At 47.3% G+C, this 130124-nt stretch overlaps 3 protein-coding genes and 1 pseudogene across 5 annotated transcripts; 2 read left to right on the top strand and 2 right to left on the bottom strand.

Annotated features, from left to right (window-relative positions):
- Window positions 1–20096: 20096 nt before the first annotated feature.
- On the bottom strand, window positions 20097–33583 carry LOC149333244 (uncharacterized). Of its 2 annotated transcripts, none has more exons than XM_089556014.1 (6): window positions 32244–33583; window positions 24899–25766; window positions 23112–23680; window positions 22806–22944; window positions 22365–22689; window positions 20097–21202 (listed from the first exon to the last, which is right to left on the bottom strand). In XM_089556014.1, exons 1-6 carry the CDS (start codon window positions 32964–32966, stop codon window positions 20896–20898), a joined length of 2931 nt encoding a protein of 976 aa, XP_089412140.1. In that variant the 5' UTR covers window positions 32967–33583; the 3' UTR covers window positions 20097–20895. The 2 variants fall into 2 exon arrangements, with proteins under 2 accessions (XP_089412140.1, XP_089412141.1); XM_089556015.1 differs by lacking the exon at window positions 20097–21202 and having other exon boundaries at window positions 22381–22529; window positions 22609–22689.
- A 21797-nt stretch (window positions 33584–55380) lies between these two features.
- Window positions 55381–76251, bottom strand: LOC149333243 (toll-like receptor 6). Its single transcript, XM_089557686.1, has 6 exons — window positions 75096–76251; window positions 70219–71086; window positions 60635–61203; window positions 59486–59621; window positions 59096–59414; window positions 55381–55696 (listed from the first exon to the last, which is right to left on the bottom strand). Exons 1-6 carry the CDS (start codon window positions 75825–75827, stop codon window positions 55381–55383), a joined length of 2940 nt encoding a protein of 979 aa, XP_089413812.1. The 5' UTR covers window positions 75828–76251.
- A 1117-nt stretch (window positions 76252–77368) lies between these two features.
- Window positions 77369–101817, top strand: LOC149333242 (podocan-like protein 1). Its single transcript, XM_089557684.1, has 6 exons — window positions 77369–77383; window positions 79449–79492; window positions 91259–91971; window positions 95215–95783; window positions 99213–99351; window positions 101629–101817. The coding sequence occupies exons 1-6, from the start codon at window positions 77369–77371 to the stop codon at window positions 101718–101720; spliced, it is 1572 nt and encodes a 523-aa protein (XP_089413810.1). The 3' UTR covers window positions 101721–101817.
- Window positions 101743–104642, top strand: LOC149333241 (protein toll-like; annotated as a pseudogene). Its single transcript, XR_016285185.1, has 2 exons — window positions 101743–101963; window positions 104243–104642. The product of XR_016285185.1 is annotated as a protein toll-like (transcript).
- Window positions 104643–130124: the final 25482 nt, after the last annotated feature.

Below are 130124 nucleotides of genomic sequence, written 5' to 3'. Positions count from 1 at the left end.
TCCAAAGCATTTTTAGAGCGGCAGCTCTACCCCTATAGGTACCACTTCTGATTTCGATGAGGATGAGACACTGACCTTTAATCCCTGACAAGGTCAAACCAAACTGAACTGCGTGGTGGCAGGGCCCAAGCTATGGTAGTATACGACCACGCGACCAGATGACTATGACCATTGTGTACCTGACCTTTGACCTTGACCTTTAAAATTGATTTCATACATTGGAGACCATGTTTAACAGAGCTTTTGCTTGTATTACTGTGTTCATGCCACGTTGAACCACACCATTTTTTTTGTTCACCGCAATGCTTTCATTGGGCTATTGAATACAGCTTAACTAGAAAAGACTCCAAGCGAATTATTCCCGATGTGACTGAATGTTACCAGAAGTAACAGTTTAGTAGCCATATATAGGAGCACTGCCTTTTGATGCCAAACCTTCATTTGGGTCATCGCCAAAGAAACTTAGCGTTTTCGGCGTTCACCAGCAGCAGTGGTCCCAAAAACACCCGATGACGTCACCATGCTATATAACAAAAATAAAATTTCTTCCGCACTGCCTGGTAATTGAAACGAGGGTAATAACATTGCGAAGCAAGCACGCAACCCGTACACCCCCAAACCGCGTTAGGTATCGGCGAACAAATGTTAACCTAGTTCACGCGTTGCCCTACGACTGTATGATATTGTCACGTAGCAGTTGGTACAGGTAGCGCCGCGTCCAGACGGCAGAGGAACGCAGAGGACGGCAGAGGAAAATACAACAACGTCGTCCAGGTATACCAAGCACGTCTGCCATTTCAGGCCCGACAAAACAGCGTCCATCATTCTCTGAAATGTTGCTGGAGCTGAACACAAACCGAAAGGAAGGACCTTGAACTCATAAAGGCCATCCGGCGTCACGAACGCTGTCTTCTCGCGATCCCGCTCGTCAACTTCGATCTGCCAGTAACCACTTTTTAAGTCCAGCGAAGAAAAGTAGCGCGCGTGCCGCAACCGGTCAAGAGAGTCGTCAATGCGTGGTAACGGGTAGACGTCTTTCTTGGTAACCTGGTTAAGCTTCCGGTAGTCAACGCAAAATCGCAGACTACCATCCTTCTTCTTAACCAAAACCACAGGCGAAGCCCACGGGCTCCTCGACGGCTGAATAACACCATCCTGCAGCATCTCTTTGACTTGTTCAGCTATGGCTTCACGCTCCCGCAGTGAGACACGGTATGGGTTTTGCCGAATTGGTCGGGTACTGCAGTCCGTAATGATGCGGTGCTTAGCGAGAGGCGTCTGTTTGACTGCCGACGTAGACGAGAAACAGTCTTGGAACTGATGCAGTAGGCCGACTAGGCTCTCCCTATCGGCTGGGGGTAAGCCTGGGTTCACGTCGAGGATCAGCTGAGGTGTGCAAGAATTGGACGTTTCGCTCTGGAGGGCAAGGCAGTCGTTAATTTCGGCGATGCCCTCGAAGTATGCGACCGCAGTGCCCTTGGCGATGTGTTGCCGTTCGGTCCCGAAATTCGTTAGAAGGACATCTGCCAGGCCGTTTCGTAGCGTGACGATACCTCTGGCGACGCAGACCCCATGAGAGAGTACAAGCGCAGTGTTCTGTTCTGCTACGCCGTCAGCACTGCACAGGTCGTCACAAATGACGGTAACGAGGGCACAGGATCGCGGAGGGACGGTCACATCGGCGTCGGTTATGCGCAGGGCCACTCTGCGTGGTTCGGTGTCGGCTGGAATCGTTCCAGGGGTCGAAAATGTTACCAGACGATCAGGAAGGTTTATGATGGCACCATGCTCACGCAAGAAGTCCATTCCGAGGATCAGGTCTTTGCAGCAGTGCGGCAGAACAACAAAAGTGCCAACAAAAGCAGAATTGGCAATGGTGACTCGAGCAGTGCATCTTCCGACAGGCGTCATGAGGTGACCCCCAGCAGTAAGAATTTGAGGTCCATCCCAGGCTGTCTTTACCTTGCTGAGGCGATCCGCGAGGTGCTTGCTTATGATCGAAAAGTCCGCGCCTGTATCGACTAAAGCAGTCACTGGGTGCCCGTCAACGTGAATGCGGAGGTCGGCGCTAACTGCATCGGTGTCAGGGAAACTCGGGTTCACAGAATCGTGCTGCGGCGGCATCGGGATCTCGGCATCGCGCTCCGGCGGCGTTCGGGGGCCTTCGTTATATCCGCTGTCCGCAACCTTCCCCCCTGAGGTCGCCGCTTTCAGTTTCCCCGGCGCGGGCTTGGAGACCGGCCCCGCAGTCCATCTGAGAAAGCCTGGCGGCTGGGCGATGTGACGCGTGCGGGAGACGGAGATCGGGGTCGGCGGTTAGATGTGGTGTCATGGGCAGCAAGGTACTCCTCTATTTCGTGGGGTCGCTCACCGAAACGGGGACAAGGAGCGTCACGTGGGAAACCCCGGAGGCCGATTTCACGGTATGGGCAACGGCGATACAGGTGGCCGGCTTCCCCGCAATGGTAACAGAGCGGCTGCTGATCAGAAGTGCGCCAAACAGCCGCCTTCCGGGCCGGTGGACGCATGGCAGGTCCTCGCTGAGGCCGCTGGTAGAATGACGGTGGCGGAGCGGTTGGCGGCGGCGGGTGGTACGGCAAGCGTTGCACAGGTGGCAACTCGGAACGGAGAGCCGCGGCGTAGCTCATGGGGCGTGGCTCCGGCATGACTGGAGGAGGCGGTGAAAATGCTTGACGAATCTCGTCGCGCACAACCTCGGTAAGAGCCGCAGCCGTCGGGTCAGACGAGGCAAGGGTCAGTTTCTGCAGCTCTTCACGGACCACAGCGCGTATGAGCTCGCGCAGCGACCCATTGTCGCTGGACACGCTCAAAGAAGCCGCACTGGCGCTTGGCTCACCGCACAAGGAGTCATTTCGGCGGCAGCGTTGATGCAAGGCCCGCTCAATGGCGGTCGCCTCTTTGATGAAGTCGGCTACCGTCTGCGGGGGATTCCGGACCAAACCAGCGACGAGTTGGTCCTTCACACCTTGCATCAGGTGGCGGAGCTTCGCGGATTCCGCCATATCTGGGTCAGCGCGCCGACAAAGACGGGTCACGTCCTCGGCGAACATGGCAACGGTCTCATTAGGCTTTTGGACGCGAGCGTCCAGGAGGCGCCGCGCACGATCCCGGCGGTCCGTGCTAGCAAAGGTGTCCCGGACCTGCTGGCGGAAGGTATCCCAGCTTTGGAGATCGGCCTCCCTGTTCTCGAACCAAATCTTGGCTCCGTCTTCGAGGGCGAAATACACGTTCCGCAGCTTCTGCGCAGGGCTCCATTGGTTGAAATCGGCAACCCCCTCAAACTGGTCAAGCCAGTCTTCAACGTCTTCGAAAGTGACGCCATGGAAGCTGGCTGGCACGCGGGGTTGCTGGAGCGTCAAGTGTGAAGCGCTAGCCTGAGCCATGGTGGTATGCTCACCAGGTCGATGAGTGCGTGCCTCTTTTGGGAGGAGACCAAACTCTGGGACCAGTCCCAGGGGGCGGCGGCTGCTGCGGTGAACGGGCGTGCAGACAAGGGGTAGCTGGTCGGGACTCGATGAGCGGCTGTCTGAAGAGGTGTTGGACATGGGACGTCGAGCCCGCACCTCCACCAGTGTCACGTAGCAGTTGGTACAGGTAGCGCCGCGTCCAGACGGCAGAGGAACGCCAACACCGAGATGATGCCAGCGCACACCGAGACGGCCAGGATGGAACGTCGAGCTTTGTCTTCTTCAGCAGCGAACCGCGTGGCGCACGAGCTGCGTGCCGAACAGCCGCCGGGCGGCTATTGTTGTAGACGCGGCAATATAGAGTAGGCGCGCAATTAAAAAGGAAGAAAAAAATTTTAAAGCGCAAATAAAAAAAAAATTTTTAGAACAAACCTATCGCTTTCAAATCGTGTAATTAGTCTTAACCGCTCTGCGTAACATTGGCAGAGCTCAAGATTCAGAGGTGCGTGCCTCGGCCGCTACGTTTCCGGAATCTGTGGCCATGAAACGAGTATTTCACTGCGTGGGGAGTAGCAATGTCCTCCGAGAGCAGGCGATAGCCTCTCGACTGATGTCCTTCAGCAGAAAGACGCCTTTGAAGTTCCTCTCTTAGGTGCAGCACGAGACGCCTAGGGCCCCAAGTCTTGGGAGCAGGTGGTCGTGCACCCATCCTGCATCCTTGCTGCTGAAGGAGAGAAACACGTCGAAAAGCTCCACGTTCACGTCCTCTCCCGCCGCACATTGAACCCAACTGCACAAGCCAGTCATTCGTAGTAACGCCTTTAGCTGCCGCTTGCAGTGTAGGTAGGTGGCCGAGACTGCCAGGAAGACAGCCAATACCACTGCGAGTGACAGCCAAGGTTACCGGAAGACAGCGGTTACGTATACGGGCAGCTCTGGCCGCAGGCATATAAAATTCATTACTCACCCAAGACGGAGGGCAGGTACTTCGCATATTCCGGAAAAAGTGCTGGACAAAGCTGTTTCCGCCGCAGGGCATGTAAGGGTGTCCGCGATAGTATACTGTTCGTTTTTCCGGCGCAGCCTACGCGTTTTATGTCTCCAATCTGTCCCAGAAAAAAGCACGAACTGCATTACTAATATCAAGAGTCGGCAAGCTGAATCACTGTTGGCTCGAGACATTGAAGTTATAAAGTATTGAAAAGACGCAACGAACACAAGCGACGCTTCTCGAATGTATAGCCCTATTATCACATCAATGGCCTCACCACATCGCGATGCCCATCGATCCACTGTCGGAATGCATAGTCGCTGCAGTCACAGTGAAAAGGGTTTGCAGAAAGCCACAGGGAAGTAAGATTTAGGTCTCCCACCAGGTCTTTCGGCAGCTTCTCCAGCCTGTTAGCCCTTACATCGAGCGACTGTACCGTATCGGGAATAACCGACCAGTTGACACTTAAAAGCCTGTTATTTCTGAAAGACATCACATGGACTTGAGGAGCGCCTGTCCTGAGAGTGTCGTCTAGCTGCTCTAGCAGGTTGTCGCTCAGATCCAGCTCAGTCATGCCTGCAGGAAAAGAAACGGGCACTCGGGTCAGTGCCGCCGACGAGCAGTTGACGACGATGGATCGGCCTCCGAGGGATCCTTCACGGCACTCGCAGTGGCAGCCCGGCGGTCAGCCTTCTCGCCACTTATTCAAGTCTTTGTCGGTTAAGCCATTTAGCATGTTTCGTTTTAACCAGGTCGGCTGCTCGCAGGTCGAGGTCGATGTCACTTTCACGTCAGCGTCTGGACGAACAAGCCGCGCCATTCTGCAGTCGCACATAAAAGGGTTGTCTAAAAGGGTGAAAAAAGGAGGAGAAAATATAGCAGATGGTCTGCGTGGAAGTTTATGTACCATATACAGGTGTCCCAGCTAAATGTAACCAAGCTTTTAAAAAACACGGGGTGTCCTAGCCGTCTGAAACCAAATGAGGGTTGTTTAGAGTCGCGTGACCTAGTCTGCAGTATTTTTTTCGTTCAGCAAGGTTGACAAATTAGTTAAGCTTAATTAACTAACTTTTTAATTATTGACTTGAGGAACAAAGTGTCAATGGAAAAGTTGTAGATTGCTTTGAGAAACAGCTTACTGAGACATTTGCAGTAAAGTAATATTTGCGTAAAGTAGTTTTTTTACCGGCCTTTAGCCATAACCCGCCCAATATGAAAAAGCTTCCACATGACAACTGTGCCACTTCAACGTTTCCAGACGCGCCTTAAAGAATAAAATTCGTTTTTTCTGAAGTACTCTCCTCGATGAGACTTTGGGTGCACATTGGGGCAGAGAAGTGAGCGAGCAGCTGGTCACGTGACAACTTTCTTTTAAGGTCAATAAATGAAGCTACGTAAAGCGTCCCCAGTAGCAAAAACGGGGCTCGGAATTGCGGGCCCTCGTGGGCCCCACACGGGCAGCCCATGGGGGCCCGATGTGGGATATGTGCGGGATTTGCAACTCGGCATCGCACGGGACCCACAAGGGCAGCCCAATGGGCTTGCTACATAGGACCAGCAGGGGACCCCTATCGTCTGCATGCATAAAAACGATACAGGGGGCTTTCCTCGGTCCTTTGTGGGACCCATAGGGGCAGTAATGGGCTTCTCAGAGGGGACCTCCACCGGGGTTTAGGCGGCAGTGCAGCGGGGACCCACACGGGCTAGCCCAATTCCGGCCCACATGGGCTAGCCCAAGTCCGGCCCACATGGGCTAGCCCAAGTCCGGCCCACGTGGGCTAGCCCAAGTTCGGCTCACAGGCAAGCACACATAGACCAAGAAAGAGAGAGGACACACACACCAGCGCTGAATTCAGCGCTGTTGAACCGTCATTATGAATATACACTAATTAGCCCAATCTGGACTTCATCCACAGGCAAAACAGTCCACTTTTGCTTCTCAACCGGTTTTCCTTGGGTGATGGCTCCCCCGCCCAACTTCTTCTCCTTGTTAGAGACACCTCGGTGCGCGCTATCTTTTTTCCATTGAACAAGAAACGCGAGCTGTGATACATTCCGGGAAAGGTCTAGTATTGGACAGTCGCAGGTATTAAGCGACAGCGTAAGGACCTCGTTCAGGTGAAATCGCGGCTCCGCCCTTCGGAAAAAACCCCCAATTCCTGTAAATAGAAAAAGAAAATAGCCCCACTGCGCCAGGTGGGCAAGTGACGCGTATGCCACGAAGGTTTTTGTTTGTTCTTTATTCCCGTAGGCCACGAAGAGTAATTGCTTCAGGCGTGTTTGAGCGACACCCATTGAACGCGTGGTCGGGTGTATGGCTTAGTAACCTGTGTTTGGGATGTGTTCTGGTCCGACAGTAGTGAAGAAAAAAACAAATATTGGTGTGGTGTATGGGGGCTTAACGTACCAAAGCGACTCAGGCTATGAGGGACGATGTAGTGAAGGGCTTCGGAAATTTCGACCCCCTGGAGTTCTTTAACGTGCAAAGACATCGCACAGTACACGGGCCTCTAGAATTTCGACTTCATCGAAATTCGGCCGCCGCAGCCGGGATCGAACCCGCGTCTTTCGGGTCAGCAGCCGAGAGCCGTAACCATTGAGCCACCGCGGAGCCAGACAAATATTAATATGCAAATTACGCGTCAGAAATTGGACGGAATCAAAAGGGGTGTTATGGTGCTTCAGTGTGCTGGGACAAATGGTGTGTATGTGTAGAAGTGGCGTAGTATGCCGTGCTCTGTAAGCTAGATAAAGATTGATGTTAGGTAATCAATAATTGGGATTGTAATCGATGATCGTTATCGGTAAAGTGATTGTGGATTGGTAATCGCAAAATAAATAAGAATTGAAAAAAAAGACGTAAAGAAGCTACCGAGAATCTCACGCAGCGGAAGGTGTACGTCACATTACTTAAAGAGAGATAATGCGTGCAAAAGAAGACAGGACGAAAGAGAAGGCACGGACAAGCCAGGCGTCTCATGACGCCTGGCCCTGAGGATTGGCAATGCTCAGTATCGGGAATGCACCTCACGCCTTTCGTATTTGAATCAATATTGAGTTTCAAATGTGTGTCGTAACATTGTTGGTGTGTAAACAGGTTGCTCGGACGATTCCAATGCTTGCTTGGTCATCCTCCTTTATTTACGGCACATTTCGCAGCATCGATGCGTTGCGTGATGTTTGTTCAGGGCCTTGAGCTTCTCCCCCTCAGGACGCTCGTCGCTGATTGCGCTCGCACGTATGCACCATATGCCTGTGTAAAAAAAGAATACACACCACAAAACTAATTTTAGTCTTGTTACCATGAAGGACAACAAATTTCGGTATGTAACTGAGAGAAACTTTTTCGGTATTTTGTCTCTCTACGCTGTGCAATCTACAACTGGCTGGTTCAAAAAAAACACTGAAAAACTAGAAAGTTTCTGTTGACGCCGAGCATAGAACTGAGACGGCGGCAGACAACACAGTGATTTCAAATGCGTACTTACGTCTTAGCAGCACGACGTCGCCGTCATAAAATCCGCCTTCACCGCCGTGGCCTCCTCAGCTCAAATGTCAGTAAATGTTACTGCTCACCACTCACGTCTTTCGGACCGAAGTTATTCAACACTGAGACAAGGACGACAGGGTTCCACCATACTTGCTCTGGACGTACGCATGGAAGGCGATGTCATCTTCGATCGTGGATTGATAAAGGAACACGATGAAAGGCACAAAAACTGTATAACACAAATTCAACGAAGACTAGCGAGTGCCAGCGTGTTTTCGAAGCTACCTTCATCCCTTGACACTCAACCCAGCCGCAGGACAGAAGAAAAAACCTGTTCCAAACAAACGCAGGAAAGGCGGGGGAGGACTTCTCCATAAAGTCACCGCGCTGCGACCGGGCACAGTGAACAAGTAGAATCGGAGCCCCCACTCCACTTCATGGAGCGTCGCGAGGGGTGTGGTCGGGAGGGCGGCTTAAAATGTTCGGTAGTGGGCTGTAGAGTGAGTGCCTCCGCGCCATTTCAGGTAAGGGGGCTGGGAGGGACAGGACAGACACAGAGGAGCCCTCGGGGAAGGAACAAAGGCAGACAGAAAAACCAGGGTTGAGCAGGATTTTTTTTTTTCGAGAGCGGACCCAGGAAAAGCAGGGAAGGCGGTGGTGAGAGGAAAGAAAAAAAACTTGAAAAAAAAAAGTGCGCAAAGACAGGTTAGTCGTGTGACGTTTCTGCAGGAGTTTGTTTTTATTTTGTTCTCTCTAGCACTGTACCTTTTCGCTAGCTAACCTTTTCTTGTTCGTCGATAGAAATGTTCTCGGCGATTTGTGATTAGTAATTCTCTTCCTGACAGGGTGAAGGGTGGGGCAGCTCGCGATGGTGCTTGGCCAAGTTGCGTTATCAATGTGCGATCTCTTGACGAAGAAGGCGCGCAAAGAATGCCTGGACAAAAACCAAGAATTTTGTGTCTTGATCGATGCGTCGCTACAGACTGCTGCTAGCGGACATTAAGAAAGCTGCTGCAATGAACGCGACAGTAACAAACCTTTTGCAGCCTCTGGCGCAGTCGCCGGAGGCTCGCTATGTTCATCAACCAGTCATGAATTCCATGCGCCACATGTTGCATGGAGACGACGAAAGCGCTTGCAGTGCTGGCGTAATTGAAGTGCATTGAAACAAGCAAGAAACCTTATCCTGGCAGCTTTCTCCGCGGCGACCGTAGCACACCAGAAAAAAGTAAAATGCGATAAACGCAAAAGAAGCACCAACAAATCTCAGAAGCAGGTTCTTTTGTTATTACCACGTTCAAAGAGCAGCTCTTCGTCAGAGTGAAACATGCAAGGTCTTGCTATTTGGGCACGCTTAACCCTTTTACCTCTGATGTAGGATATGCAGGCAGACTTAAAGCGAGATGTCAACTCTTCCCGTGTACAACTAATGTACGTGGGACTGTCGATAGGTTTCGCCCGGCAACTCGCTAATGGCGCATGATGTTTCTGCACTGTGAAGCCCAGAGTAATCTGCGCAGGATTTACGAAGGCTGCTGGCGGATATACCAGGCGTCCCAGCAAAATGTAACCAAGCTTTTAAGAAACACGGGATGTCTTAGCTGTCTCAAACCAAATGAGGGTTGTTTAGAGTCGCGTGACCTAGTCTGCAGTATTTTTTCGTTCTTCAAGGTTGACTAACCAGTTAAGCTTAATTAACAAACTTTTTAATTATTGACTTGAGGAACAAAGTGTCAATGGAAAAGTTGTAGATCGCTTTGAGAAACAGCTTACTGAGACATTTGCAGCAAAGTAATATTTACGTAAAGTAGTTTTTTCTACCGGCCTTTAGCCATAACCCGCAAAATATGAAAAAGCTTCCACATGACAACTGTGCCACTTCAACGTTTCCAGACGCGCCTTAAAGAATAAAATTCGTTTTTTCTGAAGTCCTCTCCTCGATGAGACTTTGGGTGTACATTGGGACAGAGAAGTGAGCGAGCAGCTGGTCACGTGAGAACTTTCTTTTAAGGCCAATAAATGAAGCTACGTAAATCGTAACTTGACGGAAACCGCACTACTAGCGGTTTTTCGAGGTGGTCAAACTTTTGCATTGACACTTTCTTCCTGAAGTTAATAATAAAAAGTTAGCTAATTAAACTTAACTAATTAAGTAACTTTTAAGAGCGAAAAGAATACTCAAGACTAGGCCACGCGACTATGAACAACCCTGAGGTGGTTTCACTGGACTAGGACACTTCGCCTTTTTTAAAAGTTTGGTTACATTTAGCTGGGACACCCGGTATACTAGCCGTTTGCCCGCACACACTATGTTTTGCTACTGCGCAGCTCACGCTTAGGCCTTTTCTACTAGATATGTACGATACATGCGGGGAAGATATTGGAATCACAATTGTGCCCATGCCTAGCCCATATATTTTCTATGCAGGACCAATTTAGGCTACAGGCGGGAATACTGGTGTTAGCCCACACACAGCCCAATTGGCTCCGTTAGAGCGCTGCACGGGCAGCCCCTGTTGGGTGCGCCCGCACTTCACCGTCATGTAGCCCCATCTTTTATGCACACGAACTGCACGCAGCCGATGCTTACCCCTTTCATACCCGATTTAGAACACCGGCGGTGAAGAAGTCGGGATGGCAAATGTGCCCATGCCCAGCCCACGTGGGACCGTCGCCGGTGTTGCTCAGACAGCCCAAACTGCATGCCTGAAACGCTTTGCCACTGTGAAGCCCATAGTTTAGCCCCTGTATTTACTACGCGGGACCCCTGTAGGCTGAAGGCGGGAATACTACCTCTTTGCCCACACAAAAACACTGCGGCTCCCTCATGGCGGTGTACGAACAGCCCCTTTTGGGGTTGCCCGCGCTTCACCATGATAGAGCCCGCATCTTAGCCCGCATGTATCTGCGGTGGGACCTAGGTGGGCTGCCCAGTCTGTTTAAGCTCATGCCTAGCCGACGAGGGTCCCATTCGGGCACGAAGTGGGCAGCCCCAGGGTTTTGTGCCAGCACTGCACCCACGGGGGACCCATGTGGGTTTATTGCGGGCAGCCACCAGCCCTCATTGCCCATGTCGGACCCGCATGGGCCGCCACCTTGTGCTACTGGGGGTAACTTGACGGAAATAGCACTACTAGCGGTTTTTCGAGGTGATCTAAAACTTTTGCATTGACGCTTTCTTCCTGAAGTCAATAATTAAAAAGTTAGCTAATTTAATTTAACTGATTCATTAAGTTTGAAAAGCGGAAAAAATACTCAAGACTAGGCCACGCGACTATGAACAACCCTGAGTTGGTTTCACTCGACTAGGACAATTTGCCTTTTTTAAAAGTTTGGATACATTTAGCTGGGACACCCGGTATATACTCTCAGGACTACATAGTTCAAGTATTACATGTTGCTGCATGTCAATATTAAAGGCGGATCGTGGTGGAGCAGCGCAAAGGGCAGGACACAAGAAACATCAGAAGCGATTAACTTCAGCACCAACTAGCCCAGCAACTTGCTCTTCTGATTAAAGGCGGAGCCAAGCTTACTTCCTGCCAAAACATACTGACCAGATTGCCGCCCAGAGTGTGCAGCTTTGATGAAGATTCTGTGTAGTCATTCCAGGAAATTACTGAACTACACCTGGAAGAGAGTATGTTTCCTGAGTATGGCTGTACGAAGGCGCAGCCATGAGATCCTATGCGTCTATATAAGCCGCTGCGAAGCACCCCGGCAGTAGAGACAGAAGAAATAAGAAAGTGGAGACATCAGAAGCGATTATTTTCATGGTCGCTATGAAAAGCTAGCTTCTAGTGCCAACCGGGTTAGTTACCTCTGCTCGCTTGGTAGGAACCTCTTTTCTTTATTTTTTCAGGTAAGCGAAACAGGACATTGAAATTTGTTTTGCCGGGCTGATAAACAAAATCGAATACTCTTTACAGGCAGACTGTTGTGCCATGCTATAAGGGACTCCTCTGTGCCATCGTCTACTCATTTACTGTTCGCGCACTCCCCAAACAGAAATACTTTGCGCTACGAAGGGTGAATCCTTTGAATTGCATCGATATGTGGAGACAATGAAACTATATTTTGTGGGGCCGCGGGACGTGGCACACAAGTTAATCGTGTTTACTGCCTTCCAGGCCCGCTGATATCATCAATTTTTACGGAGCAATGCAGACTCTGTGCTAAGATTTAACTAGTGGGGTTTTACGTGCTAAGCAACGCAGTCATATCAGATTAAACATTATCTAGGGGCATAAAATCGCTCTTAGCTTTAAAGCTCGCTAATTTCGTCTGCGAAATACATTCTCTGCGCACTATTTGACCGGCCAACTTACCTTGAAGGGCAATATTCGGAGTGGCCATCATTCCGAGAGGAAAATCGGTTCTGCGCGGGAGTTCAATCCGGTTCTCTGAGAGTCCGTTAGTCTGCAGACGCTCAGCTCCTATAAAACATCTTCGACGCTGCTGATGTTGTTTCGCGTCAGCACAATGGACCTAATAAACACGTTGTTTTCGAATTCCCCGTTCTCTAAAGTTTGAATTGAATTCATGAAGGTGTTTATGTGCTGAATGTTAGGAAGGTTCCTTGCAGTCGCATTGAGAGAAATCAAATTGTTTCTTTGTAGGAAAAGGTCGGTGAGCGTTACAAGTCCTCTGAAAGCTTGTCTTCCAACCCACTTGATGTTGTTTCTGCTCATATCAATTTTCATTAGCTCAGGGTTGTCCCTAAAGGTGCTGTCTGGTACATGGGTAAGCAAGTTCTCCCTCAGAGACAGCTTTTTCAATAATTTAAGGCCGTCAAACATATCCGTTATGGTTGTGATACGATTTGACGATAGGTTCAGTTCTGTGATTCGGCGTGCATCCCTGAAAGTTCCCTTTAGACTGGCCAACCTGTTCTCGGCCAAGTTTAAGTATTCTAATCTTGAATCAAGAGCAAATACTGAGTGGTTTAACGCGCTTATGTTCTTTCTGGATAGATCGAGGTGTATTAGTCCCTTAAGTGCTCGGAAAGCTCCTGGCTCGACGTAGGTAATCTTGTTATAACGACCACTTGTATCTTAGCATTAGAGGGTGCAATCTCAGTCACGGCACCTATGCGGTTGCCTTCGAGGTCTATGTACTTGAGGTGTGGCATTCTAGACTTTAGAATATCGTCGATGTCTTTATCATTTTCCACCCCAGAAGCAGCTTCTGAAACAGAAATGTGAAGTATAAACGTGAGAGCTGACCAGAAGCTGCTCTTATTTTGAAAGAGCTTGCTGCCAATTCAGATGCTTAATTATTACAAAATATATCTTCAAGCATGCTCTTGAATTAATCAAAACATCTCCACAGATGGCGTCTCGGCGTCAAAACCGACTGTGTAGCCTGAAAATACGCTGGTTGTCTGATATTCAGGGCAACATTTCTAGTCATTCTGCAGATCTCCAAGCATGCGGAAATGTTTGCGTAAAACGCCTGCCTTAAGCACATCATCGATAATTGTACGATACCTCTTAGCCGAAATCTCGTTTCGTGGCAGTATTTTAGCGTGGCCGTAAGGCATTCTATCGAAACGAATGAAAACCTGTCATACCGAGCGTTTTTATCTACGTATTTCTTTGCGATACAAAGTATAACAGAACTTCACGGTACTCACGACGTAATATATGCAGAAACTTTTTATTTAGAATAAAACGAAAAGTACAATGCACATATTACGCCTTGAAACAGATATTCTGTAAACAACATTTAAAAAAAAGGTTATTTCAATAAATATCATGCCACCAAGAAGAGCGCAGTGCCCGAGCACACGAATGAAATTCGTCTGCAGCTTCTTGCTTTACCTTATCTAATAGGAAAGCGGCGACTTATATGGCGTTCAATAATATTTCAGCAGAACTTACTTCTCCTGCGATAACCACTAAAGTTGCACCAAAGCTTTCGCTAAAGTTATCGGGAAAACCTGGTAACGACGGCAGTGGATACGTTGTCAGGTTAAGGTGTGTAATCTTGAGCAAGAGCATTCTGTTTAAAAGGAACTTTATCAGGTCTCTCTTCATGCATGTGATAGATATTAAGAGCTGTAAGTAGTGAGCATACACATTATATGTGTATATATCTGTCCCGCGCTGTAACAGAATAAGAGCCCCACGGAAGGACACTAGCGCTCTTCTAATGCACTGTGGCCATCTAACTTGACACGCGTTGCTCGTAATACATTCTACATAGACGGTCGTGACATTGAACTCGGCTGTCCCACCTTCCCAGTGAAATTCTGCTATTATTACTTACCCTACTTTGATAACCTACTCTGATTACCATCTGAATCCTCCCTGCTCCGCTACCACCTACCTTGCCGACCATATGTTCGTGATCACTTTTCCAGTTAGGATTCTCCTAAACGCCACACAGACGCGGGGCTTGTGCCGAAGGTGCATAAGATTGTGCACTGCATTAAACTGCTATCGCAGGCATTCTGTCGAAAAAAAGCCGATAAAATGGACCGTATCGCCAGGAACAGGAGATCACCTATAATTTGAGTAAATTACCAGCAGTGTAAACTTGATTTCCTCTTTATAAATAAACAACTTTACATGAGCAGAATTAATAGGCGATGATAGGATTGGTCGTGAAAAATTCACGTTCGACGTTTTTGATGTAGGCTTCGCTTTTACATTGATTGCTTTACGATTAGGCATTCGAATTTACTTTCGCTGTGACCTTCGGTTAGTGGGGGCGTCTGGAGAATGGAGAGAGATTTTCGGGTCGTGGGCCAGGGCCTCTATAGAGTGCAGGAGGGTAGGAGAAGGAAGGAGGGGGGGTTAGATGCTTGTAGGTGAAAGGAGCATTTTTATAGGTAGGTGCCCAAAAGGTGCGCCCACACAAGTGTGCTTTACAGGATACACCTATAGGGGTTTGAGGCTGCACGCTAGGTGCACGGCTAACACCGACGAACTGACAACGGGTTTTCACCGAGGGAAGTCCACATTGCTAATGCCGTAAAAACACAATATGCCGCCTTACCTTCAAGGACCACATTTTATCGAATAAGGTGTTTATCGTGGTGATGCGGTTGTTCTCAAGGTAAACAGTTGCCAGCCTCCTAGTTCGGTTGAACAGTTGTGGACAGGTGCCGAATCTTGTTATTAGAGAGTAGCAGGTGCCTGAGCCCTGGGAAGCCAGTCAAGAAATTCTTGTCCACTTCCTCAATGTTGTTAGAGCGCAGATCTAGCTTAATCAGGCGCGGCAAGAAGAGCGCTTCTTTAAGAACTTTGATGTTATTCTTCTTGATGTCGATACTCTTCATGTTCGTAGCGGCACTCAAACCACTCGGCACAGTCTGCAGGTTAGTGTTCGTAAAGATGACGCCCTTCAGCCGGCTCACGCGTGCGATCGTTGCTTCCGCAGTTTCACGCAGTGGGCAGTCTCGGAACCAAAAATTGTATATGGTTTGGTTAGAAAACCACGTCGCAAGCAGCCCTCTAATCTGTATGCTCCTGAATCCCAGCGATCTGATGACGGAGCTTCCCACCCTGGCCATCTCTGCTTCGATCTGGGCAGTGGAGATGTTGAAACACGACGCCACAGCTCCGCGCGGTGTTGCAATGCACGAGCAGTGTTCGAACTTCAGGCAATAAGTCTTGTCCTTTCCAAAACCGTATACATCGAATGGAAAGGCCGACAGTGCACAAGGCTGCGAGCACACACAGTGACATATTCACACGAAGCAAGCTCATGGTCAAAGAGGAATTCACTCTGCAGACCCTTTTTGGTCAGGTCCTTCGAGCTTTGCTTATAATGATCCGGGCTATCTTGCTTCAGGCTCCTGTTGCAACAAGCATCAGTTAAGAAAAGCGCGAATAGGCACCGTACACTTCAAAGGAGTCCTTCGCGAAAAGAAAACGTCAGCCCACGGCGCACTGAACTACAGCTCCACTTCAACGCATCGCGAGATTTGTGCATTATTAATCGCAGTGAAAAAGCCACTCTTCTGACTTCTCTCACCACTTTTGTCAAAGCTCAAGCCAATGTTATTACTTCGGTACACCACCAACTGCAAGCTTGGGGTACCTATTTTGTCTTGCCCAAAATGTTCTGATGCCCAGCTGCCTGTCGGGTGGAGAGAAGCAATACGAATGCGCCGTTGGATTGACTGTGAGTCAATTCTTGCAATCACAACATATGGGCATGCAAGATTGAGGTCACAGGAAGCGATGTCCTCCGAGGCACTCACGCTTTCGCTGCTGCATCCTCAGCCTGACAAGAACCGAGCGGTCGACTACGGATGCTCTTTCGAGATTATTCCGGAGAAAACATCCTACCAGGCGTTCCAAAATTAAATATCGCCTTGAGGGGAAAGCAACCTCATCAAAACAGATAAGTGTGTTTGCTCTGCAGATGACATCCCGCAAAAGTGTGAAACCACTCGCCAAAGCGTGTCTGTCTTGTCGAAAGACCTTTTTGCACTCTGTCGAACTACGTTAAAATGCTTTGCGGCCTTCAAGGAACATTTAAGTGTAACGCTGTAAGCCATCGCTGACAGTTTCCATTATATGTAATTTCCACTAAACAGCTTACGCCGGCTTCAATAATCCTAATTTGCTTTCTAGCATGGAAACACTGCCGTTAATTCTAATGGGCATGCAGGCTGCTACTATATTACAACATACATACACTAAGATTTGTTAGAAGCACTGTAAGAATCGTGTTACGGAACGCTATGAACGCATATTGCATTTACACTTGATACTAATACAAATGAAGAAGCAGAGTTTTGCCTAGTACAACTCGCATGTTTTGTACATAGCGGAATAGAAGGCCTGAAGTACGCATGAGCGGAACCATAATGGGCAAATAGCGTTAGCACACACCCGCATTTGCCGCCGCGGTGGCTCAGTGGCTATGGTGCTCGGCCGCCGACCCAAAAGACGCGGGTTCGATCCCGGCCGCGGCGGCTGGAATTTCTTTGGAGGAGAAATTCTAGAGGCCCGTGTACTGTGCGATGTCAGTGCACGTTAAAGAACCCCAGGTGGTCGAAATTTCCGGAGCCCTCCACTACGGCGTCTCTCATAGCCTTAGTCGCTTTGGGACGTTAAACCCCATAAACCAACCAACCAACACCCGCATTTATTAGAGCCTAGCGTTGTCTTTCTGGTCGTGGAAATATGCGGCGCCTTTCGAAGTCGCAATCAGCTGCTTCGGAACGAATACGATGTTGTTATGCTTCTGATCGGCATGTTTCCGGTAAATACCAGTAAAACGTTTCTGGTAATTCGTAGATTAGCCCCGATTGAAAGAAAATTGTGTTTTCCCTCTGGACTTACTATGGTAAAAAAAAACACAAAAAGTGTAAATTATCCAAATTTTCCTACACAGTCGAACATAACACCGCTGCAGTCATAGTGGCAGGTTGCTAAGTACAAATAAACACGATGCTATTGTAAATATAGATTATGGCAACGGCACTGCGTCTGATTTAGGACCACGGTATAAGGTTAAAACTAAGAACCGAGGGCGCAACGCTCGGTATATAGAGCGAAGAAGAAAGCGCCGTAAACCACACCGGAGCCGGAAAACGCGCGCTTCCCGCCAACCCGGAGATCAGAGCGCACCTAGAAGATGCATTGATACATTACAGGCTGCACCTGAGCGAGCATGCCTCCTTTCGGCAGTTCTTATCGCATGCCGCTCACGGTCGCCGTCTCATGTACCGCACCTCTGTTCATCGGTCACCTCTGCATATGGGCGCTGGCAGGGACTAAAAATATGGCCCTTGAGGTATGCAATGAAATGTAATGGCGATTACGGAATTGGTCGTTAACGTGACCTGCGCTCCGTGACATGCGATTATCACTGCACAAAAAAAGATATAGCCAGTGCGAGGCCCCTGCCCGTAATTGCCCCCCCCCTCCCCTTCTCAGCGTGCGGGATGCGCGCACTGGGTGCCTCCTCCCAAGCCCCCTTCTGCCCATCTCCTCCAATTAGGCTTGGCTGGACGTAAACAAATCTGAACCTTTTTTGGCGGTGTTCCTCGGAAAGCGTCGTTAACGTGGCGTATTCTCTTCAACAGTAAACTTCGCTGTGCATGAAGCGCCTCCCAAGTATCTGCCGACAGAGCTGTGGAATTCAATATGACAGTGATGGTAACATCACCCGTTGTACACTATGCAGCCTTGTACCGGAGGTCTACTCTTCGTTGGGATGGCTTTGTGGTTTGAGAATACACCTCATATGCGGGTGGTGGGTGGTTCGAAAGCGCGTACCACCGGTTACTGGGCTTTTAGGTGCGCTAGTACTTGTAGTTTGTCGGATTCCCTGCCCGCCTGCCCGCCTGCCTGCCGGTTCGGTGGCAGGTTGCTCACCTGCCCACCGGGTAGCCCACCATGTCAGGCGGCAGCCTGATTAATCGCAATAGACTGCTCGGGAAGTGCAACCTGGGTCGCAACCCAAGTACCACCGATGGCCCCACCTGCCATAGCAACTGCCTTGTGCCAATGTGTCATTGCTAACATGACCACCTGGTGGCTTCCTTGCCAAGGTGCTGATGGTGGGTAGATAAGCAGTAGCGGAGTGGTGAAAGGCAGGTGCTATAGCGAAATGCCACCACGTGCTATGCTTGAGTAACTCTGTCGATGATGACTACTGGTGCAAACCAAGAACCGTGAGTCGTTGTGCTTTTTGTCCAATGTGCCTTTGAGCAAAGAAAATCATATCGTCATCATATTATGTCGCCTTATGTCTTCTATCGAATGCGTTAAAAGCTTCCCCGAAGATGTGTCTGGTGTCGCGAATCCGGGTGACGCGTCCCCGACTGCTGGAGGGGAACGCTTTCGCGTGCGGGTTCGAAGAACAAAGAAATCAAACAAAATAAAACTAAGCCGTGTTTATATTTTAAAGCAAAGGAGTTGATAAAAAAACGAAAACACTAGAAACGCGTACAACACTAGAGACAAAAAGGAGAGAATTCACCGGATACAATGCGTCCCAGGTGGCACGGGAATGCCTTGTAGGAAGCAAAGGCGCGGGTTGGCGAGTTGCGATGCGTCGCTGGCGTTGCGTTCAAGGAGGCGGTGGTAGAGAGCCAGGAGATGAGGAACGCAGATGGATACGGGAGACGCTGACGAACTCCTGTCAGCCGCCCCCAACAACTGGCAAGCTGCAGCAGGAAAACTGTATCCAGGTCGTGTCGACGGCGTCCCGATACACCGTAGGCCTATGCGGCCCATCCAAGGAAGCCGCGGCAGCAAAGTGGCGATCGCAGTAGGCCTGCGTCGTTGATTCAAGGGAAGTCCACGCAGCACAGACCCGAAGTATGACGGCTGCCACCTCCACGCTTGAATGAGGCGCAATGGTCTTGCGTCGATGATCCAAGGGAAGTCACTGGCAGCTCGGATCCAACGTCCGACAGCTGCCACTTCCACGCTTGAATGACCAGATTTGTGCTGCGGTGTCTTCCTCAACACCTCGGATTGCTGACACGTAGCTGCACGCTCCTCGTGCCTGCCTCGCGCGCACCACTCCCACGCGCACACACGCAACGCGGAGCTGGCGCGCACGGCCCTCTGATGTCCGACGCACCACTGCCGCGTTCCAAAAATCCCTCGACAGTGTGGTGTGCACATCACATCTGGTCATTGCAGAGAATGCTTCGTCATCGTGAGAGAGCCTAATAAAGGCTCCTCAATAAGCCACTTGATTCCACGTTTCCACGTTTACCGCTCACAAACAATTGGGGTTCTCCTTTTCATTTTGTCGTTGTAGAGCGATACGTGCCTGATTCAGTGAGAATTTTTCAAACGTTCCGATCATATCCGGCAATAAAGTTCCAAAAAGCCCTTTGCGGCAACATCGCAGTCTCCCGGCAAAAGGGGAGTACTCTTTCTTCTGAGTGTGCACTATTTCGCCTCCTGGTTCTATTCACGTACACAACGAACTGGTAGCCTCAGATTTCAGATAGGGAACGAGTCCAGCCTAAGACACTAGGTAGACTCTAAGGTATTCACGAGATAGAGATAGAATAACCTTCATAGAAGTGAAACAATGCGTAACAAGCAGAATAGGCAAATTGTTGCCTAATTGAACACGGCAGGCAAAAGAAACAAAGAATTAATATAGCTAACATGCAATGAACAAACAAGTCACATTTAATAGTGCAGTTACAGTTAACATTTTATTTCTTTGCATGACCTAGAGCAAAAATGCATCGCAAGAACAAACCATGCATTCACTAATATTACTGCAAGAGAACGCCTCACGGCTTATTTTTCGCTTATTTGATACCTGCTTCATTAATCGCCATTAAAGCAGAGGGTTACCATTACATACTCAAAAGAAGAAATTATGCACTTCACGGGTACAAAAAAGGCTTTATTTTGTAGAAAACCATTAAAATATGGTCGCAAAGCATTCTGTTGATACTGCGATCTGACAAAGAGCGAATAACGGGGTACGGGACTCCTAACAGAAGGTCGTAAGTTTAAAATTGTGGTCATTATTTTCGAAGCTTAGGACGGCACCTTAAAATCATTTGTCTATACGAGTTTTAGGATGATAAATATATTTGAACGCTAAACTTTTTGTCCAGTTTAAAGATGTGGCCGGTGAACTTTGCTTTCTCTTTCTCACGCGTTAAGTGTCTTGTTATATTTTCCCACTAAGAAACGGACTACTGAGTTCAGGATCCTCTCCCTTTTTTCCGCTTGTTCTTTCTTGTATGGGTATCAAGAGATTCTTTGTTGACTTTTATTCTCCGTTAGCGACGTTGACACTGTTTCGCTTGATTTGGATTGCGTTATGTATTCCTACGAGGCCTTCACGGCAAGTAGTCTTTAATGAGTACAGTCTTGAGAACGCTCTCACTTTCGTTCAAAAGCTACTATGTTCCAAGAGAAGTAGACAGCCCCACGATGGGAAACATTCCAGAGCACGAACCCCGCTACTCCGAAAGAACAAATGCTTACCAGCGTTGCTATCTCACTGATATGCTAAATGCAGTCGACATAAAAATACTATGGTGTGTCCTCTTTAAGTTTGATGCAGTCAATTTGGACAAGAGGTGGCTGCGGTGGCTTCTGCTTGATGAGCTTCTTACTGGCATCCTTCTTAGGCATCGAGCCGTAGAACCTGTCCCAAAAGTTCGGCTCTCCCCAACGAAGGTAATTCGCCGCCCGCATGTAGAGGCGCAGGTCTTCGTCCAGAGAACCAGGGGCAACCTCGTCGACAAGCACAATGATCAGTCTGTTGACGTTGTCCTCCAGGGCTTTCTGATGCGCCAACCGGAACTCCCAGCGACACCACTCGCTTGCCACGAAGTTCCTGCAGAAGTGGGAAAGCATTAGCAACATTGGCCGTGAAACTTTGTTTATGTCACCCAAGATGCAAGAGAGATATCTCTGAAACCTGCGAGCTAACACCTCATAAATTTCTTTTCACCACCTTGCAGATGGAAAAGAACAAACAAGCTGAGAATAAACACTGTGATGTTGAATTGGTTGAATTTCTTTGGAGGAGAAATTCTAGAGGCCCGTGTACTGTGCGATGTCAGTGCACGTTAAAGAACACCAGGTGGTCGAAATTTCCGGAGCCCTCCACTACGGCGTCTCTCATAGCCTTAGTCGCTTTGGGACGTTAAACCCCATAAACCAGCCAAACACTGTGATGTATTTAATTTTATTGTCCCCAGGCAAATGCAAGAGATCAAAATTTGCATTGACCGGTACACTTCGCCCTTTCTTCAGAAAGAATTGTGAAATAATCCAACAGCATCTATTCCCTTCATGCGGGATACGTTTCAGAGCTCGCGTTATTCCTAAATTCGAAGGGTGGGTCAGTGACTTTTAGCGAAGTATTTTGTAGATCCATCAATTAGGTCAATCAAAATGAACGCAGCTTACTTCTAAGGAACACGCCCTGTCCTCGGGTGGTATTTTGAGCTACGCATGGCTACCTGCTGCGGCTTAATGTCCCTAACCATGGAAATGGAGAGGCGCCAAAACCCTGTCATGAGGAAGCGTATGCAAAGGTCAGAGTAATTTCGTTTCATGGAGGGGCAGTTGTGACAAATTTTTCTGTACAGTAGAAAAGGCTCCCATTGTCATGAATCTCCGCAGTTGGCTTTCAAGAACCGCCCAAACCCGAACTCCTAAAGAAATCAAAAGTGGCCGGACGTGTTAGACCTTAAAGATCGGTCATAGCTTTGGCGCCGCATCGATGTAGACGATCGCGAAGTGCTACTAGTCAGCAACAGCATTTCACTGGGGGCCGTTGCTTTCAAACATGAGAATTTAACAGGACAACAGAAAAGAGATTAACACATATAACCTTTCAATTCCTCTAAATCAACAGGCCGAGAATGCATTTTATTTGGTGATTTTCTTTGCCCAGAACTATTTGGTTACAGCAGGCGGGGAGCGATAAGTCGTTAGGATTGAGGAAGAGCCGTGCACTAATTTATGCGCATGAAAGAAAACACGTTTACCGGGTGAGGAGGAGCGCTGTCCTCCTGGAGCAGGCGACAGCGTCGCGGATGATGTCCTGCAGCAGGAAACCGCCTTTGAAGTTCCGCTCGTAGGTGCAGTAGGATAAGCCGACAGCCTCTAGTCCCGGCAGCAGCTGCTCATGCACCCAGCCTGCATCTTTGCTGCTGTATGATAGGAACACGTCAAACACCTTCTCTGCATCCAGGTCTCCCTCCCTGATGCAATGAAACAAGCTGCAGACACCTCGCATGGTCAGCCAGTCCTTCAGGTAGCGTTCGCCGTAAAAGTACACCGCTGAGAGTGTCAGGATGACTGCCAGCATCACTGTGCACGACAAAGAAAGGTGGTGAATCGCAGTTGCGTATTGCTGGCTCAAGAGCTATGCCCACAAAGCCCACACAGGGTTCAAGCCCACAAATGCGTCACCGCTCTACACGCACCGAAGGCGTACAGCAGGCACGTCATGTATGCTGGAGAAGATGGGGGGCAGAGTTGGTTTTCCCCTAGGGTGATAATTGCCCTCTTTGACACAAGTGCGTTGACGCTTTCTGCGCATGTGATGAGTCTGGAATCCCGAATCTGTCAGAGAGAAGCGTAGATACAGCAAACCGATGGAGTAAAAAAGCTCAAGATGGAGCAAAGAACTAGTTAACCGCAAAAATAAAAATAATTTAGAATGAGAGATTATGCCATTTTGAAGATTCCGTTTTCCCTGAATACTCTATATGATCAGAGGATAGGCTTACCACATTGTCGTGAGCGTCTAGCCACTGCTTGAATGAATAATCATCACATCCGCAGTGGTATGGATTTCCGGATAGCCACAAAGAAGTCAGATTGTGCTCCAAAACCAGGCCATGCGGAAGTTTCCTCAGCTTGTTGCCCCTAAGATCGAGGGAATGCACTTTGCCGGGAAGGGTGCACGCACTCAGGATTGAAATCCGATTGTTTTGTAGACACAGCGCTTCCACATGAGGAGCGAGTTTTTTGAAAGAGGCATCAAGCTCTTCGAGGCGGTTGTCGCGCAGATCCAAATGAGTCGTGTTTTCAGGCAACACTTTTGGCAACTGGTTCAGGCCCGCCGACGAGCAGTTCACGACGATGTCTCGGTTTCCGAATCCACCATTATGGCAGGTGCAGCTACAGCCCTGCTCACAGTCATCCTGCCAGTTGTTCAAGTTCGCCTCTGTCAAGCGGCGAAGCGATTTTCCTTTCATCCACGGTGGGCTCTGACACATCGGTTTCCGCGTTAAGCGCACTTCACTGTCGTGCTGTACAAGCCAGGCCAATCTGCAGTCACATAGCAAAGGGTTGTCTGCAACAGGGAAACAAAATAAATATAGCGCTGATACTGGTAGATATGAAAGGCGTTAGTTTAATGAACATATTAATGCCCCTCTCATAGAAATGAAAAATTCGAGTGTTAGATTGGCAGTAACAGCACTGCTATTCAGCGGCGCTGTGTTATATTGGGTAATGAGATTTCTTTCGTCTTCATCATGGGATAATGTTGGCTAGAATGCAGCCGGCAGCTGTATGCGTCATCAGCGCAAGCACACGAGTGCCATACAATGCACCACCGTCGGCGTTAAAGATGGCGAAACTCTATGTCACCGCCACTGATGTCATTGTCATTCATTTAGCTTCCCTAGAAGACACAACATCGCGTTTTGCTCCACGTGTTACCTGTTATAAAATAGTTCTGCCTTATGAACCCGAGGTGCGAAAGCCACCGCGATGGCTCAGTGGTTATGGCGCTCGGCCCTTCACCAGAAATCCGTGGGTTCGATCCCAGCCGCGACGGTCGAATTTCGATGTTAGCGAAATTCTAGAGGCCCGTGTATTGTACGATGTCAGAGCATGATAAAGAACCCTTTATAGTCGAAATTTCCGGCGCTCTTCACTACGGCGCCTGGGACATAAACCATAAACTGATCTAAGGTGCAAAAATACCAAAACTTTTGCACAAGGAAATATTAATACCAGTTGTAATACTTAAACACTGAGGTTAATCTAGAATCCCACATGCTCTGAATATAAGGGCGTGCCGATTTTCGACCCTTTTCGGCTGCTTTCTCGTTCATCAGCGCTCTATTTGTGATTTGAAGTTTGCGTTTAATGCTTTGGCTTGTGAGCAACGCAACCTCCTTCTTCAGTCTTAAAAGTACTGCTGATTACATTTTCAATGACTTTTATTATGTTCTGTTCGACCTCCGAGGTTGAATCGGAATGCCAATTCGCGGGAAAGGACCGAAATTTTTTGATTGATGTGAATATCTAATCGATATGGGTAAAATGTCCCCGGTTGGATTCCTCGGATTTTATAAATCAGATTTTATAAATCTGTCGGAGTTTAAAGGCTTGAGAAAAGTTTAACACCAAGGTAGGTTGGTTATGGTGTGGTATACGACGCAATCGTTAGCAAACAATGTGAGTTTTGATTCGACATTACAAGGCGGGTCTTTGATGTAAATTAGGAACAATAAAAGATACAGCACTACTTAGAAAGAGGTAAGGAAATGTGACAGCTTACGGTCCAGGGTCACGTTTGGTGCAGCTTTCATGCGTTGCGGAAAATCCCTCCGGCGAAGCAAAGCAATCCGATTTCCTGCGAGGCCGAGACCCCTCAGGCGCACAGTACCTGTGAAGGCGCCTTCTACGCTGGTGATGTTGTTTCCCATCAGGGAGATGTAGGCGAGGAACGCGTTTCGTCCGAATTCACCCCTTTCTAAGTACTGTATTTGATTGAAGGCGGCATCAAAGTATTTCAGATTTACGAGGTGTCTCATGGAACCATTAAGAGAAACCAACTGATTGCTCCGTAAATGCAGGCCTTCAACAGTTACAAGCCCCCGGAACGCGTTCCTACCAACCCATTGAATGTGGTTTTCACTCAGGTGCAACTCCAGAAGGTCCGTATTGTCTTTGAAGCTATCGTCGGGAACGTGGCTGATGAGGTTGTTCCTGAGAGATAGCTTTTTTAAACCTCCGAGATATTTAAGCGCGTCGGTGATGCGAGTTATGTGATTGGAAGATAATTTAAGTTCCTTGATTCGTCGTGTGTGCGTGAACATCTCTGTCACGATGGTCAGCTGATTTCCCTCCATGTTTAGAAATTCCAAGTTGGATTCAGTGCTAAAAACAGACGAGTTTACGTAACTTAACTTGTTTTTGCTGAGATCCAGACGACGCAGCGTTTTGAGAGATTTGAAAGCTGTAGGCTCTATGTCGGTTATCTGGTTGTCGCCCATGCGAATCACTTCAATAGCGGATATTGATGACACGAACTTAGGTACCACGTCAATCTTGTTGTGCGAGAGTTTGATTTCTTTGAGGCACGGCATCCTTGATTTGGCAAGTTCATTGATGTCTGCTATTAAGTTGCTCTCCAGGTCGATTTTCTGAAAAGAATTGCAGTGAAATAATCAAGAGCAGCCTGCTACCGAAGTCAACTTCGCCAAGTCGGAAAAACAAAGCAATAAACAATGGAACAAAGTAACGCATAAGAGTTTTTTTTTTACTTCTCGCGTATATTGCTTGGAATAAAACAACCTAATAGCTTTAATTGGTTGGGATAGTACTTGTACCAGATGGCTGCCTGGTTTTCGACTTTATATGTTAAATTTTCTCTCGTATATACAATGTTTACCCCACCGATCTCGCAGGAAACACAATAAATGAAAGCAGATTTCTCTTATGTTTGCTCCGCTTTAAATGCCTTCAGTCTTTGGCTACCTCCAACCAGCCCGGGCTCTACAAGAAAACTCCTCTCCAGATACCGTAGCCATGAAGTGTGATCCACTGATATCCCCGCTTAGCTATAGTATGGAACCACGAGTGCCGTCCCCTGAAATGTGCCATCGAAGGAGGAAGAGTGCACTTCCATCGCCTACCGCCCTAATAGAACTCGCTTCTTGTACCTCCAGAAATCGGCAACAGCTTTTTTTTCTAAACCGGCGGTCACTTCTAGGGTGATTCACGGGCTCGGTCAATGTTTTAAAAGGAGAACACGACTCAGAAGGGCGAGGCTTGCTTGTGGACCGAAACATGTGGCCTGAAACAGCTGTTCTCCGCAATTCCGCACATACAGCATTAGAAAACACTATTTAAGTAGGAGCATCTATTTTTATAATTTTGTGGTTGTTTTTTGTACGAGCATTTTGTTTGTATGTTTTTTGAGTGTATTGCTGCGCTGTATGTTGTGTATGACATACTATTAACCAGCACACCAAAAACCCAAAAACTAACATTGTATAACTAGGAGCTATCATTTTTGTATTACTAATTAGTTTGTTGTACTCTACATGTTTTTTTCTTTTTAAAATTTATGTAACCACTCCCCTTAATAATGCCTCTGGCCCTGAGGGCACACGAAATAAATAAATAAATAAATACAGGTGAGCCAAAGTAGACAAGACATAACAAAAACTTTACATATCATGGAAAAACGTATCGGGTTCAAAAACATCGTATGTTATCTTCTTCAGGGATCCGACCTTCAGACTTTGTGAAATTTCTGAACTAATATTTTTGAGTCCCTTTGTGGCATACGATTTATTTCCACAAATTTACAGCGTTGCCGTAACAATGTTTCATTCTTCCTACTGTAACATTTTGTGTGAAATATAAAAATTGCGTTGCCAACAAGAAACGTCACCTGACAATTGAAAACAAGAAGTCTAGTGCATGTGTGTGCTGAGTGCGCGTTGCCCTGCGTGCGTGCGTCTGTGTGTGTGTCCACGAACTTTTGTCCATCAAGTTTAGCATGCAATACATCGTGGAACAATATTCGTCTGCCACGGGATCAATCAAAGGAGAAAAGCATGCAGCTTCGCTGCAGTCGCAGGTCTTTCGAGTTTGCCATGCCTTTATTGTCACGCAGTCCTCAACCAGAGACCTGGCTCACTCAAAGGCCTCGAAAATGTGGCACAGTACATGCCGGCTAACGTTCCGAATCTGCGCATTAGCGTGGTTATGAGCTATAGCGGATTAAACATTGATTTTAATGAACGGTAATTTTTTAAACTCCACTGACGAGTACGCCAGAGCATTGATTGAGTTTTCTTTAGTAAGCTTCGAAATCTTTCCACTTTCAACGTTTGCACGCTAGGGGTGCATACCCTCTGAGGCACAGTACATGAGAAGCCGGTTTTAATTATTAAGGCGGAAGACTTTAATGCCTCATCGTTGTAAGCAGGAGTTGTCGACCGAAATGTCACGCTTTTCAATTGGTCGAAACAGTCGTGACGTCAGAGTGCGCTAATTTCAAACGGGGCCAATTGTACGTTGCCTATAACCATGCGACCAATTAAAGGGATCGTAGCGTCATGCTCCAAGTAAGTGGGACTGAGTTTAGTTAATTGCTTAATCACCCAATTAGCCTAATTAACCCTTCTAGTCAGGCCAGAAAAATAAATAAAAATTAGCAGGAATTTCGTCGAGTTCGGGAATCGAACCCCGGTCTCCGGAGTGCGAGACGAGCATGCTAACCACTCCGCCATGCCAGCTCGATGGTTTGGAATGAACAAAGGTGCGTCTAGTCAATACGGTGTCTTCGTTCACTCCCATCTTCCTCCCTTCCCGTTACGGCGAGGTTCAGGTGTCCATCGAGATATGCGAGACATATAAATTCCTTTCCTCAAAAACCAATTTACCGACGAGCAAGGCGTAGAACCGAACGGGCGATGGCGTTTTATGGACTCCCTGACAGCGTTGCAAGACGCTGTCGCGTTTCACTCTTAGAAGCCTAACATCTTAATAACGCATCAGTGACACAAGCAGCTACACTGCGCTTAAGGCTTTCGCCTCACCGCACTTTAGGTCAACAAAGTGCCTCCTGAATTTTTTATGACCATCCCCATCATCAACCTAACCACGCTCACGTCAGTGCAAAGGCCTCTCCCATGTCTTTCCAATTAATCAACTAACCCTGTCCTTCGTATGTTACCGCCACCGTCCCCGCAAACTTCTTAATCTGAAAAGACCACGTAACATTCTGCCACCACTTGCTACGCTTGCCTTCTCTTGGAATCCACTCCGTTAACCTTAACGACCAGCGGTTACCTCGACTGCGCATCACACGCTCTGCCCAATCCCATTTCATACTATTGATTTGGACTAGGACGTCCTTAACTAGGGTTTGTTCCGTTAACTACCCTGGCCGCTAGGGGTCTCTTTTAATGTTACACCTATCATTTTTGTTTTCATAGCTCGATGCGTTGTCCTTAACATAAGCTGGACCCTTTTCGCTAGTCTTACGTGTCTGCCCCTTAGGTGAGTACTGGTAAGACACAGCTGTCTTATACTTTTCTATTGATGGACATTGGCAAACTGCCATTCATGATCTGAGAAAACCTGCCATATGCGCTCCACCCCATTCTTATTCTTCGCTTTTTTCCTCTCTAGATACAGATCATAAGCAGACGTATTTTTTTGCCATTTCCAACACTTAGCTACTAATTGAGAGCTGCTGTTTCTTTAAAGGCTGTTGAACATTACTTTGGTTTTCTGGATGTTAATTTTTAGACCTACCGTTCTGCTCTGCCTGTGTAACTCACGGATCATGCTTTGATGTTCATGTCCTGAATGACTAATCAAGGCAATATCTTAAGCGAATCGCAGATTGGATAGGTATTCTCCACTAACCCTTATCGCCATTTTTCCCACTCCAGGCCTAGGAACACCTGACACCATTCCTTACCAGAATTTTATTGCAGACTTTATCGAATACTGCAGTAGCTGTGCTCTCATTATATATATCTTTCAGTATTTTTACAGAACTCTCTTCTGCACTCTGATTCCGGAATGCCTGTATGACAGCTGAGGTTTCCTCTTGAGTCAAATACTTTTTCGTAATCAATGACAGCTATATATCAGGGTTGGTTATATTCTGCGCATTTTTCTATCACCTGATTGATAACGTGACTATGGTCTATTTTCGAGTATCCTTTACGGAAGCCCGCCTGATCATTTGATTGATGAAAGTCTGAGGTTGACATAACTCTATTAGCAATTATCTTACTAAATAAAGTTTAGACAACGGGCACTAAGCAGATCGGTCTGTAATTTCTCAAATCCTTGACATCTCCTTTCTTTTAAATACAAGTATAATTAGCATTCTTCGTAGCTTCTGTTACAACAGAGGTCATATGGCAATGCGTATGCAGAGTGGCTACTTTTTCGAGCGCAATCTCACCCCCGTACTTCAGCAGCTCGGCTGTTACCTGATCGTCGCCTGCATTGCTCCTAAGGCTTTTTTAACTACCTCTTTCGTTACAGGCTGGATGTCCCTATGCTCTGCGCAACTGCCTCTCTCATTAAGGGTCTGATTACATTGGCTACTCTATATATTTGCGTAGAACATTTCAGCTGCTTCAAATATCTTATCCATATTGCTAATGACATTGTACTCTTTATCTCTCAGTGCATACATGGGGTTTTTACCTACGTCTATATAGTTCTTCACTCCTTTTAGGCTTCCTCAGTTATTTAGATCATGCTGGATTCTCTCCATATTCACCTTCCTTATGTCGGCTACCTTGCATTTATTTATTGATTTTGATGGCTCTGCCATTCCTTTTCTGTCGGCAGGCTTAGACGTTTTCATGATTGAGTGTTTCTAATAAGATCCTTCGTCACCTTAGATAACTTGACGGTATCCTGTCGAGCTATTCTTCCGTCTACTTCGACTCCGCACTCCGTAATGATATCTGGGAGGTTTTCATTCACTGTTTTAAGATTGAGATGGTGTTGCTCGGTTAAAGCCGAATATTTTGTTTTGTAGTGATATCCAGTATTTCTCTACATTGCCCCTCGCCGCTAACTCGTTAATGGGCTTCCTCTTCCCTAGTTTATTTCGTTCTGTCTACAAGTCTAAGCTAAAGCAAGACCTTACCATTCCGTGGTCGCTACACGGCACCTTTTTGAGGACCTCCACTTTCTGCACGACGCCTGAGTTGGCGCATAGTGTGGCCTATTTTATCTTTAGTCTCACCACTGGGGCTTTGGCCCGTCCACTGCCTGTTCTCCTGGTTGCAGGAGAAGGTTTCATGATCCGTACATTATTCCAGTCTGCGAACTCTTCTGATAACTTGCCTCTGCTATTCCTAGAGCCTTGATGATAGTCGCCTACTGCCTGGCCTCCAGCCTGCTTCTTGCCTACCATTGAATTGAGGTCGCCCGTTAGTACAGTGTACTGTGATTTTACTTTATTGATTGGTATTCCAACTCTTCATAGAAGCTTCCAACGGTCTGGTCATCATGGCTGGGTATAAACACGCAGGCCTGCACCGCCTTCGTGTAGTACCTCTTTTTTTTATTTGCAGGAAACAATACATATGAATCTCTGCGGGTGGCGTAAAGCTAAATGCTTGGAAACCTGACGAGGCCTTAATCCCATTACACCAGTTGCAGCCTGTAGCAGGAGAAATACATTACCTCTTATTAAGCCTAATTACAAGAGCTGCCACCATCTCGTAAATACTATAGAACTCCTCTGCTGTCACTTACATCTTGATTTGTAAGGAATCTCATGCCTACTTTCTTTCTGCCCGCTATTCCACGATACAACACTGCAACGTATTGATTGCGCGAGTCCAGTACCTCTCGAGGGTTATCTTTAACGAGCTCTAATGTTATTCGGTCTTCCAAGAGGCTCGTTATTGCTCCTATGCTGTTTTTTGGCCCCTTTGTTTATTAAGCATGTTACCTGTAGGTTCACACATTTTTTTTTATTCAGTGCGTGGTTCTATAAGCGTAGATATTGCCTGGTCCTAAGGGTGTGCTTAGGCGACCTATCGTTAAACCTACTAGGTCCAGGCGAGAACACCAGGCCGTTCAAAACACATGATCAAGCCCGACAATGTGTGCGATGTGAATGGGCAAAACCCGCATGCTCTAGAGTGATTGGTAAGGCGAAATATGAGACTTATGCACCCTACACCTATGTTTTGGAGATGCGCGAACCCCAAATATGGGACCCAGATTTGAACGCTTCGTCACAGTGCCCTTTTCATCGCTTCTTGGCGGTGCTTTAAGATGGTTTCGAAGAGTGCTTGATGGGGGTAGATGGTTTGACATCATTTTGAAACGCATAAATACGCAGGGGCAGGACGCTCGAAGGAAATATTCTAAAACCATGGACTTACTGAATCGACGCATGTATTGAAGCACGGGCCTTAATATCGGGCCGATAAAAAGTTCGAATGAGTCAATTCCATTTCCAGACTTGCAAAACAACATAGTTCGATTTAGTTCGTTCTTACTAAAGATAACTATGTCACTTTTCTGACAAAGGGCAAACTCGTTTTTGAATTCATACTTTGGGTGCAACAAACTTTCAGCGGCGCCTGTACCAATATATTTTTTTTACTTTCGTGGCAAAAGTGGTGTTTAACTGTGCTGAATATTGTTCACTTAGTTGTACCCTGCCGCGGCCTATGGGCTGATTTTCAAATTGTGTTCCACGTACAGAGCTCTTATGTGCTGCACGGCAATGATTTCATGGAACCAAAGTCGTCAGCCGATCCAGAGGAACACAGAAGATATACTTAACCAAGCGCAGCGCTCCACTTATTTTACTTACTCCTTAGCCACTGTTTCAAGAAAGTGTCCCTCCGAGAAATCATAAAGATAGCACTGAGTATCGGCGCCGGTACTTGGCTGAGCGCTTGTTGGAACCTGATGTATTCTAAATTACTCGTGCACCCCACACTAAACTGTGCACTAAGCTGCATTCGAAGCTGTCGCGGTGGGGTCCTGAATTCAAGCTCGTTGTAACTCCCAGTAAGATCAGATAACATAACTCACCACACTATACATAAACTTTCCACACTATACACTATAGAAGAAATAATGAGAAAAAAAATAAATCGGCTTACCTCTAAGTAATCCAAGCCGTGAAACAGGCCATTTACTACCGTAATGCGGTTTCTGGCTAGTCGGACTTCTCTTAAATTTCTTGATTTCTTGAAGAGAACGGGCGAAAGGTGCTGGATCTTGTTGTGTGACAACAGCAGGACCTCCAGTTTGGTAATACCAGTCAGATATTCGTCGTCCACCTCTTCAATGTTGTTGTATCGTAAGTCCAACGACCATAAATCGGGCAAATACAGAGAACCCTGCAGAACTTTGAAGGTATTTTCACTTGCACTGATATGATACAAGCCCTTAGCAGCGCTCAAACCATTTGGAAGATTGTTCAGCGTAGTTTTTTTCAAGTAAATTTTGAACAGTTTGCTAGCCGAACCCATGGCAGTTTCTCCGATGTCGCGCAAAGGGCAACGAAAGATAGTGAGATCACGTATTTTCAGATTGGAAAACCACTCAGCTGGCAGATCGGTGACTGAGACGTTTCTGATTGTGAGCCTTTTGATAGTGATGCCTTTCATCATGGTCATGTCTGCTTCGATTTTTTCACCGTTCGGCAAATCACCACACGTCACTCGAGCTCCGGCCGCCGTAGTGGAGCAGACGCAGGTCTTTAGCACCGGACAGGTACTGGTGAATTTCTTCCGATAAAGGGGCAGCTTGAACATAGGATAGCCAGAAATGCATGAAACGGCTAGAGTGCAGACTAGGGCAACAGCACGAATGGTAGCCATTCTTGACGACTAATGTTTCCAGGTAATTCTGAGCGGTTTAATGCCTTGAGCTTTTGACGGACAACTACGGGCTAGAAGGAGATTCGTAATATTTGCGCCTGTCACAAGCACGAAGAGAAGAGCTTGGTCAAGGCACTAGCAAGAAGCCAGGCAACCTTTTGGAGACGAACGTATGTATCGCAGCATCTAGGAGCTTCACGATGTTCCAGAGGAGTAGTCCGTACCAGTGTCATCAAAGTCCGTACCTTTTTTTGCCGTCGACCCACCAAAACTTTGCTGCCGGAGTTTAGAAGCTCGTATTTTTTTTTTCTAACAGGCTGGGCTCCGCGTAGAAAGAGCGAATTGCTTGGGAGCTACGTATGCGCGACGCCAGTGTAGAGTTATCCGTCCCGGTAAGTAGGAAGAATCTGCTCTGCCTGAACTCTCAATACAATGCGCGTACCAGTTACACAAAACAGGGTGCCCCATAAGACTCACACTTATATCACTCTCTTTGGAGTCGGACCTTTTCAGTTTGATGGCGCGAAGCGACTTGGGACAACGCCTTTTGTGAGGCCCGCCTAGCGCGAAGACATCACGCACGCCGCAGAGACACGTACGTTACGATGTTATGCGAGGCAGAGGAGGTGTTAGGGAGGGCTGGGAACCGCTTCTACGTCCTGAGCTTCTTACAAAAAAGATACCACGAGCTCGAGGAAATCCTGTATCCGCTGCTTTCGGGCATTCGCTATCTCAAGAAAGGCAGTTGTTTGCTTTCTTTTCGAAGTGACGACTGTCTTGAGCAAACTATCAACGAAATCAAAACAGTTTCATTTTCCTGTTGTCACGATCACTATGGGCCCTAAACGCGAAAGGGATTGTTCTAGAGGCTTGCGGGTAAAAATAGCAAGCGTTTGGGGCACTACACAATGAAATTGTTAAAGATTAAGTTAGTCTGCCCGTGCGAATGTGGGGTTCTGCAAAGACCTTATGTTGTGCACCCCCGGGACTTCTCTATCTTTCACTAAAACTATCCAAAATACGAGCGTACACAGTGCGAGTGGATCTTCATTTCTATGTTGCCATAAAAATGTGTGTGCTTCTCTTAGCACTGAATGCCTATTGTGTAAATTAGAAAAGTAATAGATACGCCACCAGAGGTGAGCAAGAATATCGCTGTACAGTACCAGCTGCACGGCTTGGGGCCGTCTTTAGGATATTTTTTTTATAAAAGGAAAAGCCGAAAACAGGATATGTTACTATATACATTCTCTGCGCGACAAATATGGGCAAGAAACCATTGAGGGCATTGTATGCTAGGACGCAGTAGGGAACCCTGAGCGCCTCTTTAGTAATGCTGATTACGAACGCAAGAAGTGACCAGTAGCACTAATTTTTCTAGCAGCAAACACGTTTTTCATCATTTTGCTGTCTTCGCTAGTTTGTCTCCATTTTTTCAAGAAATCGAAAACCAACACATTTTTGCGAGACAACATCTCCGGAACTAAACGCGCACTTACGACTTTCCACGTCCATTTAGTTATACATCTGGATGTGAGACATGTTCGCTCAATTCCTGAACTGGGTTGACCAGCTTCATCGTGGCTAAGGCAAATTCCACACAAATGTGCCCCGCTGAGGTACACTGTGATTACAGTGAAATCCTGCTGAGCTAACCGTCTGGCCACATCCTTCCGCACATTGTTTGAACCAGAAATTCTTACAGTACTGATCGTAAAAGCGCCAACTCTCCGCCGTTTTTATGCCCCGTCTGGGTGCACTTTTCTACTGGCCTGGCAGAGGTTCGCCACAATCTGTCAAAGCTTTCTTTCAGAATGTTTGTCATCACCAATCCCAAAGAAGGCCTACAAGCTTGTTATCAAGAACAATAACAAACCTCAGGGAAGTTACTGGATAGATTCTTGGGGTCAGCAAGACGGTGACTATAAGCTATTAGTGCGTTTCCTTTACTTCAGCATTCACACGTCTACTACACAGCGTTCTGCACGCGGGACTGGGCTAGTCTCGTCCTCTACTCATTCCTATATGGCCATATTGCATTGGTCTGCGAACACATGTTGTCTGTACTGATTGTGAACCAATCATAATTGCTAGGACGTCGAACCCTGAAAAAATTTAAAGATTACTGCGGCGAGCCCCATTGGGAGAATGCGAAATCAGCGACACCTCATCGGCAGTCGTCGCCTCTCTTTGCCTCTCTTTATTGTTTTCTTTTTGTTTGTTAATTTAACTGCTGAATTCGCGTAATTATATTATCCCTTCATAAAATATCGTTCTATTTACACTGATTAGACCTTCTTATATCTCAAACAACCATTTGGGGTTTTCAAATTTGGCGCGATGGTTGCTTTACCGTCCACTTACCATATCCCCGTCCTGTCTATTTAACCATCCGATAGTTCTCACAAATAATTAATTAACTAATTACTCTATGCCGATGAAATATTTTTCGATTTACTGTCACTCATCAAATACATTTCAATTCATTTCAAACTTTATTTTCATTCTTTTGCCTATATTTCGCCATTTTGCCGTCCACGGAGTTTTCCCTTCCATTCACTATATCTACGTCCGTGCTATTTCGTTGTTTTCTCGATATGTGTGGCGCTAATTAACTAATAACTCATCCTACCATTTTTTTTGCGCAGCGTCTTCACATCATTCCCTTTCGATTACAACCACTCTATTGATGCCACTCTATTGATTCTTCTGAGAACGTCACAATTGCTGCGGACATTTTTTTCGGACCCTGTGGACCTCACGTACACAGCTGTATATGGCAGCGCTCCTTGATTAAGGCAATGCTGTTTCTCTGCTGCCTTCCACGGCTCGCACACGGAGGCGGTGCTACTGCAGTGATTTTAAATCAATGCACATCACAAGGGCAAGTGATGATATCTGACAACACACAGCCTTCGGACATACATCTCCTATAGCGACTGGCCGGAATCTGATATACCTTTGGTACTCCTGAATCAAGTCCCTTCCTCCTTAACATCAGTGTACGATGCAGTGCTTTCGGGAAAATTGACTTACGAGGCCCCCATTTCGGTCTTACATAAACGTGCGCACTCGTAACGACCCTCTACACAAAACCCAGCTGCAGCCCTAAGCACTGACACGTTCCTGACTGAGACTCTTATGCCACCTTCAAGATAGAAACTGTACCCCTCTCTATTAAACTTCCTTATTCCTATCACGGATTGACATGTCGTTGGTCTCAGCCGCCTGGAACATTCAGCTTTGACACATGGCAGATGGACGCCATTTGACTTCCCAAATTATACTGAATATTTCCAGATGTAGCAGTAAGCACAGGGCCGTCCTCACTTGTAACCTCATGTTATCTCCCTATTGAAGCGTCGACATTCCCTTGTGAGCAAATGATGAAACCACTCCATACATTGTCACGTCCAGTTCGCCTCTCAAGAAAGCCATCACTCCTCTCCTCAATACTGTCCTTGCGCAGAGAAGGTCGAAATTGTCCAAGCATTTGTAAGCGCCGGGTTTTTCTTCGCATCCTCCGGGGCACACAAAACTGTCAAAGCATCCGTGGCACTCCCCTTGAATCCAACACGCCGCTCCCTGATCCCAGATCAAGGATACTGTTATGATTTTATTTTCCATACATCCCGTTTTTAAAAATGCGCTACCTAAGGTATAAGTGCTTATTTGATATGACCTCTTTCTTGTAAAAGTATCGTCTACATATTTTGCCACACTAAGAGACATCTTCCTTTTTGTGCACCATTCCAGTACTGCACCCAGATCATTTTGCAAGCGTTCATGATCACGTGCATTATCAGTCACCCTGTAGACCACGCAGTCGTCAGCAAACATTCTGAAAGATGACTGAATACTTTCAGCGATATCATTTATAAAAAGCAAAAAACAAAAGAGGACCCAAAACTGAACCCTGGGGCACACCTGAAGTCACATCAAGATAAGCACATGAACATCCATTAACCACCACGGTCTGCCGTTTTTGGGAAAGGTATTCGGCTATCCACATAATGATACTTTCGTCAAGCTTATACGTTCGCAATTTGGAGATGAGGAGGTCATGAGGAACAACGTCAAACGGTTTCCTGAAGTCGAGAAAAATACAATCAATCATTTGTCTATTGCCGATAGCTACTGCTAAGTCATGCGTAATTTCAACAAGAAAACCCTTGACGGAATCCGTGTTGACTAGGATGAATAAAACTGTACTTGGCCAGATGAGACATAATGCAACTAAAGAAAACATGTTCCATTGTTTTGCACACTGCACGTGTTGGTGACCCTGTTCTGTAGTTCTCCACGTGGTTTTTTTTAAGGCGGAAGCTTTTAATGCCTCATTGTTGTAAGCAGGAGCTGTCGAAAGAAATATCACGCTTTTCAATTGGACGAAACAGTCGTGACGTCACAGTGCGCGAATTTCAAACGGGGCCAATTGTACTTTGGCTACTAACCATGCAACCAATTAAAGGGATCGTATAGTGATGCTCCCAGCAAGTTTGACTGAGTTTAGTTAATTGCTTACTTAACCAATTAGTCTAATTAACCTTTCTAGTCAGACCAGATAAATAAATAAAACCGAGTAGAACATTGGCCGAGCTTGGGAACCGAACCCCGGTCTCCGGAGTGCGAGTCGAGCTGCTCGCTACCACTCCGCCATGCCAGCTCGATGGTTTGGAATGAACAAAGGTGCGTCTAGTGAATACGGTGTCTTCGTTCACTCCCATCTTCCTCCCATCCCGTTACGGCGAGGTTTAGGTGTCCACCGAGATATGAGCGACAGATACATTTCCTTTCCTCAAAAACCAATTTAAAAACCAATTTACCGACGAGCAAGGCGTATTTGTCCGCGTTTCAGATTGGTAGAAATTGTGGTGACGTCACCGCGCGCGAATTTTGACGGGCGTCCACCGTAATATTTGAGGCAGTTACTCCGCAACTTCCTTTCCTCAAATACAATTTTCATTTTCTTCATTACGGCCCCTCTTTCTTCTTTCACTCCCACTTCCGAACCGCACCACAAAGGACGGGAGGGTGTCCACCGAGATGACAGAGAATTACAGCCCCATTTCCGTTCTTCAAAAAGCGTTGCGTTCAAAGGGTAACGCATCGCGCCGAACGGATGGTTGCGTTCCTTGCACTCCGTGGCAGCGCTACAACACGCTGTCGCGTTCCACTCCTAAATGCGAAGCTTAAGCGTCATTAATTGGCAGTTAATTAATGACCAACAGAATGTGCAGTGAACAATCGCGTAGCAGAATGCTGCACTCAGGCTTTCGCCTTTCACCACTTTAGCCGCTAAAGTTCCTCGTAGTTTTTTTGGTCCCTTCTTATGTACAGGTACCACACGCGCCATCTTCCAATCACTAAGCAATGCACTTTCAACCAAACTCTTTTGGAATAAAAGCAGAAGATATTGGGACAATATCACTGAACGTTTAGAGAATAATGCGACAGGAATTTCGTTTGGACCACATGCTTTGTTTGCTTTAATGCCATCCAAAAGTTTCCTAATACCCATCAAGCTAAAACTGACTTCTGGCATTAAATCTACTTCAATCTGGGAAACCACACCAACTGTGCGCGAGTAGCTGGGATTGAAAACTGAAGATAAGTAACGGTTTACAAAAACGGTAAAAGAAATGACAGCACAAATTACAGGCCGATAGCGATATTGTCCACTATTGCACACATAATGGAAAAGCATATTATCTCTGTAATGCAATCCTTTTGCGAAAAGTATTCTTTGAATAACATGGCGCAATACGGGTTCACAAAAAATAAAAACACAACTTCTTTGCTAGAGGAATTTTCCGACTATATAACCACATCAATAGAAAACAATGACGTAGTTTTAGCTCTATTTTTAGACCTAAGCAAGGCTTTTGACACGGTAGAACACAACTTATTACTGAAGAAATTAATGAAGCTAGGTTTTGAGAGGACGCTTTTATCAATTTTTTGTAAATTGTTTTTCCGACCGAATTCAGTGCGTTAAACTAGAAGAGACATATGCAGTGAACTTCAAATAATAAAGTTTGGTGTGCCCCAAGGGAGCACCCTCGAACCAATACTTTTCAACATATATGTTTCCGATCTCGGACTGCTACCGCTGGAATAAAAAAGTTTTCAGTACGCAGACGACGCTGCTGGAAATTCAGGATTATAATACGGTATATCAAAGCTTTCAAGAGGACTTATCAGCGATAGTAGAATGGTTCGCTCAGAATTTAATTTTTATAAATGCACAAAAAGCGAAATTAATGTGCTCCAGAAATCCTCACAAGGCGCTTTAATTAAATAGGGACATATATTTCCATTCTTCTAATTGTAATTCATGCATTTGCCAACCATTACAGTTAGAGCCAGTGGTCAAGTATTTAGGAATTTTTTTTGACCAGCACCTATCCTGGAGTGACCATGTCATTTACGTTTGCAGAAAACTGAGGGCTGTCGCAGCCATGATGTATAACCTTCGAGGTACAAGCCCTGTCAACATTCGAAGAACTGTATATAAGTCATTAGCCGAAACAATAATCACATACGGTATCACCTTGTATGGTACGTGTTCTGACCACAAGAAACAAAATATTAACCGAATAATTAAAAGAATTGTCAATAGCATAGCCTGTGGAACGGAATGGGGACATATAGAGACACATGAGAAATACCGCATACTAGGAATACTTCCAGTGCATGAGCTATTTAAGTATACTGTGTGGACCCGCTACTATTATTCGAACAATTTTAAGCTATTAGTAAAGAAAGATGTATTACTACGAAAAACTGAGAAATATGTTAAACCACGAGTCTTTACGAACTATGGAAAGAAAGCCAGAAATTATGTACCTCAGATATTCAATGAACTGCCGCCGCGGTGGCTCAGTGGTTATGGTGCTCGGCAGCTGACCCAAAAGACGCGGGTTCGATCCCGGCCGCGGCGGCTAGAATTTCTTTGGAGGAGAAATTCTAGAGGCACGTGTACTGTGCGATGTCAGTGCACGTTAAAGAACCCCAGGTGGTCGAAATTTCCGGAGCCCTCCACTACGGCGTCTCTCATAGCCTTAGTCGCTTTGAGACGTTAAACCCCATAAACCAAACCAAACCATATTCAATGAACTAAGTGAGATAGTGTACGATTTAAAATCACGAGCTGTAATACTGAGAGAAGTAAGGAAATGGTGTTCAACTTTGTCTTGTAATGTGTGATTGTGGGATTTTTTTTCTTGCCAAGTGGGAAACTTGACTGGTTTCTTTTTTTTCGTTTTTTTATCTTTTCTTGTTTTTATATTTTGTTCTCATAGGATTGTATTGTATTTACCTTGTAGTTTTATTTTTTCCCATTATGTGAATATTATGAATGTATATTGCTTTATATCCTAGTTTAAGGATGCAACACTGGCTGTCTGGTCTTCTAACAAGCACTATGTGCTTAGATTGACCAGTACTTCTTTTTGTGCACTTTCCTATGAAATAAAGACTTCACTTCACTACTGAACAGCTCAGCCTTTTGTGCATCATAGTTAACAGCTAGTCCATGATCTATTAGCGGGGGGACAGAGACACTGTGTTTTCCACGGTGTCTAACAAACCTCCAGAATTCTTTTTGAGGACGTTCCATAGCTGTTGAGTAAACGTTTGAAAAAAACACTGAAGGGCTTAATTAATCGCATCAAAGCTGCCTTTGCTGTAAACATACACTCTTCTAGTGGGTTTCTTAAAAATTGGCGAATTTTCAACATTAATGTCAGCAGCAAATACATTGTGGTCACTAATACTAGGCAACACGTGCACATTTGATACAATATTCGGAATGTTGCACAACAATGAATCATGCACGTGACTGGTGCTACCGTTTCATGATGGCATGCAAACATTTTGTTGAAACGTATTGTCACGTAGTGGTGACTGCAGTCCGGCGAACAGGAACACAGCCAGAATGTCTTCGAAACGAAACTCTTTATTCGGGCTGACTTGCGCCCGCTAAGAACTGAATCACTCGGCGGCGGCGTAGCAACAAGCGTGCTCGGCGGTCGTCGGACAGAATGGCCGCTGCTGTCGGCGGTGCTCTTTTTAAAGCTGATAGCGAGCATTCGAGATACAGCTCTTAGGAAGTTACTAGAACCTTCTGGAACAAACTAGAAAACGGCTCCGTCCGGTTGAGATCAATCGAGATAATTCTAGGCGCGTCTTGCGTCACAAACGAAGCGATAAAGCGGCGTGCCGGCAGCATTGAAGCATGAACAAATAAAAACAACAAACAAACGCTACAAAGATTCGCGGCATTACTCCCCTCTCAGAGAAGCATCGACTCGATGCTTTACAACATAATGCGGCTATCAACAATCAAAAACAGATTGTGTAAAAATAAACATCGAATGTGGAAACACGGCGTCCTTTAGCATGCATTATGGGGCTCTAGGCGTACGACATGGACTACTTCTGGTCGTACGCGGCGTCGCTGGGATGCAGTCATTCGGTCAGGGATGGCTTCATAGTCCAATTCACCTAGCCGACGAAGAACCTTGTACGGGCCGAAATAGCGTCGCAAAAGCTTTTCACTCAATCCTCGGCGGTGAATGGGCGTCCAAACCCGGACTCGGTCTCCTGGCTTGTATTCCGCGTTGCGTCTTCGTAGGTTGTAGCGTGGGGCGTCGGTCCGCTACTGGTCTTTTATCCTTAATCGGGCAAGTCTTCGGTCTTCTTCTGCGCGTTGTAGGTAGGCGGCGACGTCGACGTTATCTTCTTCGGTAACGTTCGGCAGCATGGCGTCCAGAGTGGTCGTGGCCTCTCTGCCATGGAAGAGCCTAAAAGGCGTCATCTGGGTGGTCTCCGGCACTGCGGTGTTGTAGGCGAAGAGTACGTAAGGCAAGATGACGTCCCAGGTCTTGTGTTCGGCGTCGACATACACGGCGAGCATATCGGCGATGGTTTTGTTGAGGCGCTCGGTCAGTCCGTTGGTCTGCGGGTGGTATGCAGTTGTTCTCCGGTGGCTGGTTTGGCTGTAATCGAGAATGGCTTGCGTCAGTTCCGCCGTGAATGCTGTTCCTCTGTCAGTGATGAGCACACCGGGGGCGCCGTGTCGCAGAAGAATGTTCTCCACAAAAAATTTGGCGACTTCTGCTGCTGTTCCGTTTGGTAGAGCTTTTGCCTCGGCGTAGCGGCCAGGTAGTCGGTCGCTATGATTATCCACTTATTTCCAGATGTTGATTTCGGGAAAGGGCCAAGCAAGTCCATGCCGATCTGCTGAAAGGGCCTTGAGGGGGGTTCAATGGGGTTCAGAAATCCTGCTGGTTGGGTTGGAGGGGTCTTTCGTCGCTGACAATCTCGGCAGGTTTTCACATAATGTGCGACATCGGCAGACAGTCGGGGCCAGTAATACTTGTCCTGAATGCGGCGGAGAGTGCGAGAAAACCCGAGATGTCCAGCTGTCGGCTCGTCGTGTGAGGCCTGAAGAACTTCTCCGCGCAGACTTACAGGTACAACAAAGAGGTAGGCTGTCTTGTTCGCTGCAAAGTTCTTCTTCACGAGGACATCGTTATGTAAACAGAACGAAGACAATCCTCGCTTGAACGAGGCGGGGGGTGAAGAAACCTTGCCTTCCAAGTATTCGATGAGGCATTTTATGTCGGGGTCCGCGCGTTGCTGTTGTACAAAAGAGCTGGAGCTGATGGGTCCCAGGAAGGCGTCCTCATCGTCGTCCGGCGGCGGTCCATCTACAGGGGCTCGTGACAGGCAGTCGGCGTCAGAGTGCTTACGTCCGGACTTGTAAACGACGGTTACATCAAACTCCTGGAGCCGCAGGCTCCATCGAGCAAGGCGGCCGGAGGGGTCCTTCAAACTGGCGAGCCAGCAAAGTGCGTGGTGATCGCTGACCACCTTGAACGGTCGTCCGTACAGGTAAGGGCGAATTTCGACGTAGCCCAGATGATGGGAAGGCACTCCTTCTCAGTTGTCGAATAATTAGCTTCGGCTTTGGACAGGGAACGGCTAGCGTACGCGATGACCTTCTCCACTCCGTCAGTTTTCTGAACTAGGACAGCGCCTGGGCCCACACTACTTGCGTCGGTATGAATTTCAGTCTCGGCGTTTTCATCAAAGTGTGCAAGGATAGGTGGGGTCTGTAAACGGCGCTGAAGTTCCTTGAAGGCTTCTATTTGCGGCGCTTCCCATTTAAATGGCACATCTGCCTTTGTCAGGTGGATCAGTGGCTCGGCGATGCGCGAAAAGTTTTTGACGAAACGTCGGTAATACGCGCAATGTCCGAGGAATCTGCGCAAAGCTTTCTTATCGGCCGGTGGCGGAAACATTGCGATAGCAGCTGTTTTCTGCAGGTCTGGGCGTACTCCCTCCTTGCTAACAATGTGGCCTAGAAACAGCAGCTCTTCATAGGCAAAGTGGCACTTCTCTGCTTTCAAAGTTAGCCCGGACGACTTGATTGCGTCTAGTACTGTTCGAAGCCTTTTCAGGTGCTCTTCAAAGCTCGAGGCGAAGACAACGACGTCATCTAAATATACCAGACAAATCTGCCACTTCAGGCCTGCCAGCACTGTGTCCATTACTCGTTGAAATGTCGCTGGTGCGGAACAGAGACCAAACGGCATCACCTTGAACTCGAAGAGGCCATCTGGAGTGATGAATGCGGTCTTCTCGCGATCTCTTTCATCGACCTCAATTTGCCAGTAGCCGCTCTTGAGGTCCATTGATGAGAAATACCTGGCGTTGCAGAGCTGGTCCAGTGTGTCGTCGATACGAGGGAGGGGGTAGACGTCCTTTTTATGTGATGTTGTTCAAGCGCCGGTAATCAACGCAGAATCGAAGTGCACCGTCTTTCTTTCTCACTAGAACAACAGGTGCCGCCCAGGGGCTCTTTGAAGGCTGGATAACGTCGTCGCGCAGCATTTCTTCCACTTGGTCCCGGATGGCTTGTCGTTCTCGCGGCGACACTCGGTAGCGGCTCTGGTGCGATGTTTGGCAATCGGCGTTTGTTGGACCTTCGGCGATGACGAGAAGCACTCGCTGTAGCTTCGAAGGAGATTGTGAATCTGGTCTTGTCTGGTCCGGGGCAGGGCTGGGTTTATGTCGAAAGTGGGCCAGTTCTCTTGGTCAGGCAAATCTTCTACGGGTGGGTCGGAGAGCGTGAAGAAGTCTCGTACGTCGGACATTTCGTCGAGGAATGCAATCGTCGTTCCTCTGTTAACGGGCCGGTATTCTTCGCTGAGGTTAGTCAACAATACTTCGGCTTGTCCTTTGCGGAAATGTGCGATGCCTCTTGCGATGCCGATTCCTTGGTCGAGAAGTAACTGCATGTTCCCCTCGATAATGGCTTCAGTGTTATTCGCTTCTGTGGCGCCTACGGTGATGATGATGCTTGAGCGGGGTAGGGCACTCACTTGTTCCTCCAGGACACTGAGCGCGACGTGATGTCCCGGAGTTCTCATCGACGGGATGGCCTCATCCGTGGAAAGCGTGATCATCTTGGATCGCAGGTCGATGATCGCTTGATGCTCATTAAGGAAATCCATGCCCAAGATCACTTCGCGGGAACATTGCCGTAGCACTACAAAGGTCGTGGGATAGGTATTAAGCAAACAAGAGAGGGGGATGAGGGGCTCGTTATAAATATGAGAGAAGCCACCAGCCACAGAAACCAAGCGACAAGAGGGATTTTTTTAATTTATTTATTTTGTGCTGTTGTTCGATTTAGATTATTACTGAATATGTTATCGCTTGAACGTAATTGATTAGAAATGCAGAAGAAAAAACAACCACTTGCCGCCGGTGGGATCCGAACCCATGACCTCCGAATTACGCGTCCGGTGCTCTACCGCTGAGCTACGGCGACGGCTGTCAATTCTTCTGATTTCGGGGGTATTTATTTTTAGAAATAACCTAACCTTTAGAGTGTTCACCAGCGCCACCCACGCTCTTAAGCGGCGGACGTAGCACGTCCTGAGTTACCGCTCATGTGACGTAGAACGTCATCGAACGGCGAGAGTGGAAGCTGTGTGAGAACCCTCTTATGCTTCCTAAGGCGTCAAGGCTGCCCGAACCGAGGCCCTCGCTAAGCAATTAAGCAAACAAGAGAGGGGGATGAGGGGCTCATTATAAATATGAGAGAAGCCAACAGCCACAGAAACGAAGGGACACGAGGGATTTTTTTAATCAATTAGGTATGTCCCTTGAGAGTCACTCGCGCTGTGCATCGTCCTGATGGTGTAATGAGGCGGCCCCCAGCGGTGCGAATATGTGGGCCGTCCCAAGCGGTCGTTACTTTCCTGAGTTGCGCAGCGAATGGTCTGCTCATCACCGAATAATCGGCTCCTGTATCGACAAGAGCGGTGACTTTCCGGCCGTCGGTAACCACTTCTAAGTCGGATGTCCTGGCTCTGGAGTTACACGTTGTCCTCGGCGTCGGGTTACGGCTTCGTTGGTTATGTGAATCGTGGGTGGGTCGTGTGGTCGGAGCTTTTCTTGATGGCGGCGTAGTTTTGAAGGCGGTTTGCGTCGTGGTCGAGGTTGTTGTATGCGTCGTCGGTGTAGTAGGTGCGGCGTCTTGATACGGCGTGGTCGCTGGAGGATCTTCGTCGTTTCCTCGGCAAGCAACCTGACCTCCGCAGGTTGCTTTGTTTAGTTTCCCCTACGCGTGCTGGGGGACCTTCCTCGGACAGCCGCGGCGTTGGTGCGGCTCGGTGATGCAAAACGTGCGGTGGACGGCGACGGGGAGCGGAGATGGCTTGACGACACGTACTCCCCTCTGCGCAGGTAGTCGTCGATTTCCCGTGGTCGCTGGCCGGGGAACGGTCGTGGGGAGTCGGTGGCGAAACCACGCAGGCCGATGCGTCTGTACGGGCAGTGGCGAAGTACATGACCGGCCTCGCCGCAATGGAAGCACAGCGGGCGGTTGTTGGAAGTCCTCCAGGCGTCGCACTTTCTGGGGCTTGGGCGTCGGTCGTAGGCTGGGCGGGCGGGGGCAGGGGGACGGCGTTCGGGAACAGCTGGTTCACGTCGAAGAGGCGGAAAGCGGCTCTCGCGATGGGGCTGAGGACTGCGTAGTGCGGCAGCGTAGGTTAAGGCTGGAGCTTCAGCAGTAGGCGGAGATGACGGGGTGCCCAGCGCATGCTGCACTTCTTCACGTATGATTTCCTCAATCGTCGCGACTTGAGGCTGGTTGGAAGATGGTAGCAGGCGACGCAGCTCTTCCCGTACAATTTCGCGGATAACATCCCGCAGGTTGCCTCCGAATGCTGCGCCATCCGAGAGGGCAGTCGAGGTCACTTGGGGCTGTCGAGGAAAATGACGGGCTCGTGCTTCCAAGGTTCTCTCAATGGCGGCTGCTTCAGTGGCGAATTCAGCGACCGTCGTAGGTGGGTTGCGGGTCAGACCGCCGAAAAGTGCCTCTTTAGCACCACGCACCAAAAGCTGCACCTTCTTCTCCTCCGTCATGCCAGGATCGACACGTTGAAAAAGGCGCTTCATGTCTTCTACGTACGCGGTCACAGTCTCATTCGGGTGTTGGATGCGTGATTCTAGAAGCAGCTGAGCTCTTTGTTTGCGTACGACGCTGGTAAACGTACGCAGGAGCTGCCTCTTGAAGGTCGCCCAGGTCGTGAGAGAAGATTCGTGGTTTTCAAACCACGTTCTGGCAGGGCCGTCCAATGCAAAGTAAACGTTTCGGAACTTAGAGCTGTCGTCCCAGGCGTTCAGCGCTGCCACACGGTCGTACATGTCCAGCCAGTCTTCTACATCTTCGTGTGGTTCTCCACGAAACGTCGGTGGCTCCCGGGGCTGGCGAAGCACGACAGGCGTTGGCTGTGCACCAGGTTGCATCGTGAGGGGCATAGCTGGATAGCAGATCGGCACATCCACCAGGGGCGCGATTACGAGTCGCTCAAAATCGTCTCAATCGGAAAGTGTCTCAAAAAGTGTCTCATTTGCCCCGTTCCTATTGGTCGGTCGTGACCAGCGGCCATATTGTTTTTTTGCGTCACCGGCCGACGTCATAAAACGGGCAAAAGTGTTGACGTTGCTTACCTAATTATGCGAACCGGTTGAGACGATTTTTTTGCGACAGGAACGATTGGTCTCAAACCGCTCGAGACAGAAAATGGCGGGTTGTTTACATGGCCGGTGGCCGCGCGAGCAACGGTGTAAGAGGGTGCATGAAGACGGTTTTGACGTGCCGGACGAGTTGTTTCGACGTTTTGACATAGGAAGGAGCACAATGGCTATGCGACGAACTCGCCGTTGAACTTGGAGGTGTGCGGGTGAGTGCGCGGTCAGTGGAGCGGCAAGTCTGCGCCTTCGCCGCAGGTGGGTTTCAAGACACTGTCGGAAATGAAGTAAACGTCGGCGTAGCCCAACCGACTGCAAGTGTTTGCGGTGAGTTGCGGAGACCACTGTCAAAGTTAAGTCGCAGAAGGTGCGCGCTTTCCGGCGAGACCCCCAAGACAAGGCGGCGGCGAAGGAGGACTTCCTTCGCATAAACTTTCGGCACCGCAGTATCCCCGGCGGCGTCATCCGAGCATCATCGGAACGGAACGGCAACAACACCAACACGAATGTCAAGTGCTTAATCCGAAGCGGGCGGCATGAGTTGGTTACGAGGCGTCGTGAGCGATTGTTGGCGCAGTGACCGGGCGCGTGCCGGCTCTTAATTCCCACAGTGAGATTGCAAGCTCCCAGCAGCTGCACCGGTCTGCTCCCGTGTGTCGGCAGTTGCTGCAGTGTGATTATTCATGGTCGCCTGTATTTTCTGAACAAAAATAAATAGAACAACGCATCGCCCTTAGAGCACATTTGTCGTCGATAGCAGGCTAGGTGAGTTCGCACTGGCGAGTCGCGGAGGTCGCGCTACAGGCTTAAATCGATTTATTAAGCTCCCTCCCCGCTTTACATGTACTTCGAAAACCGTAACTAATTGACCGAAATCGGACGCCTAGAATACTAGCGCGACGTTTGCAACTCGCCAGTGTGAACTTGCCTTGAAGCTGCCTTCGCCGGTCTTCGAGCCAAGCGCTCCTTGCAAATTGATTTCGGCAGGCTCGTAGCGATCACTGCCTTAAACAGATTTTTCCGCGCACTTAAGACGTCTGCGGAGTACTTTGATTCTACGTAATGTGTAAAAAATAGGACAGCCGTCGAATCAGCTGATTTTTTTTCTGGCTGCCACGTTTACGATGGGTGAATATTTGGGTGGAGGGATAAGGCTGAATGTAGCTGAATCCTTTGAATCAGGCGGCAGATCACGCCACCTAGCCGACGCTTTTCCAGCGTCAGTGCACTCTCGCGGCAGCAGAAGTGACTGAAGAGCAAACTTAATTGCAGAACTGAGGACGCTTCTTGTTTTGCTTAATGTTGTGAGGTTTGAAACATAGTTTGTTGTGAAAATAAAACATTGTTCATTTTATTAACGGCTTGTTTACAGCAAAACGTTTGCATACGGTCCCCTATTGCGCAACTAAATGCTTCCTGGGTGGAGCCCTGCTACTAGCCGCTAAAGCCCCTAGCTAGGGACTTCACTGGCCACCGCTGATTGGTTGACTCCGCGTTCGCATCTCGCGGTGTCGTCATTTTGACGTCAGAGTCTCAAAATTGAGACGATAACTCGTAATACCGTCCCAGATGTCACGTAGTGGTGACTGCAGCCGGCGAACAGGAACACAGCGAGGATGTCTTCGAAACGAAACTTTTTATTCGGGCTGACTTGCGCCCGCAAAGAACTGAATCACTCGGCGGCGGCGTAGCAACAAGCGTACTCGGCGGTCGTCGGACAGAATGCCCGCCGTTGTCGGCGGTGCTCCTTTTAAAGCTGATAGCGAGCATTCGAGATAAAGCTTAGGAAGCTACTAGAACCTTCTGGAACAAACTATAAAACGGCTCCGTCCGGTTGAGATCAATCGAGATAATTCTGGGCGCGTCTTGCGTCACAAACGAAGCGATAAAGGGGCGTGCCGGCAGCCTTAAAGCATGAACAAATAAAAACAACAAACAAACGCTACAAAGATTCGCGGCAGTATGGTCGCCAAGAAAATAAAAATAAGCAGAATATAAACTCCCAGAAACAGTAGTTCTGGGATGATTGTGTTACCAGTCAATGACAGGCAGGTTGAAGTCCCCCCCCCCCCAACAAAATGTGGTCACATTTAATGGTATCGACGAGCTGCCACAGTTTGACAATCTGTTCTTAGGTTTCATTCGGAGGCCGGTAGTATGACCCAGGGCTAGCGTTTTGCCATTTGCTAAGCGTAATTTACAAAAAACACTCAACCTAAGTAGCGCTGCAATCCAATAATACACATGGTATACCGCGGCATACCAGAACAAACACCCCGCATCCTCTTGCCTTTCTATCGCGCCGAAAGCTGTGATACCCATCGGGAAAAACTTCCGAGTCCAATACAGAACAATCAAGCCACGACTCCGTGTCCAGTATTCTCACTGGTTGCACCGAATTGCATCAGTAAGAAGAAATCTTCAACTTTGTTCGTTATACTTCTGCAATTGATTAGCATAAAGCGGCCGAACGGCTGTCTGCAAACTAATCGGTCATATCTGAACCACGCCCCCTGAGGCGCTCTCTACCTGATATCGTTTATCATCTAGGTGCAACGTTTCACATCTTAATATCGATTTCTTTTCCCTCTCGAGATCCGCCGCCGCCGAATGTAAGCCTGGGTCGCTGGTCGAGTCCCACAATTTCTATCTTTTCTCACGAGTAGAACGTACGAAATCTTCTGATATGTTGTTTTTTGTACCTTTCAATTTATATGCTTTAAGCAGCACTGCCTGACGTGCCTTACACGAAGGAAACTTCAGAGGTATCGGAAGCTTTTTCTCAACATGGTAGGTCCCTATTCTATGTGCATGCTCGATGTTAACACTGGTTAGTCCAAAGGAATCCTTACATAAATCAGCAGTTAGCTGCTCTGGCTCTGTCACTGTCACATCTGCTACCGAGAGAACGAAACAGTAAAAGAACAGGTTGCACCTTCTCTCTCTGTTTTCAAGGTTAGCCACTCTTTCTTCAGTTCTCGTCAACGTTTCATGCATCTGTGTTGCTGCTCCTCAACTGCGGTTACAGCCACGCCCATAGCATCAATGTTTGGAAGTGCTATCTCCATAGACAAAAGACGTGTTTTAGGGTCACTTACATCAAGTGTAAATTGGTTTTGTGTAGCTTCAAGAGATGTTAACTTTGACAACATAACCTTCTGACCCTCTAGCAGATCTGTTGGTTCGTTTCCTGGTCCCGGGTTCAATTCAGTGTCACCAGCACATAACAGAAGTAACAAATAAAACGAAGCACTGCGTAACAGAGCAAAATGTCGCTTCACGTGCACACGCTTCGACCGCACTGGTCTTAGCGTCCGAGTAACAGCTGCAGAAAAAACAATATAGGGTGGAACCGGCAGTAGAAAATATGGTTTTTTAAGAGCACGGTAGAAAGAACCAAACTTCATAAGCAGCAGCAAGTGCGTGAATGCCACCGTCATGTTGATGGTTCCACGTCCCGCTGACCAATTGCCGCTCCGATGAATTTGTAGCTGAATTTTCCCCGGATTCCGCCCACAACACAGTGTTGGTAGGTGAAGTTCCAAAAAGTGTCGAATTCAGACGAGGCGATGCGACTCTCGAGGTCCGCCGTCGCCGAATGCAAGCCTGGGTCGCTGGTCGCATCGACACGAAAAGAACCGACACCAAAGAAATTTGGATGGCCTTTTGCCGAACGAACGTCGATGGAAACAACCTGCATAAGCAGTAGCAAGTGCGCGAATGCCGCCGTCATGTTGCCGGTTCCACGCCCCGCTGACCAAGTGCCACTCCGATGAATTTGTAGCTGAAGTTCGCCGCCGATTCCGCTCACAACATTGTTGGCAGCTGAAGTTCCAAATAGTGCCGAATTCAGACCATGCGATGCAGCTCTCGAGATCCGCCGCCGCCGAATGTAAGCCTGGGTCGCTGGTCGAGTCCACACGGCAAGAAGCGTCACCAGAGAAATCCGGAAGGGCTTTTGCCGAACCAATGTCGATGGAAACAACCTGCATAAGCAGTAGCAAGTGCGTGATTACCACCGTCATGTTGCCGGTTCCACGTCCCTTATAAAAATGCTCCGTTTTGTCCAGGTACCATAATTAAGAATTATAGTTAGGTGACATTATGGCTCACGAAGTTTGATATGTTTTTGGCTTAGCCAAACAAAGGCAGCATAGCTCGAAAGTTTAGTTCTGAATTAAACGGTATCAGAATAATTTAAATTGCTCTATACAGACGTAATAGAAACTTCCGTAAGTTTAGTCTTGTGGGCAAAAAACACGAAGCTGTGAAAATCGAATTTGAAGTGACCGCGCCACCCATTTGGAGGTCATTGTAGAGTACTCTAAAAATGGCGGAATGGGGACGTTCAAAAAATATTTCACAGTAATAGTAATGCCAGGTTGTCGGGAAGTGGCCCAGCTTTCAAATAACACCAAGGTGCCGCCCATCGGGGTTGCGGTCGTGGGAAGCGATGGGCACGAAGTCTTGCCGCATGTCGCACCGAGATCGCCATTTCCGGGTTTCGTAGTCGCGAAATAGATAGACTTAAGTAGTTGTAGATGGAATTTATATCTTGAAACTTTTAGGAAGGATCTTTCGAACGTATTGGTTCCGAATGCGCCATATTTGCAAAACTGAAATTTTAGCATCCTTTATTATTTTATCAACCACATCTCTCCATAAAGGCAATAACAAACATACAAGGCTTTTTAGCGGATTTTCAAAACCAACAGGGAAATAAAGGGATTTTTTCTGCTCCAGGTGCTTCTGGCTAAATTAAGACCCCGGCACGGACAACACAGGAACCCGGTTCCCAAAGCACACAAGGAAGACAAAGCAGTGCAAAGCATTTCTTGCGAGTGTTGGAAGCTTCTTCCTACGATCGCCTTCAAACCTTCTCCGAATTTGTTGTTACCATGGTCTCTCCATTCTGCGCTTTAGAAAACTTCGGCACAACAAGTGCAAAACGCACAGAAAGTGCATACATGCTCAGTGCTATGTTTCGTTATTTAGTCGAATTTCTGAAAATTCTGATTAGTACGAGACGAAGGATGGTCAACAACTAGCCTATTTTGAAACGCTATTTGCTTTGCTACTCCTGATACTTCACAGAGCTTTTCATGGCCTTTCACTTAAAGAGTGCCGTGGAAGTGATTCCGAGATAAGACGGGTACAACGATCGGCACTGAGCCTCACCTGAATCTTCCGGTCTTCTCTCTGAGAGCGCGGTCGCCGTATCATTGCTTCATTTCCTAATATTTCACTAATCTTAATGTCAGGTGCTGTTTGCTATGCGCCGGTTTATGTTGCATGCCGACCATAATAGAGAGAGATAAAGAAGTGGCTCCGTTTTGCGTATTCCATTGCGCTCTCCTATACTTGCCGGCTGCGACAGCGAACATTTTCAAATAATTCTATGAGCAGGGAGTTCAAATGACAGAAAACATTTTCAGGAACAACCTTTCAGCCGCGGTTGACGTCAGTAATGGGAAAATAATTATAATAATTCATCTGATTGCTTAATTTCCCTGTTAACCGTTTAATTGTTAACTGTTAACCATTTAACCTGGTGGCTAGTAAAAGAAGAGTTCGATGCTATTGACAACGTGACGCCGTACCATTTTCTTGAACGATGTAAAAGTTGTGTAAAGCTCTGCTGTTCGAGGAAATCGTGACCTTTTTCCACCTAAAATTAAACGAGCTCATTAGATCCGCAGGGAGCATGGAAACTGCCTCCCAGAAAGAAAGGCCTCTGCAATCATCCCGTGACGTCATGCACTTTGCCCGATTGGCCCTACCACAATAGAGTAACCTACAGTAAACTGGATGAAAGAAAACACTCTTGTAGGCCCGTGCGGCCGACTTTTGTTCTCAGCGCTCCTAGCGGAGGCAAAGAAGCTCACCAGACACGTGTGGAAAAGCGAGGAACAGCTGCGCCACGGCGGTTCCGCCTCTCCCGGGCGTCAACAGATAAGAAAAGGCCCTCGTTTTTTCCGGCGACCAAATCCGTTTTGCTTGCCAGGTTTTTGTAGAAGTGTGAACGAGCCCTTAGAGACGGCCGCCGCTCGCCGCCAAATCTCGGAAGTCAGAGTTTCACTTTGATATGAGCGCACCCGCGTATTTACTTTTCTTGTTTGTCTGTGCAAAGCCATTTGGCGGAGGCGTAAACTGCCGAGCTCGGCCACGAAAAGGCATCAGTGTCCACTCTGCGTTTATGTTAGTCTATGATACCACGGCAAGAATTTAGAACGCAAAGCCTGAGAAGCGACGTTCCACAAGATAGGGTGCTGCAATAACAACGGCCTCTAATTCGAACTGCCTACTTCGCTGCACCTTTAATACACTTTATTTTCCTCCGTCGCTAAGAGATTCGCTCGAGAGAGAAGTACGTGATATACAAAGTATGCATGTGTACTAGGCAGATAATGGCGATTATGAGCTACAGCAGACTTGATGGCGTTAGGTGCGGGGATGGGCATCACGGAGGCGGTAAAGTTATTGCAGTGTGTGCTAGTCTTCACAAAAAAAGTTTCAAAATAAAGATTGCATCTGCAGTTTGTCACGCGTGGCATTCTGTAATGACTACGAAAAGGCATACGAGAGTATTATACACAAATAAATTTATGTGCGCACGAGAAACTTGTATTTAATACCGTCAATATCAGCTGAGTATGAAATGTTCTCAATCTGCATGAGTATAGAAATGCCATACCGGGTCGGATCAATAAGACGAACTTAGACGAACCCTCGCAAAAGCGAACTGTTGGGGACTCACTTCTTCGTTCTCGAAGCGACACCATTCTGAAATACATTTGTTTCCCATTTGTTTCTTCCTGTACCAAAATAAATATAATACTAACCTGTTGCGAGTAAAGCAATGGAACTTTCCCACACAAAGTTGCATCTGGAATCGGCTGTGGATGCCGGGATAGAGCAGAGTACTAGAAGATGGTGTAGGGGAGGTCTCGTATATATTTTGAACCACTTGTGGTACCATAACGTGCGGTCATATAGAGCGGTTGTGGTATACTTGAATAATGTGACTACGAATGGACAATTTCTTCTTACCTTAATATCTGCATAGAATGCGCATGACTGGAAGCTGCGAACCAGATGTTGCCTTGAAGCGCCGGATGCAGGATTTCCTTCGAATTCGACACACCTGCTTCGAATGCGGAACGACTGCTCAGAATGCGTAGCGCGAGCAAAGCACTCCGCTATCGCAGCGCCTCGCGCCGAACACAGTGTTGCCTTCCTGTGGCGTCAGGCGGTTTAGTTGCTTCTCAGCCACACTACCTTCTGTTGAGGAACATACGGCACGACATTTTGATCGAGCGCTCAAAGAGGGCTCTCGGCACTTTTGAAGAGAATGCATTCCTTTTTCGAAGATAGTCTACCAAAGAGAGCAAGGCGTTCGACGAGTCTGTTTTGCTTCTTCGTCTTGATCACGGCTGATACCAAAGAACAACACGGGAACCAACACGGGAGCAAGTGCTGGTAACCAAGAAACAACTCGAGCTAAGACGAAATTGCATTTATTGCTACAAGAACAATGCTAGCTAGCAATAAGACAAGCTAAACAATCGAGGTCGTCCGACTCACGGTCAATATTACTAGTGTTCACCCACGTAAGGGCAGGGGGGAAGCTCCGAGGCCCTACGGGTCGGGCTCTGAGGAAAATGTTCACGCGATGCCTCGAAATGCTTGCGGAGGTCCGCGCCGGAACGTCAGTGCGCGTCGAGTTACGCAGCCGAACAGAGTGCTGTCTACGGCGCTCACGAAGAGCAATCACGCCGTCCGGTGGCGCTCTTGCCGCTGCGATGCAGGCGCCCTCCTTTGTTAGTTAAGGGAAATAGGAAGGATGCATCGCGCACGGGAAAGCAAACCGGACTGGACAGAGTAGGATGAGCACCCCAAAAATAGCGAGGGGGCAGGTAAGTAGTCAGATGACTGCATTTCGACTAGCTTTCACCCAAGCGAAATAGAGATAAGCGAACATGTGGGTTTTGCTATCTATGTACTCTCTTGTACGTCGTCTCTTCCCGCTTCTGTCATAAAAATGCTGAAGTGAACAACTTCATGAACCCTCAGCATTTCATTTCCACGCAGGGCACAACTGGCACATGAAATACTTATTAGCTCCGAAACAAAAGATTCGGGCCTCTGGGCGTAGCGGGTCACTCGCCAGAAATGTCTCTCCTACGTTGCTTGGACGAAGGGTATGCATCATGTGTCCGTTGTAGACGTCATGACATCGGAAAACAAGCCCCTTTTCATTGGTACTATTGGATGTCGTCCATGCTCTGAGGCAACGAACATATTTAAAGAGAATACAAAACACATTTTTAAAAACCATGATTACATTTATTTTCTCATTTTAAGTACAGTCTCGCGTGATTTCTTTGAGGCCGCTGCATCCAGTATTTCTACCAGTGAAGTCATTTTGATCCTCGGTAAAGAGTTTCCTCTGACACTGCCTCTTGGGAAGCGACTTCTGCAGCCTCTCCCAGAAGTTAGGCTCTCCCCATCGCAGGTGGTTCGACGCCCGTATGTAGAGTTGGAGGTCTTCGACCATACCAACAGAAGTCATATCGTCTACCAGCACAATGATCAGACGGTTGATATTGCCTTCTAGTGTCCGCTGATGTGCTAGCCGGAACTCCAAGCGGCACCACTCGCTCGCCACAAAATTCCTGCAGATTAGAACAGGTGTCGTCACTGCTGGTAAACAGTTATTACTAAAACGTGGGCCTCTATCAAAGTCGACGTGCGTTATTGGCACCGGTCATGATCATCATCAGCCCGACTACGCCCACTGCCGGAGAGGGACCTCTCCTGTATCTCTCCTATTAACTCTGTCCTGAGAAAGCTGTGGCCATACCATCCCCGTAAACTTCATAATCTTATCCGACCACCTAAGTTTTTGCCGCCGCCTCCTACGCTTCCCTTCAACATGGAATCCAGTGTCTTACCCTTAAGGAGCATCGGTTATCATATTTTCGCATTACATACCCTTCCCAAGCCCATTTCTTGCTCCTGATTTCGATTAGAATGTCATTAATCCTTCTTTGATCCCTCATACACTCTGCCCTCTTCGTGTGTGTTAACGTTACACCTATAATTTTTTTCTTTCTGTAGATTGCGGCTCTGTCCTAAGTTGAAGCTTTTTCGTTAGACTCCATGTTTCTGCCCCATAAGTGAGTACCTGTAAGACGAAGCTGTTGTATACTTTTGCCGTGAGGGAATAATAGTTATATCTTGGCTAAAATATGCAGATATAGGTATTATTGGCACATACATAATTTGGGGCAGCAGAAAAGACTAAAACGAAGGCGAGCAGATTATGCCACCCCCAGTCTGACCACTTTCAAATTTGCACGTTCTCCTTGTATATTGTATATCCCATTACCTCGTGTACTGTTCCAATGTGGGATCATGTCTAGCCGGGGACGGAGGACCGAAGTAGAAAATCCGCATTTACTTCACACAAAATCCAAATTGTTGCTGTTATCCGTTTCGGAGCGACCTAAAGTTTACACTAAGCTGCTCAGGAACAATAGAGAGAAGTGCAAAGAGGACTGAGCTAAGCTGGATAACTATCCAGCTGGTTGGCTGCTAACATAAAGAAAAAATTAAATAGAAAGAGGACACTGCATTAACTACTTCCGTATGACCCGCCAGAGCTTACAAAGCGGGCAAATGTTCCAAAGTTAAATTTGGAACTATAATATGGGGACTTCGCACCACGTAATGCTAATGCTTACATAAAAGTTAAAGGGACCATGGGCTTCCTTGTCTTCGTTTTTTACCTTTCCAATTCGTTCGACTGCTCCGAGCATGATGCTCATGTTTCCCATAGACCGATGTTTTTCTCAGAAACTGCAAAATACAGGCAGCCAATAGCAGATGCTCAAATGCCATTGAGAAATGGTCCCTCGGTCCTCCATACCGCGGGCGCTTCGAACACTGTGCTTGTGTTCTTTTTGTTGGTGGAATTCGTCTTGTTTTCAAATTCATGCTTTCATAACCATGAAACATAGTGTGACGGAGCCAGCGGACCCATCTTAGTTACTGTATACTGTGACTAGCACGTACCTTCATGTGCAATATTTTGGCCCCTGATGAAGTTGCCTCAAGACAACATGGGAGTTACGGCCAAGTAATTACATTGCCGCTGCAAGAGGTGCTCTCCTCAGGAAAAATTGCACAGCATGCTCGCTGTGACCAACGTCACTGTTCTCCTTGTGGGCTGTTACCTTTCCATCACCCTAAATGCCGGTGAAATGACCGAAAGAACACGATGTATGGTCTTTCATGTGAAGGATACAAGTAAAAATGAAATATAATGACACATATGACGCGTGAGACATGTTCCCTCTCATACGTAGGACGATGCATAACTCATTACCCTTGTTTTCTTTTTCCCTAAAATGCGGACGGCGAAGCGATGCATGCACACCAAGTAGCGAATAACGCTTTTTAGTGGTAAAACGTTTTCTTCCGAAAGCAAGACTGAACATGTAATTTCAACTTTTCTCCTGATTCCTTACCTGTTCGCAGTTGGGGTGACAGATGCGCAAGATCCCATCAATTTAGATAATGGTACGTCAAACAAAAAGCTTTCAAATAAACCACAACTACTTTGCAATGACGAAAGGGCTGGCGTTAACGCACTACAACAAAGCGTGCATACATCTCCATGAAGCACAAAAGAAAACTAGATTACACTTTTTTGAAAGCCACGGCTTCCCTTGGCGTCTGAGGTTGACCGTAGGCAGAGATATTGTATCTATATATCATCTGCCTGAACATTTGTATTGCGCAACGTGTCTGAATATGCCAACTTCATGCTTACCTCTTCGACGAGAAATAGGCAGCCGGTCGCAGATCAATGTGCCTAGCCCTGACAACTCAGTGTAGTAAGCTACAGCCACTTAGCCACAGTGGCCTTTATTTTTACTTAATTTCCAGTAGTTTGCATTCGTTTACCTGCAAGACTGAACAAGGTTCTGTTCATATCAACACCAGAACTACAATTGACCATGAAATCTACTGAGTTCAGGCATGTCATGCTTTCAGGAATTTGACTTAGACTGTGTAGATGTAAATCCGTGAAATTGGTCTTAGCTGTTTACTTCGTGCTTCAGAAACAAAAATAATAGTGATTTAGGTAATTATGGCTTCAAGAATCATTTACTAGAAGTATTATGATTATACGTGTCACCCTCGTGATTTGTTCACTCTGGCGTAACTGAGATGTCCCTCATTGGCGTGGAGGTCAAGTAGAATACCATAAGGCAGAGTGAAACTGGGTTGAAAAGGAGCTCTTTTGAGAATGTTTGGCCAATCGCTAAGTACTACTACTGATGGTAATCATAGAAACAGATTCAGTCCTTATGAGGCGGGAGTACGTTATTATAACCATTTCTCCGCCCCGTATACCGCACCAGAAAGCAGCCGAACGGAATTTAAATATCATGGCACTTGAACAGTGATACACGACTGCACTTTATTCGTGAATTACTTAAGGCAGCCTAACTCTCATAATATTAGGGTTAACACACTACACGATCGTCATAGAAATATTTTACAACGGCAAAAGGAGTCAATTTGACTGCTACGAACAGGTAACAACCAGCGACAGAAATTTCATTATCGTATCCCTCATTTCTGATCTTTGGTCACCGAAAAATAAGGTAATAATAAATGCTCTTTCTAATGCTCTTTCTAAGAATTCTAAAATCCTTCCTTTCTCGAGAGTTTATTGACATTATGCGCAACGTATACAATGAACCGAGTCTTTCATCCCTGCGGTAGAAGGGCAAAGATATCTTGCATTCCATTAATAAATAGCGCATAGATTTCACACACTAAGCCAGCAATGAATGCGCAAATACCTTATACAGACGAAATATGTCATGCCTCAAATATTTCACATGCATTTTGATTGCCACTTCTGAAAAACCATAAGCAATGGATCAGGAGGTCAGCGCCAATGCTCCACTTTTCCTCCCTAACCAATATGACTGCAAGAGTGATCAATGAGGCCCCTTCCCGACACGGTCAGCTGGTAACAAACGGATGTTGCTCACTTCGTAAGGATTAGGAGTGTGCGCCTCGAGGAGGAAACAGCGTCACGGATGATGTCGCGCATCAAGAAGCCGCCCTTGAAGTTCCGCTCGTATGTGCAGTAAGAGAAGCCCATAGTCTCCATGTTCGGAAGTATCTGGTCGTGAACCCAAGCTGCGTCTTTACTGCTGAACGAAAGGAACACGTCGAAAAGGTGCTCAGCATCCACATCCGCTAGGTGCCGCCAGCATCCAAAAATTCCCCGGCTGTGCAGCCACGCCTTTAGAAGCCGCTCGAAGTGGAGGTACGCTGCCGAGAGCGCCAAAAAGACCACCAACACCGCTGCAAGCGACAGCGAAGTTTAGAAGATACGATTCACATGTTTGGTTATGATGACAATGAATGCTACTCACCCAAAGCATACAGCAGGTACTTCGCGTATGGCGAAGGTGTAGGGCAGAGGTCTTTATGAACTAAGGCCAGGAATTGTCTCCCTGATACCAGCCTATTAGGAGTCTCAGCACATGTGATGCTTGCTGCGTCTATCATCTGTGAAAATTTAATCAGAGACCAGCATCAGCACAAAAATGAGCAGGAGGGGAACTTCAAAAGTGTATCCCCGAGATAACGAACGTGGACAATGTGTTATGCCACCTTGGACTGAACCATTGGTTTCCTGATTCACTCCCGACAGTTGGGATTCTAACTCTAGTTGGGATTCTAACTCGCAGAGGTGCTGGAAAGATATAAGCCCGCTAGGTAAAACTGTTTGTTTGGTGCAGGTTATTTCATCCATAGTCTCTTCTTTCTTTAAACCAAATACATGTTTCATTGTCAGGGTAGTCGTTAGCAAAATGCTATTTAAACGGTGCGTGGCCGATGTTTTCCTATTTTGACTTTCGGTATTAGCTTCACTGAAAGGCACTTATGCTATGGGCCACAAAAACATTACCCTTTCACCCACGACACACAAATGTTTTAAGCTGCTGAAGCAGAAGAACACGTCTAGTGTGGGTGCACAAGCGAAAAACGTTATCGCACAGAGACGCCGCCGTAATGGCTACGCGCACTACATCCTCCGCACTTATACAGACCGCTGGGGTAGTCAAAGATGCTGGGGATCTTCCCGCTGATGCTATGCACCTAAAGGTAGCGCTCTAAAATGGCGGCACGTGCATCTCTAGTATAAGAGTTTAAACACAGTCACACAGGCCCTTGCCGCCGAGCGATCGTGCCTACTAGTGTTCTCATGCTAGAGCCACCCTGACATTTGCGGGAGGCTCTGCGTGACCCACAACGTTTGCCCCCTCTGACATCGAGGCTCTCAGAATCTGCGAGTGCCCCAGTTTACTTTGATCCTGAACAAAGCGCTTCGAAAGAAAACCATCCGATCTCACCAAAGGCGATCTAGTTGGGCTGGTTGAGTAAAACATACGACACTGGACTTCTTAGTGGTCTAGAGCTATTAGAAAAGACCACTCAAGATGAGATTATAAAAGCGGAACACAGCTGCTAGATATTTCCTTAACTTTGTCTCCCCAGATTTCATCATGGAGGCTTACCATATACTGACGTCCTTCAATCCACTGTATGAACGGATAATCGGAGCAGCCACAGTGAAAAGGGTTGTCTGAAATCCACAGTGAAGTCAGGTTGCCTTCAGCCGCGAGGACGAGTGGAAGCTTCGACAGCCTGTTGCCTCTAAGATCAAGAGAGTGGATTGTCTCGGGAATTTCGGACAGATTGAAACTTGAAAGTCGATTATCTCTGAGGGACAACACTTGGACTTGAGGAGCGCCCATCTTGAGAGTGTTGTCGAGCTGTTCGAGGAGGTTGTAGCTCATGTCTAGCTCAGTCATGCCGAGTGGAAAAGTTCTGGGCACCTCTTTTAGTGTCGCTGAAGAGCAGTTCACGACGATGCTACGGGCCCCTACGGAGTCTTCTCGGCACTCGCAGCCGCAACCTACTGGGCAGCCGTCTTCCCACGCAATGATGTCGCGCTCAGTCAACTTGTGTAGAGATTTCCCTTTCATCCAGGGCGGGTTCTTGCACGTTGGTTTTCCACCCAAGCGCACTTCACTGTCCTGGCTGATAACCCATGCCATTCTGCAGTCGCATAATAAAGGATTGTCTACAAGCAAAAGAAAAAACAAGAAAAATATTGAAACAGTCATACTCTATACGCAGTACCCACCATGTTGTTTTCACTGCAGCGTAGGCACGATGCATGACACCTCACGGTCTTTTGCGACCAGATTCCTTTCTGCAAAACCTTAATCTCCATTACGCAGGGAAGGACTCAACTGCACGCTTCGCATTTTTGTTGATAAAAACTCCCACTACAATGTATGAGGGAAAGACCACATTTTTTCTGCATCATCAAAGAAGCATGACCGCGATAGGTTTGTTCTTACGGCGCAACGTAAGCCAGCAATAAAATGACAACCAGGATGAAGCATTTGACAGTGAGGTTTGGCGCACTGGAAATGTGCACAAATGAATGAAGAACGTCATTAGCTCGCACCGAAGCAAGTACCTCCTGCGGCGAGCTGTAAAGATGGTCCGTTTGTTGACATCGCTTTCGCCACTACTTTAAACAGCGCATTGAGTGCGCTTTCACACCTCCATAACAAGGTTACGAGAGGACGCAACATGCTATTCGCGAAGCATTCCCTCTGACCCTCTGTTGTTTCGCGAGAAGGTGCGTTTCTGCTGAAGCCACTATATCTATAAGTTTGTTTGCAGTGGTGTGACCCATTAAAAACTCGTTCAGAGAGTCAAGATTCCCATGGAGCGAACATGTGGGCGGTAGTGCTTATTGCACAAATTCATTTTAACCTTGGTCAGATTGCAGATTACTCAGGCGGGTTACTCTCAGCGGCTTACTCAACATAAATCGTTGTGAATAAGTGACCTACATTGTATTTATCCGTGCAGAATATTCGGTCACCTAAGTTGCCTGTACGGAATAACTACTATTTAGAATGGCTTAAAAATGACAACAGATTTCTATACTCTCTGCGGAGGTGAGGCAATACCAATTTTGTTAGAAGAATTAACCACGCTCTCTTCAGAAACACTCATGTTACCATGATTTCCAAAAAGAAAGTTATTTCACAAAACAGCCTCTTCAGATAAGGCATAGTTCCATTCATGAAATTCCTATATGATCAGGAAATTTGTGCACTCTGCAATGAAACTTCTCTGCGCATGTTTTTCAAAGCGCGCCTATATTCTCGAAATACAACATGTAACATTACCCGTACTAATGTTTTCGAGCACAGCTACATCCCATGTGTAATCGTATCCTAAAATTCCTAGAATGATCCTACAGTTTCTGCTACTCAGAACTTCTCTCAGCGGCTATAAAAAAGGTTATTCTACCTTTGTGTACATTCGTATTTGAGTTTGCAGCGTAACATTCTTTTACTTGGGTTCACTGTTCTCACACTCTTTTTCTACCATAGCCTAATATACTATAGTATACAAGGGTAGACGTGCAGGCTAGTTGGTGAACAATGATTCCTTAAAACAGCGCAAAAGACAAGGACACGGACAGAGAAGACACACACACACGCACACAGTCAGCGCTGTATGTATCATTTCTTTCTGTGTCGTTGCCTTCTGCGCTGTTTTAAAGAAGCATACTATAGTATGTTCAAGAAAATAAATGAGCTGTGCATAAATTCTGTGCATAAATTCATGTTACCCTTATTAATTTAAGTTTGTGTTGGCTTCAGAACGGAAATGCTGCTTACTGCCGTTTGAGTATGGACTTGCTTGGAGACCTCCGGCCCAAGTCCAGAAAATAGTCGTACGCGTTGTTCAATCGACCGACGCTTCCTTCGCACTCCTTGTACAGAGGTTTTTTTTCTGACACACCCACCTTCTGCTGCCAGAGGAGTGACACAGTTCCCTGTGCTTGGAGTGTTCATCCATCACTGGTGACTGAGTTACCGACCGTTTCACACAAGAATGTAATCGCTTCAGAGTAGCCTTCTTCTTCACGAGCTATGGGCCAGTAAGAGCTATCATTAGGCTATAGAAACCAGCAACAACAAATTGCCCCTTGACGCACCACAAATTGTGGCTGCTTTCAATGGGGATCCAATTATCAGTCCATTTGTCCCGGTTGTTCGGTGACCTAGCTACCGCTTTAAGCGTTCATGAAAAGCGTCCAGACCATGGGCTCATTGGCGACCGAATTTAACCATCGGCTGAGCCCGCAGTCAATTAATATATATAAGTTTTGTTGTTTGTGGCTCCACGTTTTATGTGCTCAAATGGGCTATTTAGTGCTTTTATGGGCGTCTTGGATTGACTAGTGGCACTGAAAAGTTCCGAGCCCTTTCATATTCGAGTATTTTTGCCTGGTGATTCTGCAGGTATTAAAATGGGATCGTTTAAGACTACTCCAAGCATAATCAGTCCCGCTTCGCGCTAGTAACCGAGTAGATCTTAAGTACCTTATACTGTGGGCAACTGAACAGACGATTAACCAGAATCATTTTGCTATGCGGGCCTACCAGACATTGCGGTAGGCTGGATAAGATTCTTCTTCAATTAAGGTGTTGCTGTCTTTTTCGATGAGGCCTTCCACATTACCTACGGGAAGCTGGATATCAGAATCAAGCATAGTCAGAGGCAAGTAATGAATGCGGTGAAGAGATATATATACCGAAATAATGAAGTTCGCGTGAAGACATCGAAATGGCTAAAAATCAGTAAACAAGGACTGCTATGATCTCTTGTATAACGTCCGTCAGATGGTCGTGATGCAAGCAGCCTGATGACGAGGACAGAGAGACGAACGGCGCTGGGTCCTGAAGGGGAAGTGGTTAACTGTAACTGGGCCCCCAACGAGAAGTAATTCAGAATCAGGGGTGCCCGTCTCCGCGAATGTTTTGGAGGGTGTGAGTGACAAGCGGCGTGACAAAAGAGACGTTTAGTTGAAGAGACTTCGTTGGCTCAGGGCTTAAAGAGTATGCAATGTTCGGTGCAGGAAATTTCATTGAATCAGTGAAAAATGGTTGGCCGATCTAAAGGTGCTGAGAAGAAACCGATGATGACGTTCCCGCGTCCAAGATAACTATGAAGAAGGATTCTTACGTGAAAGAGGTGATGGATATCAAGGTTTCCATACTAGACACCAGGGGCAAAGGCGAGAAAGCCGATTATCTTTAAGGGTACTGGACTCGATTCCATGAAAAGGCAAGCGTAGCAGGGGGTGGCTGATATTTAGGTATCAGGATCAAATTAAGTTTCCAGGGATAAGATCGCCGCAGCTGGCATAGGACAGGGTTAATAGGAAAGCTATAGGGAAGGACTATGTCCTGTAGTTGATGCAGTCAGGCTAATGATGACGGTGACCCAGAGTAGAGCTAGAACTTTCGAAATTCAGGACCCTTTCGTGTTACGGCAAGAGTGAAGGCCACCCTTACCAGGATCCTCCGGAGGGCAACCTTTTCTGCCCGAGAAGAATTTCGAGAATGTTTATCGCACATAGGAATGAGAGCCCATGTGCGGGCCTGAAGGTGTTCGTTTCTTGTTGAAAGGAGAGTGCAATCACCCAGAATTTTCAGCGGATCTGGCTGCGCGTTGTGTGCAGAAAGATGGATGTTTTGTCAAATTTCTGCTCTGCAACTAACGGGACGGAGTAGCCGTGTTACTTAAAGAGCGTCAGTGCGGGTGACAGTGCGGGTTATTGAGAGAATGGGAAAGTAGGCAAATAGCACAGCGCCTCTTGAACAGCAATCAGCTTTGCAATGAAGAGAGAAAGATGCTCTGCGAGTCGAAACCTGGTCGTACGTATTATTAAAATTGCGCTTGGAAGTGCCTTAAACTGCAGTTGTTTCGCAGGCATTGCTCCGGATGACTCAATCTGCATAGACCCCGTGGAAACCATGCGACCGGTGGGCATCTTGTTCCGTAATTCACTTGCGAAGGAACAACGTCGTGTCATTTCATGCCGCTAGACGTATAGCCGCTATTTTGTTGCGGCTCGCTTCTACAGAATACCAGGGAGAAATAACCGGTGGTGGCAGCTATACCTGCTAATCTAACACGATTAGCCAAGGGGCGCCATGATGGGGGTGATGCAGGGAGGCCAAGTGATAACCCACACTGCCTCCCGGTTACAAATTTCAAGGTGATCCCATCGTGCCCTTGTCATAAGCTAGAGTCGCGCTAGATAAACGAGGAGCGGTTGCACAATCGCCCTCACCAACTGCAATACAACAAATTAGCCGGCTACACCGTTTTAGGAGCAATGCTTTTAGCCCCCCCAAAAACCAAGTTGCTCCCATGCACCCGTCCCATCATGAGCAGCGCTGCTGAGCCCGTGCGAAGGCACTTCATCGAGCGTACGGCCCCGAGCCGGACGCCGTATGGGTGGACGCTGCCTGCACGGGTGATGAAGCGACGGTGATGAAATTTTGCTCGAGGCCGAGTTCATGTCCCTGCTTTTGACATACTGGACTCGCCCGATGCTCCCCCGCCCCGCCAAGTGGAGCTGATATGGGTGCTTGCGCACTCCGGGAATCCCGGAAACGAGGCCGCCAACCTTTTAGCCCGAGGTTCTTTAAACCGGGCTCAGGTGGCCTCGGATCGGGGATTCACGAAGGATCGCATGCACTCATTCAGTGAGCTGACCCAGGCGTACAGTGCCTCACGCCAGCTCTACACCCCGCCCCACCCCTCCCTAGATAACAGACACGCAACACTCTGGCGCAGATTACAAACACATACTCTCCCCTCGCCCCGTACCCTAACCCACTATCATCCCTCCTTCCCCACTCCTGCTTGCGCCCTATGCCCAGAACCCTTCGCTTCTTCCCTCCACATCCTTTCCCTCTGCCCGGCAGACCCTCCCCCCCCCGGAACCTAGAGAACCTCAAGACCTGGGAGGACTGGGACACCCTGCTGCGCTCGGAGGACCCGGCCGTGCAGACCATCGCCACCGGCCGTGCTGCCAGTATTATGGACCTTAAGAACATAAACACTTGAGTGCAGTGGGGTCGCGCGGGGACCCTGGGGCGTGCCCCGAATTCCTGTTGAAATAAAATGTTTCTCTCCCTCTCTCCCGTGTCATTTTTTTTTTCAAAAACAAGCTCTTACTCTTTGCATACTCTTTCAATAGCCAATACTCTTTCAAACTTGCGGTGGCCCCAAGGCATGACGCAGAATTTTGTGCAGTTACGTCAATTGAGGAGTTTCCGCCATAAAACCATGTGTGTATACAAAGGCAAATAGGAAAAGTCGGTGTAGAGATGTCATTAAGTGAGATATAATTTGGCAGCTAAAGGCAAAAAGCAGCAGCGCGTATACTGAGAGGGAATGGCCAGGTTGGAACCCGACTGCGGCAGCCGCGTTTCGATGAAAGCGAAACGCAAAAGGCGCCGTGTGCTGTGCGATGTCAATTCATGTAAAAGGTACCCAGGTGGTCGAAATTATCCTGCAGACCTCCACTACGGCACCTCTTTCTACCTACTTATTCCCTCCTTTTTCCCTTTCCTTACAGCGTGGTTGGGGTGTCCACCGCGATATGTGAGATAGTTACTGCGTCGCTTCCTTTCCTCAAACAAGTTTCAATGTGAATTGAAACCATACTTTTGGTAGTGGTGGTGGAGAAAATATTTAATGAAATTGTTTAGGAGGTTTTAGCGGTGGTTGGAGCTCCCAGCCCGGAACCCGACTGGCGTAGGCTGTTGTCCAGGCTCTTTCGTTGAGTTCGTTTTGGCTCGTTTCATCCGAGCTAATCAGCGCTGCCTCGCACTCCTCCTGTGTTGTCTGGTTATTGAAAGTGACCGTCTGATTTCGTTGGCCGCCCCATACCATATGGCACACGTCCGCCTTCTTCCGGCCGAATTTGCATTGCCAGTCAAAATGACTTCGGGTCTATTGCGTGTAGTCTTCGCGGGTTGTTCCAAGTGTTGGTCGGTAGCTTTCGCAGATGTGGCTTCTCCCCTTTGTCTAGCGTCTTAGCCGGCGGAGGGTAGACCCGACGGGATAATCTTAAGTGCTGAAGTATGTTGGTGTAAGCTAGTAGTGGGATAGGAGGTTCCACGGCATCCGCACTGGGTGCCCGGGCGGACAAAGGCTCGGGCTGAGGCATGTGCGCTCTCGTTCCGTAGGATGCCCTGGTATCCATATTAAGTGTTTGTGTGTGGGTTGGAAGCCACGGGTGTAGATATCGTGCAGGATTGTAGCTGCTAGCGGTGCTATCCTGCCCCTGAGGCAATTACAATGCGCTGTCTGTGAATCTGTAAGAATGTATTCCGAGCTAGTTGTGTTGCAGCTAGAGCAATCACCACTTCTTCCGCAGCCAGTAAAGTCCTGGCTAGCCAGTACTAGTCCGTCCATTGTTTTATTTTAGTGCAATACCGCGACGGATGTCATTACCTGCTCGGGACCCGCGGCATCAACATAGAACACACCATCGCGCCCGCCGTAGTACCCTTTCACAGCTTCGGCTCGTGCTTGTCGTCTTGACTGTTGAAAATCGGGGTGCGTATTCCTGGGTAGTGCAGCTGCCTTGAATTTTTCTCTCCATGAGGCTGGGATGTCAGATTTGGTGTCTAGCTGTCGAGGGCAATTGATGTTTAAATCACTGAGGATTGTCGGCCAGTTCGAGTAATGGAGAGCCTTATCCCCTGCGCCATGAGATGTGCCTCTATCAGCTCGTCTGTCGTGTTGTACACGCCCAGTCGTAAGAGCCTGTCCGTCGATGTCGCGAGAGGGAGGCCCAAGCAGGGCCTCCTTGTGGGCTGTTCTGATTAAGGCGTCGAGGTTCTTGATGTCACGCTTCTTGAGGCGGATGTAGGGTGCTGCGTAGACGACGCGGCTTACGACGAAGGCCTGCACCAGTCGCAGAGCACCTTCTTCTCGCATCCCTGATTTCCGCGTCGTTATCCTGCCGATCATCCTGGCGACTTGCTTGCTCACGAGCTGCAGTTTATGAAGGCTGAGGCGGTTTTTGCCGTTGTTATTTAAGTAGGGACCCAGTATCTTGAGGGTCCGGAAGACTATGAGTTCAGATGTTTTGAGAAAACACGTTAGCCCACACGCCTGTGCATAATTTTGAACCGTTTTTGCCGCTGTTTCTATAGGTTCTTCGATCAATGTCATACTTCCCGTGGTTGTCCTGACGGTTATATCATCATAGTACAGGGCATGGCGTATGTCACGTGCCTTATTGAGAAAGCGTGGGAGATTTAGTAGAGAAATGCTGAAGAGAAGTAGGGATTGTACTGCCCCTTGCGGAGTGCCTCTTGTGCCCATCTTCACTTGCGTTGTTTGTTGTGTGCCGGTGCTGATGTTGACGGTTCTTGTCTGTAAGGAAATCGCAGATGTACCAGTGGACTCGCTGGCCACAGTTCGTGCTGTGGAGAATTGTGAGGCACGTGGAGTGCTTGATGTTGTCAAACGCTCCCTTGAAGTCGAGGGTCAGAAGTGCTCGGTTATTGTTTCTGCATGCGGGATCAATGACAGTGCGTTTGATTTGCAGAAGCACATCATGGGTAGACGTGTGCCCTGCATTAAAACATCGTGCGTGGCAATAGCTCGTTGTTATCAAGATAGTTGGAGCGACGCGCGTGAATTGCCTTTTCCACGAGTTAGCCTGCGCACGACGTGAGGGATATGGCGCGCAGGTTTTCGATGCTGATTTTCTCGCCGAATTTGGGGATAAAGTGTGCACTGGCTGTTTTACATGCTTGTGGAATGTTGCCGTTGCGCCAGAATTCGTTTATGTAATCCGTGAGTTGCTGCAGAGCCTCCGCGCCGAGGTTGGCCAGAATTCCGACCATAACTTAGTTTTGTTTCGGGGCTGAACCTCAATGCATATCTGCTAGTGCTGCAGTAATTTCATCCGCAGTGAAGTCTGTATGGAGATCTTCGTTCGGTTCCCCCCCGGTACTCCTTATTGCAGGGTTGCAGGTCACTCGCGGAGCAGATATAGCGACGCTCAAGTTCATCCACGAGTTCGGAATCCGTGCCTTGAAAGCTGAGTAGGGCTCGGTGGAAATTTCTGTGTTTTTCACTTTTCGCTTTCGGATGGTCAGTTAGGCATCGCAGTAGGTTCCACGTAGCCTTGGTGTCTTGCCGGTTTTTGAGGGATTCGCACTTTGTTAGCCAATTGGTGTGAGCGAGTAATAGTAAGTAATAGTAATAGTAAGCTCGGCTATTATAGTTGTAGTTTCCAATTCTGCATGTTTTTTCCAACATTTTATAATACCACTTCTGGCTTCCCAAGAGGTGTAGGAGGTGGTTATCAATATCTGGGTGATCCTCTGTGGTGGCGAGATAATTTGTGAAGTATTTGTTTAAGGTCGAGAATGTAGGCCGCCCAATCTTCGTCAGCGGTTATTTGTTGCAGTGTAGCTAGTTTGGTGTCCGTATTGAATGTCTCCCAGTCTGTAACTCTGGCTTTCCCTCGTGGTTTGCTGTTCTTGTTGCTTTCGAAGGTAGTGTGCAGCACGTTGGGACCGCTGCCTAGGGTATAATTCGTACTGAGCTACTCATAGTTGCTGGCATTGAGGACGAGCTTGAGGTTGGGGGAAGTATCCCGCATTTCTGGCGCTGACTCGCGTCTCAACATCCTACAATGGAACTGCAGGGGTCTAAAATGGAAGAGGGAAACATACAGCAATACATAGACTCTCATGCCCATATGCCGCGAATAATAGTCCTGCAAGAAGTGATTATGGAGGCTAAGATCAGAGGATACTCAATGCATTACACAAATTTCTCGACATGCATCTTGGTTCACAAATAACGCACGGCAACCACTTTAGACCTTAATCTAGTCAGCGGCGTTGAATATACCTTCTTAAAACTACTACCACAGCACAGAAACAGTAAGGGCACCTATATACCCAATATATATAGTCGCCCCAAAGAGCGCCGCGTAGACTTCGACCCGATCTTTCTTAAAGCACTAAGAGAAGCCCAAAAAGTTGCACTCTCTGTAGTTGGCGACTTTAGTGCTTCTAGTCCTTTATGGGGATACCCGAGAAAAGGCGCGAAAGTCGTAAAACTAGTATCCGCCACAGCTGACATGGCCCTGACCCTACTAGCGGACCGCCGCATCATATATCTGGAACCGAGCGTAGAATAAAAGTGATTAATAACAATAACAGAGGCTTACCGTCAAGGATAACTTGCGGCGTGGCTTTCATATTTGTGGGAAAGTCGCTTCGTCGCATCTTTTCGATGCGATTCCGTGCGAGGTCGACATGCAGTAGACGCACAGCTCCCGTGAAGGCACCTTCCACGCTACTGATATTGTTTCCCTCTAGGGAAATGGAGACGAGAAACTTGTTGCTTGCGAGTTCGCCTTTTTCCAGGTACTGTATTGCATTGGAGGCAGCTTCAATGTATGTTACACTTAGGAGGGGCCTCAGAGAGTTGTTCAGTGAAAGCAAATGGTTGCTTCGAATGTGCAACTTGTTCAGCGTCAAAAGCTGTCGGAAGGCGCTCCTTCCAATCCACTGGATGTTGTTCGTATTCATGTTAATCTCCCGCAGCTCAATGTTGTCCTTGAAAGTGTCGTCTGAGACATGGGTGAGAAAATTATGTTTTAGCGACAGCTTTTTCAACGACGTAAGACCGGCGAAGGCGTCGGCGATTGTCTTGATACGATTCCACGATAGGTTTAGGTCTTTGATTCTTTGTGTTTTTTTTAAGGTTCCTCTAACACTTGTCAGCCTGTTTTCGGACAAGTTTAGATATTCTAAGGTAGAGTTTTCACCAAACACCGACTCATTTAAGTAGCTGATCTGGTTTCTGGAGAGGTCAAGAACCTTCAGTCCTTCGAGTGCCCTGAAAGCTTCAGGATCTATATCTGTTATCTTGTTGTGGCTTAAGAGAAGCTCTTTTAGCCTGCGATAGGTTGGTGAGAACTTCGTTATAACACTTAAGCCGTTTTGTGTGAGGTCCATGTTCTTAATGAAGCTAATACTAGACTTCACAAGGCCCTCGACGTCCGCTATCATGTTCTGCTGTAGATTCAGCCTCTGAAAAAGAATAACGCACGATGATCAGTTTCATTGTCAGTAAAAATTAATATATTTACCCCCGACATCAGAATAAAAGAAGGCTTCTAATGAGTAGGACGATTGCGTATTTTATCGTCGAATTAACACTATATCTGACCGGTCACTTTTGCAGAAATACCTACTAATGCTCAAAATTCAACCGCTTGCAAGTGCCCCAAAAGCACTCCACACATGGATATTCAGTCATCAAACTCCACTACTATTTTAAGTTTTGAATCGAACTTAATTTTAGGTGATGCTATCTAGGACAATTAAACTAGTTCGAGCATATCGCGAAAGTAGTGGCCGACACATTCAAAACATTTGGCCTCGTTAAGCAATCTCTTTCTTTATCCGCCAGTTGCCTTCGGAAACTTGTTGACCAAATAAATACTTACCGAAACTCAGATATGCCCGTTCAGTCGGGAGCGCTCACTGCAATTACCCAAATTAATTACTTGAATGACTAAGAATCGGACTGCCAACTTCATGTCCTCAAATTGTCATACACGAATGTGCGTTAGTGGCGTAAATCTTCCGTCAGTCTCGACTCATTATGTCATCGAAGAAAGACATAGCGGCTGGGCCTATTTAATTATTTTCATCAATGTGATATCATTAGAAGCTTCATGGAACCGAAATGCATCTTGGGCCATAAAATTCACCCATTGGTTCGACGGAATTGACCTGACACGAGCGGAGACTTCCAATTGGTTCTACTAAGTGACCTCACCAGACAAGCACTTCCATGGGCTGTAAAGAAGGGACATGGAGCACTGCTATTGGTTGGAGGAAGTGATGTCACAGAGCGGACCTCAAGTGGTAGTGATGTCGCTTCCGCCAAAGGCATGAACAGCTCTTTAAGGGGCCCAGAAACACAATCTTAGTTAACTGTTTTGCCTGTTGATCGCATACAGTGAGTTATAATGGTGCTATTAGCGTCGGTAATACCGCGTACATTCCGTTTTTTCATATTTTAATGTCCTCCCAAAAACAACTTCATGGCTCTGATGGTGTCGCCACACAGTGGCGCCTTTTTAGCAGCGGATATCACCTGGCGCGAGCTTGATGACCGGACAATACAGTCTGCAAATTGTGTGAATAAATAGAGACACATTTTTTCACCTGTCTGCGTTTTATATTAGATCTACAAAAACAATTTGTTTGTCTTAGATAAAAGCCCTGCAAAGCAAGTAAAATAAAAATACACCACCAGGGGCGCTCTGGCATGGAAACAACGCTGCCAGTCTCAGCAAGAACGAGTTACAGAGAGCAGGCAACCATGGAGTACAAACTTCCGCGACGTGCTCTGGCTGGCTGTTTTGATTGGTTGCGCCAGGTGCCGTCATTGGGAGAGCGAAATAGGAGTGGGAAGCCCCGCCAAAATAGAGTTGAGGGCGGCGTTTTGATTGCTTGTATTTTGAAATTTCTCCACTGTATAAGTCCCGTTCCTGTGCATCGATTCCTGTAATTCTTTTTAAGTCAGCATCTGTGTGACATAAAGAACACACCTGAAGTATAGCCGGTATTCCCCCAGGCAGTGTTTTGCAGCCCCTTTAATGCCATCGCACTGTCAATACATGATAGCATTAGATGTGCCTGTGAACACTTATAATACCCCTTACCATCGAACCTCTCATCTGGCACCATCCGTACGAACATCGCTGCCACTTCTCAGTGTGCAACGCGTAAATTGTTTTACAGATTTATTTACTAAATCATCTCGTCCTTGGGCATTGATGAGCTCTATTCCTGAAGCAATAGTACATGAACGGGTCGACGGATATATTATGCAGGTGATATAAGCTTACTTTGCATCAAAGCACCAAAAATCATCCACGTAACGAAAGATCCATGTGATGCGATTTTCTTTCATACATTCTTGTATTCTCTTGCCGCATGCTGCCAGGTACAGGTCGCTCAGGAGTGGTGCTACTTTAGAGCCGATGCTGACCCCTCTTTTATGCGTTGCATATTGCAATCACTCAGTTCAGCCCTTGGGCGCGGCCGGGCAGCCACCATTGACCTTGAGCGCAACCACGTGACGTGACGTCACGACAGCCGGAGAAAAAGCTGGCCCCAACTCGTGCGGTCGCGCGCGGCCGCAGCCACCACCTGACTCCCGCTTCTCCCGCTAGGGGCGCTGCGCGGCGCGTGACGTCTTGCCGAGAAAATCGAGTGCCGCCAAGCAATACCTCGCCCTCAAAAAAAAAAAGACCGCGCAATATGCAACGCATTCTTGGCTTAACCAAGCTAAGCCTGGGCATCCTTTTTGGACCAACTGGGAATCCCCAAAAGCGACGATTGTAGAGCCCAGATATGCGCTCAGCAGCTCTAGGAAACCGTCCACCGACACACCGGCCGAGTGTCGATATTTGATAGAGCATGCAACATCTATATCAGGTGCCCCAAGCAGCAATCTAGGCCTACATTGCAGAGATTGTAAAAGGAACAAAAAAGGCAAAAAGAAGAAAGAAGCGCGCAAGTGCGAGCCAAAGTTGCATGAAGTGCAAGTCATGGAAAGGTCTGCAGACCAAGTAACGCGTGAGATCTTTGAAGCATGGGCGATACGGGAAAAATGACAGCAGTGCGTTAGCGCACCATCAATAGCCTCATCGAGAAAAGAAATGTCTTTGTTGAATGAACCCCACGGGAGGTGAAAAGCAAGATAATTTTTGACAAGGAAACAAAAAGTGCGGATTTTCCAATAAAATTTTCAGTTGCCAGACAGCTTTGTCCTCGTTCTATGTGTTTGTTTCTGTGTCTGCGTTTTGCTGTTCCTGTTGTAGCCACCCAGAAGTATGAACCAACTAGCTGAGTTTCCTACTCTTTTAACACCCTGCATCATTTTGGAGCAAGTCAGAAATAGGAGACCAATGTCTTCGAACAATATTAACTTGGCGGAGAGAAACACCAAATTTAAAACACATGCAGTGCGTCAAACATGATCACCGGTCTTGCGTGGTATAAATAATGCGAGTATTTCCAGGGTGAGGGGAGATCGAGGTGACTAATTTATTCGAGAATCACAGCGTCGGACCACCATCCTTAAGCCTGTTTCACATGCAAGCGAAAATCCTAACGAACTCTGTCGCCGCGGCGGAAAAACCTGTTTTGAGTCGTCACTGCGACGAGCGGCGAGGTTTCAACAAGTTCGAAATTTTTCCTGCGACGCGCCGCTCAATCGCTCAGTCGCTTGCGTGTGAACCGGCCTTTAAGCAAACCTCCCGCTGAGCAACCATGTTGGCCAGATATAGAATCTCCAAAGTCTCCCTAAATTTCTACAGGGCATCAGCGACGTTCGACATCACCACTAAGCATCATCTATCCATCGTAAGCAGCGAACAGCGCAAAACATAATACCTTCACTCTCGGTATCAAAAAAAATACCTGTGGGGCGAGAAATTGTGCGATATCTTGACATTGGTGGCCTTGCCTTGACAGAAGTCACAAGATCTGATTTTCTAAACGGCTGCTGCGCTCGAATAGTTTCAACCACCCTAGTAAATAAAACAGAAATAATCGACATAGAAACTTAAACAAGTATTTTCTATAATCAGCGCCTAGCCGAAATGATTGCCGGTGCCAGGCCATCCCTTGTTTTATTCTGATGAAAACGCCTTTATGAAGTCTGCAGCCAAACGTAAAACCTATTCCAACTGCCCACTCGCTTAAAATTTTCTCAGGCGTTAAATCCACAATAAGCATTACAGTTGAAATGTTGACCCTCATGCATCGCGAGAATATTACGCCAGGAAGCGATGAGTTACCACTACAGCGCCTTTAATAATGAGCAGGGTAGTTTGCGTCCTGCAGACACCCTTCCAGGGAAATGTGATTTTTCATAAAACCTTAACTCGGTGACGAAACATGCTGCTCGTCGTACATGTTTGACAAAATGGACGTAACAACAAAGGAGCTACTCGTGATTTTCAATTTCTCAACAAATCAATATTGATACAAATGGACAAGAAGTGAATAGACTCACCTTCAATTCTCGCATGTTGTCGAAAACACTGTTGATCGCCTTGATTCGATTCCCGCCAAGAGTGATCACTCGCAACTTTCTAGTGTGCTTGAACATACTCTGGGACAGGTGCTCGATTTTGTTGTTCGACAACAGCAGATGCCGAAGTCCTCGACAGCCCGCAAAGAATCCTTCCTCCACTTCCATAATGTTGTTGAAGCTCAGGTCCAGAGTAATAAGACGCGGTAAGATTAGCGCTCCTTTCAGAACCGTGATGTTGTTCTTGTAGATGTAAATATACTTCAAGTCTTTTGCTTTATTCAAACCGTTGGGCACAGTCTGCAGGTTGGTACTCCTTAAGAGCAGATTCCTCAGCCTTCTGATGCGAGCGATGGTGGCTTCAGCGAGCTCGCGCAGAGGGCACACTTTAATCGCCAAACCAAGTATAGTGTTGTTTGAAAACCACGATGACGGGAGCTCGGTGATCTGCACGTTCGTAAATGAGAGCTGCTTGATGACGACTCCTTCCATCTTCGCCATGTCTCCATCGATCTCGGCGGTATTCGAGACGTTGAAGCACGATACTTGGGCTCCGCGCGTTGTCAGAGTGCAGAAGCATCGCTGTAACTCCGGGCAAGTGGTGTTGATCTTCCCCCACCATCGTGGCGCACAGAGGCAAACGTTTGACAGGGCTCCGAGCACAAATGCAAGCAACGTCACCCGATGTGCATGCATGATGACCGAGGAGCGCATGCGCGAAGCCTTTTGCAGATTAGATAACCACTGCAGAACAGATCCTTAGGAATACTCGCCGCTAGGGAACAGAGAAAAATTGCAGCTCTCACCGGAAAAGAGGCAATCATTCACACTCTTGATTCTTCAGTGACGCCGCACCATAACCAAGAACCAAGGTTTTGCAGAATTCCAAAACTAGAGTAGTCCAGTGCCCTCAGCAACTGTTCCACTACTGCAGCAGAATTGGAGAAAGTTTGCGCAGTGATCCCTTTCCTTCCGCTTCGAGCACTTCGCTGAGCCACCGCTACCGCTGATGCCACCACTGGATCATCTAGAGGCTCTAACAGACAGAAACAATCGCAACACCGGGAAACGCGGAGTTGACGTCAGAAGAAGCTGAGTTTTTCGTGACATGCTTTCATGAGCTCTTTCGTGAAGACTATCGAGAGTCTAGTGTACTGCGACGAAAGCTCGTGCGTGAGGGCTCGAGGAAACATCCTGTTCAGAAATTACGGAAGCAAGGGTCCGGCTGCGAGACCAGGAACTCATAAGATAAGTTTATTTGGACTCACGATCAAAAAGGGACATCCGTCCCTCCACAAAAACAGAACGCAATAGAGAGAGATAAGCACGACGGCGCTCCCAGGAAGGCAATATCAAGTAGGACGTGATGCACTCTGCTTAAGCGCAGCTGTTATCTCTGTCGACATGTCACGAACCGTTCCGCGTCTGCTTCGCCTGCATCGAAGCCTAAGAAATTTTGTTTCGAGCACTCTCGGGAACCTCCAGTTCAGACATAGAAATTGTTGCTTTGCTTTTTATTCCGGAAATATCTACCAAGTGGTGAAAGTAAAATAGCAATTATCACTATTCACAGCTCTGAAATATGCTGAGGTACAGCTGGAAAAAAAAAGGAATAAAATTAAACGCGTACTTCTCATCCGAGCCCTTAACAGTCTAGCGTTGTCTTCTCGAACTACTGTAGATTACGAAATATTAAAAAAATTGTTTGGGGCTCGGTTCACATGGGATCATGAATATTTACTCACATCTAGCATAACACACTTTTAAAATAACCCCGTAAGACATTATGCTGTAACCACTTTGAATGTGCCCAAGGGAAAACCGTGGCACAATAAAGTTGTTTAAAAATACATCTTGAAACTTGAAAGCAAATGTGCCCTTCGGACTTCACGCCCCCCTTACGTCAGCGATGCCTTCTTTCTACTTGCATGTGCCTAGGCCCTTTTGTCCTCGAATTAAATGAAAAAGCGCATGAAACTGCAGGAATGTAAAGAACGCAGCGCAGCTGAAGCGCTACGCACACTTCACTTAAGTTACTTTTTCTAGCATACGTCGCGCAACATGAGGGCAGGCCCAACTGCGAACCACTGCCAATGTGTACACCTCAAAAACTTACGTGTGTTTCCATACTGCCCTCTTTATTTGGCGAAAATCTAATGATTCATTGACACAGCACAGTCCTAACACAGTACCTCTGGGCACAGCCACCAAGTTTATGTAATGTGCCATTGGCCACGGTCGCAGCCGACGCAGTGATGCTCAAAACACAGGCAAGGATATTAATATTGAGATACAAATTTCTCTTGTTGCATTTGTGATTTATGTCTAGGTGAACCACCCGCACAGTCTGAACAAGTAACTTGTGGGCGTGTGGGTCCTCGCGAAAGGCGACGGCGAAATTCCCTCAAAATACTGCGTCTGCACGGCTCGGCAATGGCGAAGCTTGCTCGCATGTTGTCGCCCTGCGGTTTTGTGTGGAATATGGTTTGCGGGCACACTGTTAAAAAAATAGTAAAAAGCTTATAAAAGTTAGTAAGTGCAGCAATTACTAACTCTGACTTAATTTTACTTCTTTTTAGAAGCTATTTACTACCCCCTTCAAGGTATAGTTAGTAAAAGTTGCCCTTGCTACCTTTTTACTAACTATGGTCGCAAGTTACTATCTAGTTAGTAACCGTTTCTTTAACTCTAAAATAAAGTCAAAGTATATAACTGACACCGAATGTCGTGCCAATAAATTGGTTTTGTAATTAAACACTTCTGCAGGGGCATATGGTTAGGTAGACTCAGCTGTTTCTACAATCTCAACTTCCTAATTAACGCTGGTATCATAGCTCAACCGCTAAGAGCCACTAGCCCGTAAATGTGAGTCAGATTTACTGTGTATATAAGACTAAGAACGATTTACCTGTGCACGCGCAGTGCGCGAGTGTGACTGTGATTTGTGCTTTTGCTGCATTCTGAACTTTTGTGTGCGCACGGTAAGCTTAAACCAAAATGTGTGATTTACTGCCAGCACGCTCTGATAGCTCTGCCTGGATTCCGGAATTAGTCAAATTGACTATTGTCACGTTGTAGTGACGGCAGTCCAGTAGTCAGGAAGACACCAGCCAGTCTTGGAAACGAAGCTCTTTATTTGGGCTGACTTGCGCCCGCAAAAGAACTGAATCACTCGGCGGCGGCGTAAGCAACAAACGTGTTCGTCGGTCGTCGAACTGCGAATGCCCGCTGCTCGCGGCATCGTTCAATTTAAAGCCGGCAAGGAAACTTCGAGATAACAGGACAAGATCATCTACAGTAATCTAGAAAAACCTAGATGCAGCCCTTCATGGCTGCGATCAATCGAGATTAGTCTGGTCGCTTCTCGCGCCACGAACAAAGGTGATAACAACCCTTTCCTGCAGCCTTGAGCGTGAACGAACAAACACTACAATGATACGTGGCATTACCCCCCTTCCAAAGAAGCATCGCCTCGATGCTTTAAAATGAAATTAAACACGGAGAATGCTTCGAGAACTTAGAGTCCTTTAGCGTTCCTAATAAGGTGTAAGGGCAGCGGTAAAAGCTTCAAGTCTGGCCGTGTCGTCGTCGTCGTCGGTGTTGTCGTCGGTGTTGCCGTAGTTTTTGTCGTCGTATTTGTCGTCGTAGTAGTCGTCGTCGTCGTCGTAGGGGTCGTCGTCGTCGTCGTCGTCGTAGGGGTCGTCGTCGTCGGTGTTGTCGTCGTAGTTGAGGCATGGTCTTGAGTATTCGTCGATGGAGGATCTTTGTCATTGCGCTTAGAAGCAACCTCACCTCCAGAGGCTGCTTTATTTAGTTTAATCTTCGGGGGCTGGGGGAGCGTCCACGCACGGCGTAACCTCGGCTAGGAGATACAAAGCGCGGGGACGATGGCGACGGGGAACGTGATAGGCGGCTCGGCGATGAGTATTCTTCCCGACGTAAAAACTCCTCGATTTCGGCTGGTCGCTGGCCGGGTCGGGGTCGTGGAGCGTCGTAAGAGAACCCTCGGATGCCCAGTCGTCTGTATGGGCAGTGCCGGAGGACGTGACCGGCTTCGCCACAGTGGAAGCATAGTGGGCGGCGCTGGTCGGGAGTTCTCCACTCGTCGCATTTCCTCGGCCGTGTACGACGCTCGTAGGACGGGCGAGTTGAGGCGAGAGGGCGGCGCTCCAGCGCAGCTGGCCAAGGGCGAGAGGGGCTTGGGTCCCGTCGTTGAGGTACAGGACAGCGCACTGCTGCGGCGCAAGTCATGGCTGGAGGCTCCAGAGGCTGCGTGGTAGACTGGAATCAGGTCTTCCGGCGAATAACTCAAAGGGCTGGCGTCACGACTTGCAGGGGTTGTGCGGTACCTGGAAGGCTACCCAGCACCTCCACCAGATGTCACGTTGTAGTGACGGCAGTCCAGTAGTCAGGAAGACACCAGCCAGTCTTGGAAACGAAGCTCTTTATTTGGGCTGACTTGCGCCCGCAAAAGAACTGAATCACTCGGCGGCGGCGTAAGCAACAAACGTGTTCGTCGGTCGTCGAACTGCGAATGCCCGCTGCTCGCGGCATCGTTCAATTTAAAGCCGGCAAGGAAACTTCGAGATAACAGGACAAGATCATCTACAGTAATCTAGAAAAACCTAGATGCAGCCCTTCATGGCTGCGATCAATCGAGATTAGTCTGGTCGCTTCTCGCGCCACGAACAAAGGTGATAACAACCCTTTCCTGCAGCCTTGAGCGTGAACGAACAAACACTACAATGATACGTGGCACTATGAAGTTTTTTTATTTTTCGAGTACGCATAAATTTGACAAGCCACGCCAGCCCACAGTACGATTAATCTATTCACATATGCAAGTTTATATTCCTTTTCTTAGTATATACTCCTAGCTTCCCGTGACTAACTGCGGCTAGCAGTGGTCGGTTACTAACTCGACTGGTTAGCAACTGTTACTAACCTTCCCGTTACTAACTGCAGTTACTAACAGGGTGGTAACATGTGTGACAACCAGTTACTACCCCAAAGTAAGTAAGTATTACTACCTTTTTTCAAAGAGTGCGCGCCAAAAACAGTTGTTCATAGAGAGCCATAACACCTAGCTGTTGGTCACAGATGGGGTAGTGCTCTGCAGGATGATAGCGCCACTTATTTGAGGATTTCAAGGTACAGCGCAGGTGCAGCGATGGGGCCCAGTCGGGGTTGCAATGGTCGAGAAGTTTCGAGGACAGACCTGTAAAACGTACGCGCGTAGCCGAGGATGGTGAGTGTCGACAGCAATTCACTTCTTTTAAGTACTTTGGGGGTGCAAGTGGCGCAAATAAATGATGGTAGATTTGCGCAGTTAGGCCAAATGCGAATTAGTTGCGCCAGCAGTTTGGTTTTCACTTCGATTCGAGTGTTCAGATCTAGTGATCACGGATGTCAGTGGTTCGGATAGCGGTAATGGATTAATGCCCATATATGCGGAATTGGTCATTCTCTACATGATTCCTGGGAGTCTTCCTAGCCCTCCTGGCACAGTGGTGCAGCAGTCAAGTGGTGCACCACTGACCTTCTCTGTCAGGAGCAGCCATCGGGGGGACTTGGGTTGCTTTGGCTGGGTTCCAATTCAGCTTGCTCTTCGCGAGCAGCCTCTCACGAGTAATTGTGCTGCCGCCTGACACAATGGGCAGGCGAGAAGCCTGCCAAAAAACCAGCCTGAGACAAACATACAGACAGAATAACTAGCAAATAGACACACAACGGCTAAATGCGGGGAAGGACCACTATAAGCGCTAGCCACTAAAAGTACGTAGACGAGTCGTCAGGTATCTTCCATCTGAAGCGCACGATGCAGGAGGTGCTGTAAATTAATCGACTGTCAAACTCTCTGTATGTAGCAGATTGCTTACGCACCTAACACTAAGTGGCGTGAACTGACTTTGTACTTTTCCAGATTGGCGCCAATCTCGCGTCTAATAATTCGTGCTAGCCATTCGCGTACGTGTTGCCCTGAGAGGTGGTTTGCCTTCTCGCACTCATGCAGGCGTATCTTCGATATCCTGAAGAACCCGCAGTCGGCCAGTCGTGTGTGTAGTTTCTGCGCTTTCCTTTGGGTTCGGCTGTGAAAGCCCACGACTTAACAGTATACCATCACGCCAACACCGCTTGCACTCACTACACGACCGTGTAAACTTAGCTGCTTTGCACGTGCGGTGGCTGCGTCGACTGCTGCCTAGGACGGCAAGATGGTGAACTACCCAGAATGCATAGTGTCGCCAGCGTTTCTGCAAACTTCCTGTTCCTGCTTTTACAGTTCTGAGTCCTTTCAGCTTCCATTGTTTTAGAGAACCCAGAGGAACACCGACCCGAAACCTATGCGCAGCTGACGCCAAATAAATTCAGCAAAAAAAAAGCATCTTCGACCAAAAGGAATTGTGACACACACCGCCGAAAAAAGAGCACCTTTCCTTCCTCGTACCGTTCAGCCATTGTTGTAGCTTTTTATCTCTACCGTATGAACCCATAACATTATCTTCCGTTGCCCCCCTTTTCGCTCTGTGCTGTTATCGATACACAGAGCTTGTCCTCGTTGCTGTCGTGATATTTCCTCCGTTCCTCCCTTCCAAGTGGTCATCATCAGCAATGTTGCAGAGCGGCAGAACAATGGCCCGCGTGTGTCAAGAGACAAAGGCTCGCCTCCGCCGCCATGAGAATGTTTGTGCAGGTGCTTATCGCTGGCAGTCAACACTAGAAAGGGGAGACGGTGCGTGTTGCGGCGACGTTGATACGCAGCCGGTGTAAGACAGTAATTTTGTCGGAAGTTGCTCACACTCATTCTAAGAGCGAAGGAAAAAACTGTTCAGGTCGGTGACTCGGGCAAAAGAGTTTTATGCGCAAGTTTTCTGTGCCTTACAAGATTCATATCCCTTCGATACAAGCTGATTTCGGAGACCTGGACAAAAAAATGTGGTGGGGTTTTAACGTAGTTCAACCCAGCAGACGTGCGAAACATGTGTTTAGTCTGATTGGGCCTTGGTTTTGCTCTGCTGTGTCGCCGGCCGATATTGGTTCGATAGTGGCGAAGAGTGGTTGATTTGGACGTGTGAGGCAACGACGACAAAGTCTCTTGCATAAGTAATCGATGCTGCAGCGGCGCGAGAGGCAGGTTCACAAGAAGCACTTCTCCAGCACGAGCGTCAGCCGGGCGCCTCAAGAGCTTCGTCGCCATCGGCCTACGCGCATGATCATCTTCCTTATACAAATAGTGTTAGTTGATGAAGACAAAGTTATGCAATGCACATTGCCAGATTATGTATAATAATTCTATAGTTGCAGTAGTTAGTGAAGACAATGTGCAGTGTACAGCGCGACCATGTGCTGAAGTTACAAACAAGGCATGGTCGTCTGCGACGAAAGTGTAATGCTCTCGGGCAGTGGCAGTTGATCTGTTCGCGCTGGCGCGAGTTCGAGTCCCAGTCGCAGCATTATTTATTTTTTTGTTCAGGTTTGACCAGTGTCACACTCTCTCTCTTTCTCTATGTGAGCCAGTTTGGCCTCGTTAACTTTTCCTTTCGTTCTAAGAAAGCGTTCATCAGTCGTTAGTGATGTGGCGAAAAACCAGAGGGATATGGCTGGTACCCCGTAGATTTGCTGATTGCACCACAAACTCGGAACGCCAGTGGTAGGAAAACGTTCTGGCGGTTCATGGCGTACGACAGGAAAAAATTACGTTAGCAACCTTAAACATCTTATGAAGAACTGTAAAAGAAAAAAAAACGCTAAACTGACGCATTGTTCCTCAGCTCATGCAGGAAAACTCATTTATCCCGAACGTGTCTCTCTGACGTGCTGTGAAGCAGATAATCAGAGTATGCAGCCAGCATGCTAGGGTGCAATGATGACGCCACCTACGCGGCGCTATGTTTCCGCCAATGAAATGCCTGCTTCAAGAAAGAAAATTAATGCCAGCGATGGTGAAGCCCGCGAAGAATTGTTTGGCGCCATCGTATTATGCTCGGGCGAAGGCAGAGGTTACCTAAAATTTCCCCACCGATGACGTATTCACGAGTTTCCTTTAGCGTGTACTACGCAGTGAGGAGAAGCCTGGACATCGTTCCATTTTCAGCTGTCAATTACGACACAATTTCAAACGCTAGAGGAAAACTATTCAGCATGCTTTGCCTAGAACCTGCACACATTCGAATTCAGAAGACATCTCGGATTTTCAAAAAAAAAAACAATTTCAGCTACACTTTAAGGTGCACTTCTCGGCGAAATAGGAAGCGAATACGTCGAGCCTTCGTGAATAATGCTTTCATTTTAATAAGCTGCTGCAGCAATAAAAAAGGGTATAGAGAAGTTTATCGCTGCGCAATCCAATTTTCAGGGGCATCTGGGTTGGTACGATATGCCGTTACTAGTCGCAGCGTGTCCTTACTAAGGGTAGGGATTAAAATCTGCATTCGGTTTATGCCGTGACATTTGTTTAGACAAATCGTAAATTCTAAGGAATTCCTCTCCCTGAAAATTTAAGCTATCCAGGGACAGCCAACCTTTCTAGGGAGAAAAGCGTAGAGGAAGGTAAGCACGGGAAATGAGGGGCCTGTCATGGCAAATGGTGTACGGACATCGACCCTGACCACGCCATAATTGCACCGAAAATGCCATACAAAATTCTCGGTGGAAAAGTACAGCAGGCCTTTGACGCTGAAATGCACTTTGCTGAACCTTCTCTGCTATGACTTTTTGGACTGCGTTGTATTCAATCTGAGTTATTGGGAAATAAAATTTTTACTTTGCCCTTTTCGAACCGCTCTTTTTCCACTGGTGTACTCAGCATACTCAAAACTAGTTGCCTCCTCTACGGTCCCACTCAGTGTTTACGTCATTTACGTAATCCTGTCGTCGCCCGGGCTTCTATTTTCTTTATTTCTCTCTCGAGGCGGTTGCTTTTTGTCTGACATTGTGGAACAACATTTCCAATAACTGAGCAGCTTTTAGTTGTTATGTTCAGATATCCGCCAAAATAGATTGTCTCACTGATGTTTCTCTATAACCAAGTCTCAACCCTATCGTATAGAGTGAAGCGACAGCACGAACATCGAAAATGACAGACCTGTCTCCGTGAGCATACACGGCAATAACTGCAATGAAGATGACTAAACTCTGCCATAAACCCAAGCCATGAACTCCAACTGTGGTCCACACATAGCTGATACGAAGGCGTCGGTCATAAGGGCAGAAGAGCGGCTAGTATTAGACAGCCTTTCGCCACGAGAGTAAGGGCCTATGCGTTTCGCCACTATGCATACCGTCGCCATTGACGCTTATCCTGTTTCGTTGATATGACCCAGAGGAAGCTGAGCAGACTTCGGATGCTGCTTTATCAGTCGTTCAAAAACATCCGATTCTCCTGAGGAGTGGTGACGGAACTCACTCAGAAACAGGAACAGAGCTGCCGGAGTATACGCAGTTTATAACTCGTCCGGCGGCTGCTGGCAAGCACAGTCGAGCTTGGTTCCAGTGTTTCTGCGACTATCGTTCAAACATTTCAGTATCAGTACATCCGCGATATTTTGCAATTCATCAGGCAACTTCGTGATTGCACTCAGTCCTATTGCCTTGCTGCATCCCTGATAATGCGAGACTCCTCCGGAAAACCTGCGGCTGCAATCAGTCCTGTCAGCCTTGGTGCATCCCTGATATTGTGCGATTCCTCGGATAACTTTGTGCTTGTACTCAATCCTCGCGACTTGCTGATATCAGCAGCAGGTCTTAGAGCCCGTGTTGCCCTGTTTCTTCAGATGCTGAAGAGGAGCTGAGAGAATTCGAATACCAACTACATGGACATGCCTTTCTCGCTGATCAATTCTGCCGCCACAATGTGCTGCTTAGTGATGCTTGGTCAACTGGATACGGAAGACCGCGTGTGCTACGAATTCTGAGCAGCACGGTAACAAATGTCAGCGCTAACAAAGCGAGAAGGCTTCCTCAAGCATGTCCCCGTTTCGGGGCTTATTGTGGCTTGCAGCTTCAGTTTATGCTTTGGACAGTTGTTTGCAAGAAAGCCAGCCAAAGCAAGTACAACATGCCCTGCTCTGGAGCGCTGCATCTGCTATGTCTCAACAGAAGGCGCTAGCACGTTCTGCGAAAACATGGCCGCGAAAAGTGCCCTGGATAGAGACATGGCAAGACTTGCGGGCGTCATTCATAGGAAACTTTCTTTTGAGCGCATAACAATTACGGAACTTCCAGCCGCATGGTTTTCTAACCACACGGTGATCATGCTGAGTATCCGTCACTGCCTGCTGAGGGACATTGAGGAAGCATCTATCGCCAACATCAAGCTCCTGGCGCATGTTCGCCTGGAATATAATGACCTTGCATACGTTCCTGGTGGTTTGGTGGCAGCAAAACGCCTGCGTTGGCTACAGATACGCAGGAACCGCATCAAGTCTCTACAAGGCGTGCTTTTCTTGCATGAGCTCTTTGAGCTGGATCTGACCTACAACGAAATTGAGGCAGTCGACGAGAACTACCTATCGGGCTTGCCCAAGCTTATGTTTTTGAATCTGTCGCGCAACAAGCTACAGTACCTGAGTCCAAATATTTTCAAGGAAACCAGGGAATTGAAAAGTATCATACTTCGTGGCAACAAAATTGCTACAATACGCAACGTTTTTCGAGGCCTTCATCGCATGGAGGTAAGTCTCTTCTGTGCTTTTACAAACTTAAATAACTTAAGTGACATGCTATATTATTGCATAGTCTGTGTTCCGTCAAAAATGTTTCACGAGCTCTCTCGCTAGTTTGAGAAAGAGCCAAGTCCTGTGCGCGAAAGGCCTTTTCCTCGCATCATTACATGGAACAAACTGACAGACCCTCCCTCGGCTTGCGCTGTCGTGTTAGAATGTCATTTCATTATAAAGCGATACGCTGATGACATTGCCTTGCTTAGTTACTCAGCGGAAGAATTTCAAAGCATAGGCAATGACTTAGAGAGGCAAAGAAACACTTAATAAGCAGAAAACTAATGTAATCTTTAGCAATCTCGGGAAGAACAGCAGTTTACGACTGGTGGCGAGGAGCTGGAAGGGGCAAGAGAATACATCTGCTAAGGGCAAGTAGTGACCGCCCATCCGGACCACGAGAGTGAAATAGCTAGAAGAATACGTGGACCACATTTCGCAGGCATTTTCAGATCATGAATGGCAGTGTACTGGTACCTCTCAAGGGCAAAGTTCCTAACACTTTATCTTACCGATAAACCGATATGAGCAAGAAACGTGGATGCCAAAGAAAAGGGTTCAGCTTAAGTGGGTAACAACGCAGCGAGCTATGGAAATGATGTGAAACGTGAAGAGAAAGCAAAAAATGGTTGAGGCCTAGCTAAGGTTAAGCCTAGTCAGATGCGAAGCATATTGATGGCTAGGCTTGGTAATACATGGCTTTCCTTGGTTGAATACTTGGTCATTTTAATACAACCACTAGAAGTGTAGCAAGGATTGCCGTGGCAGCTATATACGGGATCATCGGTGAATTCAATGCAGAGTGTACAACCGCTGCCCCAGCACCGGCTACAACAGCATTCTTGGCACCCATGGAAAGTACAATGGAAACACCCTTAGTTATTCCACCACCTCCACCATTCCCTATAGACTGTATTGATGTACCCCCAGCAGCAGCAGGCAGCGCCTCTGATGTGGAGCCTCCACCGCCGCGGCCGACCGCGGGAGCCGGCAGCCCATCTCTCCTCTGCTGTGACGTCATGTTGTCACGTGGTGTCACGTGGTCACGCTAAAGGTCAATGGTAGCTCCACCGCCGCGCTCGACGGGCTGTAGTGTAGCTCTAGTAATATGCTTCGCATAAAAAACAAAGTGGGTCAAGGAACAAAGACGAATTAATGACTACCCATTCAGTGACTGCCTAGTCGAAACCAAGAAGGGATTGAAATGGGAAAGGCATATAATGCGAAGGCAGGGCAGCTAATATTGGTTAAGGGTACTGAGTGGATTCCATTAGAAGGCAAGCGTAGCAGGTGGCGGCTGAAAATTAGGTAGGCGGATGAAATTAAGAATTTTGAGGGGATTAGTTGACCTCATCAGGTACAAGACCGGGTTAATTGAATAAGCATCGTATATATATTGGTCCTGCCATCGGCTTGATCGGGACAATGACGATGTCGATGGCGTTTTATATTAAAAATATCTGAGAGTGAAGCAAATAGCGTGACAGATTTGCAAATCATCGCCTTGTTTATATTCAAAGGTGTTGACAAGCATTGCAACATTAGTTGGTACCATCCTGGGAGCCTTTCAGTGGATATGAAATGCCCAGCTGAAGCTGAACAAAGTAAATGTTCGTGACCGAAAGGCTTTGGATTTCTTAATTTGCCCCGCCCTGAGGTGCCAAATCTGACAGTGCGAGGGACAAAATGGGAGGCCCTTCCTAAGTCAAGATATTACGCATTCCTAAAGTGAATCATGCGAAGTTGGTATCAATCGTCACCACCATAATCTTTTGGGGTCTATCGGCATGAAAGGCGCTGCATCCAGGCACAAACCGGCACAGTTTTGTTCCGAGTTGTTGTTGTATCTGAAGCGATGGTACATACGGACAGTGGGCGATTGGCCAGGGTTTGGTGCAGATCCAAACATGATTAAAATTGTAGTCGAGGGTTTGACGGCATACCGTCTGGTCAGGAATCATGGTGATGAGGATTGCTGGTCACTGGCCAAAGTCAATAAAGATGGAAAGACGTTTCGGGAGTGCTACGGCTCCCTTGTTCACTATGAAGCAGTCGGCGCACGGATCCGTCCCTTCCTTTTGTAGCACTCAGTAACGTTTTTAATGGTTTAGCATAGATAGGATGTAGAGTCCCGTCATTCCTCTTTAGTGTGTTAGACGATGTCTGTATGATAAGCGACTCAAGATTCTGCCGTGCTGATGTGTTCTTTTCTGTTGTCAATATCTTTACTTGATCCCAGTTAATCTCGTGGCCGGATTCTTGCACATGCTGGGCGATGGCGTTAGATGTTACTTTCTGGTTTCGGACGTCGTTCTGGTGCTCTCTCAGGCGTCTCCTAAAGTCCTTTGTTTCACCAATATATATTGATGAGCAATCGGCGCATTCAATTTCATACACTACGCCTGGAAACCTTTCACGAGGGAGCCTGTCCTTCACATTCACCAGTTCTTTTCGTACCTTGCCAGCGGGGACGTGCGCAATGTTGACACCATGCTTGCGGAAAATACGTGCAAGCGCTTCGCTAATTCCCGCTACGTATGGGACAGCAGCTCGTTTTTCTTTTGGTTTTTCTGTGCTTTCGATTTCTTCGGAGGCAGGCTGATTCGCTGGCATTCTTCTTTCGGTGTTCCTGATGAAGGAAAGAGGATAGCCGTTTCTTCGCAGATCGGATTCTATTGTTTTCATTTCGCTCTTTAGATTGCCATCTTTACTGCAGGCTTGTCTGGCACGGTTGATCAGGGAGACAACCACAGACCGTTTGTGAGCGACTGGGTGCACAGAACTGAAATGTAAGTATCTTCCAGAGTGAGTAGGTTTGCGGTAAAGATTAAATGAAAGGCCAGTCGGAGTACGGGTTACCGTGGTGTCCAGAAATCGGAAGCAGCCGTCGGTTTCCTCCTCAACAGTGAACTTGATTGAGGGTTCAATGGCGTTCAGGTGGTCCAGGAAAAGGGCCATGTGCTTGCGCTCCAGGACACAGAAACAGTCGTCCACGTATCTTAGAAGTATTTTTGGTCGCGGCTGGAAAGTAGTTAGGGCTTTCTTTTCGATGACTTCCATCGTGATGTTCGCCGCTGTCCCCGAAATTGCTGCTCCCATTGCTGTGCCGAAAGTCTGTAGGTAAAAGGTGCCATTATACGCAAAATAGGTGTTAGCGAGACAGAAGCGCAATAGCTCGCATAGCTCTGCTGCGTCGAAAGGGGTCCGATCTTGCCACGAGTCTTCATCTTCAAGGCGTTGCCTGCAAGCTTGAACGGCCAGATTGACCGGAACGCTGGTGAATAGTGAGCAGACGTCGAAAGACACGAGCATGTCGTTGTCTTCAGGGACGATCTATTTTACCTTGTTAATAAAATCGGACGAGTTCTTGACGTTCGTTTCTGTCTTTCCAACCAGTGGAGCCAAAACACCGTGAAGGTACTGTGACAGCGAGTGCACAGGAGACCTCCTGAAGTCTACTACTTAGCGTTGAGGGGTGCCTTCTTTGTGAACCTTTGGAAGCCCTTTGGAAAGATGAGAATCTAAAGAGCGAAATGAAAACAATAGAATCCGATCTGCGAAGAAACGGCTATCCTCTTTCCTTCACCAGGAACACCGAAAGAAGAATGCCAGCGAATCAGCCTGCCTCCGAAGAAATCGAAAGCACAGAAAAACCGAAAGAAAAACGAGCTGCTGTCCCGTACGTAACCGGAATTAGCGAAGCGCTTGCGTATTTTCCGCAAGCATGGTGTCAACATCGCGCACGTGCCCGCTGGCAAGGTACGAAAAGAGCTGGTGAATGTGAAGGACAGGCTCCCTCGTGAAAGGTTTCCAGGCGTAGTGTGTGAAATTGACTGCGCCGATTGCTCATAAATATATATTGGTGAGACAAAGGACTTTAGGAGACACCTGAGAGAGCACCAGAACGACGTCCGAAACCCGAAAGTAACATCTAACGCCATCGCCGAGCATGTGCAAGAATCCGGCCACGAGATTAACTGGGATCAAGTAAAGATATTGACAACAGAAAAGAACACATCAGCACGGTAGAATCTTGAGTCGCTTATCATACAGACATCGTCTAACACACTAAACAGGAATGACGGGACTCTACATCCTATCTATGCTAAATCATTAAAAACGCTACTGAGTGCTACAAAAGGACGGAACCGTGCGCCGATTGCTTCATAGTGAGCAAGGGAGCCGTAGCGCTCCCGAAATGTCTTTCCATCTTTATTGACTTTGGCCAGTGACCAGCAATCCTCATCAGCATGATTAAAATTCATTCATGCCTATCTCAAGTGGCTCATAAATAAATATTGAGGAATCTGGGAAAAAGAACAACGAATTTTGAGTGCAGCCTCGCTAGGTCATTCCTTTTAATGTGCTACTTCCTTCGCAATCTTTTTCTTTTTTAACTGTCACGTCATTGATTTTTTGTTTTTCTCGAAAATACGTAAAATTTAGTTTGATTCTCATTAGCTGAACACGAGATTTTCAACTTGGTTGCAGGTCAGACTGAACAAAGCTTGTTTCACTGTAAATGTGTTGTACAAGTCACCATCCTTGCTTGCAGCAAAAAAGTTCGGCGGTTAGGCTCTAAAGAAAGTGCGCGCATTTTCTTCCAATAACAGTTCATCAATTCCTTTCCTCTTCTGGTGAGGGCTTCTTCACAGAAACGAAAACACTTCGTGAAACTGGCGCAGCTTAACGCATTCCAGTGCCTTCTTCACACCTTCATCGAGCCACTCGGCAATCATGGTTTTCCAATTGCACCTTCAGAATATCCTACACGGCGTTAAAACCGGGGTGGAGCTTAATAAATAGCAATAAAATTATTATATTTAGGCGATAGAGAAGCGCGTGATGTCCCCTTTTATCCGATGCGTAGCTTCCTGCTGGAATAACTCTCTTTTGCGAGTGCGAAACACATATTTCCTATAAGTTTTTATAACAGAAGGCCAGTAATCAATTGTAATGAATAAATGTTTACATCAATCCAGAAAGCTTGGTTGCTTGAGCTGCTCTGCACTGAACAATGCACCGTACGAAATACTGCTCTTTTTGACCGATTGGTCATTCACCAGGGCTCACGAATTAGAATATAACAGGAGGCCTTAAAGTGTTATTCTTCTCACTTGCGTAAGATATTTAAAAGCTCACGGTATAAACCAGGGTTGCGCTTTGTTAATTATGCGAAACCGTTTACAAGGAGGCCCTTGCCCTTTTATGTACACAAAATGTCTCAGTAGCTGGGTGGTCCATCCACTTGTATATTTTTTTTCTTTTCCAGAATCTTGACCTGCGCTGCAACATGATTGAGGACATCGATGCCCTTCTTAATCCCATGATGCCTAACCTAAAGACCGCCCATTTTGAATATAACAGTATAAGCTCCATCCCAGACTTCTCGACGTCGAAGAGCATGATTAGAGAGCTAGTTTTCAGCAACAATCGAATCGTCCAAATAGCACCAAGAGCGTTCAAGTCCTTTAAAGACATGTCTCGTCTAGATCTCAGCAACAATAACATACATCACCTTAACGAGACAGCGTTTCTTGCAGACTCAATGCTTCAATCATTGAATTTGAACCGGAACAGGTTAACAACCGTAAGAGGCGTCTTTAGCAGAACGCGTCAAATTCGCCACTTAAGGTTGTCGTTCAACCAAATCCGCGACGTTACAGCCGCCTTCAATGGACTTACTAAGCTCAAAAGTTTATCGATTCGCAACAACCTCCTCACCTGCCTTCCGGACGGCACCTTCAGAGACAACCGAGGATTGCAGAAGGTCGCTCTCAACGATAACGACATTCGGTGGATCGGAAGAGACGCCTTCCAGGGGCTTGAGGCACTGAAAATAATTGTTCTGAGATATAATCGCTTGCTAACCCTCAACGGCTCAAGGAGGAACCTACCAAAAATTCATTACATCGACGCATCCTTTAATGCAATACAAGGCTTGGAAACCGGCGAGTTTGCTCGCAACGTCAACTTGGCTGCGGTTTTATTAGCCGGTAACACCATTAGCAGTGTGAAAGGGGCTTTCACAGCAGCTACGTACCTGCCGATGCTAAGGATCGACGGCAACCGGCTCCTTCGTATCAGCAGGAGTGACTTTGAACCAACGCTGCGAAGCAAGCCTTCAATAATTATAGGCAGTACGTCCTATCCAATCACTAAAAAGACTTACTCATGCTCTTTTCCTGTGGCGCACGTAAAAATGTTGGCCCTTCAAATGAACGACGGTAAGTATTGTTGCCAAGGAAAAAACATGACAAGTCATCAAAGACTATAAAATTCGGAGACAGGTACCGGCACGTGGCTCTTCACATCATGAATTCCCATGCAGGCAAAAAAAAAACAGCTTGACTTCGATGGGTTCAAATAAGCAATTCACATAACAGACAGCGCGACATTGTTTTTATTACAGGATACTCTAAGGGCTCAGCTGAGAATATCAGAGGAGGAGACTGATGAGAACGAAAGCATGATCAACGAAAACGACAAACTGAAAAGATGCCCAGCATTATTCGGAACGAAGAACTGAACGAATCCACGCATCCAAATAAACTGAAAAAATAAGAAATTCAAGCAGATCATGACTTGCACACAAACAATTCCTAACTACAGGGGCAAACAGTATCTGGAAGGTATATTGTCAAAAAAAAAGCAGCAATTCTTTCATGTTAAGCAAGTCTCATGGAGTGGTTTAAACTGACGTGTACGTGGTTTAAACTTCTACATTAAACTCACTGTTGGGAAGCAAAGTAATGCTTCGAAAGAGGTGAAGAGTGTTACTGCGCCGTAAGTATATTTTCATGACAATGAACCATTATTTTTCAACCACGAAATGTTGTACAGGTTAGAAAGATGAGAATAAGTTTCCAAGTGTCGATGTCAACATTCTGTAAAGTTTACTAAAGAGCCCGTACGTTACACAGCGTGAGAAAACATCTCATGCTTGAGAATTTCATGAAAAGTGCTTCTAACTCCTTGTCTGTATGACAAAGCTTCACATGGGCAGCACGAACCCAAGAGTTCTGAAGTAGTGTCAAAATTATCAGCACTTGATGTTTATATTACCATTATCTAATTTTAATCATTTCATGGGTAACACTACCCATTTTTTGGTAAACGCACAATGCTCAACGACAGCACAAGTGAACTTACATTTGTCTGCTTCCTTGTGCGCCTTCATCCATTCATCTACCGACTAAATGCACTTAATTAACGTATGTTTCCAGGTGGAGCCTTCTATTCAATGGATGCTCAACTATTTCAAATAGAAAACAGTTGTGTTTAGGTTACGCTTTCTAGACGCTGCCGATAAAAATAAGTGCTCCGAACAGAAAATTTCCCGTGCTCTGTATAAAAGCGCGCCTTTCAGCTTCTCGTAATAGCATCTTTTATCTCCAAGTATTTGCTTTAAAAATGTGAGCAATGTATTCAATTTTGGAATGGCTGCCGACAGGCGCATTTGAGTAGAAAACCCCGTACATGGTCGGGCAGCTCTCCTACAACCATCGGTGGCACATCGAAACTGGCGCAGCATCAGTCGCTTTAAGTCCGGCCGGAATCTTAGCCGCTTCGGGGGTTTGAGAAGCTTGGTACTAAGTGTACAAAGGAAACGTACAGAATTAAGCCATAGACTGCGCAATAGAGGCGTGAAAATACCAAATCTGTCTGATAGCAATCGAATCTAATTTGGAATATTTAACTGCATGCGCATTAATTTTGAATAGGATGCTCTTTTTTCTCATGATGGGAACTATGCTTAAGAATAAGAAAAACCCATAAAAAGCTAAAGCCATATATATGATAAGTTTGACCTTAGGTTTAAGCATGATCCATTAAGCAGGACGGCTCGTTTTCTATTATAGCGAAAGACATGAAGATAAAAACAATTAGACACCAAACCACCATAACTATGTTCCCAGTTAGAAACCTTAAATTTTCTTTAGAAAAAATGTCCAGAACATTGCACATCATTACAAAAAAATGTCATTTTCTGAAAAAATGTAACATGCAAATGCCTTATACCTACAAGATGGTGCACAGAGCTGCCGTTCTGCCGCGTCATGTCATTTTCTCCGAGAACAGGAAAGCAGATGGTTTTCAATCCATACCAGAGTTTACAATTTCTGCAAAGTATGCGTGTCATTAGGTGTTTAAAATATGCTGCATGTGGCGAGTTTTTCAAAACGAACGCGAACGTTCAATGTGTGTTCTTTGATTCGTTTTGGAATATGTGTGTTCGTATAGCCATATTGTTTCCGCATTCTCCAGCCCAGAGTACCGGAGATTTCCAGTCGTCCAATTCCGGACTATAGTAAGCCATGGCACACGTCTTGTGGCGCTTGGTTTCCCTACATATTCTTAAACGCGAACGGACCTTAACTAAGGGTTAATTGTAAAAACCAAGCCTTACATTGCCACCTCGGCCTCCATCGCCGGAGCTCCGACTCCATACAATTTTGCGAACTCCTAAGTGTCCTACGAAAAGGGAAAACTTAAAAGTACAAAAATCATAGCGGTTGAGACGAACAGGTGAGCGCATCAATATGTCAGCTGCATATATCTAGAAAATGAAGAAAGTGCAGGCTTTAACCGCGGAATAAGTGCAGATGCTATGGTTTGTGCACTTTTTTTAAACCCTGTCATGCACTTTGTACACAGCTGTGTATACAGCGAACTCGCAGCTTTTTTTGAATGTTTGCTGCACTTTGCTGTGAATTTAATGTTTCATTAAAGAAGCAATGCTCTTTGAGCTCTGTGTTTACTTATAGCCTAATTTCTGTTATACCTCGTAATTATTCGCGTCATTTTTTGGTTTCCCTTGCTGGAGCTTTCCCGGCAATTTCCATTATACATATATGTATAAACTCCACATCTGCCTTCTTCTTGCACGCACTGTCACCTTTGCATTTTCATTCTTCTCCCGCACCGCCATCGACTGGAATGACCTTTCCGACGACATTTTGCAACATCCTGACCCATGAACTTCGCGCGCAGAGTCAACAGTTGTCTATTATCATTATAGCACATGACTATAGTATCGCATGCAAACATTTATCCACCCCTTATGTAATGCCCCTGAAAGGGGCCTTTAAGGAAGCAAAAATAAAATGAAATTAAATATGTTTTCAAATCTTCAGCGCTATTCCTTCTGTCCTTCGCTCTCGATACTTGTTGTCCTTTTGCTGCGCAGACTGTGTAATCGCGATTCCATTGTATGTTTTCATTTCTTCTAGCATTTTCCTTTTCTTTCACGGCATTCGTCTCTGCGGTCTTATACCTGTGCACAGTTTTTCTCTGTTTGTTTTTTGAACTGGAGCCTGCTTCATTATAGAGCATTTTAAGATCCCGACGTTAACTTCACCCTCACTTTTCCGCCATTCCAGACAACCCTTTGCTGTGCGACTGCCGACTGGCCTGGATTGTGCGCAACTACAGCCAAATGCGACTGGCAGAAGGAGCAACATGTATGGGGCCTCGCTGGTTACAAGCGAAGTCAATGCTCAGCCTTACAGAGAGTGATTTGTTCGTATGGGAAGATGACTGTGAGCCGGTTTGCCACTGCCGCTGCCAGGAAGATCCATCGGGTGAACGAGCCATCAAAGTCGACTGCTCCGAAGCGAAACTGGGGCACTTTCCGAAGCGTTTGCCAGGCAACACGACGGCGCTGTATTTGCAAGACAACGGCCTTGTGTTGCTTGATGACATACTCATGAAAAAGACAACAAGGCTCCAGTTGCTTTCAGTCAGAAATAATCGCATGACAGCCTTCAATGTCAGCGCTCTTCCCAAAACGGTCACCTCTCTCGACCTCAGGGGCAACAGATTGAAGAAGCTGCCATACTCTTTGGTTGCAGAGCATACTTTTACTTCCCTGTGGATGTCCGGCAACCCTTTTCGTTGCGGCTGTGCCGACTACAACTTCAGCCAGTGGATTCAAGCTCACAGCGAAGTAGTAAGACTCCCTGCATCGCTGCGTCCTCTCCTGACTAATTGGTCCGAACTATTGGCAGGCGGCGCTTGTTTCAGCCCAGATCTTGTATAGAGCGCCGTTTGTTAATGGTCTACTGGAGGTGATGAGAAAATGTGCAACAGCGTGGCCCATGGCTCACAGTGTCAGTCGTTTGAAAAAGCACCGCCGGGTATTCTCTCCTCACATTAAACACGATTATCATATTGTACGCTAAAGCTTGAGCTTCTCGGGCAGGCATTATGTGGACGGAGACGGAGAAAAGGGCGCGCATGCAGCACGTGGTGTTTTTTTCTTTCTCTTTATATCTGTTTCGTTTAGCGGTTCTTTATATAAATTTGGCCCTGTATAGACGTGCCTAAACGTTTTACTGCCGGGAGCCCCGGAAGGCGACCAAGAGGTCTCCTTCACGGTCACGTTATACTCTACGCTAAATTTTTATTGTGTAAGGCAGAAATTTGGGCAAGTTGGTATGTATTCATTTTTGAAACAGCGCAACAAAGACGGGACGTGGAAACTGAGGGGTAAAGACAAACAGGCGCTGACTAACAACTGGGTTTATTGAAAAAAAAACACACAAATATATAGACAGAGTTAGGAAAGATTAATCGCCACCATAGTCAACTCATGCCACATGTGAAGCCAGATACCCAATCTCCCCTTCGGAAAGGGCGACCGATGGGCAACTAATGCACGTTGCGCCTCTCTCACGTATAAGAAAAGCTTTAATCACTTCTCACGTCATCTTATCACAATGGCGGAACACAATATTGGTGTTCTTATAGTCGGGGGTACATTTGCATTTCTTGCAACGGAATGTACCTTTAGCGAGAGGGTCTCCTTCAGATTTTCTTTTTTCGTAATCTTGTTCGTGTTGACATTTGCACTTTCTGCAGTGGACCGCCACGTGTGACAGGGGGTCTTTTTTTCTGGTGTTCTCATGTTCCATGAGTCGCTTGTTGATGCATCTTCCTGTTTGGCCAATATATGTGGCGCCACACGAGAAGGGAATTTTGTATACTACCCCTACCTCGCAAGGTACATAAGGGGAAACATGGCGCACCTGACAAGCCCTTTTGTTTCCCTCCTGCCTCTGCCTTACCTGTTTGCACATCCTACCTAATTTCTTCGGGGAAAAAGATTACGAAAAAAGAAAATCTGAAGGAGACCCTCTCGCTAAAGGTGCATTCCGTTGCAAGAAATACAAATGTACCCCCGACTATAAGAACACCAATATCTTGTTCCGCCATTGTGGTAAGATGACGCGAGAAGTGATTGAAGCTTTTCTTATACGTGAGAAAGGCGCAACGTGCATTAGTTGCCCATCGGTCGCCCTCTCCGAAGGGGAGAGTGGGTATCTGGCTTCACATGTGGCATGAGTTGACTATGGTGGCGATTAATCTTTCCTAACTCTGTCTATATATTTGTGTGTTTTTTTCAATAAACCCAGTTGTTAGTCAGCGCCTGTTTGTCTTTACCCCTCAGTTGCCACGTCCCGTCTTTGTTGCGCTGTTTCAAAAATGGATTTTATTGTCTAGATTTCACTAAGAGGCTCATAAACACGCTTGAGTTCTACCTTAAAAGTGTAAGCGAAAGAAAACATTGGCAGAAATTCGAAGTAAATGATGAAAACTTGATGTGCCAGCCTTTCTCCTGATGCATAATTTTGCAATGATTGAAAGGTGCCTCTACAGCCTCAACGGAATCTGTACAGCTATTTCGTTTACCTTTCTGTCCGTGCAAGCGCGATTTTTTACTAGCTTCTTCGCGTCAACAAAAAATTACCGCCTAAACTAGGTATACAGCTTAGTTAAAATCTTGGGTGAGGTCCGTCATGTCCGTTTCTCTACGCACGGCGGTGTCCCTTCATTTTGCTTCTGTTCTTCTCCTTTCTTCTTCTATCTCTTCTCTCTTTTTCTCTTTCTTGAAGTAGCTTGGCTTGGCTCTTGGTTTAACTGGCCTCGGCTTGGCACCGATCCATATGGGCGCCAAATAGAGCCATCTCAAGCCAAGGAAGAACTATAGCTGGCTTCAGGTGCATGACTCAAGGCGGGCTCCTATTAACGGCACTAGCCGTAAAATTGAGTTGAAAGTTCAGCAATCGTGCAGTGTACTAGAAGAGACAGTATAGCTGGCGGAAGGCACTGGCCAAGGGGCGCTTGTCTTCACCATTGGTGAACGAAGCGGTGGCGCTGTTGTCGCCCACTGTTGAACGCATTCGTCTGCCAACAGAAATGGTGACTTGCGTTGCACTTCGTGCCTGGTGCATAGAACACCAAAATGTTCCTTTTTAGTTGCACAGCCAGTACTCTGAGAGCTTTATACGAAGAGATGCGACCACCGCGGTAATCTACCCGCTTCTGGCAACGCTGCTGTCATATTTCATTGAAGCGGGTAGCGATGACAATGCCGCTGGCAGTACGCGAAGAGCCCCGCCCACTACACTGTCCATGCTAGTTCACTGTAGAAATGTTGTCCATAGCACTCCAGAAAGCGTCTTCTTGCCGTGCTGCTACCATAGTGCCCATTCATCAAGCCCGACTTGCCTTGTTGGCATCAGTTCCCCGAAATATTTTCTCTTTAGCCTAGAGTAGAAGAACCCTGCAGAAAAAAAATACAGTAGATTGAGCCCCGCACGCAAAAATAGTTCATTGCGTAGCGGGCCAGCACGTGCACATTTATTGCTGGTAAAAGACGCATGCGCATTAAAGTGAGTACTACGAGCCAATCGTGGCCGGAGAAGTTCCCATGACCAGATGAACTTCCCAAAATTACTGAAAAGCATCAATAGAGCTTTTCGATTGTAATGATTTCTTCCTTGGCTCATAGAATCTGAGTTCTGGCTAAAAATGCTATGTTTCGGATCGCACACACTAATGTCTTAACCGAGCTACACATATCTTTAGTACTTTTACAATGCTGTTCAACCTGGTATGCCATTTACATATCATATCGTTAATTAATTTCCTACTTTTTTCTCGTTCCAGATGTCTACATGTATTTGTTAGTGAATGCCGTTGTGTTTCTCTCTCTTAAGTTATCAGTCTAATTTAGAATAGTATACGCTGCTGCGCTACCCGCATTTCTATTTCAGTAGTTTGAATCTCCAGGACTGTACTTCACGTGTGAGTACAACCAAGACAGAAGATTTAAGTAATTTCGGTTTAGGGAATGTCTGTAATTTATTATTATTTACACTACAGTGCCTCCCAAATGAGCTGCAGACTAATCTTATTACCCTAAACTATTTGGCATAGCTGGACGTAGTTCCTTACTGCTTTCAATACGTAGCGCCTTGCAGTATAACTGTCACATGCCATGTCTCAGAAAAGACATGTTCAGAGAAAATGTTTATCTTTTGACTTCGTTATTTATGACAGAAAGTGTTTACTGCATTTGCTTTTGTGGTGACAGATCCAGGATGCCAGAGAAATCAGGTGTACAAGTAGCTCCAACCCACTCGTGTCGGGAAAGCACTTTGTTTCCTTGGGGCAGAAGCAACTTTGTCCGGCCAGTGTACCCAAAGGAACCCTGTTCCTCCTTCTCGTCTTGGGTGGGTAACGTTTCAAATTTACGCTTTCATATGTTTCCAGCTCAAAACGCATGCCTATGTGTCATGGCGCTGATAACTGTTACTTTCAGCAGTATCAGTTGCGCAAAAACATCAGTGATGTGCCATGCTATAAGCATAGATTTCCTCATTTCTGCCGCAAGAGCCTTATTATCGTAACATTTTCCTGCAGGCCGTTAGAAAATTTCTGCACTTTGGCTCATTTTATTCTATCGTATTTTGTCATTATTATTGCTCTTGTTACATATTCCTCTATACTAATGTGCACAATTTCTCTAATGCTGCTCGTTGCGCCTGTCTACGTTTTCTTTTCTGAGTTTCAACACCTAAATGATCACCGCCTGATGCGAATCACCGCCTGATGTCTGAGTCACTGCCAGACTGATGCGAATCACTGCTAGGCAACTTCTATACCATACGCCCAGCATGTTTTCAGCCGTTGGTTGTTTGCTGAAGTCGGGTACCTTTAACGCAAAATTCACAGTAAAACGTTGCTATGATCGATAGTAGATCAGTATGCCCATATATGGCGTATTCCGTCACTGGCACACAGTATTGTTTGCTGAAGCCAACTTTCATTGAAGTGAGCTGTACGAAACCGAATAACAGCAGCAACATAATTCGGCACGGCCCCTGACTCGGCCCTTTCAGTAGCATACAACGCACTAGTAATGTTATCAGCGCTAATATATGCTGCTGCCTGCGACACACCATTGCCGCACAGTTTTGGGTTAAGAGTTTTACAGCGGCAAATAGTGTTAATGGTTTTATAATAAAGTGAACTCGGATGAGAAGAGACTGTGGGTGTCATCAGTCGCTTTCGAGGACGTTCGTGTAATGCAGCGAATACTTTTTTTTTGCGATGTTGACTGTCTAAGGGCGTAAAAAGAAAACTTTTGAGCGTGACACAAGGATGATTGATACCCAAATTGAGAGGTCGGCTCATTGATAAAACTGTACGAGTGACCGATGATGCTGCCCCATGCATACAACATCGCTTTATGTAGAGCAACAGTTAGCCCACAATGGTGACAGTGGGCACAATGTGATTTTTCATGCTTTGTTTTGTTTCACCTGACAACGTCTGTGCGACACCAGAAATCTTGTGCGAATTTTCCACTCTTACCTTTGCCCCAACCTAGTCGCACGCTGGAGAAGACTTCAGCCAGCTTTTGAACAAATTATGCTCCTTCCTAGGAAGCCAGAGTAATAGTGATAGGCACAAAAACTCTTTACAACAAGTGAGCCACTATATTCCCGTGCACTTTCAGTTTCGAAATTCGGCGCTGTGCTCTGTGTGCTGCTTTGCCACGTCCCTCTTTTCGTTTGCCAGTTTCCATTTGCATCTTAGTTCGAACCACCAACAAACCCTCCTTTCCCCCTTCCGTTCTCTACCTCAGTTTCAACTTTATGTAGTTTTACTCACCGCCGACCATAGCAGGTTAGCAAGATTACAGATTAACCTTATCTTTAGTCCCAATCCTGAAAAGCACACACTGCGGTTATAAAGTTCTCTCAATTTTACGTACTGAACAGCGAGACCCGCGGTACGCCACGGGCGTTAGATGAAGAACTGATGAAGATGAATATGAAGAAATTTTACGTAAGAGCAGAGTGGCTAAACCCCATTTTCTGAACGAAAAACGTCAACGAAATACGTAGTTGAGGCGACACCGCTCCAACCACGCTTCCACCTTTCTGCCCCTTGCAAGCGGGACCCATAAATGCGTCCATGGTGCTCACTAGTATGCTCCTAATCGACACTTTCTGGCTGACACGATTAGTTCACACGTGATACGCAAAAAAGGCGCTTAGGGCGAACCTCTTGCACCATTCAAACTTTTCTGCAAATTCTACAATGGTTATATGCCGTCCGGCAGCTCCTTATCCGCTACCAAGCACAAAAGAGCAGTCTTCGAGCGTGCGCTAGTGTCGCCGGTGGCCAAATCCAGAAAGCTTGAAGGTTCTATATCGGCGTACCTAGGACATAACGGTTCCCGTCAGGCCTATTCCCGCTCAATCGCAGCTCTTTCATACCGGAGTGCTTGCAATTCAACAAGACCAACGATACCGTTCACATTTATGAGGCTTCTTCAATTACGCGTGCTTTGTGCGTTCCTGTGCACTGTTTTTTGAAAGTGTATACAATGAGACCAGTAGGAGTAGAGCTGTTCGTTCACGCAAATTACCCCCTCTAGCGTGCAAATAGCCCATGCCCTTGTAGCTCACAATTCGACGGCCTTCTCTTCCTGTCTACAGTGGCAATTAGGTCTTCTGGTGATCACCTTGACGCTGTTGGCAATCTATCTTCGCTACGGGCGAGTGCTGAATCATGGGCTGTGCACTCGTAGAGTGTGTGGTTGGACCCCATGAGCTGAGGAGGAAGATCTGGACGCGGAGAAGCTGTTCGACGTGTTCGTCTCGTTCAACAGCAAGGACACAAGTTGGGTGCATGATGAGCTGCTCCCGAGGTTGGACACCCTCGGCCTCTCGTACTGCACCTACGAGCGAAACTTCAAGGGCGGATTCCTGATCCAGGACATCATCCGGGAAGCCGTCGCCTGTTCCAGAAGGACATTGCTAGTGCTCACAAGGTGACGTATCCGCTGGTGCGCGCCCGCATATCTGGTTGGAATGCAAGGTTTCTCACTTTTTGCAGCTTCTTTACGCGCGGCAACACGTGACTAAATTTGGGAGGCCTGGTAATATAAACAGTGCTGAGGACGGGCTTCAGGCACCGACTGCTATAGGAGAAGGCAGATAAATTTATTTTTTAGTACCACATGTCACCTGGAAACGCTGTGAATGTCCATACGAACTTTTTTAAAGAACAAATGTCAAAACACTTTTCGGTAGTGGATCTTATTGCCTCCGGGCATAAAAAATATGGTTAAGTGAATTAATCAAGGGTTATTTTATAGAAATAAAGAAAGGTTGGCTAATCGAATAAAGTCTTGGAACGACCGTCTTGTCCTCTGACAACGCAAAGATGACATTATGGTGCAAATTAATCAGATTTATGGTATTCAACAATCATGCTGTGAAGGTGTTTACAGTACTACATTACCAAATATTCAACCTGACAGAATACAAATATTTTTTGGAAATTAACAAACAAAGGGTACAAATACATAAAAAAAAGCAGGAACTCACTGGTAATGCGCAAGGCCGAAAAGATTAGATGCGTTGTGGGTGTACACTAGGTTTAGAGTACCGAGAGGTGCTTAGAATAGAATTGTCATGCCATGGCTTGCTTTTCTAAATGTAGTTTTACGCGTAAGGGCAGCAGGTAAGTCGGAGCTATAAATAAATCAAAGGGCTGTTGTCATATAAGCACTGGGTGCTCACGTGAAAGCCACATAAGAGTCAGTACAGGGGAACATGAGCTGGATGGCGTTCAAAGCACGGGAAACACGGAATGAAATATTGAATGCAGAATGCCTGAAGTTCCACAAAAACAGATTGGTGGCTTAAGTACTATTCAGGTGTCTTGTACAGAAATAACAATGACTCAATGCGGGAGAACGACTAGAAAACTAAACAGTAATTATGCAGGAAACCAAAAAATCAAATGCTTTAAACTCGAAGTAAAACATGCAGGTGATGAGAACTGCATTATTTCTATAACAATTAAAGCACTGCGACAACAACAAATCAGGAAGAAATCATTTATTGATAACTTAAGTGGCAGCGATGTAATGCTTGAAATGAGGCGAGGGTGCCTGAGATTCAACCAGCATGATGATATATGTGTAGTGCGTGGTGCAACATTAGAAAAACTATGCATATTTTATTAAACCCTCGCAGCATCTATCATGATCTCGGCACATTCAGTATCGGCGTCTCTGGATTTCTTGTATTTCGAGATAACGAGGATAATGTGAATGCATTCGACCTAGCCGTAAGTAAAAAAGGAATGCAAGCATCTAAATTCACATCGTACAAAAGGTAACAAACTTTGCATCTAAAAGCGAATATTTCGATAGGGCCCCATATTTCACAGAATCGTTCGAGAATGCTTAGAGGAAAAAGCTTTTCACTCTTATTTTCGGTGAAGGTAAGCCTCATGCCTGGTTTGATGTCACTTGGCAGATTGTTTACTCTGTTTTGTGTGTGTTTCCTGATGTTATCTTCAATTTTAATAATCGCTAAATTGCATACCTCAAGTTATATTGAGCTGCTATCTTGTATATCAGCTTTTTACGTTGGCTGCATTTACCACAGACCTCATCCTGCGGAATACACCCAGCCAAAATAAAGGCACTAGTACCTATGGGGCAGAAACGTGGAGGTTAACAAAGAGGGTTCAGCTTAAGTTAAGGACAACGCAGCGAGCTATGGAAAGAAAAATAATAGGTGTGACGTTAAGAGATGGGAAGAGGGCAGAGTGGGTGAGGGAACAAACGTGGGTTAATGATATCCTAGTTAATTAAAATCAATAGGAAGAATTGGGCTTGGGCAGGGCATGTAATGCGAGGGCAAATTAACCGCTGGTTCTTAAGGGTAACGGAGTGGATTCCAAGAGACGGCAAACGTAGCAGGGGACGGCAGAAAGTTAGGTGGGCGGATGAGATTAAGAAGTTTGCGGGGATACAGTGGCCGCAACTTGCAAAGGGCAGGGTTAATTGGTGAGACATGTGAGAGGCCTTTGCCCTGCAGTGGGTGTATTCAGGCTGATGATGATGATGATGATGATGATGATGAGCTCCTTGAGGCCAAGCCACCATCTCCACTCGTAACTGTTATCACCACTATACCCCTTCTCTAGTAAACGCACCATTTAAGGCAACGCCCACTGCATTTTCTAACTCTATACAATGAGCAACGTCCAGTACACATGCCGCGAGCTCATCCGCGGCAACCTGTGCTGCAGGAACTTTGTTGCGAGCGAATGGTGCCGCTGAGAAATCCGGCTGGCGCACCGGCGGGCTCTGGAGGACAACATCAATAGGCTGGTCATTGTTCTGGTGGAAGAAGTAGCAGCTGGTGCTCTGGACGATGACCTGCGCCTCTACGTGAGGGCAGCGAATCACCTCCGGTGGGGAGAGCCGAACTTCTGGGAGAGGCTGCAAAGCTCCCTGCCCAACATCGGCGCCCAAAGGAAGGTCATCACCGAAGAACCTCTGCGGTTAGAAATAACTGATACCGGAGGCAACGAACTGTCGGAAATCACTCCTAAGGAACTTCAATACAACTGTTCTCTAGAGACCATCATTGAGACGGAGGTAGTGGCAGGGCAATAAATACATTTACGTTACGGCCCATTCCCTGATGCTGCAGTTCAGGAACAAAAATTCAGGGGGCACTTTGACTGTCTAAAGTGCGTAGAGGCGAAAGCGTTTTCCGCACCTCTTTGGCTGCCTCTGTGGCACTGGTGAACGCCACCACTGGATGATGTCACACATAATTAATGACTAATTATTAAGTAGTGACAAATTAAATGATCAATGGCTAATTACTGATTACTGACTAATACTAATTATCTAGTAATTAATGACGGTAAAGCTTCGCATTTAGGAGTGGAACGCGACAGCGTGTTGTAGCGCTCCTTGGCGGAACGCCACAACCCTTTGCTTGTCAGAGCGAACCCAAAGGATAGGACAGCAATTCACATCTCTCTGTCAGGAGGTCCTATTAGAGAGGTGGAGGAGCTCCGTATTCTGGGCCTTTTCATTCACCACAGACTCAGACCGGACTCCACCATTCTGAAACTCAAGAGAGTAGGCGAACAGGTAGGGCGCATGATCCGCCGCGTTTCCAACAAGCGGGGCGGTCTGCGGGGCAGGGACGCGCTTCGGTTCGTCTACGCCTTCGTGACTAGCCGGATCCTCTACGCCGTGCCATATCTCCGCACTACTAAGCAAGACGAGGCGCGAATAGACGCCGTCATCCGCAAGGCAACTAAGCGAGCCCTGGATCTCCCGGTGGCTACCTTTAATGCCAAACTCAAGGCATTGGGGGTGCTAAACTCCTACCAGGAGCTGCGGGAGGCCCACCTCGTGAACCAATACACGCGGCTCATGCAGACGGCCCCTGGGCGCCGCCTGCTAAACCACTTACACATCCAACACGACTGCACTCCAGAGGAGGCGGAGCGTATCCCAGTACTGTGGCGCCATATGCTCTGGGTCTCCCCGCTCCCCCGTAACATGGACACCGACATGCACGTAAACAGGCGACAAGCGCGGGCTCGGGCTCTTGAGAGACAACACGGCTCCCGACCCGGTGTATATTATGTAGACGTAGCAGGCCCATCGCCCACGGGATTTTACACGGCCGCTGTCGTTCACCAGGAAATGCACGTTGATGGACTCTGTTTTCGAGCCCCGAATTCAATGCGAGCCGAGGAAGTAGCGATAGCGCTTGCTGCCGCCCACGCAAATTCGAGAATCATCATTACGGACTCCCGAAAAGCATGTGATCATTACTTGGCAGGGGAGATCTCCCCCTTAGCTGCTTGCATTCTAAGACGGACTGTCACTGATCCAACACCCAAAAGAATCATTTGGGCTCCTGGCCACCAGGGCTTACGAGGTAATGAGGCCGCTGACGCGGCTGCCCGAGCGCTTACTCACCGGGCTCCTCATTCCAGCTCTTCTGGCTCGGAGACTAACCAGCCGCTGCTGCGATTCAAGGAAATTATAACGCATTATAGCGACATCCACCGCCTTTTCCCGGCCCCTGCAAAGGGGCTGAGTAAGACGGAGGAGCGAACTTTAAGGCGCCTGCAGACAGGTACTCTACTCTGTCCTGCAATCTTAAAGCATTACGATCCTAACACGGATGGGCGATGCCCACACTGTGGGGAGACCTGTGATATCTTCCACATGGTGTGGGCATGTACTCAAAATCCCCACCTCCCCCCTTCCCCTACCCCTTCCAGAGAGGCATGGGAGACTGCCCTTCTCAACTGCTCCTCGCTTGAGTCCCAAAGGGCTCTGGTGAAGCGGGCTAGAGACGGGGCATTGTCATATGGTGTCCCGGACTAGGGACGCCGACCATGTAGCGTGGCCACTCTGTGGCTCCCAAACTCTATTTCAGTAATTAAAAGTTTTCACCACCACCAACACAACCCTTTCGGCCGCAAAGCCTTTCCCTTTGAACGCAACGCTTTTTGAGGAAAGGGAATTGCGCAGTAATTCTCTGTTCAAGTACGGGCGATCGAGCGGGCCAACGAGGTCGCCACCAGCCATGGGCTAGCGGCCATCTACTGCGTGTCTACTGGAATCTGCTCTCGACGCAATAGATGTTTTCAATCCAATCTGAACCGCACCGTACAGAAACGGAGGAAGTGGGAGTGAAAGAAGAAAGAATGAGAGGGGCCGTAATGAAGAAAATAAAAATTCAGGGGGGCACTTTGTTGACCTAAAGTGCGGTGAGGCGAAAGCCTTAAGCGCGGTGTTAGTGCTTGTGTCACTGATGTGTGGTTAAGACGTTAAGCTTCGCCCGATGAGGATGAAAACGTTTATTAAAGTCACAATGCCTTAGTTGAATGGAAGGCTGATCGGGTCCCTAGTCCGGGACGCCGTTGATGAAAGCCGCTGCCCGTGCTCTGGCGACGAGGGCTCGTTGTTCCTCGAGGCCCGAGCTGGATAGGGCCGCCTCCCAGCCCTCCCGCGTTGGCTGATTTATGATCTCGATGCTGTCATTTTTCTGACAAGCCCATACCATGTGGTAAAATTGGTAAATTGGTTTTTTGAGGAGAGGAAATGGCGCAGTATCTGTCTCACATATATCGGCGGACACCTGAACCGCGCCGTAAGGAAAGGGAGGAAGGTAGGAGTTAAAGAAGAAAGAGAGAAAGAGGTGCCGTAGTGGAGGTCTCCGGAATAATTTCGACCACCTGGGGATCTTTAACGTGCACTGACATCGCACAGCACACGGGCGCCTCTTGCGTTTCGCCTCCATCGAAACGCGGCCGCCGCGGTCGGGTTCGAACCCGGGTACTCCGGCTCGGTAGACGAGCGCCTTACCACTGAGCCACCGCGGCGGGTCCATACCATGTGGTACAAGTTTGCCTTCTGGCCACAAAATTAAGCTTCGCCTCTGAGAGCGGAGCGCGACAGCTTGTTGCAACGCTGCCAGAGAGTCCATAGAACGCCATCGCGCGTTAGGTTCTACGCCTTGCTCGTCGGTAACTTGGTTTTTGAGGAAAGGAAATTATATGTCTCTCATATCTCGGTGGACACCTAAACCTCGCCGTAACGGGAAGGAAGGAAGATGGGAGTGAACGAAGACACCGTATACACTAGACGCGCCTTTGTTCATAGTTCATGTACATAGAACATAACATCACTGTAATAAGTACCATGTTGAAGAAAAAAAAAGGCTGGCATGGCGGAGTGGTAGCGTGCTCGTCTCGCACTCCGGAGACCGGGGTTCGATTCCCAAGCTCGGCCAATTTCCTAATCAGTTTTATTTATTTATCTGGTCTGACTAGAAAGGTTAATTAGGCTAATTGGTTAAGTGAGCAATTAAACTTAGTCCCACTTACTTGGAGCATCACTTTACGATCCGTTTAATTGGCTGCATGGTTAGTAGCGAAAGTACAATTGGCCCCGCTTGAAATTCGCGCACTGTGACGTCACGACCGTTTCGAGCAATTGAAAAGCATGACATTTTTGTCGACAACTGCTGCTTACAATGATGAGGCATTAAAGGCTTCCGCCTTAAAAATTGTGCTTGAGGAAAGGAAATTACGCAGTAACTGTCTCACATATCTAGGTGGACACCCGTCAAAAGCGTGACACTTCTGCTGACAAGCTTTTGCTGACAACCTTCTGTGGACAACGGTGAGGCATTAAAGGCTTTCGCCTTAATATAAAAGTGAGCAGAATCGGAAAAACTCACTAAATAAGGGGGCGATTGTGTATCTGTCCTCGCTTCGGCGAGCGCGGCTTCGGCCGCTTATCAGATTTTTTCAGCAGCGTCCGCTCCGGCGGACGCAGTTGTTGCTGCGACGCGCGTCTTCTTTCCTTTTTCTCTTTGCTCTGATCTCTTACCTCAACTCTATCTGCACGTGGCAGCGGTGGTGGCTTGGCTCGAGCCAGTAGCAGGCCCGTGCAATTTCCTTTTCATCCTTCTCTCAGTCACAACAACAACAACAACAAACTCACTAAAGTGAGTATCTGTTCTCGCTTCGGCGAGCGCGGCTTCGGCCGCTTACCTGTTTTTTGAGCCGCGTCAGTTCCGGCGGACGCAGTTGTTGCTGCGACGCGCGTCTTTTCTTTCCTTTTTCTCTTTCCTCCGATCTTTTGACTCTCCTCTATCTGCAGGAGGCAGCGGTGGTGGCTCGGCTTGAGCCAGTAGGCAGGCCCGTGCAATTTCCTTTTCATCCTTCTCTCAGTCACAACAACAACAACACAGAAACTCACTAGACTGGTATCTGTCCTCGCTTCGGCGAGCGCGGCTTCGGCCGCTTGTCTGTTTTATGCGAAGCATATTACTGGAGCTACACTACTGCCCGTCGAGCGCGGCGGTGGAGCTACCATTGACCTTTAGCGTAACCACGTGACACCACGTGACAACATGACGTCAAAGCAGAGGAGAGATGGGCTGCCGGCTCGCGCGGTCGGCCGCGGCGGTGGAGGCTCCACATCAGAGGCGCGGCGGCTGACCACGTGACAACATGACGTCACAGCAGAGGAGAGATGGGCTGCCGGCTAGCGCGGTCGGCCGCGGCGGTGTAGGCTCCACATCAGAGTCGCTGCCTGCTGCTGCTGGGGGTACATCAATACAGTCTATAGGGAATGGTGGCGGTGGTAGAATAACTAAGGTTGTTTCCAATGTACTTTCCATGGGTGCCAAGAATGCTGTTCTAGCCGGTGCTGGGGCAGCGGTTGTACACTCTGCATTGAATTCACCGATGATCCCGTATATAGCTGTCACGGCAATCCTTGCTACACTTCTAGTGGTTGTATTAAAATGACCAAGTATTCAACCAAGGAAAGCCATGTATTACCAAGCCTAGCCATCAATATGCGTCGCATCTGACTAAGCTTAACCTTAGCTAAGCCTCAGCCATTTTTTTTTCAGCAGCGTCCGCTCCGGCGGACGCAGTTGTTGCTGCGACGCGCGTCTTTTCTTTCCTTTTTCTCTTTCCTCTGATCTTTTAACTCTCCTCTATCTGCACGTGGCAGCGGTGGTGGCTTGGCTCAAGCCAGTAGGCAGGCCCATGCAATTTCTTTTTCATTCTTCTCTCAGTCACAACAACAACAGAATCTCAATAGCAAGAACAGTGGTTAGCGCACGCCCTCCTACCACATTTCCAAACTGTTTAATCAATCGTGAGAGTGAAGTATATCAATTCTTACTAGCCGATAATGTGAGGATATCTCTAATTTTTCTGACAAAAGCGAAGTTCAGCAACTTCGAGAGGAAGAGTAGTTGCCGAAGCTAGCTGCTTGCATAGTGACGACAACTCGCGGGCGTGGTGCACGTGGTGCAAAGTGCGGTGAGAACTGAGAGGAGGCTGCGTCGTGAGAAGGCGATTCTATGAAAGCACGTTAAAAAACCACCATGGCATGCAGGGAGAGGGAGACAATAGCGCAGTAGCGCAGTAACATTCATTCGCACGAACTAGGCCGACGAGCAGTTCCTGAAGAATGGGATAACAAACGTCTTGTGCACTGATTCAATAATTAATTGAATAGCACTACTGCGACAACAACTATTTACTCCATTCGTTCGTTTTTAGTTCGTGACATGGAAGATGAAAGCTAGAAACCAGAGTTTTTCTACCGCTCCGCTTTTCTAGGGTTTTAAAGAAGGAAAACAACCGAGCAAAAAAAAATAACGTTCTAAATATGAATTAAAGCGCACCTTAGTAGTAGACCCCCTTTGATTTATAGGAGCTTGTGTTCAGGAAAGGTACGCCAGAATTTCTTTGTTGATAGCGTTTTTGAGTATAATAACAACATAAACGTAACATATTTGCACAAAATAAAAAGCTTAAGTACCACGTGAAACCAAATATGTATCATAAGAACAGCGCCTACAACTACTCCGGCGTGAAGCACTCCGCAGCACTTCTTTTATTTTGTTGTAGATTTTTTTGTAACGTCTGAGTTCTCCAGTGGTTTGCAAAGAGAAGAAATAAACAGCTCGTATTCAAGTGGGATGTCTGAAGTACTCAGCTATCTTCTGTTTTATGTCATTCGCTGAGCATTTTAGGGTTTTGGCTGCTAAATGTGCTTTTCGTGTACGCTAACTACCGCTTTCATGGAAGATAGCATGCGCTATGTAATGGCCATGTAGCGAAACTTACATCATTCTTGTCACTGCATTGATCGCTTCTTCGATTACGATGAGCCGGTGATGGATTTATTGTGGACCTCCTATGCACCTCCTAGCAACAGTTGACAAATTTGTTTCTGTGGTGTGGTTGCTGTGGTGTGCTTTACAAGGTCCCACTGTCATGCGGCCGTTTTTACATCGGGGAGACCGGATGGTGCGTCAACGATCGGCTACACGAACACGCGAAAGACACTGAAAACAAGTCACGCCGAAATAACATGGTAATTCATTTCGCAGATTGCGATGAATGTGATGCGTTTTTGAACCAAACCACTATCATCGCCAAGTGTAGAGATCACACCTCGCGCCTGATATCGGAGGCCTTTCACATTCACGCATTAGGCAACTCACGTGTAAGCCAACCATCGGTGGCTCTATTCCCACAGGAGATCGCTTTTCGTGATCAGTGATGATATCCCGAATGTATGCCATGTCATGTTTGCACCGCATTTTTCTTCCCTTCTATGCTTTATATTGCCCCCCTCTTTTGCAATAAACGATTTGGTTATTAGTTCAGCGCATGTGTCTGTCTCATCTTCTTCCGTCCCGTCTGTCAGCACTGTTTTGATTTGGTTTGGTTCGGTTTATGGGGTTTAACGTCCCAAAGCGTAGAGGCTATGAGAGACGCCGTAGTGGAGGGCTCCGGAAATTTCGACCACCTGGGGTTCTTTAACGTGCGCTGACATCTCACTGTACACGGACCTCTACAATTTCTCCTCCAAAGAAATTCAACCGCCGCGGCCGGGATCGAACCCACATCTTTCGGGTCAGCAGCCGAGCACCATAACCACTGAGCCACCACGGCGGCCGTCAGCGCTGTTTTGCCGTACCATTCAACATGAACCAACCAGCCCGACTCAGCCCTCTCCTTGAGCGAAACCGGCCCGACACGCACAATTACAAGACTTCAGCATTGGCTGCTCCGAGTTCGCCGTCAAGGGCTGGCTGTTTGACGTTGTAGCGCCATCATTGCGGCACGCGCAATGAAGAGGAAGCGCTGAGCACGCGCAGGAGAGAACGCTCTGGACTTCGGCCTCGGCCGGACGCTGCCGCCGCTGCTCTGCCGCTACTTTTTTTTCAGGCAGCCCTCAAATAAACGTGGCCGCGGTCGCCTCCTGGTCTGGACTTCGGCCGAGGCCGAAGTCCAGAGCGTTCTCTCCTGCGCGTGCTCACCGCTTCCTCTTCATTGCGCGTGCCGAAATCATGGCGCTACAACGTCTCAACGCGCATGAGCGAAGGCGCGACAGCTCTGCACCACACGTTTCCCCACCTATCGACCGCTAAAGCCGATCCGCCATCCGTCGAACACCCGAAAGGGCTGACAGTTGAAGCTTGAGCTCAAAATAATGCATAATAATGACAACGTCGCTAACGTCAGCCAAGGAAGGCACAAGCCGCAGGTGCAGCCACCAGTCAGCCAGCCACTGGTAAACAATGCTGTGCCACTTGGGATCAGCCAATGAACAAATTGAAACAGGATATTCGAGGCTATTCGTTTGGATGTTTATAGCTAAACCACGTAGATCTACTCAAGATAAACCATATGATAGCCGTCGCTTGAATATAACCAGAACCTAAACCAGAGGCCATTTTCCATGACTCACCTTCGTCCACTTTTCCATTTGGTCTTCTGCGTTGACCACATTAGATATATCCGCGGCTTTCTAATGTCTCTTGGAAGCGAACAGACCATTGAATGGTTGGCGACCGGACACCTCACCATAGGCTCCGCTGGCTGCGCATCGCAGCCAAAGGCAGCCAGAGATGAGTTCATTCGCCTGCTATTGACAACGCTGCGGTGCTACTTACCATTCGGACAAAAAAAAAAGGTACAGCGGCATTTACTAATTTTGTCTCTATCTATAAATAGTGAGCAGAGAAAACTAGGGAAATGAGAAGCCAGTTGTGGAGTATGTATAAAGGAATCCAGCAGACACCGAAACCACGGAAAGCATAGCGGTATGCTTCTTTTCTCGTTAGTCGATGAGAAATTATCTGCACTTATTTTGCGGCTGAACAATTATTCACTAGAAAGTACAAGACAAAATAACCACATGCCGTCCGTGGGATTGGAACCCACGCCACGACTTCAGAATTTGGAGCTGGTTGGTAAAGCACAGTACACAGAATTCAGAGGTTGTGGGTTCAGTTCCCACCAGTGGCGTGCGGTTGTTTTTTTTTCTGCTTTGTAATCAGTTATCTTTGAGGCATAAAACAACTTCGCCATTAGTTTACGATTGAATAACTACAAAATGGAAACGTTCTCTTGTGCTTTCTTTGCTGTCGATGGCCTTTACGTCTCTTTATAATCAGCAATAATGATTGTCGATGGCCTTTACGTCTCTTTATAATCAGCAATAATGATAATTAAGTTTTTATCATATTTTTAGCGCAGAAATCTCTCTCAGTTGACAGAAATACTTATATGGAGACAGGTGGCATGATGGCACCTTGATGATCTCCAACCTACGACGGCCCTTTATGTGATGTCCCATTCTCTTTCTCTATAAAACGGCGGCGGGCAGTTTCGTGGCCAGTACAAAATGCGAGAAAGGAACCTCACATACTCTCCGCTTTCTCTATAACTAGCTTCTCGGTATGTTTGCGGTGGTTGACGACGGCTGGTGCGCAGCTCGCTTTTACTGCTTTTCCGCTTGTGCTTCATTGCCGCGTGGACAGCGCGCACGTCACGGGGGCGTTTACGCGCTTTTTGCTTGTCGATTCGGCCTCCATGGCCCCGGCAACGCTCTTTCCAGTTTTGTTATCGCGGCAACCAGGAATTGCCTGCTAAGCTGCCGCGGTTCGGACCTACTATCGTAGACACCGCAAACATTCCGGGAGCATTATCTCGCACCCGATGACTATCGCTTCATGTCGCTGATGGCAGTCCAGGCCACGCATTCCGTCATTCGTGTTGTCTGTGGGCGTATGTATACATCTACTTAGCATTGGTCGAAGGTAGCTGTGTGAAAACAGTACTTTTGTAAAACCGAATAGATTACGAAAATAGTAGCTAAAGCCCGATTCCAATACGACTCCAATATTTTTTCGATTATTCTTTAGTCCTTGAAAGAATATAAAATCTCAAATAATAGTGCGAAATAGAGAAGTGCACATGGCGGAGTTTTGGTACGGCCTACACATTATGGACTTATAGATAAAGGTATCAAATGACGCAACACGCATCTCCACTACGGGGTATGCCCAACGAGGCTCAGAAAATTATTTCTATGACTGCGATCTCACGCTCATAGGGCAGTTATGTTTATCTAGTGAAGGTTCACAGCGTTTGAACTATGGCCATATTTCGGTAGGTAAAAGAAACAAGAGCTGCATATGAGTCATTACTTTTGCAATCTGGCATCTAGGTACGGTTTGCTAAACCCGCCTGAGACCTCCACATCGCCCAATCTTAGAGGCCATTTAAGAGCATTGTGACGCCTGCCTGGAGCGAAACGTCGTGTCGCTCAAACCCCATCCTTCGCTGTCCAATCCCTGCAGCTTGCTGTGCGGCGTCCGAATGGCTCCTGTATTTAAAAAAAACTCGAAGAAAACTCTGGTTAGGCATATTCGAGATTCGCGCAAATTATTCGGAAACTGCTAGAAACATTCACTGTACACTATATTAGTTCAGAATAATTTTGAACATAAACTATTGAATCCGTGCACCGAACCAACTCAGGAGGAGTTTCCATTCGCTATTCTGAAAATTGCTGTATAGCACTCACCCACTCGAGTGTAATCCGACATCTATGAAGGAAAAGAGAGCACAGAACCGCAAGCTGGGCAGGAACAGTCTTGAGGGCGTGCGATGCTCAAAAATTGGAAATATTCGTGCACACTTAACAAGGGACTTTATCCTACTCGAACGTAGTGTGACATCTCTGACTGAAAAAAGAAAAAAACTAAAACACGCGCAAGCAGCGAGGCAGCTGAATCTACAGACTTCTCCCAGGTATTTTTTCATTTAGCTTGCGAATAGAGCTAAAAAGAAAAAAACACATGGCATGAAAAGACACAAGCGAGCGTTGTGTTCAGAAAGGCGTTTGCGCCGACGACTGCAATCAGAGTAATTTATTACCCTACACTTGCGCATACTTTTTATTTTTTGGTATAACATGGCGTAACAAGTTAGGTAGGAAACATTCCAAACTGTTTCCTGTTCGGTTGCATCGCTTCGCCAACGGAACTACAACGCATGCTGGGAGCACAACGGGCTGCGCTTGCCGATGCCATCGTGCATAATCTCAGACCTGTGTTCTGTAACGACTGAATTAAAGCGCACGCTTCGCAGAAAAGAAACGAGCATGCTGCACCAAGACTGAAGTAGTTTTGTGCTCATTCACACAAACCACCCATAACAGCAAGACAGATCTGCCAAAAGTCTACACAGACGCTTCTTTGCAGGCGATTCGAGTGGCGTTCTCGGCTAAGGACGTCCTGCTAAAATGGTTTGTACGCTTGCTAACGCACCGTGCTTCGGTGGTGGTGATCAAATGCCTCCTAAAGCTGAGTGAGTATTTTAACATTTTTGACATGCCTTATAGGGTACAAGCTTTGTAAAAAAATACTCAGCCTATCATGTTTGATACTGCGCTATGCACGTTTGATTGTTTTGCATCGAAAGTGTTTCAAATATCGTGAGAGGGCGACGAGCTATTAACCGTACCCTACAACGCTCATCCCCCTCGCCCGAAAATTGGCAAATCTTCCGCACCTGAAGCACACTCTTTATGCCGACGATATCGCCCTGTGAACCACCCATGGCAGTGACGGCGGCATAGAGAACACCGTACAGGAAGCAGCCACACTCACACAAAATTAGGCACGGACCATCGGACTGTCTTGCTCCCCAGGGAAGTCCGAACTCTTCCTCATCCGGCCTAAGAACCACCGCTGCCCCCGCTCCCCAATTGCTATTGAACTGAATGGTGACCCGGTACCTGAGGTTGGCACCCTCCGTGTATTGGGCCTGCACATCCAGAACGATGCAAAAACACCACCACCATCAAGAAACTCAAGCAGGTTGTAGGCGCGATATCGCATCTCATCCGCAGGGTTTCGGGACATCATATAGGCATGAAGGAGCGCGACCTATGGCGCCTAATTCATGCCTTTGTCCTCAGCCGTGTGCTGTACACTACCCCGTACTTACAACTATCCAAACATGACATAAACGCTTTGGAGTTTGATTCGCAAGGCATTCAAGGTAGCACTTCATCTTCCCCTCAACACACCCACAGACAGATTACTAGGCCTGGGCCTCCACAACACGATCGGGGAACTGGTGGAGGCCCACCGACAGGCCCAATACATCAGGCTCCCACAAACCTCCTCGCCATCCCACGATCCCTTCACCGAGAGCTCCTCATCAGGCCGCTCCCGAGGAATATGCACCCGTCCCACAATGAGCAGCGCCGCAGAGCCCGTGCGAAGGCACTCCATCGAGCGTACGGCCCCCAGTCGGACGCCGTATGGGTGGACGCTGCCTGCACGGGTGATGAAGCGACAGCAGCTGTGGTGGACTCCTCTTTTTCCGCCCTCCTCACACTACCTCTCCCTCCAGACACCTCCCCAGAAGCTGCAGAGGAAGCCGCCATTGCACTTGCTATCATTCGCACGGAAGCTCGGTACATTTTAAGTGACTCTAAAACTGCGATTCTAGATTTTGCTCGAGGCCAACTACATGCCCCTGCTTTTGGCTTACTGGACTCGCCCGATGCACCCCCTCCCCGCCAAGTGGAGCTGATATGGGTGCCTGCGCACTACGGGAATCCCGGAAACGATGCCGCCAACCTTTTCGCTCGAGGTTCTTTAAAACGGGCTATAGTGGCCTCGGATCGGGGATTCAAGAAGGAGCGCATGCACTCATTCAGCGAGCTGACGCAGGCCTACAGAGCCTCACGCCAGCTCCCTCCCCCGCCGCACCGCTCCCTAGATAACAAACAAGCAACACTCTGGCGCACACTAAAGACACACTCTCACCCTCACCCCTTATCCTAGCCCACTATCATCCCTCCTTCCCCAATCCGGCATGCGCCCTATGCCCAGAACCCTTCACCTCTTCCCTCCAAATCCTTTCCCTCTGCCCGGCGGACCCTCCCCCGCGTGCCCTATATAACCTGAAGACCTGGGAGGACTGGGAGCCCCTGCTGCGCTCGGAGGACCCGGCCGTGCAGACTATCGCCACCGGCCAGGCTGCCAGTGTTAGGGACCTTAGGAACATAAACACTTGAGTGCAGTGGGGTCGTGCGGGGACCCTGGGGCGTGCCCCGAATTCCTTGTACAATAATTTTTTTTCTCTCTCTCAGCTGTTTCCAGGAATTTAGCTCTTTCTTGGAGAAAAGGCGAGACTGTGTGCTTAAACATTGATTCTTCTCACGACGAATTTCGAGGGCTTCGATTGTTTCCGTTGATGTGTGGGATATCGTTCTTAGACGGTATTGACACATTCTTGGAATGCTGGAGGAATGCACATTTCTAAAACTGTTTGGCAAGATCCTCGGAAATGGACCTCGTGATGTTTGAGCTTTCCTGAGAAGTGTTTTATCACTCACAGTTTGTTTATTCCATTTTTGAGCTCCTTTCGACCACTTATAAGCTCGAAATTCCAATTTTACTTGTTTTTTGTTCTCCGGAAAGCACTTTACCTCTCACGGCTTTTATTGCTGCTATCGTGTTGGTCATTCGTGATATCGCTTTTTATTCATTGGCACGACCACACTGAATTCCGGTGATTCCGCAGCCTTCTCTAGATGTACCGCTCTCTCTTCGACTACATACTGTTTGTGGTTCCGAAATAGAATTCCCTTGATACTCAGCGTCCATGTGGGTTTTTCTCTGTTCCTGTCCTTCAGTCTTTGTCCCTTGCGGTGGCGAAGAAATTACCGGTGCGGTTCAGTTACGTTTCTCGGCGATTGTGTGGGGACGCCTTCGTCCCTTGCGTTGGCTTCCCCGCAAGGTACTCTTCTCAGTTGGGTTACTTTAACTAACAGGGGAGGGCGTTCGCGTCGCAGCGACATTAGCGCCACGGATGGCGCGTTTGCTGCTCGCGCGCGGCGGAGTGTCGGCTCTCTTCTCCTTTGAAGAACCACGTTGCGCTATAAAAAAGACAGCCACAGGAAAAAGCCAAGGAGACAGAAAGAGCGCAAACTATCAACTGAGTTTATTTGTGTGAAAGTGCCTTATATAGTCAGAATCACAGCAAAAGAACAAGGGGAATGAGAGAGGGGGGTACAGCCAATCAACTCCTGGTCAACAACAGGTGCGCAGAAGATAGTTTTCATTATTATACAGTTTGACAGAAGTGTCGCTTACACATTTATCACCGTTTTCTTTTATGTGATAGGCCTCCAAAAGCTCACGCGCTATTTTATTTTTACTTCTTCCTAGAATTTTAATCTGTTTAAGCAGAGGCTCGCATCCACTGCAAGCAAGGCAATGAGCAGGCAAGTTTGCTCCTTCTTTATTCCGAATGGATCGGGCATGTTCCCCTGCGCGTTCATCCACGCATCGGCCTGTTTGGCCCACGTAGGCGCCTCCACACTTGAGTGGGATTTCATACACTACTCCAGTGGCACATTTCACATACTTTTCGGCATGTTTTATGTCGCATCCGCTGCCTCTAGCTCCTTGGTTCCCGGTTCTCGCGCACAAGGCTGCGAGTTTCCGTGGGGCAGAAAAAACAACAGGAACGCCATGCCTCTTGGCCACTTTTTTTACGTTGTGCGCCACTTTGTGTATATAAGGCACCACCACGATCTTCTTTTTGGGCAGCGGCTCATCCACACTGCTCCGACTTCTTCTTTTTATCTTCCTGAGAAGATTCTCGGCCACGGCTGATATGACGTCGCAGGGGAAGCCGGCTGAAAGCAACCTTTCAATTTGATTGTTAAAACTTATATGCATTGCATGCGGGCATGACTTGGTAAGAGCGGATTCCAGGCACGAGCTTGCAATTGCTCTTTTGACTACCTTCGAATGCGCGGAATCAAACGGAAGCAACTCTTTCTTTGCTCGTGGGGCATAATGCCAGCAGGCGTGTTGTGAGCCGAGGTTCAGGTTAATATCTAAAAATTGCAACGAGCCACTAGAAGGAAGTTCATGCGTAAAGGTCAAACCTCGCCCATACTGTCTAAAGGCAGTTAAAATCCTACTCACTGAATCCGTGTGGGTCAAGGTTATTTGTTTGGATAAAACAATCAAAAAATCGTCCACATATACCCTTGACCCACACGGATTCAGTGAGTAGGATGTTAACTGCCTTTAGACAGTATGGGCGAGGTTTGACCTTTACGCATGAACTTCCTTCTAGTGGCTCGTTGCAATTTTTAGATATTAACCTGAGCCTCGGCTCACAACACGCCTGCTGGCATTATGCCCCACGAGCATAGAAAGAGTTGCTTCCGTTTGATTCCGCGCATTCGAAGGTAGTCAAAAGAGCAATTGCAAGCTCGTGCCTGGAATCCGCTCTTACCAAGTCATGCCCGCATGCAATGCATATAAGTTTTAACAATCAAATTGAAAGGTTGCTTTCAGCCGGCTTCCCCTGCGACGTCATATCAGCCGTGGCCGAGAATCTTCTCAGGAAGATAAAAAGAAGAAGTCGGAGCAGTGTGGATGAGCCGCTGCCCAAAAAGAAGATCGTGGTGGTGACTTATATACACAAAGTGGCGCACAACGTAAAAAAAGTGGCCAAGAGGCATGGCGTTCCTGTTGTTTTTTCTGCCCCACGGAAACTCGCAGCCTTGTGCGCGAGAACCGGGAACCAAGGAGCTAGAGGCAGCGGATGCGACATAAAACATGCCGAAAAGTATGTGAAATGTGCCACTGGAGTAGTGTATGAAATCCCACTCAAGTGTGGAGGCGCCTACGTGGGCCAAACAGGCCGATGCGTGAATGAACGCGCAGGGGAACATGCCCGATCCATTCGGAATAAAGAAGGAGCAAACTTGCCTGCTCATTGCCTTGCTTGCAGTGGATGCGAGCCTCTGCTTAAACAGATTAAAATTCTAGGAAGAAGTAAAAATAAAATAGCGCGTGAGCTTTTGGAGGCCTATCACATAAAAGAAAACGGTGATAAATGTGTAAGCGACACTTTTGTCAAACTGTATAATAAGGAAAACTATCTTCTGCGCACCTGTTGTTGACCAGGAGTTGATTGGCTGTACCCCCCTCTCTCATTCCCCTTGTTCTTTTGCTGTGATTCTGACTATATAAGGCACTTTCACACAAATAAACTCAGTTCATAGTTTGCGCTCTTTCTGTCTCCTTGGCTTTTTCCTGTGGCTGTCTTTTTTATAGCGCAACGTGGTTCTTCAAAGCAATGCACCAACTCGCCCAACAAGAAGTTCTTCTAAACTACCTGATGAGCACTGTGAGCCCTTTCATGAATGTTCCTCCTTCTCCTTTACAAGTCAACGCCTGTGTCAACTTCATCGCAAGTGCTACATGTCGAGCCAGGTACATCTCCTTCTGCCTCCGGAAGGGATTCATTCCCGAAGAAGTAAGTTCCTTGTTCGGTATCATCAAACCGCGAACGGCTATTCTGAAACGCATTTGCTGATACTTGAGATCAGAAATTTGGAGCCAAGTACGCAGGTTCCAAGACCTTTTGCGCTCGATTTGCTTTGCAATGGACCCGGCCTGGCTAGCAGAAATTAAGCTGAGTGCTGCCAGAATAGTTGCTGCCCAGAGGACTGAATTTTGGTGGGCACAGTGTCTTCAGCAGGCTCTGACTCACAGCAGAACTATGAGCAAGACTTCTGGCACCAGCAGCCTTGTGGTCCCGAATGACGTGGTATTGCCTGAAGATGTTGTATGTGTTCTTAGCAAAGGCCCCAAGTACAGTCTTGAGCCTTCAGTCCCAGCCCACGACCTGCTAGCAATCAACCGAAGGATTTCAAGCCAGGCTGACCAAGAAGATCAAGAAAGGTGCCTGTTGGAAGGTGTTGAGGCTTTGACCAAAACGGTGAACACGGCGTCTACCAGGCGTGCCAAAGACCCAACCAAAAGGGTGGTCTCGTTTTTTAGGCAAAATGAACTGCGATTGCTTCAAGCAGACAAGAACGGAGGCTTTGTCGTACTACGTGATAAAGATTTCAACGAGAAGGCGGGCCAAGCCATCGCAAAGAATTTCGTCCGGGTGAAACCCAGCGCAACAAGGATCAAGACCAGAGCTGCTGCTTTGTGCAAAGACCTTGATCTGTCCAGGCTCGCAAGCTCAATAACTGCACGTAAAACAAAAGCGCTGTCTGTATTCTTCACTGCAAAAACGCACAAGATGTCAATGCCTTTTAGAACAATTGTTAGCGAGAAGGGATCATGGCAGTTCTTAATAAGCCAGTATTTACTGAAGCACCTTAATGCTTTACAAATTGAAGACCCCTTTTTTACAAAGAACTCGACTGATGTTGTAGCCTTCCTCAACTCCAATGACCATATCGGCTACGCCTTTTCAGTAGATGACGAGGATTTGTTTTATTCATTGCCGCATCAAGGGTTGTTTGTCGCTGTCCGAGATTGCATTGAAAGAAGTGGGTTAATAGGCTTTCAAAACTCGGCTGGTGTATCAGCTGATAGCTTCATGTCATTGCTCGAATTTTATTTGCAAGCCACCTTCATATCTTTTAAAGACAACTTTTACATTCAGAAACAAGGAATTTGTATCGGTTCTTGCGTCGCCCCTGTTCTTAGTAACATATTTTTAGCCGCCATTGACCGTTCCCTAAAGGACAAGTTTAGTAGTATGGGGGTATGTAAGTGTTTTAGATATGTGGACGATTTTTTGATTGTTTTATCCAAACAAATAACCTTGACCCACACGGATTCAGTGAGTAGGATTTTAACTGCCTTTAGACAGTATGGGCGAGGTTTGACCTTTACGCATGAACTTCCTTCTAGTGGCTCGTTGCAATTTTTAGATATTAACCTGAACCTCGGCTCACAACACGCCTGCTGGCATTATGCCCCACGAGCAAAGAAAGAGTTGCTTCCGTTTGATTCCGCGCATTCGAAGGTAGTCAAAAGAGCAATTGCAAGCTCGTGCCTGGAATCCGCTCTTACCAAGTCATGCCCGCATGCAATGCATATAAGTTTTAACAATCAAATTGAAAGGTTGCTTTCAGCCGGCTTCCCCTGCGACGTCATATCAGCCGTGGCCGAGAATCTTCTCAGGAAGATAAAAAGAAGAAGTCGGAGCAGTGTGGATGAGCCGCTGCCCAAAAAGAAGATCGTGGTGGTGCCTTATATACACAAAGTGGCGCACAACGTAAAAAAGTGGCCAAGAGGCATGGCGTTCCTGTTGTTTTTTCTGCCCCACGGAAACTCGCAGCCTTGTGCGCGAGAACCGGGAACCAAGGAGCTAGAGGCAGCGGATGCGACATAAAACATGCCGAAAAGTATGTGAAATGTGCCACTGGAGTAGTGTATGAAATCCCACTCAAGTGTGGAGGCGCCTACGTGGGCCAAACAGGCCGATGCGTGAATGAACGCGCAGGAGAACATGCCCGATCCATTCGGAATAAAGAAGGAGCAAACTTGCCTGCTCATTGCCTTGCTTGCAGTGGATGCGAGCCTCTGCTTAAACAGATTAAAATTCTAGGAAGAAGTAAAAATAAAATATCGCGTGAGCTTTTGGAGGCCTATCACATAAAAGAAAACGGTGATAAATGTGTAAGCGACACTTCCGTCAAACTGTATAATAAGGAAAACTATTTTCTGCGCACCTGTTGTTGACCAGGAGTTGATTGGCTGTACCCCCCTCTCTCATTCCCCTTGTTCTTTTGCTGTGATTCTGACTATATAAGGCACTTTCACACAAATAAACTCAGTTGATAGTTTGCGCTCTTTCTGTCTCCTTGGCTTTTTTCTGTGGCTGTCTTTTTTATAGCGCAACGTGGTTCTTCAAAGCAATGCACCAACTCGCCCAAAAAGAAGTTCTAATCTCTTCTCCTTGGGACCGGGAAGCTTGCGGACGTTTCGCGAGCCGCTCCGCTCTTCGCCGCGGGCGCCTCGTGGTCGGAACTTGCTCCCGCAACCCCGTTCCGTCCGGCCTCGGAGCTTATCCCTTTGCCCTAGCGTGGGCGAACGTTCGCTCGTAACCGTGCTGGTGAGTCCGACATCCTCGATTCCTCAGTGTATTTTGTTGCTAGCTGGCGTTATTGTTGTTATAGCAATAAATGCCTTGTTTGTGTCAGCCAGTGTGTCGTTCCTTTGTTCCCGTAGAGCAAGGCCCGCCGTGCTGAGCGTGCGCTCGGTAGCGCTCGCGACCACGGTGTGGGGTCCGGGCGGTTTTGAACTGAGTCAACCGCGGTTAAGCGGGGAGAACGTATTTATTACCCCCTTTTTAAACCCCACAATTGCAAGGAGTTCATTCCAGCCTGGCACAGTGCCCACCGCACTTAGGCTTCCATGTTGCACTTTAGATGTGTTGCCAAGGGCGTCCGCATAACTTTTTGGAGAGGGGGGGGGGATGTACGGAGAGGGGGGAGGTGATATGTTCGCAACAAAAAAATGGCTGAGCCTTAGCTAAGGTTAAGCCTAGTCAGATGCGAAGCATATTGGTGGCTAGGCTTGATAATACATGGCTTTCCTTAGTTGAATACTTGGTAATTTTAATACACCCACTAGAAGCCTTCGTCGTGGGGGAACACAACGGCATGGCTACAGCGGAACGCCGACTAACCCCGAGACGCGCGTTGGGTGAGCGCCTGGATTGCCACGGAAGCCGCGTCTGCCTGCCCGGTGGAGCGAGCGTTTCACCTACACCGAGTGTGAACGCGCGTTCGAAATGCGCGGTAATGCCGCTCGAGGACATTCCGGTGTCTGTGCGATGGCATCGTTCTCCCTCTCCCAGCGCGTGACGGCGATCTGTCGTGACGTCATGTGTCACGTGGTATGTCACGTGGTGTGACGTCACTGTACCACGTGGTCTGCACGGCGTGCAACCACAGCGACGGCGCGAGGTGGACACCCGTCTTCCTCTGTCGTGACGTCATGTGTCACGTGTTATGTCACGTGGTGTGACGTCACGGTACCACGTGGTCTGCAGGGCGTGCAACCACAGCGACGGCGCGAGGTGGACCTCCGTCTTCCTCTTTCGTGACGTCATGTGTCACGTGGTATGTCACGTGGTGTGACGTCACTGTACCACGTGGTGTGCACGGCGTGTAACCACGGCGAAGGGCTGTAGTGTACCTCTAGTAATATGCTTCGCATAAAAAGGCACTATTTGTGGTCTATACTACCCCCATGAAACAGAAACTAGAAGCAGCAGATTAGTGCTATGCTTGGAGAACACACATTGGGTTTTATCAATGCACAAAGAATAGGGGGGAGGCAGCGCTCACTCCGGATGCCCATGCGTGTCGCACAGTCAGGGCACACGTCTGCACTGACTGATTTCTAGCCGGCTAGCATAGCTGACCCGCAAGTTAATAACAGTTTGACTATGGTTTTAAGGTGAAAGCCTTTAATGCTCCATACTGTCGTGACCAAGACGTGGTAGCAAATGTGCCCGCGTTTTGGATGCGTGCCTTATATGGGCATATGCCAGCCAATAGATTCTTAATCGGGTGCAATCGGAAGACGTCGGAACATGATATAAAGGAATTTCATGATTATATCATTGCTCTTAATGACTAAATGACTAATTGGTAATTAGTAGTAGGTAAGAAGTGGGACTGCGCTGGCCTGTACCTTAACCAACACTAATTATTCAGTGTACTAGTTAAGGTCACTATAACTATCACTAATCATACATTAACTAGTATCACGAAAGGTGCAAGTCATGCTTAACTATCATTAACTATCATTAATATTTAGACGTTTCATAGTGTGTCGAACATTCAGAGAGTTTCATCACTTGACAGGTGAGTGACAGGACTTGATGGATGGCATTAGAACAATGGTAAAGACCAATTAGACTAATTAACCTTTCTAGTCACAACAGATAAATAAAACCGAGTAGTAAATTGGTCGAGTTGAGGAATCGAACCAGGGTCTCCGGAGTGCAAAGCGCGCACGCTAACCACTCCGCCAGGCCAGCTCGATGGTTTGGAATGAAAAAAGGCGCGTCTAGATAATACGGCGTCTTCGTTCACTCCCTTCTTCCTCCCTTCCCTTACGGCGGGGTTCAGGTGTTCACCGAGATATGCGGGAGAGAGATACATTTCCTTTCCTGAAAACCAATTTACCGTCGAGCAAGGCGTACAGCCGAATGGGCGATGGCGTTCTGTGGACTCCCTAGCAGCGTTGCAAGACGCTGTCGCGTTCCACTCTTAGAGGCGATGCTTAATGGTCCACTGAGGAGAAATTGAAGTTGGCTTGTACCGACATAATACCAGCTCCTGATTACAAAAACGCCACTTATACTGACAACAAAGCTCTTGTAACGTAGAGAAGAGCAAGAACAAAATTACGGGTATCGCCGCCACAGTCCAAACTCGCAAGTACAAGCGTGATGACGTCATAGGACAAAACAGTGTTGCTAGATCCAATGGTTCTAGCAACACTAGGACACGAGAAGCTACAAATCACTGAGGCGCAGAAAATGCATGCGCAAATCTCCCTGACGTCGCCAGATGGCGCCACGTACCCGACAGCTACGCGCGCGCCTGTAGCATCGGGACCAATCAGCGCCTGCTCACCGGGCTCCGGGTATTCCGCTAACGGTAACAAGGTACACAGGTAAGCTAAAGGTGTCTATTTGCGAGAACTTCACTAACGACTTCGAGAACGGGATCCATCGTAACGCTGGCAAAACGTCGGTGCAAACGTAAACGAAGCGACGGCCGCAATAGCCGATAGATGCCTTCGACGTGCGGCCGGCGGTAGCTTTCTTTTCGGCTGCTGCTAGGCCGCACTGCTGGCCGCCCAAAATCACGGAGTCTGCGTTACGTCATGTGCTCGTCATGTTTCACGTCACTTAGTCCTGTGTCGTCATTGGAGAGTCCGAAGTTTGAATCAGAGCGGTGGGAAAAACTTTTCAACTTCGAATCCAAATTTCTTAGCAATAAATGCATCTATCGCTGCTGGCCAAGTGGCAACAAAGCCATGAAAGGCCGAAGTATCGGATTTTCCTTTAAAAAAATATTAATAGAGCTCTCCTCACTGTCCCTTTAACGTCTTCACCACACATCATTCAGACAAACAGCAACACCCCAGGTAGCACACGGCAGCGGGCCAATATTGGAAATTCACTGGCAAAGCGTGGCCCTAACTAGGCCCAGAGTTGCCAGTGAGCATCCGATATTGGTTGTGCCACTCCTTAGCACATCCAACAATGGCCCTGGTTGTCCAACGCTTTACCAGTATTGGCTGAGCCATAATTAGATCCTGGCTATCATGGGCCAGGTTAGCCAGGATTGCCCCACTGTTTGCCATTACTGGCTGTGCCATCATCGAATCCTGGCTATCATGGGCCATGTTAGCCAGTGTTGTTCCACTCTTTGCCAGAATTGGCTATGCCATTTCCGGGAGCTGGCTATATTGGCCTAGTATTGCCACCGCTTATCCAGTGTTCAAAGTATACTGGCAAACGTTGGTAAACATTGTGTCATCCATTAAAATGGGTTCAAAATTATTTTTATTGTTGAGTACCATATCGGCAGTTCATAATTTTCGAACGCGCTAAAACATGCGAGTTCAAAGATTTGGTTTTATTTATTATTATATTTTAACCGAACACTTTTGCAGTTTGTGAGCATAGCTACCCATGATTCCGTTGGAAAAGCTGCACTCTGGTTGCGCAGTGAGCAGCAATAATACGTTTAGGAGAATTGCGATCGAAGTCCTGTTGATCAGAATTAACGTTCTGATTACACCCGACACGCCTTCAACAAAAATTGTCAACAGGTGCCTTCAACAAAAATCAAATAAGTTTCATTTGATTAAATCTTTGGAATAAAAAAATCACTTTTTTTTTATTCGCTCTAGGAATTCACTGCCGCAGTACGCAGCTGGTGTCTGCTTCAGGGAGATCGCGATACAAACGTAATAGATTAGCGCAAGTGCATTCGCTAAACCGAAATTGTGCTCAGTTTTGGCAACGTCCAGAAACGAAGCAGTCGCCTCGTAATTTCGAATTATGCGTTGCGCTCGTGAAATATTAGGCGGGTGCTTCATAAACGCACGCGGACACGTGCTAAGCGATTCCTACGCTTCCCTACGTCTTGCCCTGTGATCGCGCCTTTCCCGTGTTTTCTGATTTGCTATTTCCTTCCTTTTCTGCAAATCGTTGTGTTGGAAATTGTTGTTTTTGACCATTTTATTCTTCTGTTGCGTAATTTGCATTGGGGGCTATATAGCTCTTGCTCACGTCTTTGCATATTTACTCGCAGGTTTTTTTTTTCTTTCGAACATCACCTTTATTGATGAAAACCATCGAAAGTAGTTGCGAACCACAATTCAACATGCCTTTGTTTTTTTTTTGTTTTTTTTTTGCGCGAAACTTCCACCCCAACAAACAATTTGAGGATTCTTCGACGACCACTGAATAAATCGACTGACAACTGGCGTTAGGCGCATGTTAACCTAGCTTGTTTGGCGCATGTACGGTACATGAAACTATGAAAGAGCGCGCATTCTGCTTGGATATTTTTTTGCTTTATATTTTTGTTATGTGGTAACATTTTAAGCTATCTTGAACTAACAGAAGCCACATCATACGGTCCCACAAAATACGCGAGTGTCTCAAGTCGTTTTGGCGAAATGCATCTTGAAGCTCCAAGTTTTTCACTTCAAAATTTTCAGGCTTTTGCTGCAGCTTTGTAGCAATACTTTGACGCTTCCGTGTTTCCCATCCACTTCTCTCTTGTAGATATTGCTTTCTGTACTGCCTGTGGCCATGTGACTCATTCTCCAAAAATTCCAAACCCTTTTCACGTGTTTTGGCCTCTTTCCCTCTCTCTTTCAAGTCTTCAAGTCCAATATCTCCCCACCTGTTCTCCCGGCCGTGCCCTTTTCCAGGGAGCGGGCTAACCCCCCCCCCCCCCCCCCCCCCCCCCCGCGAAGCGCTATTTTTTCTTTTTGGTTGTCACTTTCTCAAACCTGTTTTCCCTCGCACGCAGCTATGCGCTTCGCTGTTCCTCCACCTCCCTGTCTCCACCTTTCAGCTCGAGGACTTTTCTCGGAACCACAAAACCTGTGTAAAGGAAAATTACTCTCTCCCCTCCAGCCAACCCCCCCCCCCCCCACACACACACACACACACCATCGTCTCCACTGCTCGTCTTAGAATAAGACATTCTTGACTGCACGGCGGAGCTCAACCACGTGCACAACCAACGCGAGGAAAATGCATGCACACTCGAGGTAGCACCGTTCATAGTCTGTGCACGCGAAAAGCCACACTCATATATTAGGAGAGCTCCGACGCTGTTCGTACCGCCTGCAAGATCTTTTGTAAGTACTAAAACTCTTTTACCTTGATATACGTCTGGAAGTTAAAGTGGTTTTTGTAGTAAATGTTGTTTTGACTACATGCGCCTTTATTTTTTAGGCAGGAGAAGAGAGCGAGCCAAAAAGCACGAGGACGACTTCTGTGTACCCACTCTCATTGCGAAATGGCTTGCTTGACGTCGTGCGCAGTGGAATTGTGGCCGAATGGTGAGAATTTAATTTTTCGTCTTTGGTGAGATGAACTCACTAAAGATTCACTACTTTGGCTAACAGCGGGTTTGAACTCATATGACTTGAGATAGGATGGATTCGGGAATATGTCCTTTACCGCTTATGCAAGACGGAAATCAGAACCGCTTAATTAATTTTCCACTGCAGACTAGTTGGTAAGGATATGTGTAATACTTCCGTAGTGTTTCTTTTTGCCGTCTACTCTTGCAGACTCAATAGAAAATCCGCAATTACTGGTTAAAGCTTTTGCCCAAGTTCTCTCGCAATGAAAAAGGGCATTACTCTGGACTATAAGACTAGTATTTTTGTGTGGTTTTCAAGTTGCAGTTTCGAATCCAACTATAGCATGGATGCGAAGCAACTAAGGCAAAACAGAGGTGCCCTGAGTTCCTTGCGTTCAGCGTATTTCGTCAAAAATCGCAAGCCGCATTTTTAACCCCATTAAATAAAACTAATCAAAAATGTTGTTTTGACGTCCATGTGGAAGAGACGCTACAACCTGTGCATGTTTACTGGAATAAAAAATTACCTCGCAATTTAGAGATACGAGTTATATTAAAACAAAATAATACATTAATCTGTTTTCAATATCACATTAATTTGCTTATCTCGCATTGAATATATTTACTAGGAGTGCGACACGACGAATTAAACTAAATTAAACCATTTGGTATAAGGGAAGTTTAATAAATTAAATTCCACTTTGTGCAACTAATGTGGTGCTGGTTCTTAAGAATAAATTAAAAATTATCCTGTAAAATATGTTGCTAGTGTCTTCACGATGACTGTGTTTCACAAAATTCTGTGTTATTTAATCATTCTTGTTTTTGTTCTGTGATGGCCATAATTCAACTTACCATGACATCATGCATCTCTTTGCAGGCTTGGCACTTCGTGAGGCCATCGTGCAAGAACTGGACGAGGAATTTCTTTGAATGCAGTCCAGCAGCCCCCTTGCAAGTGGAGTGCAACGATTACTTCGGATATGACTGATCAGTTCACTGGAGGACAGCTCCGTTGAGCGCTTTATGGATGCCTTAGCCGTGCCGCAGCAGCTTGCCGAGATGCTTTGTCCAACCTGATCGGCACTCACCAAACTTGAAAATAAATTGTTTTCCCACAGCCTCTGCCACCATGCTCTTGGGCCCCTTTTCTTTACTCCCCAGGGTGGCTGGTGGTAGCGCAAACCATCCTGTGTGCGCTAGAAGCGTGATTCTTGTAACTCAAAGCAATAAACGGGTCTTTTTTCTGGAATTCTTTCGCACCCTCATTTATGAATAGTTGCTAGGTAGAATGTTATATATGTACATCTATCCACAGTGCCGGTCATTGGCGAGTGGGTTAATTGCATGTGCCAGCGTTCGAAAGCTGGATGCCATTATTCGAAAGCTGGAAACCATTATTCGAAAGCTGGCTACCAATGCTTGAAAGTTGGCTACCAATGTTTGAAAGTTGGATGCCAGTATGAGACCTTTGCTGGTCCATGCTGCAGAACGAACATCGGGACTGCGTTGGCCGCTTGATCGGCCGAGCGTTGGCCCAAAACTGGCATGAAAGTAAGGCCAATGTGTGAAGTGGTAGCGCTCGGCCCAAATGCCAGTGTAGGACCGATGTTCGTGCCAAGTTTTGCCAACACTTGCGCGACGTTCGGCCAATGTTGTTGTGCTGCCTGGGACTGCGGTTAAGGCTTTCGCCTCACCGCACTTTAGGTCAACAAAGTGCCCCCTTCAATTTTTTAATCTGACAGCATGGAAGGACGTGTTTCCCGGTTTTACGGTATTGGCGTCAGCGGCACTACGGAGAAAACGAAGGGATGGGAAGCAAAGGAA

Source organism: Amblyomma mixtum, chromosome 8 (genome assembly GCF_055824585.1).
Source record: "Amblyomma mixtum isolate Tamu chromosome 8, ASM5582458v1, whole genome shotgun sequence".
NCBI classification, from domain to species: domain Eukaryota; kingdom Metazoa; phylum Arthropoda; class Arachnida; order Ixodida; family Ixodidae; genus Amblyomma; species Amblyomma mixtum.
Note: the sequence above shows the minus strand (reverse complement) of the source record. Positions and strands in the feature narration are given on the sequence as shown.

Coding starts and splice junctions, on each gene's coding strand:
- LOC149333242 (XM_089557684.1), top strand. Junction 95,784..99,212: donor TTCAAGCTCACAGCGAAGTA/GTAAGACTCCCT, acceptor TTGTGGTGACAG/ATCCAGGATGCCAGAGAAAT. Junction 99,352..101,628: donor GTTCCTCCTTCTCGTCTTGG/GTGGGTAACGTT, acceptor TCCTGTCTACAG/TGGCAATTAGGTCTTCTGGT.
- LOC149333244 (XM_089556014.1), bottom strand. CDS start 32,966: ATGGCTACCATTCGTGCTGTTGCCCTAGTCTGCACTCTAGCCGTTTCA. Junction 22,690..22,805: donor GTGCCTGCTGTACGCCTTCG/GTGCGTGTAGAG, acceptor TGTCGTGCACAG/TGATGCTGGCAGTCATCCTG. Junction 21,203..22,364: donor ACAGCGCTCCTCCTCACCCG/GTAAACGTGTTT, acceptor CCACTTCTGCAG/GAACTTCGTGGCAAGCGAGT.
- LOC149333243 (XM_089557686.1), bottom strand. CDS start 75,827: ATGCGCTCCTCGGTCATCATGCATGCACATCGGGTGACGTTGCTTGCA. Junction 59,622..60,634: donor TTGAAGGACGTCAGTATATG/GTAAGCCTCCAT, acceptor AAATTTTCACAG/ATGATAGACGCAGCAAGCAT. Junction 55,697..59,095: donor ACACTCCTAATCCTTACGAA/GTGAGCAACATC, acceptor TCTAATCTGCAG/GAATTTTGTGGCGAGCGAGT.